General features: G+C 32.1%; 3 protein-coding genes, 1 long non-coding RNA gene and 1 pseudogene across 4 annotated transcripts; 2 read left to right on the forward strand and 3 right to left on the reverse strand.

Moving 5' to 3' along the window:
* Positions 1-7,101: 7,101 nt before the first annotated feature.
* Positions 7,102-10,569, reverse strand: LOC134726773 (uncharacterized). The gene is made up of 2 exons (XM_063591187.1): positions 10,481-10,569; positions 7,102-7,528 (listed from the first exon to the last, which is right to left on the reverse strand). The coding sequence occupies exons 1-2, from the start codon at positions 10,539-10,541 to the stop codon at positions 7,125-7,127; spliced, it is 465 nt and encodes a 154-aa protein (XP_063447257.1). The 5' UTR covers positions 10,542-10,569; the 3' UTR covers positions 7,102-7,124.
* A 9,995-nt stretch (positions 10,570-20,564) lies between these two features.
* Positions 20,565-49,305, reverse strand: LOC134726116 (latrophilin Cirl-like). Its single transcript, XM_063590514.1, has 4 exons — positions 49,198-49,305; positions 48,316-48,529; positions 46,705-46,808; positions 20,565-20,830 (listed from the first exon to the last, which is right to left on the reverse strand). Exons 1-4 carry the CDS (start codon positions 49,259-49,261, stop codon positions 20,565-20,567), a joined length of 648 nt encoding a protein of 215 aa, XP_063446584.1. The 5' UTR covers positions 49,262-49,305.
* A 7,286-nt stretch (positions 49,306-56,591) lies between these two features.
* LOC134726117 (uncharacterized) lies at positions 56,592-61,068 on the forward strand (annotated as a pseudogene).
* Positions 61,069-63,949: 2,881 nt separating this feature from the next.
* Positions 63,950-64,788, forward strand: LOC134726774 (uncharacterized). Its single transcript, XR_010108635.1, has 3 exons — positions 63,950-64,002; positions 64,145-64,222; positions 64,777-64,788. It is a non-coding gene; the product is annotated as an uncharacterized LOC134726774 (long non-coding RNA).
* A 46,251-nt stretch (positions 64,789-111,039) lies between these two features.
* Positions 111,040-122,850, reverse strand: LOC134726775 (uncharacterized). Its single transcript, XM_063591188.1, has 4 exons — positions 122,620-122,850; positions 119,007-119,135; positions 113,584-113,712; positions 111,040-111,399 (listed from the first exon to the last, which is right to left on the reverse strand). Exons 1-4 carry the CDS (start codon positions 122,832-122,834, stop codon positions 111,150-111,152), a joined length of 723 nt encoding a protein of 240 aa, XP_063447258.1. The 5' UTR covers positions 122,835-122,850; the 3' UTR covers positions 111,040-111,149.
* Positions 122,851-144,179: the final 21,329 nt, after the last annotated feature.

Consider the following 144,179-nt stretch of genomic DNA (forward strand, 5'->3'; position numbering starts at 1 on the left):
TTTTTGGTGGACTGTGTGATATACTAGAGTATTCCCCTTACCCTCTTCTGACCAACTCGTACGGTTCGAGGACATAAGTGCCATGGCCCATGGACCATTTAAGAGGCACCGCCTACCTATACCTCTGGTATAATGACCAACGTCGAGAATCTCTTAGTTTGAAGAGCTGGCAATAATGAGGTTTATTTTTACTTCGTGATATACCGGCGAAACGCATGCCCCTTTTAATTCGTTGCTGATAAACTCGTGTAGATCCAGGACATAAGTGCTATAAGCCATTTATAAGGGTTTGACTACTCTACTTCTGGTATAATGGCCTACCTGGAGTATGTCTTAGTTTAGCCAGCTTTCAATAGTTGTTTTTTAGACTTAGGGATATACAAGAGTATTCCCCTTGCCCTCTGTTGACCAACACCTACGGGTCTAGGATAGTAGTGCTTCGAGCCATTTTAGAGGTAATGCGATATATTGTAAAAGACATGAAATTTCATGTACAAATCATTTATAATGTGAGTATGGTCTGTATTTAACTCCTAAAAGGACATGGTATTTTGAAGTTCAAAATGAAATCTGCCAAAAATATACACATTTTATATCGGACATTATGCAAAATTATCGGACAAAAAGCAAAACGGACAAAAAGCAACGGACAAAAAGCAAAAGTTTCGGACAAAAAGCAAAATAATCGGACAAAAGGCAAAACGGACAAAAAGCAACGGACAAAAAGCAAAAGTTTCGGACAAAAAGCAAAATTATCGGACAAAAAGCAAAAGCGGACAAAAAGCGAATTGCGGACAAAAAGCACCGTATCAGACGTTAAAAAAAGCCTTAACCATTATTTGTTCTATAAAAATAAGGTACAGAAATTAACAAACTGAAGCATAAATAAGGTGTGATGAGGAAAAGGAAGACATGTACATTTTTATTACTTTAGATTGTAAAAAGGAAGATGTGGTGTGATTGCCAATGAAACAACTATTCACAAGATTACTTTATTTCTAGTCTAAATGTTTTTTTTGTGATTAAGTTATAAAAATATCGTGGGACTCATTTTGACACGTTGTACATATATATATATGCATATTCATGCAGTTTAATAGATTGATACTAACAGATGTTAATATCAATGATGACAAGTTCATGTACTTTATATAACATTCGAATCGCTAGCTGAATCCATAGAAGACATGTCCACATCACATAATAATTTCTTTAAAATGTATTTAACGGACAAAGTATATTTTATTTATTTCCATTTACAAATAAAATCCTTTTTGTTTTAGTACTAAATATAAGAAAGAAGATCTGATATAACTGCCAAATGAGACACCTCTCCGCAAGAGCTCAATTGACACAAAAATTAGCAACTATAGGTCATCGTACAGCCTTCAACAATGAGCAAAACTCATACCGTATATTTAGCTATAAAAGGCCACTAAGAGTAGCTTAAATTTTTTTTAATTTTACGATTAATTTAAGAATATGTTAACTAACACTTCAAACTACTTAGAGTCTGAAAAGACCCGAGTTTACTTGTAGAGACTCGACATAATCTACACAGTACTTAACTGTACTTAAATCTAAACGTTTTAGGCCTCGATTTTACCAAAAAGGCATAATTGAGCACTTGATTATCATGTTATAGTCTAACTATGGCCTCGACAAATGTACAGGCAGTCAAAAACAGTCTCGACTCAGTCTTGACACATTTCGACTAGTCTCGAACTGTCTCAATTAAGTCTGGACCGATGGATTTTGTCAAAAAAATGTATTCTTTTAGTGACTTAATTCTCTTAAAAGATCGATGACCCCCTATTTGGTTTTTATTGCTTTTTCTGAACTCCAGTTATTCTGTTAAAGTAGAAAGTGAAATAGAACTCTGAAGTTAATGTGGAGCGGGATCTGCTTACCCTTACGGAGCAACTGATATCACCCCAAGGTTTTGGTGTGGTTCGTGTTGCGTAGTCTTTAGATTTCTATGTTGTGTCATGTGTACTAATATTTGTCTGTTTGTCTTTTGTCTTTTTTATCTATTGCGCTGTCACTTTTTTTATCAATGAGTTTGACTGTCCCTCTGGTAAGCAGATCCTGCTCCACATGTGGCACCCGTATATATATATAACATATCTTCATAACAAGATCTGTTTATTTATGGTTCTAGCATCTGAATAATGTGTAAAACAGTTATCACCATTTTAAAACAAAAAGCCAATTACTTTGAACATCTCTATGATTTCCAATTTTTTCGTCGTTTGTTGATTTTCTTTTTGTATATTTGAAAATATTATCAAAGCAACGACAAAAAAACCCGCAAACAGAAAACAAGTCTTTTATTTAGCATTTTTAGTTTCATGCAAGTTTCTTTCATTAAAAAAAGCTTTGCATTAATTTTTCTATCATTTCAATAGTTATCTTGAACTAAAACCAAGCTTAAAATTTTCCAAAAAACTGTGCGGTGAATCCATTGTGTTATGATAATAAATAAACTCATCATAGATGCCAGGATTAAATTTTATATTTACGCCGGACTCGCGTTTCGTCTTCTAAAGACACTCGAATCCAAAACAGTTAAAAAAGGCCAAATAAAGTACGAAGTTGAAGAGCATTGAGGACCAAAATTCTTAAAGTTTTGCCAAATACAGCTAAGGTAATCTATTCCTGAGTTAGAAAAGCCTTAGTTTTAAAAAATTAAAAAAGTTTTGTAAACAGTAAAATTATAAATATGACCATTTCAATGATAATTAATGTCAGCACAAAAGTGCAGACTGTTGTACTGGTGATACCTTCGCATAATTAAAACTCCACCAGCAGTGGCATCGACCAGTGGTTGTAAACAAACTCATCATAGATGCAAAATCCTTAATTGTATATTTATACCACACCCATCTTGAATGGTTTGCGCGTTCTAGCTTTTTCACTATCAAATCCCTCATAGCCAAACAGAATAATGTCTGACAGTTCTAGGTAAATATGATTTTTGGTTTTGAATACAGATCTAGGAAAGTGTTAAATAAGCTACATCGGCAAAAACAGAGTAAAAATTTCCAAAACGTCAAATACAGTATGTTTTTTTTAGAAATGAAGACGTGCAAAGAAGTCACAACCACTATTCTTTCTATTAATAACATGGTGAAGCAGTAATCCAGGAGTGTTGTGAAAAGGGAACGTACATTTTAGTTACTTTTAGATTATATATATATATTTAAAAATGCAGATGTGGTGTGATTACCAACAAGACAACTCTTCCTATGACAAGTTTATTTCTGGTTAAGTTTGAATGATTTTCTGCTGTAAAAATTCTAATATCTGGCGTCTTTTGTTGAAATTAAATACAAAAAGGAAAAATGTTTTGCGTGTCGTACATATGCATAATCACTCAGCATGATCGATTAATACTAACAGCTGTTAATAACAATTATTAATTACAGGTACATGTACTTTATATAACATTCGAACCGCTAGCTGGATCCATAGAAGACATGTACACATCAAACAATAATTTCATTAAAACAAATTCAAAGGACAATGTATATTTTATAAATTACCGTTTACACATAAAATTCTTATTTTCAAAACCAAGTATTGTTTGATTGAAAAAAATGTATTATTCAGTAATGCTTGATTATATTGCTGTAGTTTAAATATGGCCTCGACACATGCTCGGTTAGCCTCGAACAGTTTCGACTAGTGTTGACAGTAAATTTAGTTACGATTGGTCTGATTTAGCATAGTTTTCCTAGCTATATATCTATCGCATGACCTATTTTCTTTTCTTTTGAAGCCATGGCGTTGTCAGTTCATGCAATTATCAATTAACCATTCAAATTTTATAATGTTCAATATCAATAGGTTTTTGTGTCATTTGGCAAAATTTTAGGAAGGTTTGGTCCTCAATGCTCTTCAATTTTGTACTCTATTTGGTCTTTTAAATATGGTTTGATTCACGCGTCACTGTTGAGTCTTTTGTAGAAGAAAAGCGTGTCTGGCGTAAATATAGAATTTTAATCTTGGTATCTATCATTATTTGTTTGGTCCCATTTCTCCTGACAACATATTGTGATTCATATTCGTCTCAGATTCGAGTTTGAAAGTACCTTTAGTATCTTCCGTCTATTTTTTATTCACCATTTTTATTTATAGCAAAACTAGGTTTTTCACATATATTGTTTTACGGATATTCAATGTACTTTTTTCGTTTGAATTGTTTTACATTGTCATTTCGGGACATTTAATAGCTGACTATGCGGTATGGGTTTTGTTGAAGGCCGCACGGTGACCTATAAATGTTAATTTCTGTGTCATTTTGGTCTCTTGTGGAGATTTGTCGCATTGGCATTCATACCACATCTTCTTTTTTTAAATTATATTATAACGTCTTTTAGAATTTGATTCGATCTTAAGCAAGATCAAGCGAAAGACAAAATTATGTTTCGGAAATTAAGGGAAATGATTACTTAAAAGATTTGGTGCAAAATATGACCTTATGATCATCCCATCAAAAACGGTTAAACATATCAATTGAATGCTAATCAGAACATTTCATAGCATATTATCAAGTTATTATAAGGTATATAATTCTTTTATTTCAACTTGGGTGACATGCAACTGCCAATTGACCAATCAAAATTTATAATGTTCAAAATATATGAGATATGTATTTCGTTTGATCTCATTGACCCATTTCCTATATCTTATTTGTTATCAACCGTAGATATACACTCCGAATACGTAGCTTAACTTATTACTTAAATATTTTAAAAGTATAACGATAACAAAATTGTAAACTAAACTGAATAGCATTCACTGCTCATTTTTTTGTCGCCGAAATGCAACATCTTTTAAACTTAATGTTTTGGCTGGTTTTTTTTTATATCCTTTTGAAGTGACTTTATACTTATACATCTCGTCCTTGTGCATGTGATTGTTATATGATTATTTTTGTATTCATTTCTTTCATTGTTGCTAATCTGCTTTGTCCATATGCCTTTTTGTATTTCTTTGATACATACGAGGTGGATTTGTATTTATACATATCGTCATTGTCATTGGCACTCACACCACATCTTCCTATATCTATTGTGTAATTGTGCTATTGTAAATTTTACATTATTGTCTTTTATTGTTCGCTAATGTACTTTGTCTATATGCCTTTTTGTGCTTCTTTGCTATATATTTATTAGATTTTATAGTGATTTAGATTATAACACAATGTTGACTGCTGTACCCCTATTTCTGACATTTTTACCTTTCATAGAAGTAAGAAGATGTGGTACGAGTGTCAATGAGACAACCCTCCATCCAAGTCATATGTATTTATAAAAGTAAACCATTATAGTTCAAAGTATGGTCTTCAAAACAGAGCCTTGGCTCACATCGTACAGCAAGCTATAAATGTCCCTAAAAATAACCAGGTTCAATCCACCATTTTCTTCATTAGGAAATGCCTGTACCTAGTCAGGAATTTGATAGATGTTATCCATTCGTTTGATGTGTTTGGACTTTTGATATTGCACTTTGATTTTAAACTTTCCTTTTTGAATTTTCCTCGGAGTTCAGTATTTTTCTGTTTTACTTTTGCTAGTGGGAAACCGTTCAAAAGGAAAAACCAACGGTCTTATATATATGAATATATGAAAAACGAAAGAGAAACGATAAACACATATGAACCACACCAACAAACGACAACTACTCAACATCCGATTCCTGATAGGGGCACACAATTGCAGCGGTTTTAAATGTTTTAATGGTACCAAACTTTCACTCTAATCAGAAGTAAGAGTGTAACATGACAACATAGAAAGACACAACATAACATGTCAATTAAAGTGCCTTAACTCAATCAAAAACATATTAACATGTGTGAACATACATTGAACAATAGGTCACCGTACTGCCTTCAACAATGAGCAAAGCCCATACCGCATAGTCAACTATAAAAGGTCCCGATATCTCAATGGAAAACAATTCAAACGAGAAAACAAACGGCCTTATTTAAATGAAAGAAATGAACAAACAAAATGTGTAACACAAAAACAAACGATAACTACAAAAACCAAGTTCATTTAATTTTTTATTTAGCAAAATCCTGTCTTGCATATTTCCACACACTCATCTTAAATTATTTGCGCGTTCTAGCTTTTTCACTATCAAAATCATTGGAGTTCAGTCTTTTTGTGATTATTTTGTAGCCATGTAGAAAAACAAATCCAGTTATATGCAAAGTAAAACTGAGAATTAAATAGTCCGAGTTCAATGCCTGAAAAGGTCACTAAACCAAATGACAATGATACTTAAATTAAGAAGGGACTACTAGCAGCTACTGACATATTAGCTGCAGACCTCAGTAAGACTGATTGAAAGTTTATGTTGCCAGCATATATATATCAAGCACAATCCTTCCCGTTGTTGGTTTAGCATCATACAACGTTAGCCTATTTGTGTAATGTATAATCTGGTCAAATTGTCGAGTAAAATAAATAGTTAAATTTAATGTATTAACTCGTTATTGGAAAGATACAATACAAAGAACACTTAGATAAAGACCAACAACCATTGTTCGTTCACTGAAGTGTTTACAAAGTTAGTTCCCTTTGAGATGGCGCTTGTGTGTTTGTATAAAATGTCGGACGCAAAACCTAGCGTGTAGAAATGATGAGTTTTAAAGTCAAGTGATGTACAAAAAGCAAAATAAAAAAATATTTTACGTAACCTTCTTTTCGGTTAGTTCAAGTATAAGACGTTATAATATCTGAAAGTCATGGTATTTTTGGCACATTTCAGCCAACGAATATGAGTTTACTTACTTAATCTTTTTATTCAAAGCTTCGAGTTGAAAATTTATATTACCTTGGTACTCAAACTGTCGAATGATAACAATTCTTAGAAAATTCAGCACTGTTTACACTTTCACACTTTCCAGTTTTCTGTTCTCACGGTTATAAATAGATTTTGAGTGTCACGTGATAATCACATGATAATATCAGAATAATATTTTCGAAAACAACAGTTCTTATTCTCAACATACTAGCAAAAAATAAAATAAAAAAACTATAATGAACTATTTTTGTGTCAAAAGTCTTTATTAAAAGATGAAACTTGACAATCATTTTCACATAATTTGCCCATCAGGCCACTGTACCTGGCGCTGTTGATGGGAACGTAGGTATCTTAACTACATTGAAAGTGTTATAAACATCAAAGAGATACGATGCTGAGTTCTGCATTTGTATCCAAATCTGGTCTGCTACTTCCAGTTTCATGCAGACGGTTTGGGTTGCCATATCCCAGCTGTTACCAGTAAATAGCCATACATAAATACCTCCATTCTTCCTCAAAGTAGTGTGAGCCATTACCTGACCTGACATCATGGTAACAGACACCAAGTAACAACCCGCCATTCCTGGACAAACAGTATAAATGCCAGTTGCGTTATTGTAACAAGGATCATTACAAAGAAATTTGCTGTATTTGATAACACCATTTGCCGGATATGAATGATAACCTGTGGTCAATGTCGCTGTTAATGAAGCTGTAAAAATATTTGAAGGGATTTAAAAATATAATATAAAAATAAACATAACCGTACATTCAGTACATGTCGAAAATGCATAACTTAATCGCTAACACCATTTATTCTGTACTCAGCAGTTCGTTTTGTATTAGTTAATGGCCATTTGTTCCTTTATTTTTATGAATCACAGTGTATGGCCAAACTCAGTAAAGACAGGTATCTCATTCTTCTAATTGATTCAACAATATTTTCCGTTATCTGGTTGATATTTGAAATATCAAATACAGGGTAATATTTGAACAATTGTCTTCCAAAAAGTCACTTCTCATTCGTATTTACCGTTCAAGATCTGGCATTTTAATGGAGAGAGTTTCAACACATATTTTTAACATGAGTAGATGGTAAAAGTGTGAAACAATAAGTTTGTATCTTAGATAAATGTATATTAAATTGGTATCGAAACTTCATAGGCACTAACCGAGCTATGTAGAAGGCCAAGGATTAACAACAATATTATCAAATCAACCAAGGACCAAAACTTTCTAATCCTTCTCAAAAGAGTAAACTTAAACTATGTGGAACGTAAGTTTAATATAACATGATATTGGTGGATTTCCTAAATGTGTCCTGCCATAATATATAGAAGTTGTAATCAAACGAAAATAAATAGATTTTTAAAAATTTCCCATGTACGGGATTGAAGGATTATCTTCTTTTACAAATTTAAGTTCGAACGTTGGCAGACACAGCTAAGCATTTTTATTTATAGAATAAATTGAAGTTTGATAAATCTGCATTTGTAAATTGTAGTAACTTGGTCATAGTATTAGGTGAACAGTCCATTAAAATAAAACAAAGAAGATGTGGTATGATTGCCTACGAGACAACTCTTCATCGGAGACAAAAATGACACAGAAGTTAACAATTATAGGTCACAGTACAGCCTTCAATAATTAGCAAAGCCCATACAGCAAAGTCAGCTATAAAAGGTCCCGAAATGACGATGTAAAACATTTAAAACTAGAAAACTAACGGCCTTATTTATGTACAAAATATGAACGAAAAAAACCAACAAAAACAAACGATAAAAACGAAAACCACTGTTTTTTCAGACCCCTGACTTGGGACAGGCACATACATAAGATTGCTTTAAATAGACCCGGCTAAAAACCGTTTTTTTGTGGTGTAAAATAAATGAGGTAACAAACGCTTATAAAAAAAATCAAAATCACAAGGGGACATTGTGGTATTTTTACACAAAACCGAATTCATGACAAACTGATCCTAGATCTGCTTTAAAACAAATATGTAAATCCAACGTCGTTAAAATAGCCACTTTGCCTTATGTGGTAAGCTTTGTTATTTAACATTTCTAAACATAATGATTGTTAAAGAGTGCATATGAAGCCTTCAATTGTTTAATGAATTTATTACCGATTTATAAATTCGTTATCATACCAGCATATAATTTTCATTATCAGAATGAATATAGCGAGTGTTGATTGCGGTAATAAATTTTGTTAAAAATGTCTTTAACAACTTACGTATGCCATAAAGGTCACAATCCGGCCATCCTTTTGTAACTTAATTATCAAATAAGGATTTGATTGACATTATAACTAGGTATCATTCTTTAAACACCATGAACAAGATAGGAATGTGTGTTTGAAAAATAACATGAAACTCTTTTCTTTATCAACAAAAGTGACGTTTATCTATTTTTAAAACCAAATCAAAACTAAAGTGTAAATACTTTTTTAAGCTGAATGACGTATTCGTAGAAAACAAATTTTTAATTTACAAACTCTTAAATCAGTCCATAGTAATTATAAAAGGAACGAAAGGTACCAGAGGGTGAGTAAAACCAATAGATAGAAAATAAACTGACAATGCCATTGCTAAAAAAAAAACCCAAAAAAACAGACAAATAATAGTACAGAAGACACAACATAGAAAGTTTACCAACTTAAAATACAGGAATAAACTTTTTCAATGAAAAATACATATTAGGAATAACTCATTGATGTGAGTAAACATTTTTAATACATAAAACACATGTTAAGAATAGACAAAAAGGATATGGAAAATTCAAAATTGATTCATACACCTGCACAGCAAAAACACCTTAAGCAAAGAGTAGCGTAGACATTGATTGTTTGTTGGTTATCGTCTCTTTCCTATTGATTTATAATGACAGTACAATATATTAGATCAGTAGTCAGTGCTTTGGTACTGACATGATTTAACAAACGTAGACTAAAAGTGTTCGTTAAAACATTTTGAAATTAATATGAAACGAAGGTTTCAACTCCCTCAGGCAAAGTTGAAGGTTTGTTTTTTAGCGTTCCTGATGGAGGTAAATCCAGAACAGCGCTTCAGACGCAAAAAATATTAAACGTGTTGTTTTCAATATATTGACGAAATGAAGGAAATGATGGTACATAACACAAAGTTGCCAACTGTATTGATTTATGATAACGGCATTTAATTTCAAAATGTACAAATATCGTTATTGTTGATTCATGCCGACAGTCATTGTCTTTATAAAAAAAGGGAGACATAGAAAATTTAGCAATACTCTATTAATTGATACATGATACCGGCAAGTAAATTGCTTTATAACGTACAAATATGATGGAGTAAGACAGATTTTTTAAATGCGGACATAACCTTTTTGTTGCATTTACCATTCGGGTAATATATCAAAAGTACGCGTTTAATTATTTTTTCATGACATATTGGCGCTTTGAATAAAAGATAAGTGTAAAAGGTGTTTACCAATATTGCTGCCATTTTGCATGCTTTAATTATGAAGTACCCTCAGAGACAAACATTTTAATGTCATCGTCAATAAATTTCAATTAAACATGTCCATGTGACCATTTTTAATCGATGTTATAATAAATTCAAGCAAAGAATAGGGATTTCCGAATCAGATAACTTTAAATCGTAGCTATTGAAAAAACTTACCACGACTTGTACCACACATCAGCACAAACAAGATACAGGTAAAAATATAAGTCATTATCATTGCAATTTCTAGCTGCTAAGTGTATCTGCAAAACAAATATTTTTTGAATAAATAAGGCCGTTAGTTTTCTCCTTTGAATTGTTTTACATTGTTATTTCGGAGCCTTTTATAGCTAACTATACGGTATGGACTTTGCTTATTGTTCAAAGCCGTACGGTGACCTAAAATTGATTATTTCGATGTCATTTTGGTCTCTTGTGGAGAATTGTCACATTGGCAATCATACCACATCCTCTTTTTTATAATTACATTATCATCTCATTCAGTACAAAAAGTATCAACCAAAAAAAAAAAAATACAAACCAAAGATAAATTAAAAAGGTCCAAAAAACAGAATCAAACTCTTCGACAATATCAAATACTGAAACGTACGTGGGAAGGTGCTAACTATTCGACTTTGAATGTTCAAGATCAAAGTAAATCCAGACATGCGCTTTGGGCAGAGAAAGTTTTTCTGTTTTACAATAAAATCAGGTTGCCTTGTTGGCACACTAACACCAACTAAAAATCTTTTGATGTAAACACTAAATCAATTTATTGAGGCCATGAGTTGTATATTGGAAATGAAAACAAACAATTTGATTAGCCCTTTTTTAATTCTATCACAACTTATGTCTGCTTTTATGAGTCGTTTTGTGGTTTATAACAAGAGGATGTTAGGCATCAATATTTTTGTTACAAATGTGACTTATGTAACTATCTATGATTTTAACATCAAGGCATTCCAAGCAAATTTTGAAGTTTAAGAGCAAAACGCAAAAGATGAAGGTTTTACTAGCTATAAAACAAAGTTTAACCTTCTTTTTATTCATAAGGAATTGCATGTACCGAGTCAGGAATATGACAGGTGTATTTTATTAGTTTGATGTGATTTATCGTTTGACTTTGCCATTTGATAAAGAATCAGTTATTTAACATTCATTATCAACGTATTTAATTCAGAGGCATTAGAAGAAGAGGTTTTCATTCGATGCATTAACAACTACAAAATTTTTTGAAACATGAGTCTTTTTCTCCAACATTATATACAATGTGTGTAAACACTGATTGTCAATCATAAAAAAACATTCAGTCTTAACAGTCAGAAATGTATAAATTAAATATGCTTTATATATATATTTCAAAGTCTAAAATAAAATATAATTTATACCACTTAGCCCAGCTCATGCCACAACTTTAATCATTCGATCTATTCTATAATTATATAATACTTTTCCCTACCTCGTCTTAAAACTTTACTAAACTGATGAATCTGCTTCTGTGGAAACTTGTGACGGACAGGAAACAACAGTCTTTAACTAGTCATGTTAACAGTTAATTAATGTATTCAAATTGTGTAACATATTTATGAATACCACGTTAATATCGTGGAAATGCTATGTTCGTAAATATTGTGATTATGTAGGAAGAAACATAATATACATGATTTATTGAATAATAGTATGAGTTTTTTTCAGGCACATTGATCTTTGTTCTGCTTATAACATTTAAAGATGACCATTTTCGATAGCATGTAAATTTATGGGTCTAGTTTCAACCAGCTTGTTTGAGTTCAATATTTTTTTTTATTACTACTTATATCCTTCTTTCCGGTATTGACCACTAGCACACCTTGTATTATAGAACAAGTGTATAACATCAGGTTTAATCCACTTTGTTCTTCATAGGAAAATGCCTGTTCCAAGTCAGGAAGAGGACATTTGTTGTCCATTTGTTTGATACGTTTGATCTTTTGATTTTGATTAAGGATTTTCCGAGATTTTTCTAATGATATTTTAATGCTATTTACCATATCGTGAATCCAATCTGATACGTATGTCTTTCCGACACGATACAAGTGTTTATCATAATAAATATATTTACTATTTTGTGAAATCCACCTGGTAAGAATGTTTTTTAAATTAAATTCTATTATTTATGAATATATAAAAAATCTAAAAATAGTCTATCGGGTGTTATTTCGATGGATTAAATATGTTATTCAGACAATTGAATATACAGAATGTGCTTTCAGCATTGTATAACCATCACTGGAGATCCGATGAATACAAAATTCTGACGTAGAGTTGCACTTGCCTAAGACGTACTTATGATATAAGTATTCCAGTCACTGCATTCTTCAGCTATTGCAATACGATTTTATTCCATTATATCTCGTCAGGAGAAAAACGAAAAATTAACGGGAATATGTACATATTTAACATTATTAGGGGTTTTATTTAATATACACTATACGAATTACTGTTAACTAGGATAGTTCTAAGGTTAATACAATATTTTATTCCGTCTTTATTTGTCCCTTTTTTTGCCTAAAGAAATTACACCCTATTTCGATTACAGTGAGTACTTTTGAGAGATTTCAAATAATCCTGCAAATAACAATACTTTATAAAAATAATAGATGAGGTTTGATTAGCATTGTTACTACACCACACAAAGTAGCTGTTCAGAAAATGAACTTTTAAAATTCTGCATAAACTATGATTTATAGTACATGTAGTAAACTATTAAAGTACAAGTAAAATACCTTTAAATGTCAATGAATTTATTGGAATTTTCTCACCGATATTACATAAGAAAAATATATACAGCTAATATTGCTTAATTGATTATATGTTCTGTAACAAATTTGTGAATAATAACTCTGATTAATAACTTTCCTTGTCGGAAAAATTTGTTGAAAAGTACAAAAATATATGTTTTTGGTTTTTCAAAATAAATTATATGTTGTTGTAATAACAAGGTACATATTACTTTTATAGATTTTGCTATTGAAATGTTAGTCAGTGCATGTAGTTTTGATGACGACTAATTGACGTTATCAAATTTTATAGTTTGTGTGTTTGTACTGAATTCTACACTTCAGCTTTACTATCGCCAACACAAACTAGTAGATGGTACCTGTTTAATGTGTTTTTTCCTTACAATACGGTCTTCAAACTGAACTTTATCTATAATTCTACAGATTAACAACATGAACTTCAGCTTTTTCACAGATTTGTTCATTAGCATTACACTTAGATTTAGTATGACTTATGTTTTATTTTAAATGTGTTTTTAAAACTGATTTAGGGGGATTATGATTAAATTAGTTCATAATAGTGAAAGTAATTGCACAATACTAGCATTGATGGACATATACCTCATAAAGATAATATATATCAATGGATTTATTCTTGCACACGTTTTAACTACCAGACCATCAGCCATCTACAGAATTAGCTGGTTTTCGTTTGCATTGATGTGTTTACTTCTGCATATATTCCTTTGTTCTAGAAACTGTTTCCTACTAGGAAGAGTAAGATTTTTCATATCTTATTAGTCCACAATATATTTAGTTAATAAGAAAATAAAATTTGATGGACAACAGAGATTGCAAGCTGCAAATTCACAAATGCACAAATGCACAAAGACACAGTCACCATCACACATTGGTTGGATCGATACGATATGAATGTGTCTGCAATCATGAGTCTTTTGACAAGCGAATATGTGTCTGATATCTGAATTATCATATACATGTACTTGTAGAAGATAAGGGTTTATTGTACCCTACGATAAAACTAATTTGTATAGGTCTTTATTCATTCAATTTGAAGAAATGCCTAAGACGTGTGATATGACTTTTTAATCAACTGCGTCCGGTTTATTTCAACTGCTTTCGCTTCACATCAACTGCTTCCGGTTATTGTCGCTTGATTGTCTGTGACGTTATCGCATGACCTTAAGACGTCTTTTGGCAATTATCTGGAAAACACTACTCAATGGTACGTTTTTAGTGTAAAACATAACTATGTTGGATTAATTAATTATTAGGAATCAGGAAAATATATAATTGAAAAACGCAAAACAGGTGCCCCAGAAGAATAAGCAGGTCCTGTTCCGCGTATTTGTTCACCATGATAAAACTAATTTGTACATATATTTATTCATTTAATTTAAAGAATTACTTCACCCGTGAGATATGACTTTTGTTATCAACTGCTTCCGGTTTTTACCCAATGTTTTCTGTAACATTATCGCATGACGCTTTGACGTCATTCGACGATTTCCGGAAAATACACCTGTATGGTGCGTTCTTTTTTCTTTTTTTTTAGCAAAACCAAACAAGTTTGATAAATAAAAAATGTGAAATCACGAAAATATATTATTCAAAAAAACAAAACAAAAATTACAATTTTTGAAACTTTGAATTTAGTTTTCTGTTTTTATGTCTTTTCCAATCGGATCTCGCGCTGATATCATGACCTAAGACTGATAATGGGTCTGAAATGAAAATTACAATGTTAAAACCTATATTTATTAACTTTGTAATGTGTCTTATTGTTTCATTTGCAATGTATGGGTAATCTACTGCTGGTATTTAAACAAGTAGCAGAATAATGGAATTTTATTGACCTAACCTTCTTCCATCGTCTTGGAGATCATTCGATTTGCGTAGGCTTTTTTAATCTGTTTTATATAGTAAAAAAAAAGGGTTTGCGAAATTGAAACATTAGTCAAACATGTCAAATACTGGTTCCTCTAAACTACATACACATTAAAATACAAAACAGCTTTTAAAAGAGAATTTACAGTATGATTAAATGCTAGTAACAGATATGATCTTTTTTTGATAGTACTATCTTGCATGTGCACAAGAAATAGGAAAATGATATTTAATTCAAAACTTTTGATGTTGACCTTTAGGCATGTGAAATTCGATAAGATTTCTTTATCTGAACCACAAAAATATATATTGTATTTTAATTTAGAAATTCATGAACTTGTGAGTCCTTAAATTTTCTGTTTTGTTTATGAGTGTATCTGTATATACAAAATTTAGCCCTGGTATCTATGATGAGATTATTTACAACCACTGGTTCGATGCCACCTCTGGTGGAGATTTATTTTCCCGAGGGTATCACCATCCCAGTAGTCAGCACTTTTTGTGCTGACATGAATTATCATTGATATGGTTATATTAATAGATTAACTGTTTACAAAATTTAGAATTTTTGAAATACTAAGACTTTTCTTTCTCAGGCATAGATTACCTTAGCTGGATTTGGCAAAACTTTTCGAAATTTTGGTCCTTAATGCTCTTCAACTTTATCTGGCCTTTTGACTTTTTTGATTTCGAGCGTCAATGGTGAGTCTTTTGTAGACGAAACGCGCGTCTGGCGTATATACAAAATTAGTCCTGGTATCTATGAAGAGTTTATTCCCAATCTATACACTAATTTCAGAGTTCATGAATAAGCAACAGTTTCCACGTTTAAACTACTTTTTACCTGAAAGAAATGTAGTTTTTGTTTATTAGATGTCTTGGTAAATGTTTGAGATTGAACTTCATCTATGCAACTAAAATACTAATTTTTGCAATATAAGGAATAAAGGGAAAACAATCATTCACTTACAAAGCCTGTTTATTAAATGGTATTCAAAACAAATACGAGCTTTCATCTTTTTATTTTAATCTGAAGATCTGAAGGCACAATAAAATACGGATATACACAATGAGAAAAAAAATATGTATATAAAGAACAAAAGAAAGCAATGATTCCTAAACCCCTTACGATAACCTACTTATCACAAAACATATTAAGCTTTAGAAAGACATTTATTTCCCTAGCTTGTTAATTATATAAGGTTACTAATGACGGTATTCTCAACTTCAAAACTTCTTTAATTTAATGAGAAGAAAAGTGTTCTCATTCTAAGAGTCTATTATTCATAACTGTTGATGTCCTTTGGTTTTGTGAGTCTATGTTAACTCCTTGGTTTTGATTGTTATTGACTCTTACCAACACAGGTATTCTAAAATTCAGAACTTCTTCTAGGTTTTAGATGGAAATCGGCCTTATTATAAGAGCTTACTAACAGGTATATTTTCAACTTCAAAACTACTCAACGGTAATGAGGAGGAATGAATTCTATTATCTACAAGACGTTTGATCACCACCACTCTTCAAGGGTTTTAGTTTATGTTCTGTTCTTGAAAGTGTTGAGCAGTGTTTTGCTAAATACCGTTTGTCTTTTCAAATTGTTTTTGCTAGGCTATGTTGTTATCTGTTTGTATTGAAATTGCAGTTTTTAATTGCTCTTTGGTTTCACAAATCTTACATTATTACCTGTTTTTTTTCGTGTTTATGTTTTTCAAAAACATTATCATAAGCTTATTCATGCGGATTCATGAGATCAAATCACATTGACTTAAAAACCAGTATGCATGCACATAATAAGGTACCCTGTTTAACATTTACATGATGTAGATGCCAAATTTCCATTTTGAACCAGATTTCAATGTTAAAAACAGAAATACCTACGTGTTAGGTTATAACTAAAGTATGGTTATTTGATATCTCTGCAACTCAAATTTAAAACCAAGTTCACATATGTCCATGATGAAGAGAAACACGAAAAGATCTTGAAGTCTTTTATAATTGTTTTATTAAGTTTAATCTTTTGCTCATTGAAGGTAAATTCAATTGCACTAATACGGATTGAACCTGGTTTTATAGCGCTTACCCTCTCACTTGTATGACAGTCGCATCAAATTCCGTTATATTAAGAACAATGCGTGAACAAAATAGACATAATAGGCGAAATGGTCAAAATGTGGGCATAACAGTCATCATAATGATTGTGTTTCAATCTCAAAACAACAAAAAACAAATAACAAAAAAAATAAAAAAAATAAACAGATAAGTTTTTATTTGCCTCCTCAAATATTTCAAATAAGTCAAATGTCAGTACAGTTCAAGATAATCAGGTATTCTGAGGCTGGAATAACCTTGTTCTGTAATATTTTCTCTATTTAAGTCCAGATATCGGGTCTGTTCCATTGTATTGATATAATTCTGTGGTACACAAGACTTTAACAATTCTAATTTTGATCTGTAAACATAACTTTAACGTTAGAACATACAAAACACAACCATTAAAAATAAGGATAACGAAAACAAATATAGCAAGGTGCCTGACAATATTTGTTTGTAGTGACAAAACTGAATAGTAAGTTACGTTTTTTGTATATAACTTTTGAAAACTAAATCTATAGAATGTATATAAATCATTTAAAATTTGCTGGTAAAATTAAAGAACGTATTATCGAATTTGCTATACAAGCTTTTAGTTAGGTTCGTGTAGCTTAGTCTTAAAAGAGGAGTGAAAGACACAAGAGGAACAGTCAAACGAAGTTATCTATGCTGTGTTTTGTGTACTTCGTTATTCTGCCGGTCTTTTTCTTTTTAGTCACGGCGTGGTCAGTTTATTTTTGACTTATGAGTTTGAATGTCCCCTGGTATCTGTCGCCTCTCTTCCCTTTCATTATATTGATACAACGTTCTAACTCTTTGACAAAAATTGCTAACTCGTTTCAGTGTATGCCTACTTGACAGAAAACTATATGGTGAGGCCTTCAGCTGATACATTTGCTTTAATGCACAATTTTAAGGCACCAACACTAAGAAGACCTGATAACCTGTTATTTCAGAGGCGCAAGAAAATACTATTTTTTCTTTTCTTTAAAATATGATCAATAACTACATTGCACTTATTCTATTATACGGCCTTTTATTGATTTTGACTGTAAATGTGTTTTGAATATTGGTTCTCTTCAACACGTATGATGAATTTTCGGAAAATGTATTAAACAGACTGATATTGAAGATAAATTAATATAAATCAATCAAAGATACTATCATCTAAATATTGGACTTTTTGGTTTACATTTGTTGTGATTGTTGGATTGATATTTCACCAATCAGTTAGGTTTCCCTTTGGCAATGGTTCATTACGTATAAAGGTACATTGCATGCAGTGTAAAATTTGAAGATTAGTTTTGAAATTGAAAAGAAGGCAAAATGACTGCTAAGACACCTGAATATTGTTTTCATTAATAACATGTCGACTTTAATTATTCATCTTTACCCAAGAGCAAAAATTGTCTTCCAAATATACTAACTCACCGAAAGTAGATTACCAATATAACGATGATAAAAGTCATAAATAATACTATAGCAGTCAATGTGGCTGAAAAGACCTCAACTGAAATAAAAAGAAACAATGACTCAGTAAGATAAGACTATCTCTGATTTTTTTTAAATATCGTACTACCAAATAACAGGCAATCCAGAGAGATAAAACGAAATGTCCTGTTATTTGGTTCCACCCAAGTGACTTGAAATATCGTTACATTTTTATTTAATGGAACATAGTTTGCTGTTCTCTTCAAATTATTCACATTAGAAAAAAAGGGAAATGGGGATTACAGTTACGAGATGAGTAACATGTACGATATAATCTGTATGATGAAAACTGTATTCATTGTCATACCAAGAGATCCAAATGTTGAATTTGTAATAATTACTTCATAAAAACTATGAACGCCATCACGAGTTTTTTGGTCGTTATGGAATATTCGTTATACAGATGATATACAATATGTTCTCATGGTGTAACTACAATCCCCTTCTTTTTCTACCAAATTAGACTATTTACCGGCTCTACAACAACATCAGCCACACGAGTGGCACATGTGGAGCAGATCTGCTCCCTTCCTGAGCACCTAAAATTACCCCTAGTTTTTGTTCAAGTCTGTGTTGTTTTTGTATCCTATTTGTAACAATTTGGTGCCGCATCATTGTCAATATAATAAAAATTCATGAGACTGTCGTACAAGTGAGAGGTTTAGCGCTTTTAAACCAGGTTCAATCTACCATTTTCTACATTTGAAAATGTCTGTACCAAGTCAGGAATATGACAGTTGTTGTCCAGTTGTTTGATGTGTTTTATCATTTGATTTTGTCATTTGAATGGTGACTTTCCGTTTTGAATTATCCTGAAAGTCAGTCCTTTTTGTGAATTTACCCTTTTCAACATTGATTCAGTTTGCTTTTAATCATTAAGGCTTTGAATATACTAACGGAACCCCCCCCCCCCATCCCCCCAAACCCCCCCCCCCAAAAAAAAAAATGTATACAGAAAAGAAAACCACCTTGGTGAGTAAACAGACAAATCAACGAAAAGAAGAATTAAAGTTATCGAAACTCTATACAGAAAACTAAAGACATAGAATCACAGTCAGTTGCTTCATTTGGAAACTAATACCACTTATCAATGATTTGCTACTGGTATGAGTTAGGTGTAGTAAACGAAACAGAGAATACATTTGCCTTTGCCTACTGTTCTTTATGTCAATCCGTTATCTGTTTGATATGGGTTTGTACTACATCAACATTGGTACTGCTGATATCTAGAATAAACCGAGTAATATCGACCAAGCTTTTATTTATTCGATACTTTGATGTTTGAATGTCAAAATCCAATTGATCAACAATTCAATACAAAACATAAAGTTTCAACAAAAACTGTAACATTCTCGTTTTCAATGTCCTCTTTAAGACATTTTCTACAGATGCCTTCGAAAGTATTTTTTGTTGTTCCCGAACTTATTTTAGACACCCAAACGACCCATCTTATCAAGTTCATGCGGTTCCCGCCGTTTTGTTTTATTATATTGATTTGTTTATTGACATTCGACTAATGAGATTTTAACATCGTTAAACTTCCAATCTTATATTAAGAAAATACATATTATAACTCATCAGTTGTTGTTTGGACGGAAATTAATGCATACGTTACACTATTTGCAATGTTTTACTTCATCTTTCAAAACTATATAAAAATTTGTGAGCAGCACATCTTAGAAAGTGAATTACTGATACATGTAACCTATGTGTTAAATATTAACATAAATGGTTAGTTTGTCATACATAAAAATGCATATGACTATGCATTTAAGTGAATACATAAATAATAGTATGCTACATTTATCTTTCTGCATACGATCAAAATTAAATGCTGCCTTTTCACTCAAATGTGATATTTCAAGTAGAGGATATGAGTTAGTTTGTCTAATGACAATATTTTCGTTCCTGAGGAACTAGATTACAGGCTCAAATATCGTTCAAGATAGAGTCATCGTAATCACATATTTCTTTCCCAGGTATAACGTATATACTTGGACTGAAATTCGTTTTATTTACCTGAAATGGAAAAGGTTAATTTATCCTCGTCGCACGTTTTATCAATAGAAACAATCTCAGAGGATCCTGGAAACATTGGTGATGTAAGTTTGGGTTTCATTGATGTTGTAATCTCTGTTACCATTGGAGATGTAATCTCTGTTACCATTGGAGATGTAATCTCTGTTACCGTCGAAGACGTAATTCTATGAATTAAAGTTGCTGGATAAGATAAAGTCGATGGCATTTGAGGATTGTGCTTTAACGGACCAGTTTGCTCTATAAAATACAGATCAGGTATAACAATATTTTAACACTGCCTCATATTACTACTATGAATATATATAGATTCCACATTTGCAACAAGTGTGTTACGATATTTCTCCACTCGAGACAGCTAAATTTTAATATTTAAAGCGCGAGGCTTTGCCGAGCTTTATAAATAGTTAAAATTTAACTGTCGAGAGTGGAGAAATATCATAATACACGAGTTATAGTGCAGTCGGGGCACTTAGCGAACTCCATAATATTATGGAATTGGCTAAATTTGACTGCTTTATGAAAATCCATAATATTATGAGATTAAATAATATTTCCAGTTATATTATGCGTATCCATAATTTTGAATATTATTGAATTTCATAATTATGCATGAAAAAATTAAATTTGATGTGTCCGAAAAACAATGTTTTGGGTACTGCTAACAAGTTCCGTAATTTATAAATCTTAAAATGCTATTTTTATGATCATCTATTGATTATATTCATCCGACAATCGTCGCCTTGCTTACGTCATCATTATAAATGCTTTCGTCTTCAATGTCTTTTATCTAGGCCAGTATTTTGTACAAGGGAGACAAATCGTGTCGTCTTATAAGCCATCTTTTTCTTAAATGTATTATCGTTCCTTAAACAATGAATAAATCGCGTTTTAGAAAATAAATGTAGAAAATAAGTGTGTCAGTTGACCTCGTTTTCAATACATTAGTTTTATCAAGGGGAAATGTTATAAAAAATAGTACACATCCTTCAGACGTCTTTATAAATTATAAATGACTATGTACACAATAGGTATAGAAACACATTACTTTCACGTGTTTATATGTCTTGATTTGACGAAATTTAATTAATGGTCAGATCCACAAAAACTCATTACATGCAATTGTTATTGTTTCAAATTCAGTTTATGTTGCAGACCGTTTTAATGTTGCTTATGTGTATTTGTGCATATTGGGTTAGGTGGGTACTTTAATTCGAATACACATGCATACAACGTATTTTTTCTGTCACCATCAAATTTGAAATGTTTCTTTTCAAATCCTTAAGAATTAAAATTGTGTCTGTAAAAGAAAAGTTTCTTGTGTTGTCTTACATGTAAATAAAAATTACATCTTAGAATAAAAATCGAGACATTAAGACAGAATTTTAAAAAAAATCATAATCTATAAACATAGGCAGGTAGAAATTAGATATTCATTTTGATGTATTACCAATAAATATTTATTTCGACGTCGGTCAATATTTGATGATAGATACATCGGAGTATTTAAAACAGCACTATGACATTTATGATTGTTATTTTCCTACATAACACGTTGCATATCAAATTTCAGTTATTGTCCATTTGACTTCTATATATCTGCAGAAAAAAATTCTTAAAAAAATAAGATAACATATTGGTTCTTAAGAACCACAAAATTAATGTATATACAAGTATAAAAACAGCAGAAGAAATAAATTGTAAATATTAAACTATTTCAATGCGAAGCAAGGTCATGTAATACAATATTATTTAGTTCAGCAGTATGATTAATTGGTAAGAAACAGATGACATAATTTACGTTTGATATGAAAATTTATACACATTGCAGAATGAACTCATAATATTAATGCCTAGTTAAAATTATATCACAACGTACTAATGGGAGTGCAACCTGTCAAAATAATCTTTTGGAAATAAAGATATAAGTACTGTATGAAATGTGGATGATGACTTATGCATGACGACATTTATAATAGACTTTTATTTATGTTTGTTAATATATAATATTAAAATCGAAAAAATAAATATTCTATTTCTATTTATCCAAATTTATTCGTTGACTTCTTTGCACATCATACTAGTCAAAACACGAAGTTTGTTAGTCAAAATATAATATAGAATAATATAAATGAATATATTAAATATTTATAATATAGAGATTTGAACACTCCAAACAAATATCAATCACTACGTGTTAATCGCAATTCATTGAATTGTAAATCAGTTGATTCAAACAATAAAATATAATATAAAAGCTACGAGAAATGTTGTATAAAGGTTTAAAAATTGTTCTATTATCTCGGCTAATATTCTAAAACTGTAACACCTGTATTCCTTAATTTCCGAATTAAGTAGTATTTTTTTTATTGAGAGTAATGACTTATTGCTCCGGATTCACAATAATATGTCCGAGTAGGACGTCATGTCTAATTACATAAAATTGAGATCGAAATAGGGAATATATGTAAAAGAGACAACACTCTAGCCAGAGAGCAGACAACAGACTGACACTTTGTGAACTAGCAAGACTTGAATCCTGGTCAACATTTCAGACTAGTAAAAAGCCGGGTTGATATGGTATTATCGTGTTTTGTCGTAAGAAACTGTTTTTCTCCAATTTAAGTTTAAACGAATGAATTCATATAAGATATATGACATCCCATTGAATTGCTTTAAACTAATACAATAATAAATTACATATACGAATGTTACTACCTGTTAAGTTTACAAAAATGTCGCGCTTACAAAATACTAAAACAATATAACCACTCTCTGTGAAAGATGGGCGACAGATTACAGAGGGACAGTCAAACTTATAGATCGAAAATAAACTGACAAGGCTATGGCTAAAAAAGAAAAGACAAACATTCAAATAATAGAACCCAATACACAACACAGAAAGGTAAAAACTGAGCAACACGAACCCCAACGAAAACTGTGGATTATATCAGGTGCTCCGGAAGAGTATGCTGATCCTGATCCACATGTGGCACCCGTCGTGTTGCTCATGTTATTACAAACCCGGTAAATACTTTAATTCGGTATGTCATATACGTGAAAAGGAAAGGGGATTTTAGTTATGAAATAAGGAACATATCCGATATCATCTGTAAAACGGTTAATCCATAACTATCATTTATCATCTACAAAATATCACATTTAATAACCATACTCTATCGACACCATTCAAACTCTCGTTAATGGTCATCTTTGAAAAACTAAAGCTAATGATTGAAGAGTTTTGAAGAATGCTTATTTTCTTTGGTAAAGTGCTAGTTACATTACACCATAACGAATATTATGGTACACCATAATTTAAGATATATTATAAAAATCAATAATATTAAAAGATAGCATAATGTGTGGATTAATATTATGAAATCAAATAATTTTGGAAATGCTTATAATGCATCAACATATTAAAAAATCGATCATATCGTGATAACGATTTTATTGGAATATGTTTTTGTTTCGGTAGACATGTCTATCATTTGGTGCTCTCATAAGATAAACACTGACAATGTTTTGAATTTGACATAGGTAACAATTTATTTAAAAATAAACAATTTATCCGCCATTTCTTTTACTTTAAAAAAAAATCATAACTAAAAAACAGGCAAAGGATACCCAGAGGACATAAAAACCCACAAGTCGAAAATAAACTGACTAAGCCATGGCTAAAAAGAAAACAAAAAAAACACTCTGAAAACAGTAAACATTTCAGAAGAATAAAAAAACGTAGACAATTTCATCTAACATTTACAACATACCCAATTTAATAACCATACTCTATCGATGTACTCTTCGATTCTATTATATAAGTGCATTAATTTTAAAGCAATGTACTGATTCGTTCATTCAAATAAAGCAGTCAATATGAAAGTTTCGACACCATTCAAACTCTGGTTCATGGACATTTTTATAAAACTTAAGTTTGTGATCGAAGAGATTTGAAGAAGGCTTATTCTCTTTGGTAAAGTGCTACCCAAAGTATTTTTTTCGTGAAAGCAGCATACCATCCGTATATACATTGAACATCCGTTCTGTCCAGACATCATTTTTTTTCATCGGTTAGGCGTCCGTTCGTGCTATCCGGTAAGGTGTGACCGAAGCACGAACGGACGCCTAACGAATGATAATAAAAGTTGTGCGTTGACAGAATTGTTATCCGTTGGGAGTCCGTTGATGTATTGACCGAATACAGCGGACGTGTAACGGATGCCTTACGGACACATACCGGATATGCAAAGTACGAGAAACGGAAACGTACCGGACAGAACGGATGTCGAACGTATATCCAACGGAAGAGTACCGCATAAAACGCACACCTAACGGAAGCGTACCGATAAAACGGATGAACAATATATACGTATATACGGAAAAATAAAAGGCAACAATAATAATACATGTACATCGCATACATATTCAAAAACTGTTTTAAGGTCATAAGGTCAGCGTCTGAAATAAGAGCTGCTTGATTGTGAAGAATCGCCCTTACTTTAAGGTTGATTATGAATAATAAGAATTCATGAACCTTAAGAAATCAGACATACCAATAACTGGCATTTCTGACGCAAACATTTCAATTGGCATATATCCGTTTCAGATCCGTTGATCATCCGTTTTATCCGTTATACGTCCGGTAGAAGTCCGTTTCTTATTCGTTCAATATCCGTTTTATCCGTTATACGTCCGGATGAAGTCCGTTGGTGAGTTTATTATCCAGACCACCAACAGATCTATAACGGACACGTAACGTATACCAAATGGAAACGAAACGGACGAGTACCGTACAAAACGGACGCCTTACGGACGTTCAACGGACATTTTATCCGTTGGACGTCCGTTCAACGTTTTGAATATGCTCAAAATTTTCCACCGGACAGAACGGACGTCGATGGATAAAACGTACGCTTAACGGACATGCAACGGATATGGACGGACGTCTTAAGAATAAGAACGGACGTCTAACGGACATGAACGGATTGAAAAAAGGTTTTCCGTTAGGCGTGCGTTCGAGCTATCCGGTAAGATGTGACCGATGCTTTTCTTGCATCCTTATTTGCAACACACTATAAAACACGATTTTACATTTCTAGCGATAGACTTTACATCTACAGCGCTTGAATTTACATCTTCAGCGCTACACTTTATACGGATTTGGCTATACTTTTTGGACCTTTTGTATTATAGCTCTTCGTCTTTTTCCGTGGTGTTTTGTCTGATGCTTGGTCCGTTTCTGTGTGTGTTACGTTTCGGTGTTATGTCGTTGTTCTCCTCTTATATTTAATGCGTTTCCCTCGGTTTTAGTTTGTTACCCCGATTTTGCTTTTTGTTCCTGGATTTATGAGTTTTGAACAGCGGTATACTACTGTTGTCTTTATTTATATTATTCAAATTTCAAATATTTTGGCCACGAGCATCACTGATGAAGAGACATGTATTGTCGAATTGCGCATCTGGTGCAAGAAAATTGATACCGTTAATTTTATTACTACCACTGGGTCGATGCCTCTGCTGATGGACTATTAGTCCCCGAGGGTATCACCAGCCCAATAATCAGTACTTCGGTACTGGCATAAAAATACGGATTTTTTATGTTTTATTAAAATTTGCTATTACAAAATTATAGAAATTGTTATAAATTAAGGAATGTATCTCCCTCATGCAAAGCTCGGATTCCTTTCACGGATTTGGCTATACTTTTTGGACCTTTTAGGTTATAGCTCTTCGTCTTTTTTATAAGCTTTGGATTTCAAATATTTTGGTCACGAGCATCACTGAAGATACATGTATTGTCGAAATGCGCATCTGGTGCAAGAAAATTGATACCATGAATTTTATTATATCTTCAGCGCTAGACTTTACATCTTCAGCGCTGGACTTTACATTTCCAGCGCTGGACTTTACATTTCCAGCGCTTGACTTTACATCTCCAGCGCTAGACTTTATATCTCCAGCGCTTGACTTTACATCTAGATCTCCAGCGTTTAACTTTACATCTCCAGCGCTTGATTTCACATCTCCAGCGCTTGACTTTACATCTTGAGCGCTAGAATTTGCATATCTCTAGCGCTAGATATTACCGTCTCCAGCGCTAGACTTTACATCCCCAGCGCTAGACTTTACATCTACAGCGCTTGACTTTACATATCCAGCGCTGGACTTTAGATCTCCAGCGCTGGACTTTACATCTCCAGCGCTATACTTTATATCTCCATCGCTTGACTTAACATCTAGATCTCCAGCGCTTACCTTTACATCTCCAGCGCTTGATAGTACATCTTCAGCGCTAGACTTTACATCTCCAGCGCTTGGTTTTACATCTGCAGCGCTTGACTTTACATCTCCAGCGCTAGACTTTGCATATCTCCAGCGCTAGATTTTACACATCTCCAGTGCTAGACTTTACATCCCCAGCGCTAGACTTTACATCTTCAGCGCTTGACCTTACATATTCAGCGCTAGACTTTAGATCTCCAGCGCTGGACTTTACATCTCCAGCGCTAGACATTACATCTTCAGCGCTGGACTTTACATATCCAGCGCTAGACTTTACATCTCTAGCGCTAGACTCTATATCTTTAAAAGACACTTTATAATCTGTGTGAGACCAACAGGGCTTCGTACTTTAGAGCCTCTAGTTATTTATTATAAAGAAATCGCATGTATAGGCGCACCTGTATTCTGGTTGATATTCGCATGTGTTACGGAGAATATATCTCCCAATTGAAACTATATTCCGCGCTTGTATGACAGTTATGAATATTTTTATATTTTTCTCATAGTACTTGTTATATGATATATTTTATAACAATTGCATTAGGATTTTTTGTAATTTCACGTTTAAATTTGCAGAAGTATTATCTCCTCTCTGAAGCAGTGACATCGAATGTTTGCTTATAACTAGTTTTTTTATCCAATATTTACAACATATATTATAATTTCACAACATTGTTTTCGCTGTAATAAAAGCGAACTGTTTACGTCTGCCACATTAGACAGAAAATTTCACACTAAGTTAACCTGATTTCCAGAGATGATAAAAACAATGTAATTAAATATCCACCAGCTGCATTTGCAGACGACTATTATTTGAACTCTTAATGACTAGACTGACCTACTGAATGTGTCATAACATTTAGGAATCCCGTTATGATTAACGTTCAACTTTCTACACTGTAATAAACTATTTAAAAAATACTGTTAGTTTTAAAAGAAATTGTAACTTTGTTTCAACATAATTCATATTGTACTGAAAAATAACGATTAGATTAATTTAACTTGCAAAATTAAAAGTAAAACTATAAAAACGAGTTCTACTCTACTTAAATTCAATCATACTCCTTCAAACTATTTAAAACTAGTAACTATTGTTTTTCAATAATTTAAAACTACTTAAGTTAAGATATCTAATCGGGTCCTACTAAAAAGCGTCGGGAGCGCCCGGATGAAGAAAAAGCGCCCGGGGAAAAAATAGCGCCCGGGGAAAATATATAGAGATGAATGTTTCAATTTTAACAATAATATATGAATACTATTTCGAAAAGATAATAATGGATCACAGTTTATACTGAAGATTTATAAATCGTTAAACACCGACAGATACGTTTCTCAAATTTTCCAGATAAATATTAATTTTATAAAATTAAAAGAGTTGCACATTATTTAAGAACGGTAAAAGTAATTGAACATGCAAGTGTTCACCATGCAGTTGCGAATATTAGACCTCGGGCACTGATTTTTTTTAAACTAACTAAATATACGTTTTGATCGAGGACAATATCGTTCATGATTCTTCTATATACTTATATTTACCAACTTATATACAATTTTTAAATCTAAAATGTAAAAGTGCAACAACACTATCTACACACTTTAGATTTAGCATCGTAAATATCCCCATTTATACAGGTGAAACACGTAATGTTTTTTTTTTTCATTCAGGAAATCACTTATTCTCCCGGGCTTTTTTTTTCTTTTCTCAGGCGCTCTCGGGCGTCCCCAAGCGCTTTTTAGTAGGACAGATCTTATGGTATTATTTATTCATCGTAGGACATGTAGAAAAAAATCCGTCCTTTCGGATAAGTAGTTTTATACATATCACCCCAAGGTTATCCTAGTAACGTGTCTAGTAACGAGTAGCAGCACAAAAACAATTAAATGGTGGTGTCAAACTGTCAAATCCAATGTATCTGTGTTTTCCCCCAAAATGTTTTTATACGGAGCACTCAGGGGAGGACTAGATAACTTCTTTAACACCGAAAAATATATTAGAAAAAAAAATGAATAAATGATATGTTTTAGAAACTGTAATCACAATGACTGACATGCTTGAAATGCTAAATTGGATGCGCAGTTGCTTATTATTTTTTTTCTTCAATTTCAACCCACCCCCTTTTTTTTTAAGAAATGAATATATTTCATAGATTAGACTACATCCATTTTTTGGGGTAAAATATGGTTCTTTAACTCCTAACATTGGTAGAGCCTTCAAACACCAAACCCTGGATCAGTGCATTTAGTATGTTATGATTATGAAAGAAGACATGCATGTAAAGAAATGACTAATGACCAGTGCATTATAGGATTTACATTTTTCCTTTTGGTCAATCATCTTGCAGGGTCCAAACGAGTTCACCTGTATGTGTGCCATTTGTTTTTTTAATTTCTTTATCAGATATTGACTTGGTATCTTCTTATCAAATAATGTGTGTAAAATTTAAATCTCATTTAGATATATACATGTTAGTTTCTTACCCTTTCTACTTAACAAAAGCCATTTGCCAATGTAATAAAAAGAATAACTAATCAAAGATTTCAAATAGGCTGCGTGCATTAGCAAATTCATGTGTTGTTCGGTCACTCGTTTAATATTTTTCTTTTTGGATTCTTCGATAATTTATTCTTTAAATCTCATTTTAAGTTTAATTGTACGTACACGTACTTATGTATATGTGTTTGTTAACTGGAAAATATTTCTCGGTCTTAAAATCAATTATACGTCGTATACTTTTCTATGTTAAACTTATAGGCACTTTTGTTGTATGTTTATATCATTCGTATTTTTTTTTAGACATTTATTTCTTCCATTAGTTCACTGTTGTAGCCAACACATATATTCAAAAGGATAAGTCTAAGAAATCAAGTTGAACCCCATCATGAGTTGAAACATCAATATATATAGTCTTAGGTCTCTACTTTTTATATTTTGTTGTAAGAGATGTATAAATACTCTGTCACGTCCGGTCTATGTTTTAGTTAGTTTTTTTTTCTGTTTGTATCGATCTGATGAGATAAGCCATTTTCAACTGGCTTCTATAGTTTGTTCATGTGTTAGAAGGTTGAGCGTTAAAAACATGTTTAAACCCGCCACATTATGTATGCGCCTGTCTTTTGTATAGAACCTGCAATTTAGTGGTTGTAATGGTTCATGTCATTAATTTTTGTTTTTCCCAATTGATTTGTGAATTATGCCGTTATTTTTCTCAATTAAATTGTTTCACTTTTTATTTATGTCGTGGCCTTTCATAATCGACTTTAAGGTATCGGCTTTTGTCATTGTTGATGGTCGTACCGTAACGTTACCTCTTATTGCTAACCTCTACTTAATATGAACTTTGGTGGAAAGTTGTCTCATTGACAATCATACAACATCGCCTTATATTTATAATCTTAGGAAATGTATAGGAAATAGTAAGGAAATTGGAAATATATATGCACGCCATTTAATAAAATTCATGCTAGTGCTTTATTACAGAAAATAACATGCAAAAGATTAAACGTTTGAAGTTGTAAATTGTGTTAAAGCTTGCGGAAGAATATATCAAAAACGTTTTACGACACTCCCGGTAAGGACCGGTAACTCTGTATTTTTTTGCGGGAAAATATGAATGGCTTCTCATATCTAATCTTTCAGAAAAATCGATTTCTTACAAAAGAGTGTCCACCATGCACTTACACTGCACTATTAAAAGCATAGTAGAATATATTGATATACAAATGGATGAAATATAAAAGAAGAAGATGTGCATGGTATGATTGCCAATGAGACAACTATCCACAAAAGACCAAAATGACACAAACATTAACAACTATAGGTCACCGTAAGGCCTTCAACAATGAGAAAAGCCCATACCGCGTAGTCAGCTATAAAAGGCCCCGATAAGACAATGTAAAACAATTCAAACGTGAAAACTAACGGCCTTATTTATGTTTAAAAAATGAACGAAAAACAAAATTGTAACACTTGAACAAACGACAACCACTGAATTACAGGCTCCTGACTTGGGACAGGCATATACATAAATAATGTGGAAATTATATATACAGCCCTTGGATGGTGTAAACTTTCCAAAAAAATTGTATTGTGTACTGGTGTAATGGTGTAATGGTGTAAGGTGTATGGTGCTGTGCTGTATAGTGTAAGGGGAATGGTGTAATGGTGTTTGAGGAATGGTGTGATTGTGTAACGTGCGATCGGGAATGGTGTGAATGATGGTTTACGACATCTCATTGGTTGAAACGAATTTCTTTTTATTTTATTTTTTCGAATTGTAAACATAAACAATAATAATAATCTTAATATTTGAAATTTAATTGCATTATGGGAAATTTCGGATCGTGTAGATAGAATGGGGAATGGTGCATGGTGTAATGTGTAAGGTGTATGGTGCAAAGGTGTAACGTGTATGGTGTAATGGTACAAGGTGTATGGTGTATGGTGTAATGCTGTATGGTGTATGGTGTAATGGTGTATGGTGTTAGTGGGAAGTCTACACCATCCAAGGACTGTACATGTAACTGTTATATTAATAATAAAATTACAACAAACCAGTGCATACTCTGTGACGTTTATTATATTAGTATGATAGTCCCAGGTATACTGATTTGTATCTAAACAATATCATAGTTATTACGGTGCGGTTGAATTTCTTGTCATTTATTCATCATCCGCGCAAGAACTTGTCTCAGAAAAAAATATACTCTGTACATTAAACTCAGTTTCAGGTATAGCAAATGTACAGAGGTGTGATCTTTTTTTTTTACCATCCACAAGAACTTGAGTCATCCGATGTTCAGTACTTCATTACTTTCATTAAGTTGGAAGCTTTCAATTCAAAATCGATTCATGAATTTTTTTGGTGAAAATAAGATTTTTGAAATATCAATTATCGCAACAACAGAAATCGCGTATTTGTCTTCAATAGTTTTAATAAGAACATAACACTTTGTAAATATAGGACCAATTGGCCTATTATTTTCCTTATTACAGTGTATCCAATTTAATGATATACATTGCCTTGTATTGTTTCTTGTGTTCGTCCGGAACCATTCATGAACTATTTGCCACTGGAGTCCAATCAAATCGTTTCCTTTGTTGACTAGTATATATAAATCGATTGAAGCTTGTTTATATCAAGTGACTAATTACATGTAATATTTTTTTTATAAACTGTAGTATCAAAGCTCCTCTATGCACACAAGACGTAATTTATTATTAATAATGGACTTCTTTCAGTAGTTATTTTATATCTATGTTAGTCTTTGGTATACCATTCTTACATGTCAGTCCTCTCCCACCATAACACCACTCGATTTTGGTTAATAAGTTGAAAAGTTAAATTTCGTTTATTGTTAGTGTAATGTATCAAGAAAACAAAGACGGGTTCAAACAGAAAGGTTTTGAAATCAAAGATAACTGTGCACCTTAAGATCAGCATGGGTTTATTAGTCGTCAATACGTGTACTTAAAGTCCAGTCTAAAAATAAGCATACTAGGTACTTTGATTCAAGGACGAAACCACGATGTCTAGTCTTACTAAAAAATATAATCAATATTCAAACTCTGCTTATGAAGATTAGAACAGATTATACCCATGTCATATCTTTTACCACTTAATCATAAAAGAATCGAGTCTTGTCATTGCCAGTGGCGATCTATGATAGGGCGTGTGCAAGATGTTAACCCCCTCCTTTCATCGAAATAGACAGAAAATACCGCGGTAGTATGGTTCTCACAGTTATATGTATCTAAAGGATAAAGTAGTCCTTCACCTAGCTCCTCTCGCCAGTATGAATTGCCTTTTTGGGATTTACACTCCCTTTTCACATTTCATGGATTCTCCCTGATTGTACTAACTATTGTACAGAAATGAGTTAAATCAGTCTAGAAAATACTTAAGGTGGTATGGGAGTCTAAATAGAAATGATAGAATTTGTTCGTTACTTTGCCAAAACTTAATATCTATTGATACATATCGAAAAATATAATAAAAATGATAAGTCAACGCGCATTTTCTCAAGCTACAGGACGGGAAAAAATGACACATTTTGTATGGATTATACAGGAAAAACACCATTTTGTGATTAGAAACTAAACAATAGAATTATTAAATACTTCAGGAAAATATAGTTTTCAGACACTGCTTTGAGAATATCAAAAGAAAAGATAGGGTCACCGTACTTTTTTCCGGCTAAAATACAAAATAGGAAAATTCCATGAATCCTTCAGAAAATGCTCTGTTTTAGAGATACCTCCCCCTAAAATGCCAATTAAAAAAACCTAAAAACAAGCCAAAATGGTTAACATTTGCAAAAATATTAATATTTATAAGTTCTATTCTTATAAATTGGCTCTAATAAATGAAAATTCACATTAAATATCTGAATTCCTGCATCAAATTTTGCTATCTTGATGGAAAATCTAGATCTTTGGTTCTCTGTTTTTTTTACAATCCAAGATGGAGGAAGACACTAATACCACCCTAAGACTAGATCATCTTTTATTTAAATTTTCTCAACTTGTAATTTTTTAAGAAAAATATGTATAAGGTTTTCAATCAAATTAGTATTATCACAACTGCATGTGACCATGATGACTTTGTGTACTTTTGAAAATATTACAATTACTGTTACACAGTAGCATATCAGATTCCTAACTATATATATATCTATAGATGAAGGCTATTCATTGGGGAACCGTCGTGTAATGCATTAAATCTTTGCTCGCGTAATTAACATAATTTAAAGAAAGATGTGATATTGTAATCAATGAGTCAATTTTTCACAACAGACCAAGTGACACAAAAATTAACAACTTAAGGTCACCGTACGGCCTTCACTAATAAAAATATACCAAAATGCAAAATCAGTTACAAAGCCTCGAAATGATAGGTAAAACAATTCAAACAAGTTAACAAACAGCCTGACTTATGGTTTAATTGGTGAACGACAAAAAATGAATTATACTTCATATGAAAATGCAATATTTTGATGGCTGATACGAGGGTGTTAATTTACTCTATCACATGGCCGAGAGAGTGACAATTTTTTTTTAATGTTACCTTTTCGTCTAGAAAATAGATAGTTAAAGGACAATGGGTTGAATATACATCAAGTAAATAAAAACAAGGCTAAAGTTCCGCTACGTTTTGACTCAGATTTTATCATTTGACTGTCAATCCCCCCTCCCCCCAAAAAAAACCAAAAAAAAACCAAGACCGTTCCTGTTTGTATGGTTTAACACTAGTAATTTTTAGGACACTTTGAAGCTTGTTGTCCGGTGTTAGCTAAGGCTCCGTGTTGAAGGTCGTACCTTGACCTATAATGGTATACTTTTATAAATTGATACTTGGATAGAGAGTTGTCTCATTGGCACTAGCACATGCCACATCTTCCTATATATATGTATACTATATAAATAGAAAAACTGATTACCAAAACAAGATGAATAAAAAATATCAAACAAGAATTACAAATACATCATTTAGTGAAATATTCCATGTGGAACACATAATAAAATTATTATTTAGCGAAACAATATTAGGAGGAACATATATTAATTTGCATATAGGAAAACACATCAACTTAACATTGAATACAATGTTTCTTTGAAGATTTTATATTAAATGGTTTTTAAGTAAAATGTGCCAATTTTTACCATTGAAGTGTTCTGTTAGGGGAACATACAAATATTACACAAAGAACACATTTACATTGAACAAGTTACAGTTTGGTAAATAATTATCTAGGGAACCCACACACCTTTTAAAAGACACATATTTATGGTAAACACATACATGTATCACTTAAAAATGAAGCGATCCCACATAACCCGTTATTTCCTGAGAGACGGACAGAGGTAAAGGAACATGGGAAGGGAAGCGGGGGTTAGCGGGCGGGCAGTTGGGGTCAAGGGATATGGAACTTGATGAAGAGAAGAGGTAAAAGATGAGATATTAAGGTGAAAATGATTTGACAGATTTTCGTATAGGGGTTAAGAAAATTGAAAGTAGGAATCATCCCTCTTTTCTGTAACGCCAAACGTATCTTTTATAAATAATTTAACGACCGAAAATAGCAGATTTTATATAAACATGTACATACATGTATGTTATAAACATAAACTTCAAATTGTCTAGGTAGCAAACCATGATCGCACACACATCATCATCTAAGATTTCTTCTCCCTTTTTTTTTTTTTGTCCTTTTTATTTTTTTTTAATTGGTTTTTTTTTTTTTTTATTATTATTATTTTTTTTTTTTTTTTTTTTTTTTTTTTTTTTTTTCTGTTTTCAAAATAATTTATTCATTTATATATTATATATTTTTATTTTTATTTTTATTTTTTATTTATTTTTTCTGTATTATTATTGTTTTCTTTTTCTTCAATCTTCAATTTTCCGTCTTTTGATCCATATTTATATATATATTTAGATATACCATTCTTTACATGCATGCTCATACATATATTTTTGTATTATATTGCTATAAATGTTAAATGGAGAAGACTTCATAAGTCTGTTTGACTTGTGTCTTATCCAATTTGTACTTTAACAAATAAAATATGTTTAAACTAAACTATAAACATAAACATGTTTACCCCCGCACATTTTTGCGCCTGTCCCAAGTCAGCAGCCTCTGGCCTTTGTTAGTCTTGTATTATTTTTAATTTTAGTTTCTTGTGTACAATTTGGAGTTTAGTATGGCGTTCATTATCACTGAACTAGTATATAGTTGTTTAATAGGGACCAGGACCAGGTACGGGAATTTCTCGCTACGTTGAAGACATGTTGGTGACCTTCTGCTGTTGTCTTTTCTATGGTCGGGTAGTTGTCTCTTTGACAAATTCCCCATTTCCTTTCTCAATTTTATGACTTCCTCAAGTTTTATAAACAAAATGGAAAACAATTTTCAATTTGCAAGTAACTTTTGTAGATTTGTAAATTAAAATTTTACTACAGTTTGGGGATTCCGGAGTGGAGGTGGGTGAGGTTATAGGGGTTGAAACCCCCCCTTTTTTTAAAACTATTATTGCATTTGAATTGGGACATATGTTGGACCCCCCTTTTTTTAAATGGCTGGATCCGCCTCTCAAGTATACGTCATGTTAGGTTTCATTGCAAATTTATTGTGTAGCATTTTAAAACAACATATTTTGTACAACCTTGAAAATATATGTCAAAGTTCACCAATATTTACCGCAGATAGAAAAAGGCGCGTTGTTGAAACAATCAAATGTGATTATCAAACAAGATAGGAATGTTAAAGTTAGGCTTGTTGCTAATTAGAATAAACAGGCTGGGAGTTCCGATAATAAATCTCAGACAAACGCTCCAACTAGACTGTCAACAATTGCGATTTCCTGTCGAAATAATTATCCGCTATACTAAAGAAGAAATCATGTGTTGGACGTTATAAAATGCGAGTTTCATTTTAGTATACTAGCTTTATACATTTTTTTTCTAAAACATTATTATATTACTATATATTACTTTTAACTGATTCGCTGTAATTGATTGTTATTTTCTTTACGTCCAGTCACAAATATTTCGAACATGTTCAAGACAAGAACAGATAAATCATAAGTACAACATGTAGGTCCTTTATGCAACTGTATGGAGTTTAAACATCACGATTTTAATTGTTGTGAAATAATTCTGACTCTGACCATTTAGATATTAACAAATATAATGTCTATCAATATTAGAATAGTATAAAGCATGACATTATTCTCATTGGAAACTTTAGAACTTTAAATTGGGAATGAAAATTGGGAATGTGTCAAAGAGACAGTAACCCGTCCAAAGAGCAGAAAACAGCACAGGCACCAATTGGTCTTCAACACAGTGAGGAAATCCCACAAGTGAGGTTTTGCTTGCATCTAAACAGTATGTTTGTATCCAAGTTCAGCAAATATGAAATTTAATAAAAAAAAAAATCTCCGAAACATATAAAGGAACCAAAATAAGTAGTAAAAAAAAAACCCATACTAAACTAACATAGGCCAGAGAATCCCGACTTAGAATAGCCGCACAAATGCGGCATGTATATATATATAATGGCAGTCAGCAGGGTTAAAGAACATCAGTTGTTCGACCTGTTAGTCAAATGCGTTTTGTTTAAATATACCTTTTCACTATTTTGGTCTTTTGGAAAATGTTGCTTCTACAACGAAATTTGGTTTACATGCACGAGTATAAAAATTGCGGTTTTAATCCAACGCAATCATAGGTTTGAACGTAGTTTTCAATTTAGACTCGTATAAATATATATAATTATATATATAAAACTCGTCTAAACGTCAACCCAACAATGTTAGATCTGTAAACTTGCTTTCGCAAATTGTTTGTTCTTCCCTCGCCGGGACACCCAATCGCCTGCACTGTTGCCATCCTGCTAGACCTCAATTTATATATAACTTGTTTAGTGAAATCTGACCCTCCCCCTTCCATGTATACATCTATCCTATGTGGAATCAACAAACACACAGCAATATGCAAAGTAAAAAGAAGTCCGGAACCGATCTTAGAATAGGTAACACAAGAATATTTTAAGACACGTTCGAAAGGCGGCTATTGTGATTTTGTCAGCTCGACAAGGACACATTCAAATGTCTGAATGATGCAAAACTGCACGAAAAACGTATCGCATGTAACACACCCACGAAAAGGCTGCCCATGACAACGGACATAAACCCTAGTACTGAAATGTATTAAAACTACAAAAAGACAAAGAGTACACAAAACAACATTAAATACTGAGTAAAAAATCACCTACAAAAAAAAAACAACAGAAAAGTAAACAGATGAATGCATCTCTCACAAAAAATTAATTGTTTAGCTCTACCAAGATTTATTCTGAAAGTTATAGATTCATGGGAAAAAAAGATCGTGAATTAAGACTTGTGCCTGATCAAACATATCAATTGAAAATCAGTATTTGCTGCTTTTCCGCTTGACAGGTGTAAAAGAAAATCTTGTCTGCCAGGAGTCAGAATAATGTATTCGAGTAGAAACTCTTCAATTTCGAACTTTATTCGATCATCACTGATGAGCCTTTTGTAGACGAAACGCGCGTCTGGCTCAAATACAAAATTTAAATCCTTGTATCTACGATGAGTTTATTAGGCTTACTGTGAGTACTCTCATATTTGTACTTAGTGTCTATTTGGTTTTGTTTGGGATGTACAAGTACCCGGACACGTCCACGTGTATTTTCATGTAGTATTTGTATCTTTAATCATCTGTCGAGTTAAGACTTTCAACTGATTTTTATAGATCGTTCTTATGTTGTATTATTACACCACTGTTTCATGTAATGGAGTGGGTTGCGATCACGCAAACATGTTTGACCCCGCCACATTCAGTATGTATGTGTCTCTCCCAAATCAGGAGCCTGTAATTCAGTGTCTGTCGTTTGTTTCTGTTACATATTTGTTTTTCGTTCATTTTTTTGTACATAAATTAGGCCGTTATTTTTCTCGTTTAAATTGTTTTACATTATCATTTTGGGGTCTTTTATAGCTGACTTTGCGGTATGTTGACCTATAGTTGTTAATTTCTGTGCCATTTTGGTCGTTTGTGAAGAGTTGATGCATTGGCACTCATACCATTTCTTCTTTTTTTCTATATTTGCCTTGTGAACTAGCACGCTTAATATAAACTGACCCAGTGCGTCATTGTAATACAAAGTTTTGAAAATTTTCAAATCTCATATATCAATTTCCGTCATTAGACGGCATGCTGGACTCAGTCGTATCTTGGACTGTTCGCATTCGGGATGCAATCTGGACTCAATCGGCAAAAAAAACAGCAATGGTAAATCTTTCTAGATCATGCCCGTTCCACATGACACTGTCCAGAAAATAGTTATCAAAGACACAAGGATTATAGTTTTTTAAGGCAGACGCGCGTTTCGTCTACATAAGACTGACCAGTGACGTTCAGTTCCAAATAGTTATAAAGCCAAACAAGTACAAAGAAGAAGAGCATTGAGGACCAACAATTCCAAAAAGTTGTGCCAAATACGGCTAAGGTGATCAATTCCTGGGATAATGAAATTCTTAGTCACAGATCATTGTTACGATTTTGATCATCGCGATACTAGAGAATTTGTCACGACATAATAACGATTGTAATTCGACTAGACAAAATTGATTGAGACTTCCCGAATGTTAAGGGACGCACCTAACTGTCGGGGTGCTTGTCCAAACTCTCCGATCCGTAGGAGTCTGAGTGTTACGAACGTAAACTACAGCGTTCAGGCAATAACAGGACATTCCATATCATTGAGGATAGTAATCCGACTTTTTAACTTTAGCGCAGTCTGATCTCAAACGGGAGCAATAATAGACACTGTGTAAACCCCGCTTTAAAGATCATAGAACGATTCTAGCACGCTCATGCCGTCCTAATCACGCACGTCTTACGACCTTACTACGTTTATACTACGACCATTTTTACTTATAGCCATGCTCGGGCTCATTCTCATTGTCAAATAAAGCATTTAAAAGCTCTCCAGGTTTTATTCGTCTGCATATAATTTGGACCTTATGTCGCTAGTCTCCAACAGCTCAGCCATGCTTGACACATTTGTATCATCCCACTATTAATTGTTCAATAAAATATCTTCATTTGATCTTGATAGATCAGCAATATACGTTGTGATAGGTTAATCCGACATCTCATCTTGATCAGGATTCGTATCAGAGGCCCCACTGACTCTACTTTCATGCACAAATACAAAATATTGTAGATTTTGGTGGCCTGTCTGTGTTGTTATCGAGAATTCTACGTATAAATGAAAATAAGGAGGAATGGAACAGTATTTATATTGACTCCGACAACATGATATTGACGTTATTATATTACCGAGAGCGTAGTAAAATCGCCATATGAACATGGTAAGATCGTAGAATGATCGTGATAAAATCGTTCTTTAATCGCAGAAGAAACGTGCTAAGATCGTTTTTTAATCGGATAAAGTGTGGTATAATCGTAGTAAGAACGTGATGAGCGTATAGCAAGATCGTGATTATCGTAGTGAGGTCGCAGAACAAGCGTTGTGAAAACGGGGTATACTCTTGGCGGAATCGTTGTAGAAAAGTAATGAGGTCGTAGTAGCATCGTGAACACATCCAAAATTTACATTTTCATGCCGCCCATACCGCGACCTCAACACGATCTGAATACTTTTTAGATCGTGCTGAGCGTGGTGCGATCGTGGTCTAGTGTGACTTGTTCATAAGATAACAGCGGGCAAGCTGAAGAGATGCCGTGCATTTACATTGATACATGTATACATTGTATATTTAGTATTGACCATTTACTGAAATAACTATCTATTCTGTCTTTTTGGAACATTACCATTGAACTTTCATTGTAATTCTTTTGCACTATTGAGGAAGTTATATAATATAAAACATCGTAAAGCCTAACTTATAGCTGTTTTGATTTTAGCCAGTGGCCTTATCTCCGAAATCTAAAAATAACAGAAAAGACGAAAACACCTGTTACATTTACCTGAATGTGTGATCTTGGATTGGGTATTAAATAAAAAGACACTTTTCTATTATTACTGTTACTATTACAAAATTGGTTGCAAAATCTTTCTTCTATATATATTGGCATTCTAAGATATCTTCCTTTTTCTATTAATAAATTATGATCTCTTATTCTAGTTTTGTTATTAGTTTTCTAAATTAAAATTTTGAGTAAGTTAAATATAATTTTTCATTTGTATTATTTAGTCTTACAAGATTATAAATAGTGAGTTTGCTGTAATCCTTTATATCTTATCATTTACTATCTTTTCATAAAAATCCTTCAATTTTAATTTTATTTGTTCTCTAATAGTTTTAGTTATCTTATGAGAGGAATATTTCTTGAAAGTGTCTAAATCCATACCAGTTTCTTCTGATACATGTTTTACATATGAGAACCAACTGAAGAATAAATTCGCACAGAGTCTAAGCTTTGAGACAAAATAAATTATTCCTTTACAAGAGGATAAATGGCATGAGAATATAAACGTATACCATACAATATAGATTGAAATTTAATATGTAGTTCCAGGGGAAGTCTCCCAAGACCAGCTCTTAGATATAGGAAGATGTGGTGTGCAGTGCCAATGAGACAACTCTCCATCCAAGTAACAATTTAAAAAAAGTTAACCATTATAGGTCAATGTACGGCCTTCAACACGGAGCCTAGGCTCACACCGAACAACAAGCTATAAAGGGCTCCAAAATTACTAGTGTAAAACCATTCAAACGGGAAAACCAACGGTGTAAATTTGATGAAACTATGCTTAAGCCACGTGTATATTTACAAAATTGTAAGTGTGACTTTTTAAAAGGGGGTTTGACATGAAGTGAATCAAATAATCAAAGGGTATAAAATAGTTGCAGGGGCGGATCCAGCCATTTTAAAAAGGGGGAGGGGGTCCTAACCCAGGACAAAAGGGGGGGGGTTCCAATTACATGTCCCCATTTAAATGCATTGATCGTCCAACAAAAAGGGGGGTTCCAACCCCCGGACCCTCTCCCCCTCTGGATCCGCGCCTGAGTTGCCACTGACACATTGAGTCTTTTTAGTTTCATGCTTTCTTAATCAACTCAAGATCCAGAAAACTAGTAAATGGTACATATAAGACTGTACTATGACCTTCAATGGTTTATCTTTAAAAAATATGACTTTAATGGAGAGTTGTCTCATATTGGCAATCATATGTTATCTTCATATATCTATAAAGGTCATGATACGACTTTCAACTATGAGTAAAATTTGTGCAGTATAGTCTGCTATATGAAAGGCCCCGAAATTACAAATGATAAAACAATTCAAACGAGATGCATTATGATTAGTTTTTTTTTTTCAATCCAAGAAAATATGTATAACTGTGTATATAAAATTTAAAAATTGCCAATATCTCCTTTTAAGCTCACCAGGCCAGAAGTGACAAAGTGAGATTATTTATTAAACTTTTCTCATCAATTGTCGTCCTTCGTCTTTCGTTGTCGTCTGATAGCTTTTACAAAGATATTCCATTCTGAATCTGCTGGGCCAAATAAAACCAATTTCGGCCTAAATCATTATTACATGTAGGGTATGTAGATAAAAAAAATTAATTCCGATGCATATGACCACGCTTGTGCACCGAGATGGCAGTCATCGCTAAACATAGAACATCGGGGTAAAATGCAGTTTTTGGCGTATAAATCTCTGAAACTAAAGTATTTATAGCAAATCTTATGTTCGTTCAGTCAAAAGTTATCTGCCAATGCATTAGACAACCCGTTGTTGTGTTGTTTCCCCTTGAACTGATAGTTGAAAGAAAATTTTGCAGTTTTTGGCTATCATCCTGAATATTACCATGCATGAAGAAAAACTATTGACAGCAAACTTTTTCAGCAAAACAAGGTCTACAAAAAGTAGTTATTGCCTTTTACAGTTAATTTCCCACAATTTGTCTTACATTTCGGTAATCCTTTGCCAAAAAATTCTCCTCTGAAACTACTTGTCCAAATTAAAACAAACTTTGCATAAACAATCCCTAGGGCATCTAGTTAAAAAAAATGTATCCATTGACCAAACATCAACCAAGATGGCAGAATGGCTAAATAGTAAATAAGCGGGGATGCAGTGTTTGATTCATATCTCTGAAACTTAAGCATTTAGTCCTAAATAAGATATAAATGAGAGAAACTGAACAGACTTAAATGACCGCCAATATAAGATAAAAAAAAACCATATCTGTTTTTGTCATTAATACTTTTCTCGTCTACAATGTTGAAGTGTGTCTTTGTCAAATATGATATAGACCAAGATGAGCAACACAGGCTATTTTGAGCCTCCAGTTATTATTAAACTGGCGTTTTTTTGTGTTGTTTTAACTCGCACAATATTCCGGGACAGTAGTGAAAATAGAGGTAATTCGAATTTTTCATTACAGTGCAGACAATGAATGAATAAATAAAATTGAAAGACTTTGTCTAGCTGCAATATTCCTTTTTTTTTCTCTTTCAGTATGCAATGCTAAAAACTCGACATGAAATATTAGTTAGGACTTCGATATGGGGAAAATATCACTCACCTCAAGTTCAAGAAAAACAATTTTCATTGTGTAAGTGATTCTTGGTGTTGAAAGATTTCAGAAATCATGAACTAAACTTTATCTTATAAAAAATATGTTGTATGATTGCCAATGAGACAACTCTCCACCAGAGACCAAATGACATAGAAACTAACAATTATAGGTCACCGTACGGTCTTCAACAATGAGCAAAAACCATACCACATAGTCAGCTTTAATAGGTTCCGAAATGACAAATATAAAACAATGCAAACCTCAATTACGTACAAAAATGAACGAAAAACAAATATGTAATACATCAACAAACGACAACCACTGAACTTCATGATCCTGACTTGGGACAGCTTGTTTGTAGTTCTTTTGTGTGATGAATGCAATAATATTGAAGGTCGACTTGTTACTCATTTTTTTTCCTGCAGGAAATATTAATTCTCTACCGTATTATTAGAATAAAATTAAGCAAAAACTCCTAGAAAAGTTTAATAAATTAGTTGAACATATGAACAATACTGCTTATGTTAAAAGAAAGATTACAATACATGTATTGCAATACAATTAAATGTGTCATTTCATGTTCAAACCGACCCGTCAGTTTCGTGCTGGCATAGACATCTTTCGTATGAGTGATATTTTTCGAGGCAATTAATAAGAACTATTACATTAGCGGATCCAGGGGGGGGGGGGGGGGGGGGGGGTCCGGGTGTTTGAACCCTCCTCTTTTTGGCCGATCAATGCATTTGAATGGGAACATATAGTTGGACCCCCCCCCCCCCCCCCTTTTGTCCTGAGTTGGGACCCCCCTTTTAATATGGCTAGATCCGCCCCTGTATTATATGTCAGAGGAAAGACTGTGGTGCTCGCGGAGTCATATTAAGTTTTGTTGACTGTTTAAATCTACATGTACATTAGCACGTAAACAAAATACAGCGCTGCTTCCCAGTTTAGTTGAATATGCCATAACATTAGTCATATAATTCAAACAAACGAGAGAAGAAAAGAGTTCTAGTGTTTCACAAGCTTTTAGCATTTATTATAAATTTAATTGAAATTCCAGCAACCTTTCACGTTGAAGTCCGTGAAAGTTAGAAGATACGAAAAAAAAAATCAAACGAATTTAACATTCAAACAAACTCATAAATTTGTTGCGAGTGTTTTTCTATTATATAGACTTTTTCAGATGATTAATTTAGTTTTATTTTATTTTGTGTCGTCGATTAGTTTGTTTTCCTTCAGAAGCATATTAACAATTAAAGTTAAAACAAAAATAATAATTTATAACTAATATCTACGCTTGTGTATTATGATGCGTTGTCTGTTTTCAAAGTTGGCGATTAAATTAATAATCTCTAAACTTTTATCACAAAATATTATATATTAAAGTGGCAAGTGCAATTTGAGGGATCAGCGTACCAATGTGACCTCTGTTTCGAGAAATGTCTAATCGTTGAACTATCATTAGTTATAATGAGGTTTCCTGATGCACTTGAGCCATTAAAAATCAAATACCTTGTTACTGTAGCTTACAGTACACAGATGTATTAGTATCGTATTTCACTTCATTGATAAAACACAATATTTTGTAGCTTAGACGATTTATAATGACACAGTTTATATATCTCTGCAGATTATAATGTATTTATAGCACACATATGGAAACAGATACGCATACGTCAATGTGATTGCATGAACAATTTGTCAATAGTTGTATTTATGTGCTGCAATTATACTATCTAATATTTTTCGATAATTAAAATACGAATCGAATATTTCCGCTTAGCTCTCATTTAAAATTCTCCCAAACAGAGGTATGCCATGAACAAGATCAGTTTTCAAAATCTTACACTTTAAGCTAATCTAAGTCATTCCCTCACCATTTATACCGTCAGAGCATATATTTTCATCAGCAGGACTGTTAGTTACAAATAAAGTTGAGAATTAGCCTCATCCCAGGCACAGTTGTCAAGTTACTACTTTTAGATCAGACAAATTCAATGCACCTTATGTCGATCCTTAGAAAATTATAAAAGTCATCAGTGATCATCAGTTAGTTCAAACATCACCCCTTTGTTGATTATTTTAAAAATGTGTTTTTTACGGTCCCGTAATACTGTTGTTTGAGTAATAATTTTTCTATAGATATGACTTAATTACTGGATTAGATAATTGTCAGTTTACATAATAAAATAAGAACATGTATGTCATGTATTAAATAAGCTTTTAATTATGATTTATATGGTATATAATTCATATTATCTAGTCCATTGTTATAATGTTGAGGGTTTTACGTTTATAAGTCCTTAAATTCTTTATTGAAAAGCACTTTACGCCCATATGAGCCAATGGCTTAAAACATTATACATAATATACAGTTTACATATATAAAACAATGAAAAAGACAACGACCCACAATACATAAAATGGATATACAATGTAGTTTTGTGTTTCCATTTTGTAAATGTTTTACCGAGCGAGTACTCTTAACCGAGGTAACATCCCTTCATGTTATTATATATTTTTTTCCATTGTATTTAAGAAAACAGTAAATAGATTTCATTTGTCTCCCTTTTTTTTTTTAGAGAATCAGTTTCAAAATATAGTTATCTCCCATCTTAAATTTAGCCTGTTAGTCAAAGGGAGACAACTTTAATTTTCCACAAAAATTACGGAATTCCATAATATTATGGAGTTCGCTAAGTGCCCCGACTGTAGTGGTGGAATCTGTTTCTCTAATGATTTTTTTCCTTCTTTTTCAAAGATTTAAAGAAAGTTGTGTACTTGTTATGTGACGTCATCAGGCATGGTCGCCTTTTTTCATTACGTCACAATAGGAAAATTCAGAAAAAACAAAGAAAATTTTACATCACAATAAAATTTCTATCAATCATTTGCTGAGAACAAATTTTTCACTCAAGATTAGAAATATTTTTTCCCACACCGGTCATGAAAATTAGAGAAATACACACATTCATGGATCATCAATATGTTGATACTTGTATCTTGACATTGCACAATGTTGTGTGTCTCTGACTGTTTATGAAGCCTTTACACTAAATCTATTGGATGTTGGATGTAAACTGATTGAATATTTAGTCTTAGATGCATGATATTTTTCTTTGTTGTTAATAGCTTTGAACTAAATGTCAGTAACTGCTAGAAGTCTTAAGATCAAGACTTAGTGTATTTGTTGGGATATACAAGAACCCAGCCATCTCCACCCTGTTTTTTTAGACGATCTGATTAGTTAAGCCTTTTCAACTGAGTTTTATTGTTCGATCTTATGTTGTACTGTTACACAACTGTACCATGTAAGGAGAGGGTTGGGATCCCGCTAACATATTTAACTCCGCAATACTCTGCATATATGTGCCTGTCCTTGATCAGGATCCTGTTGTTCTGTGGTTTTCGTTTGTTGATGTATCACATCGTTCATTTTTTGTACATATGTAAGGTGGTTTGTTTTCTCGTTTGATTTGTTTTACATTTATCTTTTAGGGGCCTTTAATAGCTGACTGCGGTATTGACTTTGCTCATTATTGAAGGTCGTACGTGACAATAGTTGTTAATGTCTGTGTCATTTGGTATGTTATAAAGAGTCGATTATCACATCTTCTGTATATGTACAATCAGATTTTATAGTGGATGTAAATTGATAAATTGATCACGGCATTTAACAGATAGTGTTGGCATAAATGATAAAATTAAATTATGATATACGACTTTCATCGAATACCTACCTACACAACGATACAGAACTTCCATATACTTAGGCGTAGTACTACATGGATCACCAAACAAAGTAGTTGATGCTTTTAATGTACAAGAAGGTTTTCCATCACATCTATAATAATAATAACACATCACACAGTTGTTTGTTTATTTCATTGTATCAGTTTGAAAACACGATCTGCTTTAAAAAATAATGATACATCTACATGCAATATTAGTGTACAGTTTTTACTTATACTTATATTCGCAGCTATACTTTTTGGCACTAACGCGTAACAAAATACACGCAAAGAAATTAAACTTTTTACAGGTGTCAAATTAAGTAACTAAAAGCTGCATATCATTGTTCAAAATTCAGATGCAGTTTAGACTTCAGAGAGATTTGAATGCATTAAAAATTTAAGATGACTTTTTATTACTGTCTTATTATGTTTATTTCTAGTTAGAATTTTATATTGATTTGGAACTTTGCTGAAATCGTCCCTCTTTATTTGGGGATCTTAAATTAAGCCGTCTGCAGTATGGTTTTGCTTGTCATATTCTGACTCGTGTCGCCTTCTTCACAAGTCTTTTTATGCTGACACCATACAGTATATAACGTGAAATAAAGGCTGGCTAGGATTCTGCAGATACAGCGAAGTCTGCCTCATATCTTGACTTACATCTAGAGGTTTGCTCTTGACAATGATGGCCAGTTGAGAACATATATTTTACGACAAATGAGATTGTTTAAGTTTCACATTTGTGAGCTTGTTATTTTGAAATATCGAATATCAGCGCCCCGTTATAAGTTTGTCACTATGATCCAGGGCCTGTGTTTTTTTAAATTTCCATTGCCTTGATAGAATGTTGCTTATCAAAAGCTTAAAAAAGCTTATCAAAAAAGAGTTCATGTGCCAATGAAGAAATCACTCCTTCGAATATTTTACGGACGACAGCACGAGTTCGTTAACCAATATGTTCCAATCACTGTGTTTTACTAGCATAAACAACATGACGGTTGCCGCATGTGAGTCAGGATCTTCGTAGTCTTCGGAAGAGATAACCCCTTAAGCTGTGTTTGTAGGGTTCGTGTTGATCACTCTATGTATCTATGTTGTATGTTCAATACTGTTCTTTTCAGCTTTTTTATTTTATATTTTATTGCAATTGCGTCGTCAGATTATTTCAAACATACGAGTTTGAATGTCCCTTTTGTAATTGTAGAATAAAATGCTGACAGACAAATCGTATGTTATTATTTTCGGTTGTTTTGTCGAAACATATGACGGGTAGAAGATTGAGATATTAATCTTTTTATTTCGAATGGTTGATGGCTTGATTTTTTGTTTAACATTGTCGTTAATCAAAATAGGTTGAATTTGACAATCTACTAGGGTGAAACATTAATTAGTTTTTTGATTTATTACCGGGCGTTGAGATGCTTCTTTTGGTTATTCCTTATATTTCTATCTTATTTCTGTTAATATTTTTTTTTCTACTCTTTACATTTTTAAACCCTTCATTCTCCTCTATGCTTAATGTTCTAGTTTGTCTTTTTTTTTTTTTTTTTTATCTATTCTGTATTTCACCTCTGTATTCGGCAACGTATTCTCTGTTCGGTTAATCCCACAACTTACCTTTCTGATGCAATAGCAAATGATCCTCTAGCTGAACATTGTAAATCCCATTGTGAGGACGGCGTAGACCATGAGTTTGGATGGCATAAATATGAGGTAAACCGCCCATAACTGGCACCGATTATTCTGAGAATATCATTGGATGATGAACAGTTTAGCCGCATGATAGTGTTTCCACAAGCAATAAAAGATTTGTGTTGAATAGAATTAAAAACTGCAATGAAATGTAACAAACTTAATAACATGAATATGGTTGATATATATTCAGATGTGCATCACAGTCACATAGTTGGTGTCTAAATAATCTCTCCAAATGAAAATTCTTACCATTTTAGTGAAATTTGTCATTGTTTGTCATTTGGGACGTTGTGAGGTTACCATAATTTAAAACACAAGAACATATGCGCCGAATCTGTTATGTCAATACTTTTAAGTTTACGTATTTATGTATGAAAATCAAAATAAAATATGGTGCAATATGTTATATTTCCAATGCACTGTACACGTTATGAATTTATTAAAGAGTGTTAAAAATTATATTGCAATAATTTACGGATGTTAGCAATCGTACATGATGAAAAATAAATCTGGGAATATAACGTACTATTGAATCTACATTATGAATACAGAAATGGTGATTGAGAAAGTTTTGCTCTTTCGGCAGAGAAAAAAATATAGGCCTATAGAATGGTAACTACATATTAACTTAAAAAAGAGTTTTAAAAATAACCACAATGCAATTTTTAAACAATGGCAAAAACACGCATATTCTGCCTCTTAGTGCAAATGATTGTTCTGTATACAAAATTTGTTTGACGTAATAGATCATCAGCCTGACAGATTAGATATTACCTCTCATTGGAAAACGTAAGTAAGACATACCTTCTGCTGCTGATGATTTAATAATACATATCCAAAAATATTGGAACAATGACGCGTGATGCATTCTTATTGAGGAAAACAGGATTAATGTAAATACAGAGTACTTGATTTATTATGTGTAAAAAATATTAAGTGACTCTTAAAAACAGGATACCAAAATGCCATTTATAGCATCTTATGTAGAGCTCAACTTGTGTTAACATATGTTTAGTTATTTTTAAAATCATTACTTTAATATCTATTTTAATCTATGATTTGTATTAACGTTTGTGTATGTTATTTATTTCTTAAACCCGATACACATATATGCATTCAGTCAAGTTTTTAATAGTTTTCATAAAAAGTGTAAAGGACCATAAATGATAAGGCAGATTTTATAAGTGCATTTTAAACTATAGATCTCGGAGTATTTTCTATTTCTCTAACCTACAAAAACCGCCTAACTAGGAGTTGTAGTTCCAATATTCCCAGGAAACTTGACTTTTAAGTATCCGTCGCGTCCGAAATATAAAAATGTTAAAATGAGAAATAATAATGATACAAAAGTTTCTTCATTGCTTTATTTAAAATCTCCACAGCATCTGCCCATTTATATTGTATCTAATAAATTAAAAGATCATTTATATTGTATCTAATAAATTAAAAGAACATTTATATTGTATCTAATAAATTAAAAGGGGATTCATATTATATTCTTAAAATCAAAAGAAACATTTATATTTAAGAATTGAATGCTTCTTTTTGTAACTTTATTGTGGGGTAAAAGCGTTGACCGAAGTTTATTTTGTATGAAGCGCGGAAGCGCTTTATTCTAAAACATAGCGCACGGTCAACGATTTTGCAGCCCTATGAAGTTGCAAAAAGAAGCTTTCACGATATTTATCAAGTTATTGAATTTATCTCCGCACTTTATTGTGGGACCTCGTGTCATCGTGAATTATAAATTGTGTTTTGTAATTAAGTTGCTTAAGGAATAACGCGAGATTGCATTGTAGCCAATCAGAATAACGTATTATAATGAAACATACATCTAATATAACTATTGTATATAATCAATTGAATAAACATTTACATTGTATCTGATAAACTAAAAGAACATTTTGAACAAAACCATAAAAGTGTTTGGTCATTTTTAGCAGAGGTCATAAACTGTTCTGTCAAACCTATCTGTTAAACGATGGAATTTACCAACACAGTCACACGACGACTACATAAGCCCATCAAATCTTCATAAATAAATAATGTTATCCTATGGGTTCTATGTTTATATCAATTCTCAATGATCTGCAACTTCGTATTTTTGATTGACGTTTTTACTTTTTTAATTTTTCGAGCGTTATTGATGAGTATTTTGTTAAGGAAACGCCCAACTAGAGTTTTCTTGTGTAATGCAGGGGTTGTGTTCTCGAAAGTATCCTAAGATTCGTCTTATGTCAGAGATAAGACCAATTGCAGGATGGACTTAGGATTACTTTAGGACACTCTTAAATTGTGTCTCGAAACTGTGTTAGAATTAGACGCATCTTATGATCCTCAATGCTCTTCAACTTTGTACTTGTTTGGTGTTATAAAATTTTTGCTATGAGCGTTACTGATGAGTTTTATGTAGATGAAACGCGCGTCTGACGTACTGAATTATAATCCTGGTACCTTTGATAACTATTTACACCACTGGGTCGATGCCACTGCTGGAGGACGTTTCGTCCACGAGGTTATCAACAGCCCAGTAGTCAACACTTCGGTGTTGGCACGAATTTCAATAATGTGGTCATTTCTATAAATTTCCTGTTTACAAGACTTTGAATTTTCGAAAAGCTAAGGATTTTCTTATTCCAGGCATAGATTACCTTAGCCGTTTTTGACACAACTTTTTGAAATTTTGGATCCTCAATGCTCTTTAACTTTGTACTTGTTTGGCTTTATAAAAATTTTGCTATGAGCGTCACTGATGAGTCTTATGTAGACGAAACTCTCGTCTGGCGTAGTAAATTATAATCCTGGTACCTTTGATAACTACTTATGTCAGGACGTCCTAAACATATTATGCGTTAAATACATTTCAGTTAAATTAATTGTTTGATAAAACATGTATGAAAGACGGAACCAATTAATAACATAGTTTACGAAATTTCATAATGACAGGAATGATATCAAATGTAATTATAAAATAATATAAAAAAGGATTGTGATTTTAACTGGAATACAAATGGTTGTGAAATGAAATTATTTAATTGGTAGTGTCATTGTATTGTAAAACACGGAGTTCAAAGTTTGAAATCATTCAATATCTTTTTATACGAATGAATAATTGATGGTGCGTTTCATTTCATGCTCATCTTCACGTAAAAAAGAATGAACGAAGTAAGGACGAAGGTATGATGATCTTAAGACACCTAATTAGGTGTCCTAAAGTTAGGACGAAAAATGTAATATATCCTAAGTTGTGAGAGCTTCGAGAACACGACTTAGGGCAAAGACTTGTAATAAGATGGTTTTAGGACACGTCCTATTCCTAAGATAGCTTCGAGTACACCACCCCTTTTTTTTTTGATGAGTTTAGTGTACCCATTTTTAAGATAAATATACTTAGACTATTATTCATGTTAAGCGTGAGATCATATTCTATTTTAGCAATAATGATAACTTCCGTATGTATTACTTCCTTATTATAGTCACGGGAGAAGTCGTATCACAATTCAGTTATCTATAATTACAATCCACTTGTATTTTCTTCCTGACTGTTAACTTTAATGACAAGTCTTTATAACAACATAATGTATGGCAATTTTTGTAAGATGTTCGGACTCCTCGATTGTTTTCCTACAATTAAGGGTAAAGTATCCTACCGTTAACACCCATTTTTAATTTCATATAAGAATTAAATACATGTAGCTAATAAAAGGTCCTGTACAATAATTTTAGCAGATTCCAGTTTCCTTTTCCTTCTGTTTGGACCCAATAGTATATCAGGTAAAAGTCCAAATTAGCCTTTCCGCCATTTCAAAATCTGAATATTTCGAAAGGAGCTTCAAAACAAATTAATATTATTTAACTGTTATATTTTCCCATAAATAATGCTTTTCTTACTTACAGTGTTTACATGATAAACGTTAAATTCTAGATTTTTTTTTAATTTTCACTTTTTTTGTACATCCTTAACATTGAAAAGATTTATGAAATAAGATGCATAAATACTCAAAAATATTAACGTGATATGATGCATAAATACTATATAACATTGATAAGTTAAGATGCACAAATACTATATAACATTTATGAGTAAAGACAAATAAAAACTGGTTAACATTTATGAGATAAGATGTATAAATACTATAAAACATTTATGAGTTAAGATGCCTAAATACTATATTCCGGGTGCGGGAATTTCTCGCTACATTGAAGACCTGTTGGTGAACCTCTGCTGTTGTTTTTTATATGGTCGGGTTGTTGTCTCTTTGATACATTACCCATTTCCATTCTCAATTTTATAGAAAATTACTGAGTTGAAAAACATAAATACTATATAAAGTTGAGAATGAAAAAAAAAAAATCAAACAGACAACAACTCGATTAAAGAGTAGATAACAGATGAAGGCGACCAGTGGGTATTCAACGCAGCGAGATAATCCCGAAACCAGAGGTGGGCTTCAGCTAGCTCCTTAATAAAAAAATGTACCAGTTCAGTGAAATTGACGTCCAAACCATATAAATGAACTAAAGTGAAAAAAAAATATACAAGAAAAAGGCAAGCAACTCCTGACTTCGTACATGCCTCAAAAAGCGGCAGTGTTAAACATGACCATATGCGTATACTCATATAGTCCGACCATACGCGTATACTCATATACCATATGAGTATTATACTCGTTTTGGTTATTAACGGTCGGACCATATGAGTATTTTGACCATATCGGTATTTTTTCCAAAATGCAATAGAAACGTTTCAATAATACAATAATATTTATCTTTAAAAACATTTATAGTAACACAAAAATGTATTAACTTCACAATTATCAGGCTACATAATTTAAAAATTAAATATTGATGTCACAGTCAGTTGATCTTAGTTTTTATCTATAGTTGTATTATTGCATGTATGGTTCGAATGACATTTTCTTCCACAAGGTACCATAGATTTTCTGCATTTGCACATTTTGGTTGTGAACGAACCTTTTCAGTTATACCTTTTGCTTGCGAGTGACAAGCTAGTTTTCTTTGCAGCTGCGTGCAGTGATAATGAGGTCTCGTGCCATTCCGATGAGTCTACAGTGTTTTAAAGAAGCTCTAGATCTCCAATATCGAAACATGACTGCAGTACATCATATTCACACATCAAATTAAACAATGTATGGTCCTTGCCAGTGATGTCATTTACTTCACTGATGAGTCTCATGTAGACGAAACGCGCGTCTGGCGTATTAAATTAGAATCCTGGTACCAAAAAGTAAGTAAAATCAAATCTGTGAAACTGCTTATTTTATTAGTTTAGTATTAAAAGATAATAGAATGACTTTTTTTAATGACGTAACAACTAGAAGGGTCATACATGAGTTTAAAAGTATTTAAAGTAAACTTGTTGATACCCCGACCATACGTGTTAATACCCATATGGTCATGATCATACGCGTATGGTCCAAATACTCATATGGTCCGGAACAGACACTTTATTTTTATATTCAATTTATAAAGAAACATAAACGTGAAGCTTTGCCAGTACTTGTTGAACCTGCCAAAAAAAAATTGTAATGAAAGTAAAAAGAAAGGTTGAAAACGTTTTAATCAGTTCAAATGTATAACTATATTTACTAGGCTTCAAATGTTAAGTAAATCAAAGTTTCAAAGACCAGTCTGTACCAATATTTTTGTATACCTATACCAAACCTATTGCAACTACAATTTTCAATTACAAACTCGTTTTGCAGGATCTCGATATTGACGACTTCAAGTCTAAACCTCCTGATTGCACTTGTGCTAGTTCCCAATTCATATATAATCCTGCTGGCCACATTATTACGGGTGAACTTAACATTGTTAAAAACATAGACAATTCATTTGGAAACATATACCCTCACGACACTTACCAAAGAAGAAATCCTGGATAATCATAGGTCTGTTCTGTGTTCCTTTGGAATTTCAACCAAAGATGAAAAACTGGATCTTCCATCACTGTATTGGATACCTAAACTACATAAGCGTCCTTACAAACAACGGTATATTGCTCCACGAAACCTCGTTCTAAATTATTAACATCTATTTTATCAGCAATCAAAAACGGGCTTCAAAGTTATTGTGAAACTGCCTATTCTAGAGGTGGCGTGAATCAGATGTGGATACTTAAAAATTACAAAGATCTTTTATAGTACATACAATCTAACTCTCTTTCATCTTGTAACAGTATTAAAACATTTGACTTTTCTACACTTTACACAAGTATTCCACATTCCAAACTAAAAGACAAATTGAAGGAGTTAGTATTACTTTGCTTCATAAAAAAGAATGGCCAACGTAGATACAATTATCTCGTCTTAGGGAGGGATAAATCGTACTTTGTAAAGAATCACTCTGATTCAAACAAAAAATTATCTGAAACCGATATTATCACGATGTTTGATTTCTTGATTGATAACATATGTGTTACGTTCGGAGGACGTGCTTTTCAACAGACTGTCGGCATCCCAATGTGAACAAACTGTGCCCCTCTACTTGCTGACTTGTTTCGTTATTATTATGAGGCTGACTTCATGCAGGAACTTCTTAGGAAGAAAGATAAGAAGTTAGCAATATCCTTTAACTCTACTTTCCGCTGTATAGATGACGTCGTTTCACTAAACAATTCAAAATTTGGTGACTATGTGGATCGCATCTATCCCATCGAATTGGAGATAACGGATACTACAGACACAGTTAAGTCGGCTTCATATCTTGACTTACATCTAGAAATTGACAATGAGGGTCGGTTGAAGACAAAACTTTACGACAAAATAGATGATTTCAGCTTTCCAATTGTGAACCTTCCATTTCTAAGTAGCAACATTCCAGCACCTGCATACGGGGTATATATCTCCCAATTGATACGATATTCCCTTACTTGTATTTCCTATCATGATTTTCTTGATAGAGGGTTACTGCTCACAAGGAAGCTATTAAACCAAGAGTTCCAAATGGTGAAGTTGAAATCATCCCTTCGTAAATTTTTAGGACACCATCACGAGTTGGTTGACCGTTATGGAATAACCGTTTCACAAATGATATCGGATATGTTCCTTACGTCGTAACTACAATCCCCTTCCCTTTCATGAATTTGACCTACCGAATTAGACTGTTTTACGACGGGTTCCGCATGTGGAGCAGGATATGCTTACTCTTCCGGAGCACCTGAGATCACCCCTAGTTTTTGGTGGAGTTCGTGTTGTTTATTCTTTAGTTTTCTATGTTGTGTCATATGTACTATTGTTTTTCTGTTTGTCTTTTTCATTTTTAGTCATGGCGTTGTCAGTTTGTTTTAGATTTAGGAGTTTGACTGTCCCTTTGGTATCTTTCGTCCCTCTTTTAAATCTGCCATTCTAACATATCACAAGCTAATATGCTTAGTAATACCCTTACGAATCATCTGAGATCACACCCAGTTTTTGGTAAGGTTCGTGTTGCTTAGTCTTCTTTGTGTTGTGGGTTTAACTTGGTCTTATAGATAGCTACACCTCTCACGTGTATGCCATTATCATAAAATTCACGCGAAAAAAAATTTCCATTTAAGAAAAAACATATTGATACTTTACACTTTGAGTAGGTAACAGCGTTAAACGTTAGCTATAACAGGATGAAAACTTATGTTGAGCTGATAAAGCTTTGTAAAATTATGTTAAAGTTTCAAGAAATTAAAACCGTTATATAGTTCTAACTGAGGGGTTGGATTCGATCATTGTATAATAGAATATTAGAGTGTTCTTTCGAAACATTAAAAAAAAAGACAACATGTGCATGAAGGTATACAAAAAACTATTTCAGTAGTAAAATATCGTTTTATGTGATAAAAAAAACCAGTGATCAATCCGGAGCACCTGATATAACCTCAGATTTTGGAGGGATTCGTTTTGCAGTTGTACCTCTATTTGTGACATTTTTACCTATTGTTTTCATTTTGTGCACACTTTGTTATCAATATAAAGGAATTTGATGCGCTTGTAATACAAGTAAGAGGCTGTGCACTTTTAAATCATCATCATTTGGTATTTTCAAGCAAAAACAGAAGTGTACCATCATATGATTATTTCCTCACCAATTATATTTTTACAGTCATATAAACCCAAAAATCAGGTTAAGAAAAAATGTTTAATTGAAGAAGCTTTTTGCTCCTCAGACATTGTCAGATATATCCATTCTTAAAGCTGAACATAATGACAAACAAGGTTGCAACTAAAAATAAACCAGTTAAAGTGTTCTTATTTTGTGAGTGGATTGAAGGCAGTGATTAATTTACCAAGAAAGCTACGTGTAGTATATAGACCGTTTTCTCCTTTGCATAACGGTTCGATCGGCATAATGTGTATTTCAGTACAATTGTCGGCAGAATTTGTACATGTTGTATTCCAGAGTTATCGCTTAACGATAGTAAAACCGTGTGTTTTCATTTTAAATGTCGTCAAAATTTCTATTTTAGAGTTATGGACAAATAGATAATAAAACCTATCATGGGCATTATAATTTTTGTCTCAATTATATTTTGGTTCGTATGGATAATAAATGCAACAACCTATGAAAGAAACAAATTACTGAGAAGTATAACTGTTGGAACTGAATATTATGATATCGGGACATTTCCAAAAGGAGCCTTTTTTCAGAAATATAAGTACAAAAACAATACATGAAATGGATGACAGTGTATAAGTATATGCAGAATCCGGTACTGTTTTTACAGACTCTGAAAAATATGCCGACTTGTTAATAAAAATACGAAATACGAATGGATCAAGACCAAAGGCAATAATTTTTTCAAGAGAGAATCTATGAGCATTCAAATGAAAGCCGAAAAACGCAGAAATGTATTCAAAACCCGGATATCCAGTTCATTATCATATAAACCGGAATATACCTGTATAATCAATCAAAGCTGGAAATTGTTGAAACAGCTATTGATACCAAAACATTTGCATCAATTGTTATTGGTTAGACGTCGGATATTTCCGTTACATTGTCGAACGTACAAAGAAGTTCTATATGTGATTTAATTGATTCGAAATATTATTTACAAGAGTATATGACAGAGATTTGGGAAAAGATTCAGTCGAATCCATTATTTCATCAGGTAATGTTTGGATTTGGATAAGTTTGATATTGGGTAAACCGGATACTCTAAAGTAATTCGAGACTCATTTTGAAAATAAAGTTGAATATAATTTATCACAAAGTTTAATAAATGACGATCAGCATATTTTATACGTGATGCATACGACCACGGAAAGGCAAAAACCTCCTATCAATATTGAAGTTCAACCATATATACCGGATAAAAACAGCAAGCCTGATCATAAATGGTTTCTCTTGGGGTACTTGGTGTACAATGAATTCAAATAAATGAAAGTATGAATCCAAAACAATATCTTGCAAACCCAACGGAAAAGATACACTTGTTATTGAAAAATTGATAATCGAAGAAATGCGCATAGTGTGCAATTGAATTGGTGTAATTAAACTAAGAAACATTTTAAACAAGTATTCATGAGCAAAAATTTAAACTAAATAAGAATACTATATGACATATTTAAGAAAACCATGTATACTGTTAAACGACGGTCCAAAGTTACAGAAGGGTTGGCGCCTACAGACGACTTGAACCCCGTCACATGTACGCAATTCTGTGTTTGTCGTTTATTGGTGTGTAACATATTTTTTTGGTTCTTTATTTTGTGTACAATTTAATAAGGCGTTTTCTTGTTTGGATTGTTTTATATTTGTCATTTCAAGGTCTTTTATAACTGACTATGCGATATAGGCTCATTGTTGAAAGCCAAATGGTGATCTATAACTGGCAATTATTGTTTACTTTGACCTGTTATGAGAGCTGTATATTTGCAAATATACCATATCTTCTGATTTTGATATCATTTTGTTTACCCATATAAAAGTTTGGTGAACAGGAACAAAAAAAAAATTAAAATATGTGAGGTTGTCCTCATTTAGTGTCCTCATTTAACCGGCTGAATGGTTTGACTCTGAAATATATTATGAAAATGAGATGTAGATAAACTTCTATGAAACAAAATAGCAGGACGAAAACAAATAAAACCGATGAAATGAAAACACAAACTTGGTTTTATGCTGTTGTCGATCGATTGTTGTAATTATTTTAACATGTTAATGCAAATATGATCTTTGTCATGACCTTTTTCAAAGGCTTGTATTCTAAACTATTCAACCAACATATTAAAAATGTATCATATGATTTAATGCTGCTTTTAAGTCTGATGAAACATTAAATTCGTACAAAACTTAAAAAAGTTTACGTATAATATGTATTTTAAAAACTTATTCACAATAGTTGTTGATGGTAATTTTATATAGTTAAGTCTTTGATTTTTGTTTAAATACAATTGATTAAATTTGACTTTGTTTGATGAAGACTCATGAAACCGGCAATACCCACGTAAGTAGTAAACAGATTGCCAGCACGACACGATATCATCTTAAATCAGTCGAATTTTGACATTGTGTCTTATACCATCATACAATTGAATCGCAGATTGACTGTGGAAGCATTGCACCAAAAGTGTCATACGGTTATTCAAAACAAAAATAATGTTGTTATTCAAGGTTACATAGTGGTTAATACAATTTAGAGCTTAATGTTTTTAGAATTTCCAAATAAATAGTTTTGTCAACCTATGTGATGTTGTAATTTATTGTGCAAAATCAAGTTTGTTTTGTACTATTCATTTCTTATATTTCATTTTGTACTGTGATGGTTTTTATATTTCATTTGACAGGAAACAAATGTGATAGAACTTGAAACTTTTATAATCCTAATCATTTATATTTTAAGGTTAGATACTTAATAAACTAATTGCCGAAAAAAGAGAAGCGGTAAATGTCTACAAAAATACAAGAATACTAAAGAGTAGAACACAGTCGAAAACAACATCTAGGTCTTTAAAGATAAGAGAAAATACCACTTTGGATGCGGGATTTCAACTGGCTCCTAATATAACGAAAACTCTACATTTCAGCGGAAAAGATCCCACATTAACTCCGAAACGAATTGATGAACTAAAATTTAAAAAACACATCCGGCTAACAAATACTAGAGGTTCCTGGTTCAGAACAGGTGGAGTTTAACAAGTTTTGATAGATATCAACTCACGTACTTCCCTTTACCATAATAATGTGCCATCTTTAATGACTTGAAAAGTGGGAAAAAATACCAAAGGGAGTACTATTAATTTAGAAATTTGTATGTGCAATTACTATTGCAATTTTGCCATTTTAGACTAACATGCAATTTGTATTTTCTATTTTTTTTATTCAAACTCATAAGTCAAGAACAAAATGACAATGCTATGGCTAAACCCAAAATGACAAACAGTTCACCAGTTCTACACAGAATTTTTTTTTTCAACATGAACTCCATCATATCTATGGTTTATATCAGTTGTTTCTGAATAAAAATTCTGTCAAAATATCACTAAATGGTTGTTACATTGTAACTACACACATAAATGTATCTATGCGCTATCAATTTTTACAATGAGTCAATATGTAAAAATGTTCTAAAAGTTTACTATAATATGATATACATACACATGATGAAGTTAGAAGTGTACAATAACAATCATACATATATATTAGGTAAAGCATTTATCTACCTTGAAATGAAAATTAAAAGAAAGATGATAGCACATTGAAAAAACGAAGCAAATTTTGAAGAATCAAATAGATACGAAAACCAGATAAAAAACTAAATAGACATAAAACAGTTTTCTCGTTTTGTTTATATAGATTAGACCGTTGGTTTTCCCGTTTTAATGGGTTTACACTAGTAAGTTTGGGGCCCTTTATAGCTTGTTGTTCGGTGTGAACCAAGGCTCCGTGTTGAAGGCCGTACTTTAACCTATAATGGTTTACATTTTTTAAATTGTTATTTGGATGGAGAGTTGTCTTATTGGCACTCACACCACATCTTCCTATATCTATATATTCAGACATTTAAGTTAATGTCGAAATCTTAGAATAGGGTAACATACATGAAAGGCAATTACAACAGCACTGGTATGTTAAAAGACGTGTCCCATTGAAAAAACTAAATGGTTTATACTTACAATTTTTTGGTTATAAATCAGCAAACATAAGATGAAAACCAGAGAAAACATCGTGTTGTGGTGACGCACTGCATAATAATATTTATCAGTTTACTGATAATACAGGTTTAATAAAAGAATCAAAGTTTAAATTCCGTATTTGTTCTCGATCCCCTCACCTTTCGAATTCTTAACGCTGTACGTGTTTGTGACCTTTTCACTGTGTGTCGTCACTATCATACGTATGTCACGTTTAGAATTTTCTAACGTTCGATATGGACGCTTGCTACAATCCAGTTCCATCCTCACCAGGGATAACGCCTCAAAAGAGAAATAGACACATTAATATAAAGTTACGTTATCGGTTATGAAAAAAGGCAATTTCGAATCGAAAATGACTAAATGTTGATAGTAAGAGACACAATGCCGCGTGACACCTCGTGTTATATTCCTATTTTGGGTCTTCTGGTAATCGGGACTGCCTCGCATAATTTATCTCTTATATCGGAAAAGGTGGAACATATTTTAGCTATTATTGATTACGTTATTTGTCGTCTGCCAGTGCAGAAGGATGGTCATGTAATACAAATTTATTTAAAGAACAGTTTATTCTTCAACTCGTTATCTGTATTTAGTTCCGCAGCCAAGTACACGATAATCTTGCGAAAAAGTACATTAATGTGATGACTATACGTCTTCTCCACAATGTAGCTGGAATACAAACATAACTGAGCGCATTGCGTTCATGCAAAAACCAATAATCATGCGGAGTTTCACCAAGATACAGAAGCCAATTCAGGGTAGGCGCTATTCTAACTGATCAGATATCGAGAATTATCAGTGCACAAAATTCCAAGATGAGATTGATCCACTGATTCAGCAAATATAATGGTATGTACATGTATATCCTTACAGGGGATCAATAATTCACCCCCTTTTTAATCAAAATGAGAGACTTGCTGAATGTAGTTTCGCACTTGACCAGTGGGAGCATTTCCCTAATTAGTCACGTTCAGAAATGCATTCCTAGTAAATTTGACCAAATTTGGGCTCATATTCCGAAAAAGATTAAGTAGAAAAATTGGAATGGAGAGCTGTTTTTTTTAATTTTAGGTATTGATTTTTGTCAAAATCGGCTAAAGATTTGACTTCAAATTCCTACTTGGATAGCGATTGATTGTGTTTTAAAAGGAGGTGCTCTTATTGTGAATAACGAGAGACAAGTTGTTTTAAGCGAATAAGATACTTGGATTTCGGCCTGAATAATTTAAATGGCAATAATTTCTGAATGACCGTCAAAAGCCCAAGAGTATTCAAGATATGTGCAAAGCATTCGAACGGCGGTTTTTATATGATCTAATGTCTGTTTAACGTCTATAAATCTGCAGAAAATAATTCTAAAAAAATTCATTTTACAGATAAATATTTTTTTCTTCATAGATATAGGAAGATGTGGTGTGAGTGCCAATGAGCCAACTCTCCATCCAAATAACAATTGATAAAAGTAAAACATTATAGGTCAATGTGCGGCCTTCAACACAGAGCCTTGGCTCACACCGAACAACAAGCTATAAAGGCTCCCAAAATTACTAGACTGAGTGTAAACCCATTTAAACGGGAATACCAACGGTTTAATCTATATAAAAAAAACGAAATACGAGAAAACGTATATATTACATAAACAAACGACAACTACTGTACATCAGATTCCTGACTTTGGACAGATGCAAACATTTGCAGCGGGATTAAACGTTTAAATGAATCCAAACCTTCTCCCTTTTTCTTAAACAATAGCATAACATCACATCATTGAAAAACACACGATAATATATCAATTGACAGACTTAACTCAATCAAAAAACGTAAATCAATGCACAATGAACGAATAAATTTGATCTGCGATATCTGAATGCAAATGCACTGTTAATAAAATATAAGAGACACACATTCAAGACCTAAAAGCAAACAAACAAGTTCAAACAAAGCCATGGCAAGACACCACTGAGAAATATTTAACCCTTCGAAAATATAGAGGTTAATGTATGATATATACGAACTATGACTATGAATATCATAATTTTGAACCATTAATAAAAAAAGTTACTCATTAGGTCTTTATGTTACTTCTATGTATTTGGATATAAGATACTCAATGGAGCTAGTAAAAGTAGTGTTCCATGCAAAACAAAACATTAGACATGTGCTTGAATCCTGTTTCATTGTACCATGTGACTTTAGTCATTTAAATAACTCTGGTCATGTAATTACTGAGCTTACTGTTTGCATGATTTTGTATTTTCATTGCATACAGAAAGCTCATTAAACACACGACCATAGTTATTTAAATCAGTAAAGTCACATGGTACAATGAAACAGGTTTAAAGCACATGTCTAATGTTTTTGTTATATACATGGTGTATATATTTGTATTGGAATTGGTATAGGTATTGGTCACATGACGTAGTAACGGTTGAGTGTGTTGACATAAAGCACATGATGTGTGTTAAAGTTTAGTTTGATAGGATGGCATATACCTTCAACGCCGGTTTTACGGGTATATGCGCTCATGAGATTCGTGTGAAGCATGATTAAGTATAACGCAAGGTGTTAGTTATAGAAAAATAAAGTTATTCGAAGTTTACCGATAGTTAACGTAGTAGCAGTTCGAGAATTCGTTAATATGTTTAACCACATACGCACTCCTGTTATGAATTGGTTATTGTTAATGTGGGTATATACAAATAATACATTATATTAAAAGGACACTAGCTGTCAAATTCATGGTCACCGATTTGGCTCAAATTCTAATATTTGATTTATAACAATGTACAACATTTATCCAAACTACCAAAAGTCTAAAATAAACAGTTTACAGAGCATTTGATAGATAATATGTAGGTTCGTTTCGTGTGTATTTCAGTCCAGACGCCATCTAATTAACTATCGATTTGACCTCAGATGACAATATGAGCGATGTAAACATAAACAAAGATATGAATTGATTAAACCAACCCGTGCAATTGGATTTTTACAGGTCTATTTGGTTTATTTTATAGATTAAAAATGTTTCCCATTGTTTTTAACCGTATTAAAATGAATTTATATGGGTCGAATCAGTAATCAAATGATTTACTGTAGTTTCACTTGCATTGTTGACATTCTTTTCTTTAAATAACCAGTACACGTACAATGCAGGGATAAAGGGATTAAGTAACTAAGGGATAAATTGAAGTTCACATGAATACGGATTTAATGAGGTCGAATTATTCACTTCAAGTGAATAAGTATTTATCAATGTTTCTCCGCTTAATTTGACAAAATTGAACCATTTTGGCTGCTAAAAGCGAAGTATTATTTCACTTTCATTTATATTGATTGAACAAAAACAATCTTACTTAAGATTTTTTTTATATATCTCGTAGCTAGTGCCCCTTTAATATGAATGTTTCGTCTTTTCATTACGCATTGTAAACATGGACTATTCGGAATGGATTGAGACACAGAAAGCACGTTTGAGGTGAAATTTCCTTGAAATGGGGCTTTACGGGTGTTTTCTAAGTCAAATTGGTGGACAGGCAAAGCTGTATTTAATTTACTGTGTTAGATTTTAAATTACCCAAACAGTTTTGTTTATACAACATGTGAATTTTTTATTTCAGTGTTCACATGTTCTGAAGAGCATTCTGTTGAAAAATCTTATATGTGAATTGGTCTGCAGATGACACTTCAGCATTAAAGTAAGTATCAACTATCATCTTTTTTTGGCCGCAAAAGTTAACAATATGCCATTGTGCCGTCTACATTTTGCACAGACAATAAATCATCTTAACACTTATTTGCCCTGGATTTATACACATCAGAATCCAGCCTCACATACTTAAACTTTATAATTCTTACCAATTATTTTGTGTACCAGCATTCCAAGGGACATAACCCTTTTTAAAAAACATTTTTAAGGTATTTTTTTATTACTCTCTCTCCCCATTTTCTAATGTAAAATACAAGAAAGTGGACTCTTTGTGTAAATCTATTAGAAATATACTGTTATGAGTAAATAAAAAGACTTTGATACCAGTAACAATAAATGATTGACTGAAAGGGAACCGTTATTTGTCACACTAAGCGAACAGACTAAAAACTCGAGTTACACATAAGGGCATCTAGAAACTTCCGTGTAGACTGTTAACATTTATAGAGACAGTTCTTTCAGCTAAACCACTTTAATTATTGATTTTATATTACATTTATTTCATTTTTGTGGGGAAATAATCACATTTGTTTTATTTTTTAGACAAAAGATATCGAGTTTTGATGAAAATGGAAGGGAGGAGGCAAAATGGACCAAAACAGACCAAAGCAGACCTTCAAATGAACTCTACAAGGTGCAATAAATTTGTTTATCATCTAAAAGTTGTCTTTTGTATTTTATTTAATTGTTTGAATGCATAGATCATGAGTTTCTGATCAGATATTAGTCAACACTGCATTTTATAATGATACACTGAAATTAGGATTTTTCGAAGAAATTAGACTGAAATTGCCGTAGGATATGTCTTTCGTTATAGTATTTTCTCTGAAACTATAGCTCTGACTGAGATAAAACTTGACAGTTATGCTTGAAATAACTTGCAATTGGAGGGAAAAGTTACATTAAGTTTATTTGACATTTAGGTGTTCTTTAGGTGTAATACCACCAAATCATGGTACGTCACATCCGAATGCATACAAAAGTAGGCCTTAAAAATATTCCCTTGAATTTGACAGATGTAGAAAATTAATCCTGCATTTCAATGCACTTGAATATTTCTGAGTCGTAAATATGCATGTTGGATATCTGAGAGCATCATTCTTTTTTTATTTGATGGTCTTCTAAAATATTTTGGAACGTTAAGGTTACATAGCTACCAAAGCAGGTAACCAGTAAATAACAGTGTAAAAAATGGGTTGTTTACTTCCGGTGATGATTATTTTCTTATATGCAATGAAATGTTGTGTGAAATTTTCACTGTATCACTGGAAAGGATTAAACATGCAAAGTATTTCTTTGGTTGAAATAAAGGTAAATACTGTACAATTTTTTTAAAAGTACCAATTTAACAAATACTAATAGGGAAAATCAATGGTGGTATTACACCTTAATCAAATGTTATGTTGAAGACGCGTAGCCGCCGAATCATCTGATCTCTCTTCTTTTAAAGTTCATGCGATTGCCTTAGTTTGACTGTTTTATAAATAAAGCCAACAGTAATATATCGCTGTTCAATATTCATAAATCGATAGAGAAAAAAACAAATCCAGGTTACAAACTAAAACTGAGGAAAACGTATCAAATGTAGGAGAACTACGACACAACAGAAACACAAAATTTAAATGTAACACACACAGAAACGAACTATAATATAGCAATGGCTATTTTCCTGACTTGGTACAGGGCATTTTAAGAAATACAAATAAATGGGAGAAAAAATAGGACACAGAAACAAACGAATAATAGCCAACAAAAAGTATCAGATTAAAATTTTAATACGCCAGACGCTCACCACGTCCACGCAAGACAAACCAGCGACGCTCAGATGAAAAAAGTTTGAAAGCCAAACAAGTTCAAAGTTAAAAACTACCGAGCACCAAAAGTTCTTAGAAGTTGTGACCAATACGGACAGTGTTATCCTCCTGGGACAACAACATCCTTATTATTTATTCATACTTTTGCAAACAGTCAATCATAGAAAATGACTGTATAGTGATATACATGATTAAACTGAAGTGGTGACTAGCTACATAATAGAAAATGGATACACTACATGAATACACAGCCGTGTTAGCCAAAGCCAGTACAACGCACAAAGTACAAAGTGACGTCAAATTTGAATTTCTAAAACGAGTTCCCAAAATTAAGAAAGAATTTGGATGAAATTCAAGATTAGATTTGTATGACTTATCTAACATTTATGAATAACAGTGAAAATTACAATATTATACTAATTAATTTAAAAAAAATAGCTTTGGTGGTGTTTCTATTGAATCAAACTGTAAACAATATATAGTGTAATTTCGTTGTTCCAAATTTATATGTAATAAACGAACTGGATGATTAATTACCTTTACCAGAAATCACGAATACAACAGAAATTTTACAGACGATTTACAGCTACAAACGTTAGAACATGTGACAAAATCCGATGACAATAACACATATAACATAAAAACTATATAAATGAATTTAGGATAAAAAAAAGTACCGTTACACGTCTGATACATTTGTAGCAATGCGAATTCACACTCAGCAAAACAGTCACAATCGGGAATAAATCACCTTCGGTTATAAAAAAAGCAGCCGACGTAATGACAAACCGCTCAATCTAACACATGTTGAAAATGTCCATAATCAGTTTGGACACAGATACATCGAATGGATCAACCAATTTGCGATGGTGTCCCGTAAAATTTACAGAGTTTCCTGTTTAAATCTGTCCTTCTCATAAATTTGTTAGAGCAGTTTCTGCGTTATGAGCACACTCCTGTATGGGAAATCCGTATAGTGAGATGCACGAGAATAACGTATCAATTGAGATATGTAAACACCATACCAATTGACAGAGGATATGTAACTGCTGAGAATTGTGAAATTGATAATTGGGAAGTTGGAATCGTCCCGTTTATCATAGATTTTCGTATAAAGTCGTCCATCTGTGTCAATATTGAGGAATAGCTCAAGGTATGAAGCAGTCCTTCTAGTATCAGTAGTGTTCTTAATTTCAAGTTAACTGGGGTGTATGAGATGCAAGTATTGGCCGAAATATGGGTTATTTAATAATAGGACATCATCAATATATCGGAAAGTAAAATTAAAGAATTTCGCAAGGTACTTTTTCTGTTTGTCTTTTTATGAGATGGTGAGGTCGATCTTTTTACTGAGCATGGGGAGTAGTAGTGTAAATCTTAGAAAAATCAAAAGTCTTATGTTGCTGCAAAATTGCAAAGATTGTGATCGAAGACAAAGCAGTAGATCTTTCTATTTTTTGAGAATCCAGATATATGGTTAACACCACTGGTAGAATATATCTCATCACAGTATATTTGAAGCCCATCTTCAACTGCAGAAAGAATAGTAGTCAGTACTTTAGAAAGCTGTTTTGTCAATCATTTTGATGATCCTGCTATGTATCGTTCTTTATATGGAGTTTTATGTAGTTTATGTATCATGTATAATGATGGTAATTTGTTTTCGTTTTCTTTGATATTGATAACAAAAGAAAAAGGACTGGTTAGTGATTTTGTAAAATGTCGTCCTTGCTTAATGATGTTAAAGAATATGTAGGATTACCAGTTGTTATATTTATTTCAAGCTCTGTTGTGAGACATTGCAAATAATGGTTTTTACATATAAAGACACTATCATTAACGGCTTTATGTGCTGGAACAACGACATATGTTTAACATTGATGTGTCTCTGCTTATTCGAGTAATCAGATTTGCACATCTCTCATTTATCATTTCCTTTATTTCTAACATGATAATTTCATGACGTGACCCAGATTAAATGCAACGGTCTGAACATGCTTTTCGTAAACATTCATGAACTGAGCAAAACGGAAAGTTTCATTGTTTTATTATCGTTATAAATTATGAATCTTACGTTTTCAAAACTGATGATCAAACTACATGTTAAAATCAGCATTTTGTAATAAAAGTGCATGCGTGTCCCTCAATTTGATAAGCTGATGGTTAAATAGTGTATGAAACATTTGTAAAATATCACCTCAATATGACCCCTGGATGAGTGTGTTAAGATCCTACACAGCGTTTAACAGATCTTACACATCAAGGATAAAAACCAAGATTAAATTATATTGATTCAGTTATAGCAATATAACGGAGATATGTTCTTCTCATATATATATCATTAGATTTCGATTTAAAACATGTTTTCGTCCAAATGCATAACGAAAAATTACATACTGACTATGACATTTGCTGTTAATGTTAAGAAAACGGCATACGTATATTGATGCAACATTCAAATTACACTGCAAACATATTATGAGACAGGCATTACCTGTAAATGTGGACGAATTAAGTCTGTGTGAATTATTTTTTGTAACCTAAATATTTGTTAAAAACAAAAGAAACGGAAATACCGTAACGTTTCCGATTTTGGTTCTGTTGTTAGGGATTTTAGTTGTGACGTTATTTAAGTTATGACGTCATATGCAATGTAAACAAAGAAACGCTATAATCAAGTAACGTTTTTTCATCAAGGAATTATTAAAAATGAAATTGGTATTGCGTTCCTTCCTATTTATATACTAGACTGATAAATATATATATTTAACTCAAAGATTCATACTAACAAGACCGGAAATAGGAAGTACATTGTAGATTTCTGCGCAGGTCCGGGATTTCAAAACATGACATAAAAAAAATTGAACGATTTTGAGTTCATTAGTACAATGATTTTTTTTTTATTAGAATTTTCTACTGTTATTGAAGTCCCCATATTAACCAAAATCAGAAATGATTTTTTTCTATTTTTGTAAGAATTGAGTTTGTCTATTTCAAGTTGATGCATTTCTTTTTGTAGTTGGTTTCATTTATAGCAGACTGTCGACAACCCGATCTTGTTTATTTCTAATTACTGTGATTGTTTACGATTTTGCTCATCCTTGATTTGTATGTTCTGTATGCATTCATCATATATTTACATTTGTGATTAAAGCAAACATCAGTATACCGTTGTTCAAATATGTCATAATAATACGCGAAAACAAATCCGATTAACAAACTAAAACCGAGGAAAATATAAGAGGCAAACAACAGACTAACAAAAACACTGAAGTGCAAAAACATCCAACGCCAACATCTCTACTTTACCTCAAGTTTATATTCATAGCTAACAGAGTTAATGGATGAATGATTGTTTTTATATATTACTAAAGCATGTATTATTATGTCCATAGGCAGGGCAACTCGTCCGATTTCTCTTTTGTCTACTCCGCCAATGCGCTCCTGTGGATATTTTGTACTATACTCTATTTTGTTCCTTTTGTAATGAAATGGAACTGACAGGAGGTGGTTTACATATTGTTCTCTGATTTCTAAAAGAGAACAACATCAATAAGGGTATACTTAGTTTAACTATAAAACATGTTAGATCTAGAGAATTCTTTAAAATATATCTTTTACGCTTAAACCAAATTGATTATATTTCTCAGCATTGTTTTCTCGCTCTTTGCACTTATATACTCAATAAAAATAAGCAATTATCCAATAGTTAATAATAGTTGATCAACAGCTTTATGGATTGCATACATATCCGTTCGAAACAGTAACGATTTTTAAAAACTCTGTCCAAATAACATAAAGTTAAAGGCAGTCATGTATAATTACACGTTGATGTCATATCATTAATGCTTTTGATGCTTTTAAAATTTATTCACACGTTTTGTATATGGTCGTGACGATATTAAGAGCTGGAAATATTTCATGGACACTTGTTTTTTGTGGTTACTACGTAGTAACCACTATATGCCTGTTCGTTGTATTTCTATATAGTTGTTGTTGTATTGAATTGAAATGTACACATCGTTTAACTTCGTATATAAATTACTAAATTATGCAGATACTAAGGTTGAAATTCACGTAGAGAGGTTGATTAGATATGCATGGCTGATCAGAAAAGGTACGTTCAATCTCATGCGGCCTGTTAGAAGAGTACCACTCTATCTGTACCTGAAGGCAAATTTCACAAGGTTATAAATGTAGGTGCATATAATCGAAAGTTTACAATAGGAAAACAAATGAAATCATTTTTTGGCGTTATGTATAATTAATATGTTACTCTCACGATTAAGATGAAGTGGTTGAATCACACTCATAACAAGTGTCAAGCAACGCCTTTTAAGCTCCCTAATTTAGTAATATATATATATATTAGTACTACTTTATTATTAACAAAGAAATACACAGATAAAGTATATCTATATAACCATGATAACAATTTTTACTTACTCTTCCCTATGATTTAGGATAATTGCTACGAATACCAGTAGGCAATATATAAAAATCAATCCAATCCCTATAAAAACTGGATCTACAAAAATAGCATTGTAGTTTCTAATCAACCAGTATATGTATTTCAAATAACAATACAAATCTGATATTACAGAGCATTTGTCCAGGCTTTACCTACCAGGAACTGTTCTGTGGTAAACAAACATTCGTAAATTAAAAGGTGGACTTTACTTTGACTAATCTGAAGAATTCCAAAAGGTTTTTAAAATAGAACGTAGACCAGAATGATGTCAGATTCTGGTGTGCGAAGCGTGTATACAAGATATGAGTTAAAAGAAAAGTTTACTGTAAAGTATGCAGACCAGGAAATATTTTTCTGAATTGAAAATGACGGCTCTAGTGCGTTTTTCCAAATACATCTAAAACATATAGAAAGCCATTACCAAATGCATGCATTTTAAACATACAAATGAACGTAATACCGTATAGCGGGTATATATATAACTGGTAAATTATTCAAGTACTAGGTATTTGAAAATTATCTAAAATAGTTTCTGAACATTTATATAGATATACCTTTCTTTGACCGTACATGTACGCACTTAATTTAAAACGGGATAAAACATGTTAAAAAGGATCATAGATTAATTCGCACGAGGAAGCTTTGGATAATCTTGGAGGATTCTCGAAGCGTATCAAGTGGCTCCTCACAGAAGTGTATGTGACTATCATTATCATAAAGGAAAGTAAAGTATTATTAGAGGAATCTCAAATCAAACCTGCGCAAATATCTCATCTTTTGAAATTACACTTGCAGGAAATAAATAAAAAAAAATAGAATAGATGGAAAACTCTGCAGTAGTACGATATAGTGTTGGAGTCTCTACAAATTTTTTAAAAGTCCTTAAACCATGTTCTTATGCATTCCTTTTTTATATAGTAAAATACTTTATCATAAGATAATATGGATATAATTTATGATGTATAAGATGCTACATAAAAGTCAATAACACACACATAATTTAATATGATGAAAGTGTTTTAAACAAGAATTTGTCCAAAGTACACGGATGCCCCACTCTCACTATCATTTTCCATGTTCAATGAACCGTGAAATTTGGTAAAAAAAAATCTAATTTGGTAATAAAATTAGAAAGATAATACCATAGGAAACATGTGTATTAAGTTTCAAGTTGACTGGACATGAAAAACTACCTTGACCAAAATCTTTAACCTGAAACTCGCACTTTTATTTTCTATGTTCCGTGAACCGTGACATTGTGGTCAAAAGTCTAATTTGGCATTCGAATTAAAAAGATGATATAATAAGCAACAAGTGTATTAATTTTTCAGTTGATTGGACTTCAGGTTCATCAAAAACTATCTTGACCAAAACATTAACCTAAAACTCGCACTTTCATTTTCTATGTTCCGTGGACCGTGAAATTGTGATCAAAAGTCCAATTTGGCTTTACAATTAAACAAATTATATCATAAGCAACAAGTGTATTATGTTTCAAGTTGATTGGACTTTAGGTTCATCAAAAACTACCTTGACCAAAAACTTTAACCTGAAACTTGCACTTTTATTTTCTATGTTCCGTGGACCGTAAAATTGTAGTCAAAAGTCTAATTGGCTTTTAAATTAAAAAAAATCATACCATTAGCAACAAGTGTATTAAGTTTCAAGTTGATTGGACTTCACTTTCATCAAAAACTACCTTGACCAAAAACTGTAACCCTAAGCGGGTCAAACGGAGGGATGGACGAACGGACGCACAGACCAGAAGACATAATGCCCCTCTACTATCATAGTTGGGGCATAAAAATTGCAGTCTAGGAGTGCATTTCTTTCTGACCAATATTTTGTAAATGTTGTTTGGCGTTTGTTGTTGTTTTTTAAACGCTACAAAAGTAGAAACAAATACATCGTTTAATCAGTGTTTGCTGACCCTGTTTGAACTTTCAATGATGTATGCACATGTCGTCGGTAAACATACTATTGACAAACATAGGAACAAATACATCGCATAGTCAAGTTAAAGTTAGAAAAAGTAAAATAACAAAAATACTGAACTCAGAGGAAAATCAATACGGAAAGTCCATAATCACATGGCAAAATCAAATAACAAAACGCATCAGAACGAATAGACAAGAACTGTCAAATTTCTGACTTGGTACAGGCATTTTCAAATGTAGAAAATGGTGGATTAAACCTGGTTCTATAGCGCTAACCCTCCCTCTTTAAAAAATTTAATAAACAAATGTAGCGTTTGTACTAACAGAAACAAACGATGAACGACAAACTGTAGACGCATATTTAGCGAATGCATAGTTTGTCAAATTTTAAGTAAAGTTTCCAAGCGTATGTTAGAAACAAATGATCAAAACATGTGCGCGCTTAGCCGTTGGCATCGTATGTGTTAGAAAGAAATGCGCTCTAAATATATAGACTTTTTTTCTAAACGCAATGTTATATTTAGCTTACGTTCAGTATGTGAGTCAACTATGATGAGTTACAGATCGAGTCTACGCTTGGTTCTGATTCATATATTCATGTTAATATACGGGCTGTGCACATTTTACTTAAAATGTTGTATAGTGTTTGATTTGAAACACAGTACTTTTGAAGATTTCTAATCCATTTCAAAGTTTTGTAAAATTTTATGCAAGATGTTTTTAAAATAAACAAATGTTTATACAGGTGTCAATTTAGACTTCTCTATACTATGTTATTTTCCCTTTTTTTTTATAGAATTGCTGTAGATTTGATACACATCTTAAAGAAACATGATGATAATTGGCCCATCAACACTATAAGGAGCACACGTTAAAAGGATGAGCATTCTAGAAGCGTTCGGAAGAACAAATACTTTACTAGACAAGAAAAATAAGGGGATGTGGTATATTTGCAATTTAAAACAACTATTCCCCAGTAGTTGAAGCAAATCGCTTTCAATAAATAATATTCTAGATTATCTTTAATGACTTAACAAGACTTTCGTAACTATATCTCTTGTAAAAAGGTTTGTTTAAAGGAGTGATTACTTTTGAGGATAATGGCAAGAGTTTTATGCTTTGTATAGAATACATTACCATAAACGGTGGGATGTGAAATACTATATAGTTTTAGATTGTATAAAACCCAGGCACTTATTTCTACGGATCAATGATGTTCTTCTACCATGTATATCTTTTAATCAGTGATTGTGACAATTACTAAATTAAACACCCAAATGTGATTCAGTAACAACCACAATTACTCCGTAAAAAACGTTCATATAACAATTTTAATCTTTCCTACTTATTTCAATTATGCTTCAATATTTCGAACAACATAAAACAGTAATAATATTATAATTAAACACATGGAAATCCTTTCATGTTTCGAATGACTATATGGAGATGAGATTTGATTGCGAATGCGAAAACTATCCAGCTAGTATTAAAAACTATCCAGCTAGTATCAAAAACTATCCAGCTAGTATCAAAAACTATCCAGCTAGTATCAAAAACTATCCAGCTAGTATCAAAAACTATCCATCTAGTATCAAAAACTATTTTTTCATCCCATGGCCTCAAATATGGACTAAATGAATATTGAATAGGTATCCTCTATACAAGAGCTCGTTATATAAGTATAATGATAAAACAGTGGAAAACCTTTGGGCTTCTTTGTGTTTTATACAGTTATCAAATAAAACATGTCCGACAGCAAACAATGAAAATGTAGATATTAGAAAATTTGACTGCGACAAGTTATGTGCATGTTAATTGTACATATGCATCCAAATAGTAAATCTTGTTCAACATTCAATTCAATATCACTGAAATAACTCTCCGTACAAAACACAAGGAATATGACAAAAATGTTAAGGCTACATATTGATACATGCATCTCTTTTGACATTAACTTTTCAACTGATTTTTATAGTTTGTTCTTATGCTGTACTGTTACACCACTTTACAAGTTTAGAAGGAGGGTTTGACATCAACAAACTACTTTCACCCCGCTACATTCTGTATTTGCTTTCGTTCATTATTTTGTTCATAAATAAACCGTTGGTTTTTAGGATTTGTGCGTTATAGGTTTTGCTTATTGTTGAAGCCGGCCACTTACCTATAGTTAACTGCTATCTCATTTGGTTTCCGGTGTTTTATTTGTAAACATAACTTTGAAATATAATAAAACTCTAGAGTGAATTAAGTATGACATTCAAGATTTGTTCTAAAAATTATTTAAATGAAATTTCACAATGGGCTAAAATGTGTTTTTAGAGTTACAGAATATATGGAGAAATGCTTTCTAACTAAAACACTATTATAAAGTTGTAATATTTGGAATATAACTAAAACATTTTCAAAGAAGTAATATATACTTAAGTAATGCAATTTTCCTCCCGAGTCTCCTATTGTTCTGTTCCAACCAGGACTGCATTTTGAACAAAATAGGGTTGTTGATTCGTCAGCTTTGGAACCGTAGAAAAAGACACAAAAGACAAAGCACCATTATCATATGTTAATCTTGAATTCATTTTTAATTGTAAATATATTTATCGAAGAGCACCTTCAGCTTTATAAAGCTAATAATTACAGTCATTGGTTGCTGTTATAAAAACGTAGCTGCACTTAGTACCGTGCTTTATTTTTATTTAATACATATTGTCTAGTAGGTGGACATCGGAACGGATGGGGCACACGTTAAACTCATCAAAGGAACCAAATGTATATGGGACTGTGTGGGGAGGCTGTTTAATCTGCTTTGAAATTTGACGTTCTAATGTTAACAAAAATGCCTCCAAAACAATACTTTCCACTGGGGGAATCCCTTCAAATGACATAGGAACACATTTTGACTGATGAACTATAATAAAAGTATCAAAGTAAATAGCCGATGACTTAATGAGGAAAGCTAGCTAAAAAATCTCCATGAAAATAAAGTGTGCAAAGTCATGCATGCCTTTTCAATTCCATACCAGTTATTGACATGCCATAACACAGTTCCCATTTAACTAACCTAATCAAACAGTTCACAAACAAAATATGAAAGCTGAAACCTACGGGAACAGTGAGTCTTAGTTTTGCTTAAGGACTCTTTAGAGATGGAACAATGAATCAAGTCGTGTATCTTATTATAGTCTGTATTGTATACAGCAAGAGCATTTTCCGCATAATTGCTATCGATGCCATGATTCTTTGTAGACATTCAAAAAATGATTTTTGCACAAACAAACTATAGACAACTCTAATTCCTTGTTCTTATTTGTTTTTTGAAGGTCTTGTTTAGGTTTTATCTGCTCTGCAACGATGTTAAAATTTTTAAATGTTCCAAGTTTTCGCACTGGGCAATACAGCGGATACGTTAACTGTAAAAAAAAATTGCATTGGGTGCGGTAGATTTAGAATAGTTGGTGTAACATGTATCGTCACATTTCCAAGAACACTTTGTTTTGTATGGGAACAAAGGAAGAGTGTAATAATGGGATTTTTCATGTCGCGTTGACTTTAAGTGTCAATTGTACACTCTTGTTGTAGAAAATATCGAGTGCAACGGATAGTCAATGGCTGATTTTTTCGTACCTCTGAAGTAATCATTAAGTATGTCCAGTGCATGTTATTGCTGGTCGATATTGTTTATGTAATATAATAAGTAAACTGATGCGTTTTTCTTTCTAATTTGATATTCATTAATGGGTTTCATATACTATTAGGAGCAATGTAAATAAAAAATAAAATTATTTGAACAAAGAAAGCATTTTCCTCTTGACAAAAATTGTCGGCAATGTTAATATTTGTATTCGAAACAGTAAATAGTAAATTTCAGGTACACTGAAAGGTTTTTTTCTTTATTAAACAAAGGATAACAATGCAACTTTTGTAGATATAACAATCATAATTAGATGAATATTTATATTTTTTAATCGCTACACATGTACATTTCACAGACTTTACATGAGAAAGTATGTTGTGCATGCCACTCGATTGCTTTCTTTTTGATTTTATTGAGACCTATTATTATTATTGAAAAATTGCAATGTTACGTATACGAAGAAAAGAGAATACAATTACAACAGAATTAATTTTGTTGACCAACAAATATCTGCGGGATGAACATAATTTACCTAGGTAACATTCAAACATTTCGATTTATTTTGTATTTATTATGTATTTACTTACTGAAAACTTCAATTACAGTTGAATCATCATAAAGAGTGTCTCCTGTCGATGACGCATCGATAATGCAGCGTATAGTTGCTTGATTGTCATCACTCATGACTCGAAAAGTGAAGTAGCTTTCTCCCCAGTAATAGCATATGCCATTAAGTGCATGTACATGTGTTGTTACGTTTGTATAATTTTGCACTAGGATACGGTGTGGACGAAGCTTTTGAAAAACAAATCTTGCTGGTGGTTTTCCAACGATACCTTTACACACAAATGTAACAGTATCTCCTTCCATCAAAACAAGTGAAGAATTATTGCCCCCTGATTTTGATGGATCTACAGCTGGTTCAGTTGAAGTCGTCGATATATTGAAGAACACTGTAAGCTTTGGTTTGTCAGGTAGAACTACAATATGTGTTTGGGATATGCATTTAAATAAAAACATTCATTAAGTTTTCTGTGTTTTCTTTTAGGACTGCAACCAGAGTTCATAAAACTTCAATATCCCGGAGGAACACATACCTAAATTATATATCGATGGAAAGAGGAATACGTCTTCTATAAGAAAAGTTTGGTCATACAAATCAAGAGTGGTCACATTTTTCATGTTTTTGTGAAACCGAGGTCAAAGGTAATAATGCTTAAAAAATGGTTCACTCATAAGCATTTGCTATGAACGATGTAAAACGACAAATTAGACTACTTTAAAAAATAAAACGAGCTGCTATAACAAAATGGCGTTGATCTGAAACCTTCCGATTTTTCCTCCCATTTATGACATAACAAAAGAAGAAGTGGCCTAGACATTTCCACATCCATAAATTTTCATATGTTTATAATTTTTTACTACAGTACATTACAGAATTATTTTCTAAACTATAAAACACCAGTTTATCAAAATTATTTCAATATATTTTTTGAAAAAAAAACTAATCCAAACTACTTTGTTTATCAAAATTAATCAAAAATAAATCAACTTATCTTTGAAAATGTGCATCAACAAATGGAAGTTTTTAAAGACCTTCACTGGTTATACAGCCCTTGCACAGTCGGTAAAAATGCACATAATAAAAAAAAACTATCAAATTCATTGTGAAGGAAAACATAAATGGTGGAGCTGATTGACAGATTTTAATTTTGAGTTTTTGACAAAAAAATTGGCATACAGTATCACAATAATACATTTTGTCGTCCTGAATGTCAAATACTGTTTTTGAATCATATGTTTTAAAAACAGCGAACTTTAAAATTGCTAGTTTTACTCGGGAAAGGTAGGTCTTTCGATGATCCTTGATGATATGTGCGTCAAAAATATTTACGAGAATAGCGGGAAATTTAACAAAAACAAATAGTTTTTTTTTTTTTTATTTCCCCAAACCGTAAATTGAGGGGTACCCATTAAAGCCTAAAATACACAAATGTGACCATAGAAACCTTTCACGATCAAACAGAAATTAAAATAAATATATTATTGTATCATTTAAAACAATTTGCAGCCGTGTGTTATTCAGGAACATTACACGCGTTAATCTTTTTCGATGTCAATTGTAGTACTAATGTTCAATAATTACAACGCCATTGGATGTTAAAACATAACCATAAATTATATATTTTGTCATAAATATTGTCTGAACACTGTTCTTAACACAAACTGTTTAATATGCAATGTATAAACTACTTGACCATTAGTTAGATGGTTTTAACTGTGGCTTAACCAATATATCCACATACGGTCAAACTTGTATGTATTTCTTAGTAAACACGTGTTTACTTTTCCCCTTTTTTAAAGTTTTGAAGATTAGTTAGACATTCCTAATTTGCAAGGTCTCTATCAAACATTGAAAAATTATTATGACTATTTAGATTCATATGCTGTTTTATATGTGTTTTACCGACTGTGCAAGACCCGAATAGGTAGTCAAGTACTTTAACTTCCCTCATTATAATGATAAGAAACATACAAATTAAAGAAATGAATCAGTCGAAAGGCTCCAGAGGATATCACCAGCCCATTAATTAGTATTTCGGTATTGACATGAGTATCAATCATTTTAATTATTTCAATTTTATCGTTTGCAAAATTGTGAATCATTTGAAATTCTTAGGAATTTCTCAGCCCAGGCATAGATAACCTTAGCAGCATCTGGAACAACTTTTTGGAATTTTAATTCACCAATGCTCCTCAACTTTGAAACTGTTTGGTTTTCTAACTATTTTGATCTGATTGTCACTGATTAGTCTTTTGTAAACGAAACGAGAGTATTTAATTATAAGCTTCGTACCTTTGTTAACTACTGGGTCGATGCCACTGCTGATGTAAGACTCGTGCCTGATGGTATGACCCGCCCAGTAAACAGCATTTCCGTATTGACATGAATATCAATTATATGGTCATTTCTATAAATTACTGCTTGCAAAAGTGTTAATTACTCGACATACTAAGGACTTATTTTATCCTATGCATAGATAACCTCAGCTGTATTTGGCACATTGTTTTTGGAATTATAGATCATCAATGCTCTTCAACATTGTTCTTATTTTCATTCTAACATTTTTGATCTGAGCGTCACTAATGAGTGTTATGTTGAAGAAACGCAAATCTGCGGTATTAAATTATTACCCTGGTACCTTTGATAACTAATAAGTCTAACCTAAAGTAATTTAGAGAAATTTTTTTTAAAACTTGATCAAAATTCAATTATTAATAAACTGTTGTGTTGAAATTGTTATTTACTTGTGAATTTAGTCTGAAACTGTGTCGTGACTATACGTGTTGTCGCACCTACAAAAAAAGTATTGCTATGGTAAATTTTAAACATATATATAGTTTGCAGTGGCGGATCAAAAAAGGCGGTGGCGGAAAACGCTCTTTTTGGGATGATCAATGCTAATGAATGAGGACATACAGTTGATCTCCTCCCCCTTTATCTTCGGTTGGAACCCCTTTTAAAAATGGATGGATCTGCCCGTAGAATATATCCATAATTAGTCTAGTGGATAGTTTACATGCAAAACCAGTTGTTGGCATGACACGGGTTATGTTCTTCTCATATATGTTATGATGGTATGGTGCTAAACACTAACGGGAAGGATTGTGCCTGATGTACATATGATGAAATCATGATCTCTCAGTCAGTTTTATTGAAGTCTTGAGCTTGCATGTCAGTTAACTGTAGTAGTCTGTTGTTATTTATGTATTATTGTCAGTTAGTTTATTTCTTTGGTTACATCTTCTGACATCAGACCCGGATTTCTCTTCAACTGAATTTTAATGTGCGTATTGTTATGTGTTTACTTTTCGACATTGGCTAGAGGTAAAGGGGGAGGATTGAGATCTCACAATCATATTTAACCCCGCCGCATTTTTGCGCCTGTCCCAAGTCAGGAGACTCTGAACTTTGTTGGGCTTGTATTATTTTAATTTTAGTTTCTTTTGTACAATTTGGAAATTAGTATGGCGTTCATTATCAATGCACTAGTATATATTTGTTTAGGGGCAAGCTGAAAGACGCCTCCGGGTGCGGTAATTTTTCGCTACATTGAAGACCTGTTGGTGACCTTTTGCTGTAGTATTTTTCTACGGTCGGGTTGTTGTCTCTTTGACACATTCCTCATTTCCATTCTCAATTTTATGAAATATCTGTCACTGGACATTAACCAACCAATAATCAATTAATTATCGAACAAAAAGATCCAAGTTCATTCACCTTCCTTCACAAGGTTTTATGGTTCACTCTTTTTTTGTGTACAAAGTAATTGCATGGTGATAAATTACTACAATTTTAGATGGCATTGTTCTCTGTTCAAGGTATAGAACCATATTTGTCACTCTTTGTTAAAATGAAAAAAAACCTTTTAATCGTCAGAAACATTTTAGGATCCAATGATTAAATAGTTAGATGTTTAAAGATTAATTTGAAAACTAATTACAAACTATTTAGTTTAATTTGGAACCATCATTTTGTTTTCAAAATAGCCAGTAGCAATTTTTATTTCAATATTTTGATTACGATATAATGAAATCTTACCCTTGTGGTCATTCATACACAATAACACGTGAATACAAAGTGTGGTCATTTCTTATAACCTTGCAAACTTTGTCATTCTAAATGGAAGAGTAGTATCGTCATAAGTTTGATTAAAATTTACAGTGTTATAGCAAATATCGAATTCCCTCACAAAATGTTATCACGCACTATATATGATAAGATTGATTTTTATAAAAGGGCACGCAGTTGAGTTCAATTTAAGTGTGGAGTACACTTAAACCACATCGGGTTAAGCTCAATGTGAACACGGCCGTAATCACTTATGTCAATTTTAGTATAGACTTTGTAGAATTCAATTTTTCTGAAGCGGGTAAATACTTGTGATCTATATATTCTTACCTCGTACGATTATCTGCGTTTCATTTGATTCTACCGTATACTGTTTGAAAGATCTACGATTCTGGTACGTTATTTTACATTTATAAGTGGCCTCATCTATACATTGTAGATCAGAAAAAGTTAGTTCTGCTGGTGATGATGATAAAGTTGTATTTGGTAAATCAATTCTTTCATATAAATATTGACCTATATCAGTTAGTCGTGGTGCTGTTGCAGATGTGAATACCACTATATCCTCATATATATTAGAACTTTTATTTTTGTATAAGAAAAATACTACAAGAACATCTTCTGCATCCGCTGTATTAAATGAACATTCTAAAGTGGTATCATTACTTCCAAGTAATCCGGTTCTGTTTTCATTTAAGAAAATTTCAAATGCGAAGATTCCTGTAATTGTGTAAAAAAATGTAAAAATAATTAAAGTACTATTTTAGCAATTGATTTTGTGCTGATTGTCGTTTCTTTTTATATTGATTAGTCAAGCCATATTTTATGTAGAGAGTTGCACTATAACATCATTGTTCAAGAAATGGTGAGGGTAAAATGCTCACAAACATATTTAATCACGCCATACGTTGTCCAATGTATATTCCTTTAGTGTTGTCGTTTTAGGCGATTAGCTTCTTTTGAAACCATGTTTGTTTAGTCGGTAATTTTTTTTTTTATTTTTTCAGTATTGTGTTTAAGTCGATGTAATGGCATTTTAGTTTTTACGTCATTGCCTTTATAGCTGATAAAACGGCGACTTATGGTTGCTGATATCCCTGTTATCATAACTGTGTAGGACCGTTGTACAACATATCCTTGTTCTAGGTAATGCGTTGCGTCATATTCCTTTTAAAACACTCGGATGCTTGGGAATAACATTTAAATAAAAGCGAAAAAATATATTGAATGAGACTGCGTTGATATGGTGTGCAGAAAGCCGAAAAGACTTCAGTGTTCCTGTAGTTTCGATGTTTTCCTAGATAAGTTTCCATCGGTTTAAGTTTGTAACCCGAATTTTGCTTTACTCTCTAACAATGGTTTACTAGTTATACGCATACAAAGATTTTGTGTCAAATATGTACATTTTAAATAACAAAAGAGTTTTAAAAACATCTAGCTGGTACAGGAAAATCGTTTTTAAAAACGTCTAACAACTTTACATTTGTAATCATTGGTGTTTATTTGCATATTCTAAGCGTTTGAGACTGAAGGTTCGCATGACATCACTAAATGTCGATCAACTTCATAATAAACAAACGATTGGTTCGGAATCGGAATCTAATTAAAAGAATGGACGGATAAGTTTTAAACACTACTAGAAACCGTATTGAAACTATTTTGCGTAATTTATCTACCAGATAACAAATAATGCGAATGTCCGCACATGCATATTAACACGACGGGTGCCGCATGTGGAGCATGATCTGCTTACCCTTCCGGGGCACCTGAGATCACCCCTAATTTTTTGGTGGGGTTCGTGTTGTTTATTCTTTGGTATTTTGTGTTGTGTCATGTGTACTATTGTTTTTCTGTTTGTCTTTTCATTTTTAGCCATGGCGTTGTCAGTTTGTTTTAGATTTACTAGTTTGACTGTCCCTTTGGTATCTTTGGTCCCTCTTCTTTGACAAGTAGATTTTATAAATGACGAAAATAATCTATACCGTTTTAATAGTAAGCTTTAATTCTTATTTGTAAACTACAATATGGAACCAAGATAATGTTTCATGATATAACACTTAATCTATAGAATGGGTGATATTTGTGATTGTCATCTGCCTGATGTATATTATCATAATTTTAATATCATAACCGAATATTAAATGTGCAAATATTTTAATCAAGAAGAAATAAGTATATGATCAAAAAGTCGTTGAAAAAAAACCATTTATTAAAATAAAATTTGTAGAGTTAAAGAATCAATAAAACTTTTTACATTTGGAATGGAAAAAAGGACAGAAGAATATATGTGAATAATAGTTACAAATAAAATGATCCCGTCCGGAACAAACTAAAGCGTTATATATACGGGTTTGTTTATCAGTGTCATTGTTTTAAAACACGAACAGGACACACAAAAGAGGATATTTTTTAAAAGAAAAATAGAAGACAAAAACATGCGATAAATAAGATCATAACAATAAAATATAATATCAAACAAAATATACATAAATATATATACCGTATAATTTAAAGTATGTTGTAAAAACAAACAAGAATAGCATGTCCGGCTCCCCTTCGAAAATCAGTCGTTCATAACCTTTGAAACTAAACAAATATATGTGTGTATCGTATGCAATAACTTCCTTATTAATAGGAACATAAACAGCCACTACAATGATATACGTGGATTGCATCTTCGTATATATAATTTGTTTTAAAGGTAAGATCTTTTGTTTTTATTATCATTGATCGGTACATATTCATATTATAAATTTTTGAATACAGAAGGGTGCCAAAAATTTAATTGACTTCTAGTTTGCAATAAAACCGAATTAAATAGAGATAATATATAATAAACAGTATTGTTTATTGAATAGAAAAGGGTGCGCGGGTTATCATTAGCAATTACACCTAATTACACAGAAGTTGCATTTATCATGTTTATGTTCTATCATTATTTCCTACGCCAATGTAATAAATATAAGTCATAAGAACTCTTTCCTTACTGTTGCTTACACATTGAGCGACGTACAATATCAACTAAATAATTCGACAAAACAATACACATATCTCATGTTTTAGAAATATCATATAGTAATTTGCATGTTGGACATAGTTTGAAGGACTTGAGATATGAGCAGGTCCATAAGTGATATATTATCTACCCTACATATATTTCGACACTTGGATTATTTAAGAGACACAGTTCAATGCAGAGTTCATTTAATAATCTATTATTAGTCATACGACCTATCTACTTGCAGTTTAAATTTTGTTTTGTTCGAATAATAGATAGTTATAAAAAAGCTATTGTGTTGGAAATATATTTAAAATACACAAAATAATGTTAATCTGTTTCTCTATTTAAAATCTGAAGCAAAGATAAATGTTATATGTTAAAAAGGACATTTTCATAAAGTAATATCCATCATAAAAATAATTTCCGTGTCAATAAGTACAATTATTTAGATATAGCTAACAATATATACGTACAATATTATTGACAGTCATTCACAGTTTTCAAGCAAATATACATCATCGGCTACACAGGTTTCAATTTGCGCTCCTGACAAAATACATTTTTAAGAAGATCTCATACGCTGACAATTGTATTAACCGTTGTTCGTTATTGCAGCTACCATTAACAAACTTTTACGATTTATGATATAATGTACATGAAATGAAAAAATTAAGCTAAATTTGTTATTGGAAATCACCTAGACAAAACTGACTACGGATGGATTTAGTGAGTTCATTAAGGATTATTGTATTCGCAATGGTTCTTATATATGCTATCTGGTATATGTATATAAAGAAATCGTACGCAAGCCGCGGAAATTAGAAAGAAAGCGAAAATTCTTAACTATCCAGTACCTGCTTTCCGTATGCTAAATAGCCTTAACGACTTGTAGGTAAGAGTTGATGTATCCTCTTAAACAGGGTCTTCGTCTTTGGGCTTTTGCAATGGACGCGGACACAAACGTTGTCTGATTTGAAAACACATACTGCTTGGTTTAGGGAGTATAAACCCACTTGGGAAAGATTTTGCATACGAAAATCAAAAACTTTGGCACCAAATGGAATTATTGAAAAGATGTAGTTCGAATTTGGGAAGTGCTTTAATTTGGGAAAAACCTTATTTTACATACTACTTTCAAGTCTCTGTTGCTATTTCTTTTCCTTTTCTAGCTCTATATTTTAGTTTAAGAGAGATAAATCAAGTAAAAGTACAACGATTTAACTGTTTACAAAATTTATTAATACTACTTTTTTATCATTATCTAACTGCTATTTATTTGGAAAGTTGAAATACGCAGCCTCTGTTGTAATAACTCTACCGTTTTCAAATTTTAATTATTATTCCAGCTCAGATCGGTCTGTGGTGTTTTTGGAATGTAATTTCACACATTTGTGGTTGTAACATCTTAACTGTCACCACCTTTAAAATTTTAGAATTGTGCAATTTTATATCGCACATTACTTTTTTTTTTAGCTGAAACATATCTTTGCAGTCTCTGTTGTAAATAGCTAAAGTCTGTTGTTTGGTGTGAGCCAAGGCTCCGTGTTGGAGACCGTACCTTGACCTATAATGGTTTAGGTTTATAAATTGTGACTTGGATGGAGAGTTATCTCATTGGCACTAATACCACCTCTTCCAATATCTATAAAACCTACGTTATTTTTGAAATGTTTAAAATGTACAATCTTTTATGTGCTCGGTTAAGAATAATTGAATGTATAAAATTCAAGATTGTTATAGTTTATCAGAATATATTGATATGTTCATTTTACAACCGCGTAACACTTACCAATTATTTTTTTTTAAATTTAAAATTTAAGATGTATAGTTCTTTGATCAAAGTGTTAAAATATAAAATTAATAGATTTTTACATTTAATGATTCCTTGTCTTGGTATTGGACAATTTCTGGCTGTTTTTTTTTTTTTTGCACTTTTAAGCGTTATTTATTCAAATGTATATATTTATCCTTAGTTTTTTAACTACTGATCAAAGTAGATGTAGTCAACAAAAAAAACCCGCTTTGATGATCATGACGAGAAGCATAACATTACGAAGCAACTTATTAAAGGCCGAAATCGAAAAGTGGAAACAAGCAGTCCATGTTGTCCTAATAATAACAAGGGCATTTTCTTGTTAATAAAACCATTTTCGATCTTACATAATAATGCTACACTGAAGATATGATTATTGTTGACAAATTACAATACAGGTGGTCAGTTTCGTAACCCACGTTATCTTTATTTTTTATCCTTAATTTGGTACAGTTAAAAAAATAATTCAATTAACTGTAATTTTCTGTAAACAAGGATATCGATAGAGATAAGTATATATAACAATAACTGTACGCACGTTCTATTGTATCTTATTATTTATCGTAAACCGTGAAGACCTGGTGATGACTGAATATTTTTTTGGAATATGAAGTCAATAAGCATCTCTATAATACTGATAGTTGGTTGCTTTACGCCACATGAGCACAACAAGGCTATATCGCGGCGAGAGCTTATTCGAATATTTCTTTTGCAATTGAAAGCATAACCTTATAATCAGGCAAAAGGTCCTTCAATAAACTAAAATTCTAGATAAAAACAAGTTGATTATTTACGAAAAAATGAACAGTAAGATAACGTGATAACATTTATATTTTATAAAATGTTCCAACTTCTTTTAAGAATGAAACAATATAATTTCATGTAAATGAAACATAAATAAGTAAATCATACATATTATTGACGTTGAAATGCTTCCTACGAAAATCAGCAAAGTCAATACAATTAATTAAAACATGTTTAATAGTATACTAGACTTGTAGTTACAAGGTATACATTATGGTTATACTTCATTTTTTAAATGACATTCGTGTGTTATTCTAGTATAACAAATACGACATCTAGAAATAACACACTAATCTGTTGTGCACAAACACTTTTTTGAAAGGTTTACCTAAATTAGACGACGGATGCCACATGTGGAGCAGCATCTGTTTACCCTTCCGGAGAACCTGAGATCGTCCCTAGTTTTGATGGGGTTCGTGTTGTTCATTCTTAAGTTTTCTATGTAATGTCATGTGTACTATTGTTTGTCTGTTGTATTTTTTTATTTTTAGCCATGGCGTTGTCAGTTTATTTTCAATTTATGAGTTTGACTGTTTCTCTGGTATCTTTCGATCCTCTTTTAGGTTTAATTTCATGTAACTTATTATCATATTTTTTACTCCATTCATTTTTGAATATAGTAAAAACATATTCTCTAATATTAGATTTTAAATCAGTATACGGTATATCACAGTTAGATAAAGGGTGACCCACGGCATATTTTGCTAAAAGGTATTCAGTTGTGTTTCCAAGGATTCCAAAATGATTCAGCAACAAAAGAAATATTATTTCTTTAAGAAGAATGTTTGAATTCCTCATTACATATAAAATTATCGTAATAATAAACGTATTTTGTAAAGCTTGTAAGCATGAAAATGAATAAGAACATAAAATACATTTGGATTTATCTGAAGAAGCAATACATTTCAAAGCCAAAATGATTGATTTTGCTTCAGCAGTAAGGATGGATGCATCAGACGGCAAACGGAGAGGTTCAGCTCTGTCACTGAAGACAGCAGCAGATGCAACTCTGTCACCATTCTTTGATCCACCAGTATAGACAGTTGAAAAATCTGAGTACTTGACTTTAATTTAAGTATAGTGTTGCTGAATTGACAGAGGATTTGTTTTAATTTTTTTAATTGCGTTCACGGAGATCAAATATCATTTTTGGTTTAGGGAGTTCTAATGGAGGACATTTGCAAGTTTCAACTTGAGCAACATAGACTCTAAATGTGGTTTTAAACGTTTACCTAATGGAGGAATTTTATTTTCATGTTTTGAAAAAATATCTTCATGAATTGAAATAAATACAGAGCTATAGACAGGATTTAAGTTTGACAGCATATTGAAGTCAAAGCTTCAAACGTCTGTTAGAGAGTGAGTGCTCATCAGCCTCTACATACAGACTCTCTACTGGTGAGGTTTTAAATTCGCCAAGACAGAGACACAAACCCGAGTGATGCACTGCATCAAGAAGCTGTATGTAGGACATCCATGCAGAACCATACACTATATAGCCATAATATAGTTTAGATCTAACTACAGGTCTATATAAATTAAGTATATTGTTGCGATCAGCAACCCAGTTAGTACTGCCGACAACTTTCTAAATATCTAATACTCTTCAGCATCTCCATTTTAACATTTTGATATAGGGTAAGAAAGGTTAACTTTTTATCGACAATTAACCCAAGAAAGGAGAAAGTTCGGTAAGGGTCATATTTGGCCCCAATTATAAAGTTCAATGCTACAAGATAAAACATGTTTTAAATTGCCTTTACGACATATGAGAAAGTTTCATCAACCATTTTAATTGGGTTGCCATACAAAGTGAGTTCTCTCTAAAAATACATAAAAAACAACTAAAATATCCCAATTCGTTCAATACAATTTATTGATAAACCGATATATGATAAAAGGATTAATCGCTCATCCTATTTTTGCAGAAATTGCTGCTTTGCAAGTGTATATGAACAATTTAACAGCTACGATGCCGATCAACAAGGAGATATTGGCATGTTCGTATATGCAGGAAAGAGATGAAATACTTTCGATAGGTATCATGGCTTATAACAAATCGACAAATGCATTTCAACATATCGCTGGATACAGACCTTCTCAGTCAGCAGAGCTACTAACAAATGGAGCATACTTAAATGGTAGAGTAACATTAAGCAATATAACGCAAAGATCAACACAGGCAACTATTGTATTCAATGAAATACGATGTGTTGATGAAACCTTGTATAAATGTACCATTATCTATCTTAACATAGCACTTCAGCTGCAAACGACTGAGTCATCAGAAGCATTTTTAATCATCACAGGTAAATATCTATTCATTTTTATTAGTTTTAAGTTTTTTGTTTGACATATGACTAAATAATAAGTTATTCATGTACAATACTAGAAAAAAATGGGAGCAACACTAGAAAAAACTTAGTGGAAAGACGCGATCACTGTCTAACCAATATGATCAATTTGGATATGAATATCAACTCATTGTTCATGATTCTTTAATTTACTCTTCTATCAGTTTATTTGTTTTATGAAGTATCTGTCATATGTAAGTTTACTGTTGAAACAAAGTTGAATTATTCAAAACATAACTAATGTGTTTCTACCCCCAGGTATGGATCGTTTTAGCCTTAGTTTTTACAACTTTGTTAGCTTTCATATATAGTATAATATTTTTAATTTTTGTAATTGATTTTATTTGAATCATTGGTACAGATACTAATTGACTAAAAGTAGACAAAAACTCCGTTTAAGTAGTTAAGGGTTTGATTAAAATTTGCAGTAAGAGATTTCTGTTGTAGTTTTTTAAATACCTAAATATATTTTGAAAGCAAAGCCTTGAAGTCTTGTCTGCTTTACTGCCCTTTTGTTTTGATAAGCTCTTCAGGTTTTGTTTAAGATTTGTGAATATTGTGATAAATAGATCTAGCAGAAAAAGATCGTCCCTTTCTAATCTAATCCCTTTTACAATAACTTGAATAACACATATAAAAATAACAGAATTGATACTTTATAAATGAAATGCAAGCTACAGTCCGTGCTTTAATGACATTTCAACAATTGGATGTTTCGTACCAATGTATTATTAAGGGAATAATCCATATAACAGTCAATTCTTACATCTCATTTATAAAAGGGAAATTAAAATACAACTGATTCTTAAAGGACTTTTTTAATTTGATATTTTCCTCAATATTAACACGACTTCAAACTAAAATCTGTGACGTGAAATACGGTATCAACTTCCTAATTCTCAATTTTCCATTTCCCAGCAGTAGAATACCCTCTGTTTGATTGTAGGATGTTTTCATATCTCTGTTGATACGCAATGATCGAGCATGTTCATACTGGGCGGACTTCATACTACGGACTGTGACCCTTATGAGTTATGAGTAGAACAGATTAAAACTGACACTTCGAAAGTTTTATGTACAACATCACGAGTTGGTTGCTCTATACGATGGTTCTGTCTATCACGTCTTGAGTTTACCAACCACGTCGTCTAGTATTCTAAGAATCGACGTGACCTATTTCTGAATATGGTTTACCAGGTGTAAATTCGCACGGCTATTATAGAAGTCATGTTTGAAGTGTCTCGGTATTTACTCATCCGACATTCATGTATTTGGTTAGTATTAGACTAAGTGTATTTTTTAATTCTGGTTCGATAGTGTGTTATGTCTTGCCGTTAGTCATGTAAGTTGTTTGAATTCTTTTTTCTGTTTTAAATATTTATGCAACAGTGAGTTTTGTTTTCTTTTTTTGTTGTAAATATTTATGCAACAGTTAAGAGGATTAATCAGCTAGATCATATATATGATTTTTAGTTTTAGATTTATTTGTTCTCACCCAGTTTTTTTATAGACGAAAAATCGATAAGGTTAGCCAATACAAATAATAAAACCATTAATAACACAGTTTTACCATTACTAACATAGTGCTGTATTAACGTTTTTGTAATGGGTAGAATATGCATTAAATAACAACGCCACAAACTAAATCCCAATTTTATTTCATATTTAAGCAATTTACAGGTGATGTCACCTTTTGTTCAAACTTCTATCTGTGTTCGGAATGTGTCTGTTGTTATGATACACGTATATCTTTTTATGTACATTGAATTATTTATCTATCAATTTATCTGTCCTGATTGTTTGTTCGTTTATTTGTACTGTGTCTCTGATATGTATTGATGTCATTTTAGCGGTATTTTTTGACATTGCAATGAAAGTGAGAGGTTTCGCTAGCTAACACACCAGGTTCAACCTACAATATAGTCTTTGAATTTCCTGTACCAAAACATTGATATGGAATTTTACCAAATAGCCAGTTTCTATATATGTTGGTGTTTTGTTTTAAGCATTTATGCGTTTTATTATTTCGTTGTTTTCTTCTTAAAGTTGATGTGTCTCCCTTGATTTTGGTACATAATTATTTCGATGACTATTGAACAGTGGTATACTACTGTTGCCTTGTTTAATGTATAATATCAAATCTAGTAGAAGTTTTAAGTAATTTCTGAAATATAGAATGAAACTACAGATACAACTAGGCATAGTTAAAGACTTTGTTGGTGAGGTGTACACACCGTAATAAAGGACAAGTGAACTTTGGTGTGTAAAAGAAATAAGAACAACTAGGAAAGAAAATGTTCTTTAGTGTTGCAAATTTGTGAATGAAGCTTACCTTAAAATTGATATGCTATATCAGATTTATGTTTTTCATACTGTGGATTCAGTATTATTTGTTAGATACCACTTTTCGTGGATTTCGTAGGTACAGGCAAACCACGAAATAAAATGCTCAACGAATAATGAATGTTCTATTACGTTGTATGTGTATGTAGATCTTGGCAAATCCACGAAATTGGTACTCATAGCACTAAATGAATCCACAGAATTTGAAATGTTGATTCATGACATTAGTTCGGTTGACAGTTCTTGTCCGTTCGTTTCTGATGCGTTTTTTTATTCAATTTTGCCATGTGATTATGGACTTTCCAAATTGATTTTCCTCTGAGTTCAGTATTTTTGTGATTTTCAACTTTTCAGTACCTCCAACAAAACCGCACAGTTTATCTATAGTAGGGACTTATGTGCCATTTACAGAAAGAGACAATGCAACCTTTGTTTGTAAAGGAAATGTAGGAAAACCACCTGGAAAGTTTATCTGGCGTAAAAGACTTGGCCTAGACAATTTTCCTGTGCTCTATACAAATAAGAGAACAAATTATACAAAATTAGAAGAATCGTGTTCATATGAAGGGATGAGTGCATTGACAATAACACTAACAGACAAAGATAACCAAGCTATCATAGGTTGTGCAGAAGAGTCCTTGATGTCTAATGACGCAATGTTTAAATATACACTACCAATTGATATTTTCTGTAAGTATTTGATGTTTAACCGTAGGGAATATATTCCTGGCATATCACAAAACAATGTAACTCGTGAAATATTTTAATTATAAAATTTCGTAAACTACAAACATTTGTCCATTTCAGATGATGGTTTTTTATCATTGATCTCCAAATTTAAGTTGTTATAATTCATAATTCTTTATACATAATAACTTAGAAGGAGAGTTGCCTCATTGTCACTCACACCACATCTTTTTTTTGGATGTATTTTAAATAAAACAGATATTACTCTTTACACAAGTATTCCACATTCCAAACTTATGTTTGTTACGTGAGAAGGACGGATTTTTTCAACAGACTGTCGGCATTCCAATGGGAACAAATTGTGCCCCTTTACTTGCTGACTTGTTTCTTTCTTAATATGAGGCTGATTTCATGCAGGCACTTCTTAGTAAGAAGGATAAGAAGTTAGCAATATCCTTTAACTCTACTATCCGCTATATAGTTGATGTTTTTTCACTAAATAATTCAAAATTTGTCGACTTTGAAGAACGTATCTATCCCATCGAACTAGAGATAGAGGATACTATAGATACAGTTAAATCGGCTTCATATCTTGACTAACATCTAGAAATTGACAATGAGGGTCGGTTGAAAACAAAACTTCACGACAAAAGAGACGACTTTAGCTTTCCAATTGTGAACTTTCCATTTCTAAGTAGCAACATTCCAGCAGCACCTGCATACGGGGTATATATCTCCAAATTGAAACGATATTCCCGTGCTTGTATTTCGTATCATGATTTTCTTGATAGAGGGTTGCTGCTCACAAGGAAACTATTAAACCAAGAGTTCTAAATGGTAAAGTTGAAATCATCCCTTCGTAAATTTTGCGAACGCCATCACGAGTTTGTTTTTCGTTATGGAATAACCGTTTCACAAATGATATCGGATATGTTCCTTACGTCGTAACTACAATCCCCTTCCCTTTCATGAATGTGACCTACCGAATTAGACTATTTACCGGATTTGTAATCACATAGGCAACACGACGGGTGCCACATGTGGAGCAGGATCTGCTTACCCTTCCGGAGCATCTGAGATCACCCCTAGTTTTGGTGGGGTTCGTGTTGTTTATTTTTTATTTTTGTATATTGTGTCATCTGTACTAATGTTTTTTTCTGTTTGTCTTTTTCATTTTTAGCCATGCCGTTGTCAGTTTGTTTTAGACTTATGAGTTTGACTGTCCCTTTGGTATCTTTCGTCCCTCTTTTATAAGAGTTTTTTTTCTCGAGTTTTACATATAGACTAGTCTGTTTGTTTTCCTTCTCGAATAGTTTATCACTAACCCTTTATAGCTTGCTGTGCGATGTTAGCAAAGACTGCTGGTTGAAGACGTAATCTGACCTTTAATAGTTTACTTTTACTTATTTTGACTTGGATGGAGATTTGTCTAATTGGCACTCATGTCATATCTTCTGTTTTATTAAATCTATGGTGTTTGATTTCTATCTTAATACATGGCAACAAACCAAAACTGAGGGAAACGCATTAAATATAAGAGGAGAACAACGACACAACACCGAAACGCAACAGCACACAGAAACGGACCAAGCAACAGACAATACACCACGAGAATAACAAATATAACATCAAAACCAAATACATGAATATGGGATAGACAAGTACCGTGCCACGTCTTATCTCAAAAATAAGAGAAAACAGAAACGAACAATATTATAACAATGGCCATCTTCCTGACTTGGTACAGGACACTTTTAAAGGGGAATAAAAGTGGTGGGTTGAACCTGGTTTTAAGGCATGCCAAACCTCGCACTTTAATGGCACAGTTAAATATAACATTGAAATGAAAACAAAATACAGGACTACAATACAAATAAAAAGCAGAACATATTAGACAAAGAAAAGCATGATTAATAGATAACAAAAAGCATCAGGTTTAAAATTCAATACGCCAAAAACGCGTCTAGTCCACACGAGACTCACCAGTGACGAAAAAAATACAAAATTGTACAGCACTGAAGATCAAAAGTTGAAAAGGTTTTGCCAAATACGGCATTGTTTGTATGCCCAGGATAAGAACATTCATATTATATAAAACAATTCACACTATTGCAAACAGTAAATTTTAACAAATGAATATGAAAGAGATATACATAATGAAACTGAAGAAAAAACTAATTACAGAAAACTAAACCCGAATACATAACGCCCAGATATACAAGATCGAAAGTGAAAAAAGTACAAAGTTGTACAGCACTGAAGATCAAAAGTTGAAAAGGTTTTGCTAAATACGGCATTGTATTATGCCCGGGATAAGAACACTATTATATAGAACGATTCATGCTATTGCAAACAGTAAATTTTAACAAATGAATGTGAAAGATATATTCATAATGAAACTAAAGTATTAACTTATTACAGAAAACTAAACCCGAATACATGATGCCAAGTTCAATACAGCATAGACACACCAGAATCAGTCCAGGCGTTAACGCAATTAAAAAAATGACGTCACATACGATGGCGAAAAGGCAAACGTTATGCTACATTTGAATTTATAAAATTTAGAAACAGCATGACGTCACACATGAATCCTGGTACTTTTGATAACTATGAAAAACTATAATTTAAAAGTGAGCTAGAATTAGGATTGCTTTAAGATTATATTAAAACTATAAATACTGATTTAACACGGAGCCGTGGCTCACACCGAACAACAAACTACAAAGGGCCCCAATATTACTAGACGTGTAAAACCATTCAAACGGGAAAACCAACGGTCTAATCTATATAAACACGAGAAACGAGAAACACGTAAGAATTCCATAAACAAACGATAACAACTGTACATCAGATTTCTGACTTAGGACAGGTGGAAACATTTGCAGCGGGATTAAATGTTATAATGGTACCACACTTTCTTCCTTTTTCTGGAACAATAGTATAAAATCACAACATAGAAAACACACAATAACATATATACGTCTATAAAATAAATCGTATACATGTTTGGCACTTTTCCTTTAAGTTGTGTGACTGTTGTTTGTTCATAACAACACTTCCCATTTTGTTGAACTTTTCTCTGTATTAGGGTTTCAAGTAACGATACAATAGTATATTATGTGCCAAGACTACTCAACAATTAACTTCCTTTAATATAATGTATTTGTTTGAAAATATAATAGAATAACTCAAAGTAAATATTCATAGAAAAAATATAATGATAATGATGTCAGTGTCTGTATGCATATGTCAAATATGTAACTTAGAATATAAACGGTTGAAGAAAGATAAATAAAGAACTTATTCTAGATAAAATACGAAGTAGTAATCGAAACATGTTATTGTGTTTTAGTAATACTGTGGGAACATGTGGAACTATATTTAATTCTAGTGATTAGATCATTGAAGATATTATTAATTTTTTTCTCCATTATAGTGATTTAAGCTTATTCTCAACTGATTTTAATAATTTGTTCTTATTTTCTGCTTTTACACTATTGTTTGAGATTAGAGAAAGGCTGAGCGCTCATATGATTTGTCCTTTATACATATTATATATATATCACTGAACGTTAAACAACCAACACTCGATCCATAAATTCACCAATCTTTTGACGAACAGTTACAAATGAACATCATGCATGTAGTTCATACACCACTTATTATTTTTTTCCTATATTTAGTCAAGGCACGGACTCCAAGCATTATGAAATATCCTAACCGCTCTATGTATATGGAAGGAATTGAAATCATACTACTGACATGTATAAGTTATGGAAACCCTTCACCGACATATGTATGGTATTTCAATGGGACTTCAATACATGCTGGAAGTGTTTTGGAAATAAAGAACGTTAAGGAAAGTGAAAGTGGCCAGTACATTTGAAACGCATCTAATTCATTCCATGGAACAAATTTTGAAGCTTCTAACTCAGTGAATATCTCAATTGCAAGTAAGTACTAGCAAGTGTAAGATTGTGTCCTCTTAAGGCAACGTTTTTAATGTCCTTGTGACACAAACAATAGTCGACCAGCAGAGCTGCACACTCAAAACTTTTGGAATATTGAAAAATCCGCATCCAGGAGCTTGTTATTCAAAGCTTGTTGTTTGATGACCAACATCGCATTCATGTTTCGTTGAATGTTATCAGTTTGGCAGTATAACATCCACAAGTGTATAGTTGTTATATATATTTATGCTAAAACTATTTTTTGTGAGCCGATAACTGTAAACTTTGAAAATGAATCAAATACATGTAAACACAAACGCTTTACAATCCATGCCTTTTAATGAAATCTTCATATTGATGTTTCTTACACAACTGGCATATGCAAAATGTTGTATTTGTTTTTTGTTCATAATATTCATACATTTTTTATTGTCAAAATACTCTTCCGCTACAGTAAACTAAGCATCGTTTAATTTGTTCTAGACATGCTAATTATTGTTTATGCTATTTATTTTTTATTTAATTATGTTTTCGAAAATCCAGAAGACAGAGGTACATCGTCAGCTGATTTGTCCGGAACAGAAGGTAATTAAAACACATACAATATTGACCTCTTTCCACATGATACATGCCAATATACAAAAACATTAGAATCGTAAGGAAAACATAGAATAATAAAACATGTATAAAACTACTTTTAAATGTTTTGGTTTGTAAATTTACTTGTATATGCATACCGCGTTTCCATTAAATAAGTCTTTGGAATAACATATTTATAAGGTAAATTATAATATAAAAATTACGCCAAAAACCGGAGGACAAACTGTTTCAAACGCGTTTTACAGAGGTTTTATTACTTATAAACATGGTTACTAAATGATGCTATATCGGAATCAATATGTTTCCAAAGCATAAGACTGTTGGTTTCTTAAATAAGATTTGGTATCCTCATATTTGATTCCATTGTAGGTGGAAGTTTTGATCTAAGATTAAAAATGGTATCATAAGCCTAGTTGTGCGTATCAATTATTCATTATGATAGCATTTAGTCTCGAACATACTTGTTAATTCTTAAACAAGCTACACAACAATCAAATTGTAAATTTGATCCATATTGAATATGATTGAATCCTTTTAGTATATGCCCAAATATGGATGTATTCTGATTTTCGTCAGCAGTTTCATTTGTTTCTGAGTTTTTCCTAAACCTCAACATGCTCATTTTGTGCATGGAATGACAGTTCTTGTCCATTCGTTTTTGATGCGTTTTGTTTTTTGATTTTGCCATGTGATTATGGACTTTCCAAATTGATTTTCCTCTGAGTTCAGTATTTTTGTGATTTTACTTTTTGTCAACATTTAAAAAATTTACCAAAAGTGTCTTATGTCAAACATAAAATGTGTATTATTTTTTACTGTATAACGATAAAAGAGGGACGAAAAATACCAAAGGGACAGTCAAACTCATCAATCGAAAAAAAAAACTGACAACGCCATAGCTAAAAATGAAAGAGACAAAGAGACAAACAAGACAAACAAAAACAAACAGACGGACAAACAAACAAAAAGAGTTGTAGTTAAACAGGCTTTTGGGGTCATTTTACGTAATATTTTTATTTTAAAGAGTTGAAGCCTTCAGAAAACTATTTATTCCCTTCAATTTTTGATAACAATAACCTTAGATTTTTTTTTCTTGATTTAAGAAAACATAATGGAACGTAGATGAATGCTTGTAATCAGTTATTATTGTATCTTATAGTAATGGCTTAATCTCTTTTGAAGTTTCATTTGTCGTTGCGGTTACATGCGGGTTACTCGCTGTTACTGTTATCTTATTGGTAATACTGATATTTAATCGGTAAGTAAAGGCTCTGTTCACCCAAATAAATCTTAGATACAAAACATTGTTGTTTTATCTTTTTTTTTTCTTTTTTTCCAAATAGTTGTGGCAAAAAATTTATTCGTATAAGTTGTAATTTGTACAATCTTTCTTAATATTTTATAGTTTTCATTTCGTTTACTTGTGTACTATGGAGTCTGCTTTACTTGTTATATTAAATATAACGAATCAAATATTTTGATGTATGGTCGTTTTTTTTGTTGTTGTTGGAAGTCCCAATTTTCTAAATTTCTAGACTTGCAAATCAAGATGATAAAACTGAAAGCGCATGTCTATTTTCTGTTTTAGACATAAATGTAGACGCATTACCAAGGACAGTAAAACAGCTGACGCAAATAAGCAGGAGATGAGTACTTACGTTACAATTGAAGACACGGCATACGAGAGGCTAGGGCCACCAGATCACCATCAATACCAGGACATATTTCAGATTTCTAGTACAGAAGATTGTAATGATAAAAACACTCAGTACCTAACAGCAGTCTCAATTCAGGATAAAAATAGAAAACAAGTACAATAACAATACCCAAAATAAAAAAAAACTAATGAACGTTTAAACAAGTTTTGAAAAAATATAATTATTTCATAATTCGTGTATATAATTCAAATGCTTATTAAAAGTATTGAAGATTATGAGCCGCGATCAAACAAAATTACGACCAAATGAATATCAGTGAGATAGTTCAAACATACACACAACTCTGCGCACAAAACCATTTTTTTTATTAACATAGTTCTATGTAACAAACTAAGACTAGTGTTATATATTGTGAGTAGTTTGTACTGCCCTATTGACATCCGTTGTTTCTGTAGCAATATGTTAATACATACTATCCTATGAATCGTAAGAGAATAAAAAGAATATAAATAAAAAAAAAATGCATATCCATAATAATTCTATGTATAGACAATAACTGTATAGTGTCATTAAATATCAGACACAGGTGAAATGCGAGTAGATTGAATTTTGGATCTACGAAATGTACACTATATATTTGGTTTGCAGATTGATCAGAAAAAAACACCCACAAAGCTAGATAAACAATAAGTTATCTAATTACTTCTTCAATTGAATATCAATTGGTATTTTTATGTTCACTTTCATTAATATACGTTAGATAAGTCATACAAATCTAATCTTGAATTTAATCCAAATTCTTTCTGAATTTTTGGAACACGTTTTAGAAACTTCACTTTGGGCGTTGCAATGACTATGGCTAACAAGTACAGGGCTGTGATTTTGTAATGTAACAGTTTTTATTCTATATATAGTCACCACTTCAGTTTAATCATGTATATCTATTATATAGTCATTATATTAAATTTACTGTTTGCAAATCTATGTATTATTCTTGACGATTTTCTTCAATTTTTAGATGTTATGGCTTTCAAACTTTTTACATCTGAGCATAGTTTTGTGTGGACGTAGCGCGCGTCTGGCGTTTAAAAATATTTTCCACCTTTTAATGGCTTTTTTTCGTTTGTTCCTCTGTTCTATATTTTCTCCCATTTATCTGTTTAATTATTATAACCCTGTCGTGTACTGTTGTCATTTAAATGTTATAATAAACACTGTCATTAAAGCGGGTGGTTTGGCATGCCACAAAACCAGATTCAATCCAACTTTTTTATTTATAAAATGTCCTGTACCAAGTCTGGAAAATGGTCATTATTACATTATAGTTCGTTTCTCTGTGTGTTACGTTTCAGTGTTGTGTCTCGGTTGTGTTGTAGTTCTCTTATATTTGATATGTTTCCCTGAGTTATAGTTTGTAACCCGGATATGTTTTTTCGATATCGATTGATGAATTTTGAACAGCGGTATACTACTGTTGCCTTTATTCAGCAAGCTGTTACTTCTGTTTCAAGCCTAGTATACATACAACTGATATCTAAAGACACTAAATCATGTGAACATTTATTGTGTCTATTTTCGATTTAAAATCTTATGATGCCTATGCTGAAATATTAAAATCTAACATTCATCTGGAAAAAAATACGGAGTATATATATCTTAATTGAGACGATATTCCAGGACCTTTATTTCCCATCATGATTTCCTGGATAGAAAGTTGATGCTCACATGGAAGTTATTAATCCCGGAACTCTAAATGGGGAAGTTGAAATCACTAGTAGATTGACCGTTACGGAATAATCGTTTCACAGATAATACCGGGTATGTTCCTTATGTTCTTTTTTTTTGCCATAGCGTTGTCAGTTTTTTTTTTTCAATGTATGAATTTGACTGTCCCTCTGGTATCTTTCATCCCTCCTTTATGTTTCTTACTACAACTCCCTTTACACAAATGTGACCTATCGAATTACACTATCTACCGTAATAACATGAGGAACACGACAAGTGTCATACGCGAAGCAGGATCAACATACCCTTCCGGAGCATCTGAGATGACCCCAGTTTTGGGTGGGGTTCGTATTGTTTTATATTTCGTTTTCTATGATGTGTCTGGTGTACTATCATTTGTCAGTTTGTCTTTTTTGTTTAAGAGCCATGAAGTTGTCAGATTGTTTTTATTAATTAGTAAGACTGTCCCTCTGGTATCTTTTGCCCATCTTTAAAGGACGCCTACTTAGAGTTGCAAAACGTATCAATCAGCTAGTTAACGTGATTCTTTTTTTGCAATTTCTCTAGAAAACTACTTATATATACAAGTGTTGAATCACCAGTCTATGATGCAGAAACGGAGAGAGACGTTATATAGACTAGAATTGATATTGCGATACACAAAAATTCAAATCAAGTGATTTTATGTCCATTTAAATTCATTATTAATTCGAATGAATAAAAACGATTATGCCTTTTGAACTATTGTATACATTGTGCTATTCATCACGTTCATCTTGAATGTTTATTTTTGTTGACCGTACGGCGATGTATAGGCACTAAGATCTATGTCATTTTAATCTTTGTGGAAAGTTATCTCATTGTCAACCAAACCACATGAATTAATGATATCATTTTACGAAAGTGATTTGCGATTATTTTTTTTCCAAATAAACGATTTTATATATAAAAAATAGACTTGAAATAGTTGTAAAATGTATATTTATTTTTATGAACATGAAATAAACCATGACACAACTGAACCGAACCATGCCAGTGTGCGTTATCTTAAATTGTGGGTAGAGTAGATGTTTTTTTCTGAATAACTGACGGCAGTTTTATATCAGGACGTAATATGTGATGTAACAGACAGACCGGTTTGTATAGTCTCAAAATTGCTTTCATTATTTGCTTTCAAATATTACCATTCGAGGCCACCAGATCAAGGTTAATCTTAAAATAAGTATATTCCACAATAATATTAAGTACCTTTTCACAAACAGCTGCATCCAAATAATGCTTTATAAGATCAAAACGAGATTTGAACGTGTCGCAAAAAATATTAAATAATGATGAAAAAATTCAGCGCATGCGTTTGTAAACGTTCGCTATGTAGATCGTATTTTAAGTGAATATGATGACCTAGCATGTGATGTTTACATAGCTTAGGTAATATGATTTGGGATGGGTTTGTTTTCCCTCCTTCTGCTTTGTGAGCTAATTGGCATTGCTAAAGACTAAACTATGATGATAAAAGATTTATAGACAAAGGGATCAACGTTTAATACATATTCATTGTATCAGTATAATGATGCAGTAAAACAATCCACATGATCATGTTATTATTTTGTGTCAGAGTTTAAACATTTAGAGTAATGACATTGAAACATACGTGTATATTAGGCCGTGTTCACATCAAACGCCGTGTACAGTAAACATGTTTACATTTGGTTTAATGTAACAGGTCAGGACCACTACCTTATATAGAAATGCATAAATTAGCATACTTATGTTCTCGCACATGTAATTGTTTATTTACATGTGACACTTTTATTTTTACCTAGGTTTTTTACCAATCCACTAAATGAGTCACAATGCATGATGGACTACTACGTGTTTACAATCAACCAAGAACACGTGTTATTTACTGAAATACAACACATTTTTTCGTGCAATGCGGGATTCACAATTTTGCTTAGTTTTTCATTTTGTGTATCCTCATTTATAGTTCGTGATATAAAGTATTACCTCCATGCTCAGATTAACGAAGAATTGTTTCTATGCGAAGAAAAAAGGGTTTGAATTACCCGATATAAAGCCATTAACATGTTTGATGATGGTACAGAGATTTCATGTATTTGTCCACCAGACAGCAACGAAACAACAGCGAAAAAAAACCAACACAACTACCCATGAGACAAACTTACTAGTGTAAAGTAAGCCGTCGATAACATCCGGTGCTGATATTTACGAGTACAGCAATTTTCGTATAGATAATTAAAGGCAAATGCGTGATCCTTGAATTTTGTGTTCCTAAAAAAGGCGAAGAAATATTTACATACATGGCAGTGTTAAGAAAATCTATAAGTATTTATTTTTGTCACATTTTAGGCCTTCCAAACTGTTCCCTTTGTTTTGAAGGTAGTGAAGTCAGCAACTGTAGTTTCGGTTTGTTCGTTTTTTAACGGGCTCGGACATTTGCCAAACTGAATAAAATCATTACAGCTGATTTCTTACACCTGCAAAGTAAAACTTTGGTTGGCTTGCTTTCTTTGTTTGTATAGTTGTTTATACTGTACAAGCTATGAAAATAAGATTGACATCTTTTAACAATAGATATATAGGCATAGTTTAACTTGTATATTTTATATTTTGTACAATATACAAACAAAGCAAGCAAGCTAACCAAATTAGGAAATAAGCTGTAATGATGTTACATGTATCCATATGTATGTGCGACAAGGTGGAGACTTTGATATGTTTTGTGAAAATTGCAGCGTTGGATCTATAAAAAAAGAAGATGTGGTATAATTGTCAGTGAGACAGCTGTCCACAAGAGACCTAAATGACACAGAAATTAACATTTATAGATCACTGTACGGTCTTCAACAATGATCAAAACCCATACCGTATAGTCAGCTATAAAAGGCCCCGGTATGACAAAGTAAAACAATTCAAACGAGAAAACTCATGGTCTTAATTAAGTAAAAAAAATGAACGAAAAACAAATATGTAACCACTAAAATACAGGCTCCTATACAATTTTTTTTTTTGATGGGATAGATTTCTTCTGTTATATATTTAATTGGGCCGGTTTTTTTTGTGTGTGTTTTTTTTTGTTTGGATTGTTTTACACAAGTAATTTTTGGGTAATTTATAGCTTACTTTTCAGCATTGAACCGATGAATGCTTACGTTACTAAATTTTGTCATTGTTGGAAATATATCTCATTTGGCACTCATACCTTATCTTCTTATTTCTATATACAAAGCACGTTTTAGAAAAAAAATAATAGGTAATATGGCACCCACTATGATCCACTATTGGAGATTATGTCAACATGACAGCAGCAGAACGATAAAAAATCTCTGAGGTATATTTTGTTATAAAATTAGCAACAAACGGATATTATCGATGGATGAAACTATAAAAAAATGCATTGAGCTATATACCGTACCCGCTCAGTGGCGGATCCAGGGATAGCGGGGGTTTCGGGTGATGTACCCGTTTCTTTGGACGATCAGTGCATTTGGATGGGGACATGTAGTTGGAACCCCCTCTCCTTTTGTCCAGGGTGAATACCCCCTTTTAAAATGGCTGGATCCGCTCCTGCCGCTTTCATAACACTTATTTTTAACATACTGAATATTATGATGTTCTTACTTTTAGTTCAGGTCCTGAAAAAAAAAATACACATTCAGTACAGAAAGAAGTGTTTCAATGAAATTTTTAGAGTTTTTCTAGGCAGAAATGATTTTCGAATGACATTATACCTGTTTAAAAGAGCTCAAATGATTTTCTTACTGTACAGTGGTCACTTCATTGGATATTTCACTGTTTCATGTCATAAAATTAATACAGGTTCAATTCGTAACAATGCTTAAAACCGGTTCAACTACTTTTGCAAGGCGAAAAAGAAAGTCCAATCGTGAAGCCAGTTAACAAATTTTTTTAATCTGAGCATGCAAATTGAAGATTACGTTATATATTTTACATTAAATATATTTGCAGAATAAAAATTTGGTAATGAGAGTCCCAGAGAATATATTAGTTGACTGTTTTCCCACAAATTCCACGTGTTTTAAGTAGTAGTTTACTCGTAGTAGCCCACAATGCATTGTAGTTCATTGAGTCGATTGGTCAGTTTTTCAAGGCCATATTGGCCTTGTGTTTTTGAAATTACTATGCAAATATATTCTGATGTCAGAAAATCTAGAGTTCTCGACCTGTGTAATGCACACTAGTTTCACATTAAATTTGTTCACATCTATACACCTTGTTTAGCTACCTGTACATAAGATTTGTTAACACTTGTAAACTATATGTCATCTAAATGTTCATTACGTAGAACCGAATTCATATTTTCTAGCAGTAAGGGAACGACCATTTGACTTTAAAAAAAAGGGGGGATGGATTTTCCACAATTTGTTTTTTATTTAAAAAAAACAATCGGGTCATAAAGATGAGTAGAATGAACAACTATTCTGAATCCAAAGTTTCCCTAGTATATCCTAGTGTTAAATATTGAATTGGTACCATCGAAAAAAACAACTAAATATAAACTTTCGCGCCAGAAAAAATTCTGACGCAGAACCCTCCCCCCTTTTTTTTTTAAAGCAAAGTGGTTGTACCTTTAAGACAGTCATTTTGGATGATTTGCCTTAGTTAAAGATGTCTCGATTACGCATTAAAAACGAAGACTGTATCAGCTTGCTTTCAGACCATACGAAGAATACGAAAAACAGGATTGCGATGTTAAGGATCACTACATTTCTATCTTTTCTGTTTGTTTCAAATGGTATTTTTTCTCCAAGGAGTATTTGGCAAAGGGAGGGGGTAATGTTTTTTTTATTTTTTTGTATTATTTTTTTGGCATTATTTCTAATTGAATTTTAACGGATCTGAGATACTACACAAACATACATTTATCCCTTTTTCAGTAATGCATTTATGAGTGAATCGTTGTTCGAGTAAATACCAGTGGCAAATATTTCTGTCAGTGTGTATGTCCAGTCGATTCGGAAAGACCTTTTCAAATTAATTATGTGTTCTGCAGTGATGATGGAGGAGTCTTGATAAGAGGTTAATAAGGCTATAAAAAGTTTTTTTTATATCAAATAAAAAAAATTTAGACAAATATTTCTGTAAAGAACTTTATTAATAAGTTTTATAAGTATCAATTATATATAAAAATCGTTTCTTTTTCAAATATACATGGGAAAATTAAAGTTCTGAATGTCTAGTTTTGTGTACACTAAACCTACACAAGGCCTACATCGACTATCGACTGCATGTAGACAAAACATGATTTTCACTATATGTAAACATTGAGTTTTATCAATGGGAACGTAATTATGTTTACTTTATGTGTGAGTTACATTAACACAACACCGAGTTTAGGTCAATGTTAACACGGCCTTAGTCACATAATGTTATTGTTATATATAACGATACAAATCTATAAAATAAATACAAAAGAAAAAGAAACAAAAGCTGACAATGCAATAAATGACAAAAAGCGAGCAACGACGAAAAAACAAACACAACAAAACACAAAATCAACATAAAGCTACAGAATGACAACTTCCATTTCAGAATGAAATTCGATTTTCTTTTGTAATTCATTTATCAAAACTTGAGTTAGTCGGTTTATTATATCGAGAACTTACCGACGAACGGAGTTTGATTGAAGCAGAATCTGCATTTCACTTTTCAATTATCTCCAGAACATTGTTGATTTCAAAAGTTTGGGACTCACAAGATCGTGCCTTAGAATTTTGTATTGTAAATATAGAATCGCCATGATAGCGTTGATTGATCTATGGAAAAGTAATATATTGTTTGCAAAACCAATATAAGAGTTGTTAACGGAGAAAGGGGATTTGTCAACTAGTAAACAACCAAGGCAACCGATAATTCTTCAACGAACTGAGAAGATCTCGAACTGTGAGGCAGGCTTCCGCTGACTTCTAAGCGTAAATTTACCCAGTCCGCCTACGCGTTTGGAACTTTTTTCGCCTTTGTGAAAAGGCCATTTGTAGCTTCTGGTTGTTTTCTACTCTTTAATTTGGTTGGTTTTTTATTCACCATTCTCGATATCTTTCCCAATTTTGTACTAGTTCAAATAAATGAAAGCCTATTTTCGTTTGTTTCTTACCAATTTAAATGCATTGCTAGTGATTATGTAATTCTTCTCCTTTTTAAAGTAAAGTTTTGTGTTTGTTTAGTTTGCATCCAACCTGTTATTTATTGGATTTTAGCTTCTTCCCTCTAAACATCATATAGATTACTGTTGAAGGTGTTTGTATACTTGTGGTCGTGTCATACATGAGTTCGTGAAAATCATTTTAAAACTTATACTCCGAAATCATAAACAACAGTACCAGGATATACTATAATATATTTTTTTTAACCAAAATCGGAAACTCGCATATGTCGGTGCTGGTTTGTATTGTACCGCGCAGATTTGAGTGACAGCATTTCATCTTCCATTAAAACGAGGAACCACCAATAAAGATAAGTTTATGTGCTTTAAGATTATTAACCAGATCTCACTTTAGATTTGGCGCCTGTTGTGTTGATCCTGTTAGTACAAACCATATATGAGTCTAATTCGTCAGGTTACTTCATACAAGAGGGATGGGATGATATTATACTGACTACTTTGAAAACATTTTCATTATAAATAATTTCAGTAATAAAACAATGATAACTATATGATTTATCGGTCGTCCCACTGTCTATATCACTCTGTTCAGCTCTTAATATTATTCCGTATCATGTCTTTGTGACGTCAAATACGTTGACCCGGCCTTAATAACTTTGACCCGAACATATCAGCAACGTCATAATGTTTGAACCAACGTTAATAACTTTGACCCGAACATATCAAGTCATCTTTTGTGTGCTGGTGAACCAAAGAAAACACTTCCGAAACACGCATATATAGCCCGATAAATCGATTATCAGATTATCTGCATATTGATATTGTAAAATATCAGCTGCTTGACATAATATGAAGGCTTTTTGATCTCGTTCGCTCCGCTCACTCGACAAAAACCTTCATATTATGTCTCGCAGCTGATATTTTACGATATCAACATGCAGATAACCTGATAATTGGTACATATCATGACGACAAAAGTTAAAAAAAAAAAAAAAAAATACCCAACTCGGAAGAAAATACTTAACGGAAAGGCCATTACCAAATGGCAAATAAAAAAATCCAATTATCAAACGAATTGATAATAACTCCCATATTCCTGACTTGGTTCAGACATTTTCTTATATCGAAATATGTATACAGAAGAAAAGTAAAATCACAAAAATACTGAACTCCGAGGAAAATTGAAAACGAAAGACCCTGATCAATTGGCAAAGTCAAAATCCCAAACACATCAAACGTATGGATAACCACTTGTATTCCAGACTTGGTAAGGGCATTTTCTCATGCTGAAATTGGTGGATTGAACCTAGTTTTATAGCAAGATATACCTCTCAGTTTAAAAAAAAATATACCGAGGACTCCGGGCTCCTCTATCAATATATATGTTGTTTAATGGGCACCACAAAACAGCCCAACAGTGGCGCTTAAAAGAAGTGTTAAAACAGAATCATTCCACTAGTTTAAACCAAAACTGTCAATGATATACATGTATATTACCAGGCATGGAGCGAAGACATTGCAATGTAATCATTATAAAACAATTACACTGACAAATCCATGCCTTGAATTAAAATTCCATGCATTTTTCAAAATAATGCATTAGATTACAATTACTTTTGCAAACTATTGCATTGAATTTCACATAACATTTGTAAATAGTGAGTGTCCTTAGGACACGGATGCCCCACTCGCACTATCATTTTACATGTTCAGTGGACTTTGAAATTGGAGTCAATACTTTAATTTTGCATTAAAATTAAAAATATCATATTATGGAGAAGATGTGTACTAAGTGTCCAGTTGATTGGACTTCAACTTCATCAAAAACTACCTTGACACAACAGCTTTAACCTGAAGCGGGACAAACGGACGCACGGACGAAAGAACGGTACAACAAACGAACGGGGGCACGGACCAGAAAACATAATGCCCCTACTATAATAAGTGGGGCATAAAAACCAAGAATGTGTCCAATATATAAGAATTCCCCACACGCACTATCATTTCTTTGCTCAATGGACCGTGAAATTGGGGTTAAAACTCTAATTTGGCATAAAAATTAGAAAAATCATATTAAAGGAAACATGTGTACTAAGTCTCAAGTCAATTGGATTTCAACTTCATTAAAAACTTCTTTGACCAAAAACCTTAACATTAATCGGGACGAACGGAAGGACGAACAGACGAACGACCAAAATACCAGAAAAGATACTTTCCATTTACTTCCGTAGGTGGGGCATAAAAAAAGTATATCATCTGTGAAACGGTTATTCCAGAACGGTCAACCAACTCGTGATGGCATCCGTAAAATTTGCAAAGGGAGGATTGTATCATTTGGAACTCTTGGCTCACCAAATGTGAATTATTTAGTGAGAGAACGTCATCTTTATAGCGGATAGTAAAGTTGAATGATCCTGCTAACTTCTAATTTTTCTTTCCTAGTGTGCACTCTAACAGACTGACTTCTGCAAATGTCTCGAAACTGTTTTTCATATATTGATCATATAATGTATGCTATCAGTTGTCACAAATCACGTATATATTTGTGAATATATATATATCTAGTATATAGTGAAAACCTAGTGCAGGATATCGCATACTTAAATCGACACTGAGAATGTCTTATTGGCTGTACTGTTAAAATTTAGAAATTCAGTATGTATTGCTCTCTATGATATTTCGTCATAATACATAATGGTGTTTTTCATTGTTTTGGGGATGCCTAATCATTGTGTTAGAACTTTTAAATCTCTTTTTTGTGCCACAATCAAAATGTTTTTGATCCCTATCCTGTCTTTCTGTTTAGAACAAACGTTATGTTTAGACATTACAACACTAAGTTTAACGACACAGGAAATTATTAGTTACTTTTTTTATTTCAAATGTTAGATATTTCAGCATCCGTATATACAATGTAGGTAAATATATACAACAAGGAGTAGTAAATAAACTGGACAAAATTAATCTATTGTTTACAGTACTTGCAACCTTAGGCGTTACTGTTTGACGTGAACTTGACTGATCGGTGAATGATCGGTGACGGATGTTTGACTGATCGATGAGTGATCGGTGATCGATGATCCATAGGATCCGTCAGATAAGTCAAATAACGTATGTGAGAGTAACCGTGACAATGATCAGCGATCGACCAGTAAATTGTATGTGTAGGACTCGGAGGTGCGATAGGGACGTTGATGTGCGATGGTCACGCTGAAGTGCGATGGTCTAAGCCGAATTGCGATAGTCTATTCGCTGATGTGCGATGTTCTTTTTAATGCATGATGTCAGATTTTGCAGTTCTTATGAGAAGTGCATGTATATGAGTTTACATTGTTGTTTGTCTATGACTGTCCAAAATACCAGTTGCATACTAAATAAGAGATCGTCCTCTTTTTTTTTTGCATGTGACCCATAATTCTGTTTTTAAATTTTATCTTTACTTGGTTCCTCTCATGGGAGTCATGATTACCGTAATATTATTATACAGAGTGCCTATATGTGAATCGTATGTAGTATTAAAGAGAATGTCATGTCCCATCGTAAGCTCCTAAATTTTTATACGCGTTGCCAAACATGCAAATATTTCTTCATTTTACTGAAAATTACTGACCACCATCGGATTTTTGTACTTTTCATTGTTTAAAATGGGTTGTTTTTCATACAATAAAAAAAATGTCAGAAAAATCATACTTAAATTTTGTTCGCATTGTTTAAAAGGACCAAAACAATTCTTGATTTTGTTAAAAACGATTCTATTTTATTTGAAATCAGTTATTTTTAACATCTCAAGACAAGTCTTCTAATTAGATTTGAGGTATAATAAGAATTAAAATACTTAAACTTTTATTTTCGTGGAATAAGAATGCAGTTATTGCTTTATTTTGATACCTATAATTAACCGCCATAAAATTTCAGTACTTTTTGTTCATCAGGCTTGGATGTTCTTCATAAAGTAAGTTTACTTAAAGAAAAAAAAAGATATTAAATTTGTGTTTTGCTTAAAGTTTTGTTTTTGTTGAACAAACATGCAATTATGTCTTCATTTTCATGGAATATGTTGATCGACCGCCATTGGATTTTTGTACTTTTTATTGTATAGGAATGGTTTTTTTCTTTATTGAGGTAAAAATGGCTTCGATTGTGAAAGGAATAATGAAAGTCCGTGATTGTGCTAATTTTCTTAATTTAAATTTTATGAATTTAAAGATAAAAGGATACAAAAATTTATAAATATTGAAAATAATAGACAAAGATTTTCAATCATTTATCCTTTCATTTCGTTTTCCCGAGTATTTTTGAAAAAAAACCAAAATCTAAATCTTGATATAGACACCGTTTTAGATCTTTTAAAAACGAAAAAGACCATTCTTTAATGATAATATTTTAATTTAGGTTTTATCTGTACATTCCTTTTCATTTGTATTCATAAAACTAACTATTTAATAAAGAATGTATCAGTTCTACGTGCTTGATCCTTCGTAATTCAGGTGTCGCCATTTTAAGGAAATCAAACGAAACTAAGATTACGTAATTTGTATAAGTTTATCATGTGGCGTAGTTAAGTTCAATTCGTCAGCAAGGTCGATCGGTACTATCCGTCCGATCATTCAATTACCTTTACTATAAGTCTGAAGGATTGCTGACGTGAGTTTAACGAGAACATGAGTGATCGGTGACTGATCGATGACCGCTGATTGATCGCTAAAACAGTAACGCCTAAGGTTGCAAATAATGTAGCTTTACATTATCTCAATAAATTTCAAACTTCAAGGACGTCACACGAGTATGTTATTTTTTCTGGATTTAAGTTTAAGATGAATTTGATCTTAGATTGTATTTTGTGACCTTTTACAAATCTGAAATTCAACCTTGAACTTGAGTTGAATATTTGAATATTTGAATCTTTAATTATGTGTTATATCAACTTAGTTCAGCAAGTTGTTGATACTTGTCGAACAGCAAAACAACTTATACCTATATGTAAAAGTAGTTCCGCCCTAACCGAAAAAAAACCCAATGACTTATTAGATCCTTCATCATGTAAATTTAATTTCATTTCAAACACTTGAATGATAAATTTAACTTGTTTTGTTATATAAATTTGTTGTCATTCTATCATTTTCCAATTTAAATTTTATCCCTTTTTTATTTCTTGTTCTCATCATACTCATGTCACTCCATCTCTGACATTTGATTCGTCTTTCAATCTTTAAATAAAGAAATTCAGTATACGGCGTAATACTTAGATTATATTGATTTTATGTATTGCATATTTACATGATGATATGAAAACCTATTTACATCATAAAAACTAACATCTAAAATTGCATAAATATCTGATCAACATTCAATGAATAGTATCTCCATTCGATGATTTTGGCTGAGCGGTACTGCCGACATTTTCGTAGTCGTGTTTTGACTGTTTATCATCATTTTGATTGTTTTGTTCATCTACTTGAACTCTGTCCAACAATCGAACTGGAAAAGAGACCGCATCTTCTTCTTGATTGTATTCTCCGTCAAATGCTTGATTTGTGTACGACTTTGTTTGGTAATTTTTAATTGCAGTTTCTGGATCATTATGATTATGCTCCTTCCTGTATAAAATAGAAGAATCAGACATACATTGTTCTATCCTCATGCACAAGGATATCCTATTTGAGTGTATGCGTCAGCAACTTTAATCTTGTTAACGCCTTTGTTGCAACCAATGATGTATTTCAACTTTTAATATGTGCTGCCTGTAGAGTACAATGATGTTTGTGTGTGGGCAACACTTATATATATTCTTCATTATCAGCTACATTTGTTTATGCACTATCTAATGGAATTCGTTTGTTGAAAGTTATCAAAGAAACAAAATTTCAAAGGAGTGTAAACCCACCAATCGCAAGTTCACGATTTGTTCCAATTTGATGATTTATATTTATTGAATATGGCTAATTTATTACAATTTAAGGTTCACCAAATGGTGATAATGTATGTATTTTATAGTGGCACATTTTGTAGAATTGTTTTCTTATTATTGAGATAAGCATTCAGTCGCAATATTGCCATGTAAACTTCTCAATAAATTCTGAATTTACAACATTAAAAAATAACTTCTTTGTATATTAGATTTTAAATCATGAACTTATGATCTTGAAAGTATGTATTATTTATTTTGGATTATAGCTCTTCATCTTTTATATATTCTTTGGATTTCAAATATTTTGGCCACGAGCATCACTGAAGAGACATGTATTGTCGAAATGCGCATCTGGTGCAACCAAATTGGTACCGTTGATTTTATTACTACCACTGGATCGATGCCTCTGCTGGTGGACTATTAGTCCCCGAGGGTATCACCAGCCCAGTAGCCAGTACTTTGGTACTGGCATGAAAATACGGATTTTTTTTATGTTATAAAAATTTGCTGTTACAAAATATTAGAAACTTTTGAAAATTAAGGAATGCATCTCCCTCATGCAAAGCTCTGATTCCTTTCACTAATTTGGCCATACTTTTTTGGACATTTTGGATTATAGCTCTTCATCTTTTATATATTCTTTGAATTTCAAATATTTTGGCCACGATCATCACTGAAGAGACATGTATTGTCGAAATGCGCATCTGGTGCAACAAAATTGGTACCGTTGATTTTATTACTACCACTGGGTCGATGCCTCTGCTGGTGGACTATTAGTCCCCGAGGGTATCACCAGCCCAGTAGCCAGTACTTCGGTACTGGCATGAAAATACGGATTTTTTTATGTTATAAAAATTTTCTGTTACAAAATATAAGAAACTTTTGAAAATTAAGGAATGTATCTCCCTCATGCAAAGCTCTGATTCCTTTCACGAATTTGGCTATACTTTTTTGGACATTTTGGATTATAGCTCTTCATCTTTTATATATTCTTTGGATTTCAAACATTTTGGCCACGAGCATCACTGAAGAGACATGTATTGTCGAAATGCGCATCTGGTGCAACAAAATTGGTACCGTTGATTTTATTATGTTGCAACATCAGTTCTTGGTGATGTTTTATATAGTGAATAAAAGAATTGGAAGATATGATATAAATGCCAATGAAACAACTTTTCAACAGAGTAACATATCATTGTATTCTAGTATCACCTTATACGAATAAAGGTATACAGAAAAAACGTATCAATTGTCATTACATTGCGTTGTACATTTGTTGATGAAGCATACACATGTGTAATATTACAACGGTATGATCCGTAGCAGTACAGCCGACAGGTTAACATCAGAAAGAATCCAGTTTGTTATCCATAAGATAAAACATACAATAGCATCAGGGATAACACAATCCATAAAAAACACTAAAATGTTCTAACTTTGGAGCATTACGTATACTCTAATGACGATATTTGTCTCACTTACCATGGCCAATTATTTCGAAAATTGAACTGTGTTTGAATACGGATGATAAGACTAGTTAGTATTATGTGACATGTTATTTTAAATTAAAGGAGAAACAAAATATTGGTAAATAAACCAGATAAATTTACTGAACGAATAAACCAACTCTAGTAGTAAGCATTCTATATAGTGGGTTAGTGTTTCCTTTTTATCATTGATCATCGTATGATATTTTCTTATGCTCAAACGTACATTTTTGTTATTGGCTTGAATTTAATCAATATGATCTCACTTCGGCAAATTCGGATAATATCTGTTCTTTTAAACACATATTTTTATTAAAACTATTTGGAGGAGCCATTTTCTCTAAGTGTAAGAAAGACTTTAGCTGATCATATCAGTCAATACTCACTCAAGATGAGTTGTTGTATCAAAGTACCCAGCATTGTCTACCGTTCGACCCGAACGTTCATTTATTTCAAGCCGTGCTGCAGCATTTTTGTTTTCCTTCTGCTTAGTATCTTCATAACTTGCCACCGATCTAATTAATTGAAAACAAAAATCCATTTGTATATAAATTTACTTATCAGTGACGCCGTGATGAGAGAAAAAAAATCAATTAATCAATTTTCAGACTTTGAACTACAAAAGTATTGTATATCTTTACCTGTGTGACGTTTACAATCTGATGTCCAAGTTAGAGTCAATTTTGTTCTAGCCACTTGGTTCCAGTACTTAAAGACTTTCAGTCGTTTATGTGTGGATTTGACATACATAGATTACATTCGAAAAATGGGAAAGCGATGGGTGGGGTTATAGGTTTAATAGGTGTAATAAATGACTTTTCGTGCTTCTTTGTTAAATATGTGTTTGTTTTAGTTATGCTTAAGATGCTTGTGGTACTGTACGTCCTGTCATTTTTGTTTGTGATATTCTCGTGTGCATTCGGCGTCGCTCTGTGCTTATACATCTAGAAATTTTGCAATTGTAAAACTTGTATGGTACTTGTCTATCATTGCTTGGTTTTTGTTTTGTGCTTTTTCTATTTGCCTTTTTATGTCCTTCGTTTCAGCTATGACGTGGCTCTGTACTTATACATCCCGTAGTTGATTTATCGTACTATCGCAAATTATATTGTACTATGGCAAATTTTATCGTACTATGGCAAATTTATACCATTCTTTGCTACTTTATGACATATTTTTTTTTTTTTTTTTGGTAATTGACATTATAAAACAATGTTGACTGCTGTATATTTAACATTTTTACCTATTTTGTCTTTGATTTGTTCACGTATCGTTGTCAATGTAATGAAATTTGATGCGACTGCCATAAATGTAAGAGGTTTTGCTAGATATAAACTAGGTTTAATCCACCATTTTCTACACACGAAAATGCCTGTACCAAGTCAGGAAGATGACAGTTGTTATCCATTCGTTTGATGTGTTTGAGGTTTTGATTTTGCCATTTGATTAGGGTATTTTAGTTTTGAATATTCAGTGTTCAGTATTTTTGTGATTTACTTTACATTTACTGCGAAGAGAAAATAAAGGAATGCTTAACCAATTTAATAAGAAAAGAGCCTATATTTTGAATCTTATTTGCATATATCTATATGGCATTAGGTACTATATGCCTATTGTAAACTGTGCATGTATGTTGAATCCACCATTTTCTACATTTGAAAATGCCTGTACCAAGTCAGGAATATGACAGTTCTTGTCCAATCGTTTTTGATGCGTTTTGTTATTTGATTTTGCCATGTATTTATGGACTTTCCTAATTGATTTTCCTCTGAGTTCAGTATTTTTGTGATTTTACTTTTGAGTAATCATAGTAAAGGCCAAGGATTTCTCAAACGTTATGAAATATTAAAATTAGTTTAAATTTGAGGAAAATTTATTCAAACCCTTAATATAAATCAGATTTGGTGAAATTTTACAGATTCTCTTTTCTCAATCAATATATTGTCTATACTTACTACTGACAATGGGTGAAATAATGTTAGGTCTTTATTTTAACATGGCTGGTTTTTACATGTATGGTTGATGTCTATTGTGTGTCATAGGTAACAAGTGACAGTTTAAGATTCATTTGAGTCGACTTATTGATATAACTGTCCTTTCCTAGATTTAGAAATTTAAATTAAACACTGAAACACTACAAAGAAGTTTACGATAAAAGGACGATTTCGTCGTACCTTTTGTTTATTTTCCTTTTTTCGACTGTATTGTTTTCTCAGGTTTCTTTGACACCACAGTACGGTTGAGTGAAACCTAATTAGAGAGACCACTCAAGGGAGAAAAAAGTGGTATCATAAGAGAGGTAGTTTTTAATACAGGTTAAATCGATATGAAATGCACTACATAGGGATCTAAAATTAATGGTCTTATAACGCGGGTGTTTGCTTAATATGACATTCTCTTAAGCATCTTTATCAGTATTGATAAATCACTACTCGTTCGATATGCCAGTTTCCGTTGTACCGCTTAATATTTCAATTTGAATAAAAGCAATATCAGTATACCGCTGTTCAATAGCCAGAAATCGATTTAACTCATTCGGGTTTTTCGCACATTACAGTATGACGTGATATGTCTTTTTTCAGAATTAATCATCAAACATTTTAAATATGTCTTCACGCTTCAAAAATAAAATTTGAGAAAGAGAAGATTGTCTGGTGAAGAGTGTGAGTGTGTTGGTTTTTATTGAAAAATACACATATGTCCGTTATCATGGACGAAATATGCATAGTCTTACCCTTTTAAAGACATTAGTGTCCTAAAAAATAGTCAATGGAAAGGTTACAATGTCGTCATGTGATGCTGGATAAGTCAATATAATTAAAGCAGATTTTTGTTTACTTTAAAGTATCACACTTTGTGCAGTGTGATACGAGAAATATATATTCATACAAGAAATAAATAATAGGCCACCACCATCAGACGAAAACAACAGAAACATAGAAATGCTACAAAACCAAATGTCAAAATACAAAGAAACGAACTGTTTGATAACAACTGTCATATTCCTGACTTGGTGCAGGACATTTTCAGAAAAATAGCGGGTTGAAGTTTTAACATGGTTTAATGGCTAGCCAAATCTCTGGCTTATATGGCAATAATAAAAATGACAGCAAGGTTATTTGACAGAAAACAGTACAAATAAATACAAGAACACCAAGGACAGAGAAATACACCAATGAATTATATAATTGTACATTACAACATGTAAAACTAATTTTCAACAATACACAAGTAAATCACTAAAAAATTATGAACTGTGTGTCAGACGGTGTATTAACACCAAAAAAGTGATGTTAATGGTACATTTCTAAAATTAAAGTATGAGATTAGCATTAAGCTTGCTTTATAATATTAAGTTGTTTAATATATTTTCTAACCATTACAGAGATATTATATTTCCTTCTAATTCAAACTGTGTAAAAACAAATACATTGTGTGCATATTTCGGCTCTTAACTTAAAATCATATGAAAGATTTAGCTGATTGATTATCTTAACTTTGCAAGACATATTGAAAAAGAAAATAGATATAAAACCACAAACTATAAGACATTTATTTGTAGCACAATGACAGACAAGTATTTTCAATGAAACATCATAACTTAATACGCGAACATTGATTGTATAAATATCTAGACAATATAACAGAAATGCAAATTCACACTCTACAAAACAGTCATATTTGGGAATAGCTTAAGTTCGATACCTATAATATCAAACCAATTTGTGATGATGTCCATATAATTAAAGAATTGTCATTTATAATCTTCCCTCCTCAGAACTCTGATAAAAGCTGTTTCTACGCAAGGACAAACTTATTGTATATGAAGTCTATAAAGTGTAAACGACCATAACGTTTAACTAAAATATGTAAACACCATACGATGTGACAGTTAATATGTTATAAGGAAAAAAATGGCGTTAAATAGATTTGACTATTGAGTTAGGCTAGTCTTGGTCACATGACATTTGTTCCGGTACTTATAAATCCTTGATCCTTGCCTTTCAAATATTCGGCTTTGAGCGTTCGTGATGAAAGTGAATCATGAGCAGGATGTATCTAACTTGTTGTTATAATTTTTTACTGCTGAGAAATGAAAAATGGATTATTTGGAAGTTGAAATCGTAGACTTGTAGAGTGAAATTAATGATTTATGTTAAGTTATTAGGTCAGAGATCACAAATTACTGAGCATATTTACTGAATTCCTTCATAGATATAAACATTTCCAAAGATATATCACATCCTCATTTTTACGGAGATCTGGTTTAATGAGCCAGGAAATATGACAATGATTAAAAAAAAACCGCAGAAAACTTATCATTCCTTTAAATATAAGTATTCGAAAAGGTTATCAATTCAACTATGTTTTGAAATCTTTGATTTTTTTATTATATAGATATATGAAGATGTGGTGTGAGTGCCATGTTTTAGTATGAATATTGAATTCGGTATCAGTTAATTTAAAATAAACTACATTTATGTTGCAATTGCACAAGATCATATTTTTTTCTAAATGTTTATAACGTAATAATACTAAATAAAGGCAACAGTAGTATACCGCTGTTCAAAACTCGTAAATCGATGGACCAAAAACAAAATCGGGGTAAAAAAATAAAACTGAGGGAAACGCATTAAATATAAGAGGAGAACAACGACACAACATTAAAATGTAACACATACAGAAACGAACATAGCATTAGACAAAATCCGATGAGAATAACAAATATAACATCAAAACCAAATACATGAATTTGGGATAGAAAAGTACCGTGATACGTCTAATAATAATATGAATACTAAAGTGGATGTGTACTGATTGGTATTTTGGTACTAGGTGAATATTATCACATGTTCAAACTTTAAAGTAGCGAAATTACAAAACATGCAAGTATGAACGCATGCTGTCCTTCGTGCATCAAAGTAGGAATTAACACCTCCATTTATAGCAGGCAAACCTATCAGAAAACTCAACCTTACGTAATTCTGTCATCATCCCGTTTCAGTTCCCTTTCTCGCAGGTCCAGGCTTAACTATGTTTTAATAAGGGAAATACAAATACGAGTATTGTTTCTTGTGTATTTATAATTGGTTGTACGTTCTTTGTTATATTTCAAATACTTGGAATCCATCATTTTCGTTGATTGATTCCTTGTAATTATTCACGCCAGACGCATAAACATATACAAAATGACATATTTGTGTCGTAACATCCATTTAGTAAAAAAATTATTAATGAAGTAATAAGAAGACACGATATAATTGCCAATATGACAAATATCAACCAAACACCCAATGAAATTAATGTAAGCAATCAAGAATCACCGAACAGTCTTAAATATGAAATAAACCATACGGTATATTTCAGCTATAAAAGGCCACGAAATGATAATAGTGATAAGCAATGGGTCAATTTTTTACAAAATATTTACTGAGATCAATGATGAAAGGTATTCTGATACAGACTGCATAATAGTAACTTTTTAGTATTATTGTAGACGGAAGGAATAGAAAATAAATGATACAGAAATCGGATCAATTTACTAATTGAGGCAGCCAATTGTCAGTATAAGAAGTTGCAGTGACAGGTGTTTCCTTTTTATCAGCATTTATTGTATAAATGTTTCAACTGCACAAAAGTGGATTTTTTCTTAACCAGTTTAACATTTACTAGTTATGATCTCAACTCGGCGATTAAGGATAATATGAATTCTTTTAAACAAACATTTGTATTAAACAAACATTTGGTATAGCCATTATCTCTTTGTGAACGATACAGACGTTAGCTTATTATATCAATCAATACTCACTCAAGATGCGATGCTGTATCAAAATATTCAGCATTGTCAACGGTTCGGTCCGATCTTTCATGAATTCCTTGTTGTGTTTCAGCATTTCTGTTATCCTCTTCCTTAGGATCTCCAGATCTTGCCAACGATCTGGTTGAATGAGAAAAAAAAATGATTTATAACACAGGATTGCATACGACTTATCAGGGACGCCCGGCAAAAACCCCGAAAGGACCATTTAAATAATATGCAGTTCAAAAACATTAAGGGCATACGATTTGACATTTCAAAGGTTTTTACTAAAACATTTACATTGTCTTACAAGCCATCTGATTAAATTTAATAAATTATTCCCCTTTATGATTTCAATTTTCACCAAAAAAACAACTAAACATTTTTCAGAAAATTCGACATTTCATAGGTTTTGCCAAATACATTGATGGTATATACTATGTGAATTAAGGAATTGCTTGAATAAACCTTTCGATATCACGTGAACGAAGTTCAAAATATAAACGTACAGGGAAATGAAATATGAATCCAATGTTATGCCAGCATGACACACGTTATTTAATAGATGCAATGTACACCAACTCCTTTTTTTATTACATATAAAAAAAAAATGGGTATGATTGTCAATGAGACACTGAGAAAAATTTAAGTAAAAGAAATATGAAAGAAACAGAAATATGTAACACAACAACAAACAACAACAAATGAATTTATGGATCCCGTTTTTGAACAGGCACATAATATACAGGACGAATTATAAAAAAAACCAGTTGATTAATGCTTAACGCACCCGCTAGTTACATTTAGAAATAGAAGCGTTTATGTGATAGTATAAATTCAATAAAAAGTTAATATTGATAATAAAAGACATCAAAAAGGGATGTTGAGATCTCCTGATAATGTATACTACAGCTGGCCTGGTTGGACTCGTCAGGGTTTGTTCGCTTAAGGGCTGGAAGTCTGTAATTTAAATTCGACGAAACGAAGACGTTTAAATTGGTACTTGATGTTTCAGCGTTAGGTTTAAGAGCACAGACTCGTTGGCTCCAGATCGAAATGAGTCCGGCTATGGTGTCTTTTTCTTGCAAACTGTACGTTTTGAAATTACACATTTACAATCCGGCTCAGCGTGTCGGTCTAGTACAAAGCAGGGAATTATATATGTGTAGCACAACTATGTACTTTATTTTAACAATAATTTTAATTTGATGATTATTTGATTGTCCACAAAATGTATACATCAAATCTTGTATGGGAACGGTAACAAATATTAAATGCACAACAACTTGTAGGTTTACTCTTTGATCTTAATCATGATAATACTTATATGTATTTTTTTCTATTAATAGTAAATCTGCCTAGTTAATTATTGTTTCATGTAAAATGTAAATAAAACTTCAAGTTTTAGAGTTAACACCATATACACCATATACACCAGATAAGTACTATATCGAAGTGCAAACAAAATAAACAAGTATATTATTACGTTTTCAAATTGTATTTTACCAAATATTCTAAACTTGCTTATTTGAACGAGCACTGTCACCAGCGTGGAATACAACGCCTCAGTATAGAACAAGCAAATCATGTTAGAAAAAAAGTTAATTCTGAGAGGATCCATTTAACTACAAAAGCAGCCAATGTTGGTGCATCTATATAGTACAAACAACAATACAAAGAGGTTTACACAATTGAAAAAAAAATAGCGTAATAATGCTTTCTCTCTACGTCTTTATTGCTTTTTCGTCTTTTTTTCTACATACAAGACCAATTACATTAGAAGACTTGTTGCTAATGTTAATATTGGTTGACATTGTCTATATATGTTTTACGTCAAACACGTGTAGTTCATTCCTGTATTAGCCGTTCTAAAAATGAATTGAGGCACTTAATGCAAGTCAAATAAAATTGAAAATGGAAATGGGGAATGTGTCAAAGAGACAACAACCCGACGGAGAAAAACACAAAAGCAGAATGTCACCAACAGGTCTTTAATGTAGAGAGAATTTCCAGCATCCGGAGGCGTTCTTTAGCTGGCCCCTAAACAAATAGATACTAGTTCAGTGATAATGAACGCCAAACTAATTTCCAAATTGTACACAAGAAACTAAAATTAAAATAATACAAGACTAACAAAGACCAGAGGCTTCTGACTTGGGACAGGTGCAAAAATGCGGCGGGGTTAAACATATTTGTGAGATCTCAACCCTTCCCCTATACCTCAAGCCAATGTAGAAAAGTAAACGCATAAGCAAATAGTTATCAAAGGTACCAAGATTATAATTTAGTACGCCAGACGCGCGTTTCGTCTACATAAGACTCATCAGTGACGCTCATATCGAATTAGTTATAAACAAAACAAATACAAAGTTGAAGAGCATTGAGGATCCAAAATTCCAAAAAGTTGTGCCAAATACGGCTAAGGTAATCTATGCCTGGGATAAGAAAATCCTTAGTTTTTCGAAAAATTCAAAGTTTTGTAAACAGGAAATTTATAAAAATGACCACATAATTGATATTCATGTCAACACCGAAGTGCTGACTACTGGGCTGGTGATACCCTCGGGGACGAAACGTCCACCAGCAGAGGCATCGACCCAGTGGTGTAAATAGTTATCAAAGGTACCAGGATTATAATTTAGTACGCCAGACGCGCGTTTCGTCTACATAAGACTCATCAGTGACGCTCATATCGAATTAGTTATAAACCAAACAAATACAAAGTTGAAGAGCATTGAGGATCCAAAATTCCAAAAAGTTGTGCCAAATACGGCTAAGGTAATCTATGCCTGGGATAAGAAAATCCTTAGTTTTTCGAAAAATTCAAAGTTTTGTAAACAGGAAATTTATAAAAATGACCACATATTTAATATTCATGTCAACACCGAAGTGCTGACTACTGGGCTGGTGATACCCTCGGGGACGAAACGTCCACCAGCAGAGGCATCGACCCAGTGGTGTAAATAGTTATCAAAGGTACCAGGATTATAATTTAGTACGCCAGACGCGCGTTTCGTCTACATAAGACTCATCAGTGACGCTCATATCGAATTAGTTATAAACCAAACAAATACAAAGTTGAAGAGCATTGAGGATCCAAAATTCCAAAAAGTTGTGCCAAATACGGCTTAGGTAATCTATACCTGGGATAAGAAAATCCTTAGTTTTTCGAAAAATTCAAAGTTTTGTAAGAATTACCATTTAAACATGCAAGAATTACCATTTAAACATTTAATGCTGAAATAGATTTTTTGATTGGAATTTCAAACATGTTTGTACAGGTCTGCCATTTTATTATATGCTGGTATTGTATTCCACTGTCATTGGTGCATATTTGTTCAGTGACAATCATTTTGACGATTTTAATTTTTTTTTTTCTGCTGTTGTAGGGTTGACATTTTTATGACTGTTATCGAAATTTTATATTCAGATACAAAATTGCTATGGTGTATATTGGTTGTTATAAGTAATGTTTTAAGTTTTGGCTCACACACTTTTGAATTGGTTCCGAAAGAACAAATACAATATGAATATTGAACCGAGAAACTAAGTATATAACTCTCAAAATAAAAGAGTAAGTTGAACATTTTTAAAGCATAACTTGCCCATAGACGATACTCACGTGCTATGTCTAGTGGCATGAAAATCATCATCATTATCATCTACTGTTTGACATAAGTTAACCCTGTCTTTTGACTCCGCCTTTGTAGTATCAATTTGTTTGTGTTCGATGGGAGGTTCAGCCATTCGTATCATAGGAGAAACCATTGCCACTTTGATTGTTTCATCTTTACTCGACACATCATCATTTTCAAACGTTGGGTTAACGCGGCCCATGATATGATCACTGGCAACTATTGACTCAGTTTCCTCATCACTATTTTCATTGCTTTTAAAGAAAAATCAATTAGAACACTTGACTAACTTCTTTTAACAATGATAAACTTTGAATTTGATCAAACAAAATGTTCAATACTAGATGTATGTCACCTTTCGTTACATTAGTTCACTCGCTTACATGTTTTGCAAAATTTGCTCTTTTTACTGAATAATGCGAAGTTTTCCGATGTTATCTAGTATATCTTATATTGACCTTTTCTCTTTAATAAGATCTTCATAAAAACGCGATCTTTGAGAATCACAAGTGAGGTTTCATAAAAAAGCTGCTACTTTTTTTCTTTTTCTATAGAAATTAGGTTATTCTTAAATATACTTCTTTGTTGTAACATGTAATTGTATTTCAAAATTTTCACACGCTCGCATGAGCCAAGCGGAATATCTTTTGATACTACAGAAACAGTTAAGTCGGCTTCATATCTTGACTTACATCTAGAAATTGACAATGAGGGTCGGTTGAAAACAAAAGTTTACGACAAAATTGATGGTTTCAGCTTTTCAATTGTGAACTTTCCATTTCTTAGTAGCAACATTCCAGCAGCACCTGCATACGGGGTATATATCTTCCATTTGATACGATAATCCCATGCTTGTATTTCCTATCATGATTTTCTTGATAGAGGTATGTTGCTCACAAGGAAGCTATTAAACCAAGAGTTCCAAATGGTGAGGTTGAAATCATCCCTTCGTAAATTTTACGGACGCCATCACGAGTTGGTTGACCCTTATGGAATAACCGTTACACAAATGATATCGGATATGTTCCTAACGTCGTAACTACAATCCCCTTCCCTTTCATAAATACCGAATTAGATTATTTACCGGATTTGTAATCACATAAGCAACACGACGGGTGCCACATGTGAAGCAGGATCTGCTTACCCTTCCGGAGCACCTGAGATCAACCCTAGTTTTTGGTGGGGTTCGTGTTGTTGCAAAATAACAAACATCAATTAATACACATCAAACGAATTGAAAATAACTGTTACATTTCTGACTGGAAACAGACATTTCCGTATGTTGAAAATGATTGATAAAACCTGTTTTCATAGCTTACTAAATTTCAGATTGAGTAGCAGTATAATACACTTCAATCATTTTGGCAACAATGTGTAAACAAAACAAACAGACAAAAAAGGGAAACATGTAAAAAGTAGTGGCACAACAGTCAAAATTGCGTCACAATCTTAATTACAATAAAGACAACAAATATGTCAATAAGGAATCACAAAATGGCATACAAACAAAGCAGATTTGCAAACATAAACTATTAATGAAAATTATAGTCATTTCGAATACTAACCGTTTGATATCACTATTTCGTACCCTGGCAAACACCATTTAGTACCCTGACCATTTCGTATCTTGGCCATTTCGTACCTCATGGAATATTAACAGGTATACCATATCGTACCTCATGGAAAATTTATATGTATAACTTTTCGTACCTTATGAAAAATATATATGTATACCATTCCGTATCTCTTAGAATATCTATATGTATATCATTTCGTACCTTACAGAAAATTGTAATTTTTGATTTCTTGGTAAAAACTGTCTCATTAATGTGTGCTTTTTTCAAATTGCAAATTTATAATACACCATATCGTACTTAATGGAATATTTGTGTGTATGCCATTTTGAAGATAGTGAAAGATTTGTTGGATTAAAATGCGTTTCATTTCTTAGTTAAAGAAGTCTCATTGAACTTATGCTGTAAGGTTGTAAAGGTCACGAGAAATGTATAAATCTGAAATTAAAGCATTTTTGAGACAGCATATAAGAAAAAAGTCACTGTTTATTTGAAATATTAGATACAGCCTTAGTAACAGATCAGATTTTTTGCTAAAAACAATGATAATGTTTCTTTTTAAACTTGTAACTCAAAACAAGAACCATACTGGCGTCTCGAGACTCGCCTATTGTTTTAAAAGTAGCCTCCTATTTAATTGAATTAGAAATATGTATTGAATACACGAGTCATTTAAAATTGAGACATGTTAATAAATATTAGAATAAACTAGAACATACCCGTGAAATCGCGGGTCCGTGACTGATTTAAAGTATATAACTATGCAAAAGCCTTATTTTAGTATTAATATTGTCATCTGGTAAAGTCATGCTGATTATAAAGGAGGGACGAAAGATACCAAAGGGACAGTCAAACTCATAAATCAAAAAACAAACTGACAACGCCATGGCTAAAAATGAAAAAGACAAACAGAAAAAACAATAGCACATATGACACAACATAAAAAACTAAAAAATAAACAACACGAACCCCACCAAAAACTAGGGGTATACACAGTTTTCTCTGCTTTCAAATCTTTCTGTTTGAACCCGTCGAACTGGAACTCATCAATTATTGATAATATTAATTATTTGGAAAACAAAAGGTCCTGGCATGAAGTATTTTTTTAATCAACAGCATTGTCCTATATTAGTTATAAATAAAGTTGAATTCTTTGATTCGTTGTTTTACGTCATGGCCGCTAACAAATTGAAAACTGTACCTATACGCCTTATTTTTCGTAAGAATTTTAGTATTCGTATTGTTATTTTAGAAAGCCTACTGATTAAAATACTACAAAAGGTGACAATTTGACAATTTAGTAGTGTCAACCCTGTGATTGTGACCCGTGTACATGTATATAGCATATTAATCCTGAATACACCGTTTGGTAGTGCGCCTGTCAGATGCGAAACGTACAGATAAGATAATATGTAACAGGTGAATATACTACATGTATTAGTATCGGTATCGGACTCGAGCCGGAATTTCTTAATTATTGGCAATATTATTTACGTGGAAAACAAAAGGGCCTGGAGTGGTGTAACTTTTAATCTACACATTTGTACTATTTGAGTTATATATAAAGTTGAATTCTTTGATTCGTCATTTTAGTATTATAGATTCCATTGATTATCATATTGTGTAGTTTAACCTAAATGTGTATATCATATTTTGAAAACAATACTTTCTCAAAATAAATAAGGGGAATAAGCCCAGGAGACACATATGATGTCCTAGCATGCTTATCACGTAAACATATATAAAGGGAAATAATTGATAATGATAAAAGTGACGCTACCTAAGTCTGTGCTTGATCTGAGTTACGTGACAATAGAGATTTCCAATAAAATGACTTTACTCCACATAACCGACCTAACTCAACGTATGTCGTCCTACTGCATTGAAGCATGACGGAGGGGAGCATACACTGCATGCATGTTTTGCTCTTTGAACACGCATTGTTGCTGGAATATGCCTTCAGTAAAAATCAACCACAACTACTTTTTTTTACTCTTTAAATATTTTGTCATTAAACTTTGAATGATTTTATTAACTTAAATACTATAATGAAACAAGTAAATTACCAACTTGTAATCAAACACACCCATTATTTCTTGTCATTTCACTTGACCCATATCTTAGTTCTTCTCACATTATGAATTTTAAAAACAACCAAGACGACATTTAGCATACAAACATTAAAATAACGAATTCCGAAGCGAGAAGGTTGCCTTTTTGTTGTTTTAAAAAGATTTAACGTTTCAAGTAAATTCCAACACACCTGAATGTGAAAGGTGTACTCGACTTGTAAAACAAAATAATATTGTTCTATAATTTAATTGAAGATAATTTGATGCGGGCCGAAATTCATATCAATGATATATTTTTCGAAAGTACTTTTTCGTCTTTAATTATACCAAATTATGGGGCGAGGTTTTTGTTTAAGTTATACCTAAACTTGCATCCGAGGATACAGGGGTAGAGGCCATACTCCCCCTTTTCGCTCGATAAATTAGAAATTGAATATTATAAAACATTCAAAATCGAAAAGAAGAATCTATCTGATAACGACACACAAAATCAATACAAATATCAAAAAATAAGTTCATTAAATTTTGCAATTATATCTTAAAATCAAAGTCATTGTCAAAACCATGAAAGACAACTCCAATGAATCGTATGATAGGTTAAGATACGTATATATACGTGGTCTTATGACAGTGAAGTTTAGGCGGGAATCTCAAGAATCACGTGATATATAAAAATCATGATTTCTGTCGTTTTTCATCATCTTAGAAATATTTGATATTGATTAAATTTATTATGAATGGGTTTCCTAGTTTATGGATACTTAGTTGAAACTTGAGTAAAGCATTTTACAAAATTAATTGTTTAGCAATAACCGGTCCCGTTACGTGCGTACGTCGAGTTAGGTACGTATGTCATTTTATTGGAAATCTCTAATAAGTATTATATAAGTCTCATAACTTTTGGCTGAGGATTACTTAAGTTAGGGAACAGAAACAAAATATTCAATGTTTAGATTTGTAAAGAGACATAACTCTAGGACGGTAATACTGACGCCACCAAAATTCAAATTTTGTCTGTGTTTTGTGGAAACAAGCATTCTGAATAAGTACAGAAGAGTCTTACGTAGACGAAACGCGCGTCTTGCGTACTTATTTATAATCCTTGTACCTTTGATAACTATTTACATAACATTAGGTTGAATCCAACTTTTTGTTCTAAAAATGTCCTGTACCAAGTCAGGAAAATGGTCATTATTATATTATAGTTCGTTTGTGTGTGTGTGTTACATTTAAATGGTATGTGTTCAGTTGTACCGTAGTTTTCTTCTTCTATCTGATGTGTTCTCCTCAGTTTTGGTTTGTAACCCCGATGTGTTTTCTTCTCAATCGATTTATGAATTTCGAACAGCGGTATACTACGTTTGTCTTTATTTAAGTTAAAGAACGGAGACTGACTTTGGGATGTACTGACGGACGGACGTACAGACGGACAAGGGTAAAATAAGAAGATTATCACCATTTTTTTTTAATTTATATAGTTAGATTTAAGGATACAAAAGGATAGTGATTTCTCGAATTGAAAAAAAGCGAAGAAAATTCTTTGATTGAGTACGATAGGTGCTTATTCTTATGCAAACATTTCTATTCATGTGTCTCTTCTTTTCTGAATATCAGTGTGTGTCTGTTATCACGAAATGGTAAATATTGAATGCGAAAGGGCAATTTGGGGTACGAAATGGCAGAAGAACGAACTGACCAAGATACACCACGAATTGCTGCCATAAATGAACACAGCACAACAACATACTTACAGAATCTAAAAGTACCGGAATAAGAGGAAACTGCAAAGAAGGACTAAACAGACAATAGAAATAATTTACCAAGACAAATATACTTAATTAAGACCATAAAAATGTCGGCAGCTAGAATCTAGACCTCAAAACCATCATTTATTATTTTTGAACTTTGAAGTGGCAAATATATATCAGTTCTTGATTTCAAAAGTTAAAAAAACAACGATAAATTAATAAAAAAAAACAATAGATTGATACAAGAAAATAAAATGAAAATATCTTTGTATTTGAAAGTCTATTAATACATTCATATAAAACTGGACTCTATATGGAGGGAACCGAGGTGCATTGACTGGATAAATTTGTGCTGATTTACATGTATTACACACAATGCGAATCCACACTCAGTCAACCTGTAAAAATCTAACATAAGACACAAACAGTAAAATTAGGGATAAGATAGCTGGTACATGTATAAAACAAGATTTGAACGCGAATACGTTGCGAGTAGCTTAACATTTAGTTTTTTGTTCGTTAAGATTACTTAACTGTTCTTTGCTCTCAAAGTTCCGTTATTATGCTATAAAAACAATTTTTATATGAAACTGTAATTTTGAGCTCAATCACGAAATATTGTGTCAATTTATGTGCATACGTTACTTTTCATCAACATTTATAGTCAATTGTGGTCTATGTTCAGACCATTCAGTAGTTGTTGTTAACCTGTACACAACCCCAGAGTACTGAAATATCGCAATAACAACCGAACAGTAATAAATTATCTGTACGCGAACGGAGTTAATTATGGAAATTGACTGAAGTACGGAACATTTTTGACTAAGTATAGTTCAGACTTTTTATATGATGCAAAGATAAAATAACGCATAAGACTGACATACAATTACTAAGGTTTCGAACTTTTATTACGAACGAAGAAAGGCAAGGAGAATATTGAGTTTTCCATTTTGAAAAACTGAACGATAGAGGTTATTGTAAATTTGAAATACTCACTTTTTAATCATTGGTTCATCGGAATAATCATTCTCGTCTGGTTTTTCATGCATTTCGTCAGATTCAAATTTTGTCTCTGCGTGTATTTCTACTGTTTCCTGCTCTGTATCCGTTTGCTTATTTTTATTTTTCAACTTCTTCGTTTCGTCTACCTGTGCATATTCGACATGTTGATGTGAACCAGGTCTGTCAAAACATATAAAAGGTTTTAACATTTCAATCGTGTTAATATGGCGGATATTGATAATATTTCTATGATTGTTCACGAGTTTTTAGAAAAGAAATGCATAACAGTACCCATTTTCTTCTAACGTGTTATAATAGGACAATTCAACATTCTTTTGTTCTAAATATCATTAATCTTTACGTATATTTAGGTAAACACATCTTGTGTACGACATGCTTAGTTAGCTGACACATCTGCAAGCTTTTTGTTTCATTTGAAACGTATATATTCAAATTATTGTTATCACATAACCGTTCAAAGGGTTTTCGTTGCTCTTTTTTTTTTAAGTTGTATGGTTATTCTTTGTACTTTTTAAATTTTTTTATAGGAGAACTACATTGGAACACGATGTCACAGGTTAATCACTCGACTTCTGTGTTTGAAGTCTTTAACATATTATTTTAAATATTTTTGACTGAGATATGAAAATTAAATTTAAATGATTAGTACAAATAGTTTCAAGGAGTATTTTTCTGAATACACTCACAATCCAAAATATTGAAATTTGGTTACATTTGAGTACCAATAATAATACATGTAAAGGGTGAACAGTTATCATCATTGCTGTAGTATTAATCGATAGTGTCTATTGTGGTGTCTTACCCAATGAAGTAAACATAACGAAAACAACTATAATATATTGGACAAGTCGGAGCTTTAGCTAATTAGGAAGCCAGGTTTAATCAACAATTTTTGAATGACGTATGATGTTGTATTGTTTTTACGTTTATGGACATCTTTCCTGTTTAGTGTTCTATTAATTATTTTTTGTATCTATCCGATTTTCATGCATAAAACAAATGATTTTAAAATAGAAAAGCCAGTGATACACATAAATAACATTTTGTTTTTATAGTTATTTAAGTCAGTATTGTTATAACATTTGCTAACAGTGAATACTAAAATTTCAAACACTTATACGTAAAATGTATTGTCAGAAGTCACATTGATATGATCCAAGATGTATGTAACCGTCAATAAGGACTATTTGAATATTTTTTTTAAAATAAGTTATGTTACCAAAAACACAAAATTGGCAGTATCTATTATCTTCAGTACGCTGAGGTTATTTTTGATACATTTATATTTATCATATTTATATTTATAATTATAAACGTACGTTTTGTTCACTTTTCCGTCCTCTTCCTTATCATTTTGCAGATACTTTTCATTATGCTGTTTAATGAGGTCAGCATCAGCATGCCCATTTCCGTTACTTGTTGATAACAGAAAAGGAGTTTCACCTTCCATGTCAACAGATTCATAGCCACTCGACTTTGATTGGTCATGACGTTTTGGGTTACGATTGAACATTATAGTACTATCAGTTCTGTCAGTCGGTTTATTACTCTCCGTACTAAGAAAAAAAAACAATCGCATAGTTTCTTGCCATGTGGAATATTCAAAATATTCACTTGTTTATGCCACTGTGACACAAATAAATGAAAAGTAAATTTACCTCAAATAATGCTGATTATAACAATATGATTTTGATACATTACAGGTATAGTTTGATATAAACGGATAAAGACAGATCTCGTTCTGCATCTACAAAACATTTCAAGTTTTCATGAATAGGTCTATAAGAAACATCTTTGTAAACAAGTGGCTTAACACCATTAGCAACAAAGAATTATGGAAATGGACAAGACAAAAACCAATAGAAACAACGGTTACAACACGCAGATGAAAAGAATTAGACTCATTTTACGTCAAAACAACCAAATATAACTAGACACGCGTTAGATTGGAATACTCAGGACCATTGCAAGAGAGGGCAACTAAAAACCACCTGATCTACAGAAAAAATGAAAAACATGGGGAGTAGCAAAGAAGATTGCCAATGACAGGAAAGCATGGAAAGCCTCTGTAGTCGCCGTATGTCCCCATTGGACGAAGTAGATAACGTCAAGCAAGTAATTCAGTAAGTAAGTCGAAGCTGCGCTCGTCAACTAGACATTTGAGTCGTTCAAACAAAACAATATTTTTATATGGTAGTCTACCATTCCCATTTTTCAAATCTTGTCCGGGTTTTCATCAGTTGTTGTCAAGGTTTTCATTTCTAAACAAATGTTGATTCTCTATTGGAAACGTCCTGGCCTAATCGGACAGTATTAAATAAAACTAATCCAAAACAAAGGTGTTCATTTACAAAATATTATATCATACTTATTGCTCTACCCATTAAATGCCAGACTTCATACAGGAGCTTTTCATAAAGTATGACATAATACATCATTGTTTCTCAAGTTTTAAGACGATGTCATCTCTCTTTAAAATGAGTTTGGCCACTAAAGTAACTTCAAATATCAAAAACGAATGTGAATTTAATGATTAAAGAGTCTTGTTCATATATTGACTAGTTGATTATTAATTGTTTTTTTTTGGTGTTATTTGGTCTCTTGTAGAGAGTTATCACATGCTCAATTATACCACATCTTTTCTTCTTTTGATATTAAATGCTCGGGGATCTGTTTGAAACACCACTTTACGATAAAAGAGTGATATACGTTTTTAATTTAGAAATGTTAATAGTAAGTATAAATATTCTAGCTGTATGTGCATATGAAACATACTCAAAAGTTGTTAAGATATACTAGAACTTGCATTTGCTGTGATGATTTCATTGATAACGGAAAACTGTCTTGAACATTGCTAAAGGGATCTCTTCAACCAAAACTTCCAAACGATGAAAATAAAAATCAACCCATTTTAACGTTTAATGGGCTCAATCACGAGTTTGTTCATCTCAATGTAATATATGTTTCATAGATGACAATTGTGTTTTCGAAATGACAATCTTCACAACTTGTCCCGTTGATAGCGACACAACCTAATGCAAGTTATGATCAATAAGAACTCCATGTACAAATAACAACTATCAACATCACGATTGAAACTCTCTGTTTGTCATTCGGAAAAAATCAACCACAGTACTCGATTATGTACGTTTTGGCTTCAGTTAGCTATATGCATGTAGTGTTTGGAGGACTTGCTGTATTTTACTGACAACCTCTGAACCTCAGGCCTCTAAGATAGCGCATGAAGATCGTGACGGTGCTAAACATAGCACTGTTGTGTTACAACACAACATAAAAACAAACTATAAAAAAGTAGTTTGAAAGTTCTAAACTAATCGATCTATACAAAAGGGAAAACAACCAACATCAAACATAAGCACAAACCGGCAAAAGTATTTATCCATCCGTCATCTAAAAAAACCAAAAGAGGACACAAAGTACAGATCTGAGAGCACTTAAGCTTGCAGTTACTGACAGTTAGTTCAAAACCTATAACAACAGAAGAAACCAATCATGTATTTAAGACTTAAATAGTCATATGTTAATTGTGTGATGGTTAAGAAATATCTCATAGAAGCCATAGATTATTGGAAATTTACACATGCCCTGGACCGTGATATTCGAATTTTATCCTTAGCGTTAGCGTTAAAAAAACTGAAGCGAGGGTGTGTAAAGCTGTGTGTGTGTGGCTGTTCTTTTTTACTCCCTGAAAGATAAAGCTCAAATATTCTAATAAATCCGTTGCTTGCATGGATTATTTCGTGAACAACCGCTAAAATAAAAATATGTTTCATTCTCAAAACCAACAATTGTCATTTTGATTTAAAATTTTTTCTCGTAAACTACCGTCAACTCCAAAGTTGACATTTCGTAACTAAGGAGCCACCATGTTGACTTGCTGAATTCAGTAAATATGCGAATAATGCAATAGAATCGAAAATCAAACAAAACCTTCCTTGATAATCATTTTTTTAATACAGTAGTAAACAACATTTCAATGGTTCACGTAACATAAAACTCTCAACTCTAGCGTTTTCATTTGTATTACGTCATGTTTTGAAATGACTTAAATGTGCCAAAAACATACATAGACTTTCGCGGAATTTTATTTTATTTTTATTTTTGTTGGTTTCTTCGAGGTCTTGTGCATTACTTCTTTTTAATATGCATCCGAATAAGAATAAAAGTGATTTTTTTTTAATTGCAACTTTTAAAACAATAAAATCTGCAAAGGGTTTGCAAAAAGGTTTCAATACATGTGGATTTACTTGGGAAGTATATTGTAACAGACATTATTATGTACACCACGGCGTCTGCGCTAAGTATAGATATATCGAGAATTTCATCAGAGTGTTGTTTACAAAGCGAAAGAAGCACGTCATATTAGAATCTGTGTTATATACCCGTGAATAAACAGTTAACCGGCTGTGTTATCAATTGCTGTAATATTAAAAAATGTTGACTTCACAGAACATTAAAGTATTAGTTGTAATGGTCAATGAAATTATAAACAGGTCATTAAATGCATTTTTAAGTATGGTTGTTTTTCGACTACATGTAATATGCATACATTCGTACATTATATTGCAAAATATTATTTCAGTTGAATTATTGGGAAAACGAGATTCAGTAATCATTTACAGGCTTGAATGTATCCTAGTTATCCTGCTATTGTCCGCCTGCTTCGTGAAGCGCAGAAGAACATGCAAAAGGATAACATCAGATTCGTTAAAGGTATATGTCTATATGTATGAAATATTTGTTAATATCTCAATATACTTATTATTTGAAGAAAATAACAGCGATTTTTATACGCTATAAAATTTCAACAAACACGAAATATGGTCCTTATTAAACTTGGATCAAAAAGATATTTATACGACCCGAAATGAATTTGTTTTAATTAGTACGAATTTTCCCATCAATCGTCCATATACTGCTTCCTCTTAAAAAACACCTTATTCTCCCTCTGTTTTTTTTGGTATGCGTGATGTTCAGTCTTCAGCTGTATTTGAAATGTTATGTCGACTGTAGTTACTTTAGTGTTTGCAGTCTATGTATTGTTTTCAGTTTTTTCACCGAAAGTTTCAGTCTTACACAACAAAGAGGGTGAGAACAACAGGGCATACATATATGCGTTTGACTACACTCACCTATTATTATTGGCTGTATCAGCATGATCAAAAAGCTCACAGTCCTTTTCTTCAATATGACGTCTATCTCCAGATTTATCGTAAACTCCATCAGGTGCATCTGCATACGTGTCTTCGTCTTGTTGGGCATCTTTACGGTATGTGTCATTATCAGTTTTTTTGTTTTTTCTGTCGAAACAAAATGAAGGAAAAACATTTATGTGAGTTGTAGTTTTTGTATCTTTGGTTTGTAATATAAATTTCCACTACTTAGTAAGTTAAACCGATTAAAAGTCAACCGACATCGAACCTGCTACCAACACAGAAAATCAAGTGGACAATGGTGTATTTCACCGATACTTCTGTAAAAAAATTGGCGTTTATGGTGCTTTCATGCAGCGATGAATGAAAAATAACAGTGTCAAAATATGTTGAATCAATGTTGTATTTCATCTTAAAATTATCTAATACTTAGCAGATTTGACACATCTGTTGTCGTTTAGTGAATACTGCAGTGTGAAATTTAATAAGATGGAGGGCAAACATTTTTGAATAAAGAACAATATAAAAGAAAACTGCGTAAATTCATCATGTTTTACATTTACTTTGTAAGTTTGGTAAGTTTTAGTTGTAAAATTGATGTTTATATCATTTGTTGAACTTTGCTAAATGGGATCAAATGATACATTACATTGAACGTCAAAATAAGCTCTATTTTAAAATAGAAATGACATTAAAGGCAAAAATTCACACTTCGTAGATAGACATTAAATGAAAGTCTACAAAGCGTACATTTCAATTATTAACGCGTACCCTTGGCAAACGGATAGGAAGAGAGGTCATTAAGATAAATTCTTAGTTTACCGCCATCTATGATTGTACAATCACACCCAACAATCGGTCTAGTTCCTTGCCTAAATCTACAAAATTGAAAGCTAATGGTTAGCTTATTTATCTATACAAAGAAAACTTAGTAATTCATGGCATTATCCAAAATGTGTAGAATCAATTTTTCCACTTATTCATTTAAAGGGATATTAATCAATATTATTCTTTTACTATCAAATGTATACTTCACTGATATTGAAATTTATAATTTTTTTACACAATTTGTACATTTTATATTCTAAAAACATATCATAAAACCTATCTTCTCAAATTTTATATCAAAATTCTTATTCACAATGTTTTTGTTATGCTCAAATATTTTTTTTTCCATGAACAATCTATGCAAATTTAGGCAATTTTGAAAGACTCGTAGCTTAAACAATACCACAGTGGTCCATAGTTTTTTTTTTTATTTTAGAAAAAAAATTGTAAAATATTCATTTTTACAAAGTATATTTAGAAAATTATAAACCGATGAACTACATTAAATCTAAAATTATCTAAATCATAAAGCATGCATGGTGCTGTCGCATATCAAATAAAAGGTCTTCAAAACTCCAATACAAGTATCATACTTCCGATCTCGGATATTGAGGTGGATAGCTTACAAAGGTGCTGAATAAAGGCAACAATAATATACCGCTGTTCAAAACTAATAAATTCATGGACAAAAACAAAATCGGAGTAACAAACTAAAACTGAGAGAAACGCATTAGATATAAGAGGAGAATAGCGAAACATATAAGAAGCTGTGTTTCAAATGAAAGACCGTGGAGAGTAAAATACACATATCAGACTTGCAAGGGTGACCCTTTCAATTGTTTAATAAACCATTGAGTCAATACTTTTTTTTTTTTATTATTTCTCCACACAATTTTTATTTGACATGGCATTCCCTCGTTTCTATTGGTTTATGATATTTTTGTTCCACTAGAGGTTAAGGTCAAATAAGAACGAAGAGAGTGAGGACAGCAGGGCATACATTTATGTGTTAGACTACACTCACCTGACATTCTTGGCTGTATCAACATGATCAAAAGGCTCACAATTATTTTCTTCAATATGCCGTCTATCGCCAGCTTTATCGTAAACTTCATCAAATGCAACTGCATACGTGTTTTTACTGTTTGGGTCTTTTTTTTGCCATATTTTCCAGTATATATACAGGTTTTTGTTTTTTTGTTGGTGTTCAACCTTATAGTCGGTTTCTTTGTTTTCATTATTTGTTTTCTTTGTGTTTGTCATCTTTATACCATATTCAAAGAACTTTGATGATGAAGTTCTGACATAAAATAAAAAGAATTAAGACTGAACTTATAATGTGCTAAAGAAGGATAGATATGACAATATTTGTATTTTTATAATGAACACATTATTTATCAAGCTTCCAGTAAAATATTTAATAACTTTAACAAACTTTAACTTTATAAATGATGGCTCTGGTATATTTTAATTTTGGCGACAGTAGTTTGTCGACATTCAGATCCTCCATTAAGGTTAAATGTAAAGATAAACTAAACCATTTATTTACACGTTTCAATGTAAATCGGATGTGCAGAAATCAGTATAATCAGTTCAAGGAAGAATACAATGTAGTTGTATATTTTTCAAATATTTTTTTCATAATAAAAATAATAACTGACTTTTTCAGCAAAGTACAAAAAATGGAAAATATTGATTGACTTATGATTTGTGTATTTCACTATAATCACGACATATCTACATTCTTTTGATGCTTATGGAAATACACATATGGACAAAAGTAACCTTACATATATATGTTGCTAAAATTCATAATATTTGATATTCATATCGACTTTGATTTTCATGTGCTTAATTTATTGCACCTGTCTAGTCAATCAGATGAATCACTTATAACGGGTTCCTTTTTTTATTGTAAGACTTTTGTCGATTTTTTTTATATTAAAATCCTTCCAATCTAAGTTGAAGCACATCTGATGACTGCCTCATTTTAAGGTTTTGTCAGGGCTTAATGAATTATTAAAAACATATTGAAAACCTGGGATTCGTTTTTGTCCAATTCCAAAAGACAAAATAAAGTGACAAAGCCAAGGCTAGAAAAGGAAAAAGAAAAACAGACAAATAATAATTCACAAGAAACAACATAGAAAAATTAAAGACCAAGCAACCCGAACCCGCCATAAAACTGGAGGTAATCCGGAAGGGTAAGCAGGTCCTGCTCGACATTTGGCATCCGTTGTGTTACTCATGTTATTTCAAACCAGGTAAATAGTCTAGTTCGATAGGTCTCATTCGTGATAAAAAAAAAGACGGGCCTTGTAGTTACGACATAAGTAATATATCCGATATCATCAATTAAATACCTGGAAAGTAGAATTACATGTTTTAACCTACCATGCATACATTTGTTTTCCACTTAAACGATTGCATTATTGTATTCAAGCTGCACTTAAGGTGGTACCTAACACTACAGGGAAATAACTCTGTAAAGTCAGCTAAACCTTTTGATTTTCGTTGTATTGTAAACGGAATATTAAGCTTCTCAATGATCAGAATAACCAGTGTAATTTTTTTACAAGACTGTTCAAATTTTTTTTAATTTTTATATTTTTGTTAAAGTGTCAAAGTAAATACACTTTGACAAAGTTTTAAGAAAATTAAACGAGTCATATTAATTTTAGTGAAAATGTTGGGTACCACCTTAATTGCTTCATTTCCTCTCCATGGAAATGTGTGCAATTTGTGCACTTTCGATGAAAAGCTACATTGAAAACCTGATGGTGACCTTCTGCTGTTGTTTTTTCTATGGTCGGGTTGTTGTCTTGTTGACACATTCTCCATTTCCATTCTCAATTTTATTATTCGGTAGGTGACATTCGTGACAATTAAGGGAAATGAATTGTGATTACGACATTAGAAACACTATATTTTCAAAATAAACAATATCTTAAAACGTTAGCGCTCCTTACAATTACAAATCCGACAATAAGTCAATGCAAAAATATCACAAAGAAAAAAGGGAGAACAAACTTTAATCATTGATATGTTATTGTTGATGTATTGAACTAGAAAGAAGCACAAACAAACTCAATTCACACAAACACTGAAAATCAAACCGTTTTACTTACTGTCTCTTCTTACATATGCAAACCACTATCAAAAATAAAATCGCTGTGACAAATGCAACAACACTAGAAATAATGACGATAATTTGATCTACAAAAGAAAGCAGCAGGTGCATTATGGCTTTAACAAAAACAAGGATCATAATGTGTATTTAGAAACAAAAAAGTTTTTTTAAATCAATAACCATCAAATACCTGTAACATATAATATGTAAAGAGCAAAGAAAGTGCTATTATAAATCTTTTTCAGTCTATGTCCTACATCAGTACCGATATTATATGTAGCATTATTGCACACGCAAACTTTCTGTAATATCGTGCAGGAATTAATGTATATTAACAAAGGCTCTTCTGATGTAATACATTACATGTCACGGTAGACATGCAACAAGCGTCACACAATATCTTCTGATAATCATTTACATGTCATAATAATATGAACTAGATATTAGAAATTTAGGATGCGAATTTAGCAAAGGCACATACATTATATGGCGGGAATACTCATGTGTTTAGGATAAATCATATCACTAACATGGAAGAGTGTTGTAAAATTATAACATCATGAACAAATAGACAATTTATAAAAATAAGTAACTTAACAAATCGCTACAAAGAACACTAACAACAATCGAAAACACTGATGAAACTACCGATCTGATAGTACTCAAATTATTTGAAAAAAATAAATCAGAAAAATACTAAACTCCGTCCAAGAATATAAAAAGGAAAGTGCATTATAAAATCACAAAATCAAATGATAAATTAACTCATCATAGATACCAGGACTAAATTTTGTATATACAATAGACGCGCGTTTCGTCTACAAAAGACTCATCAGTGACGCTCCAATCCAAAAATATTGAAAGAGCCAAATAACCATGATAAAGTACGAAGTTGAAGAGCATCGAGGACCAAAATTCCTAAATGTTTTGCCAAATCCAGCTAAGGTAATCTATGCCTGAGGTAGAAAAGCCTCAGTACCAAACGTTGAAACTTGAAAGTTAGCTTAACGACTATAACAACTAATTAAACAATCAAATACATTTATGAAAACATAAAATCAATCATCGGTACACATTCAATGGATTTTTGTTAAACTCCATCATGCAAACCAAAAGATAAGTATCAGTTGCAACATAATACTGAACCGTAACTGTTAATTACACAATCATATAAAATCGACACGTTATATTCAAAATCGATCGTTGCTATGCAAACTATATTTACCAAAGTAAGACTTCAAGGAGAAAAACAGTAAACCAAAGAATTTTTGTCTTTTTAATTTTCATTTTATATCAAAATGTTAATGTCTTGATATCAGTTAAAAAACGAAAATATTAGAATCAAAATAGGATGTACACTTTTTACCTTTCACGAATAATATATCAATGTATATTAATCATACTGTTCCATAAAATATTCATTATAATGTAAAATATTTTTTTATTTTGTTTTCTATTTAAAGCAGAGGCAATGTGTATTTCTTTTTTATACTGTTGCAAATGGTTGAAATAAGAGAACGGTATCAACTTAAATTACCTTTTTTATTGTCAGATCTTACATCGCTTGTTGTTTTTTTAGCTTTATAAATGAAAAATAAAAAATACAATTAGCACATATATAATATTTTTGAACATATTTTTAATAATTATATGCAAAATCATGTCAAGTCATTTATATATCTATATAGCAATATTTATGAAAAGTGTTTACTTAAACATTAGTTAATCTGCTTGTTGTATCTACCGGTAAAATTAATTGAGATTATTAGATACATAACCAATATTAATCTATTAAAAAAACTGTAAAAAATGCAAATTCATTTAGTGAATACCTTCGTTTTATCAACAGTTTGAATATGAGCTTAGATAAATTGTCTTGAAAGAAAAAAAGATTATGTATTAGAATCTTACAGTTATCAAAGCGAGCTAAAAGTACCTAGTCTAAATCAAATGCATGAAATGTTAAAGTAACATTAATCTGAATAGGTTGCTTGTCTTGAATTATTCCTCGTACAGCAAAAGACGTTTTGAAACTGAAAACTGTTCAATCATGGTGGCTCCTTAGTAACGAAATGTCAACTTTGAATTAGACGGGGGCTTACGAAAAAAAACATGAAAATTAAAAATGGGAAATGTTAGATTTGTGAATAAAAACAATTAAGCTCCATTGATCAAGCTGTTATTTACGAAATAATTCATGTAAGCCACATATGTATTAGAATCTTTTAGCTTTATTCAACAGGGAGTTATAAATAAGAACAGTCACACATATTTAAATTAACACATGGCTTTGATATTCGTAAATGTTATCCCTCGCTTACACTCAGGATAAAATTAGAATATCACGGCCAAGCCATGTGTGAATTTCCAACAAATTTATGACTTGCATGAATTATTAATTAAACAATCACAAGTGTACGATTGGAAATTTCCACCTGCCCTATTTGAATTTAGGATGGTGAAAAATTAAAAGAAGTTGTAATATATAAACCAGGAGAAGAAAAACTATTTACTGTACAATAAAATAGTAAAATAAATGATGATAATGGATGACGACCAGCGGCAAATAAAAAAAATATTCAGGACACTACCAAGTAAAAAAAATTTGAGTAATAACAAGTTTTTATTTTATTAGACTGACACGTTTGTGAGATCTCAACCCTCCCCCTATACATCTAGCCAATGTAGGAAAGTTAACGCATAACAATACGCACATCCAAATTCAGTTTCAGAGAAGTCGAAGTCTGATGTCAAAAGATGTAACAAAATGATAAATACATAAGTAACAACAGACTACTAGAAGTTTCTTGAAATGCCAGCTTCAGACTTCAATTTAACTGATTGAAAGAGTATGTCTTCATCATATGAATATCAGGCACAATCCTTCTCGTTTGAGGTTTAGTATCATACCATCATAGCATATATGAGAAGAACCTAACCCGTGTTATGCCAACAACTGGGATTAAATAAATGTGTTTAGTTCCGATGCAAAGATCCTATATGAGTTAATATAAAAGCAAAAATATGCAATCTCTAATGACCTGACAACAGCATCGAAACTATATCAATTCTTAATAAGTCTATTTAAAGGTTTTGTTAGCTTCTGAGGTGAATATTGACATTTTTGTGCTTTATAAAGAATATGACCATATAGATTGGATGTGAAATACCTGAACGTATAAGAAGTCTGCATGTTGAGCCTTATTTACGAATGATGTCCTTGTACCGATGATAAAATTTAGTAAATGTTTTGACTAGTTTGGGATATCGAAATGCCTGGTGTAATAATTTTTAGTTATACACAAATTTCTCTCGTTAAATTCTAAAACGTTGTTCCATACACGTGCTAATCGTGCAAGTTGAAATAAATAAACACCGTGAGATGGTGACAAGGGAATGTCGCCATCTAAAAATAATTAATAACTAACGATAGGAAATGAAAAATCATCTCTATTATCATAAATTTTAGTATAAAGCTTTCCGTAAATGAAATAGATATCAACATCGAGGAAAGGGCAGTGGTCATTGTTAGTATTAGCGTTATTTAAAGTAAGTTCAACAGGATAATTTTTTTTTAGTATACATACTGAAGTCGTCATTATTGAGAGCCAATATATCGTCCAAATGTCTAAAAGTATTATTAAATTTTTGTATCAGATGTTGTTTCGATGGGTCTTTGCTGATTTTGTCATAAATTGTAACTCATTGCAAAACAAAAACAGGTCCCAATTGGAATTCCGATAACCTGACAAATACGGAATCTCTAAAGCGAACTAAAAATGTTGTCTAGTAAAAATTCAAGGGCAGATATAGATTTTAGTATACATACTGAAGTCGTCATTATTGAGAGCCAATATATCATCCAAATATCCAAAAGTATTGTTAATTTTTCTTTTATCAAATGTTGTTTCGATGGGTCTTTGCTAAATTTAGTCAAAAATTGTAACTCATAACAGTACAAAATAAGTGGTGTACAGTTAGTCCCCATTGGAATTCCAATAACTTGACGATATACGGAATCTCCAAAGCGAACAAAGATGTTATCAAGTAAAAATTCAAGCGCATATATAAAATCAAAGCATGTCCAATTGACATAGTTCTTTTGTTTATTGCTACTAAAAATGACTTAAAAGAGTTTAAATATATTTATTCGCATTCTGACTTTTAAAATGCCCATTAAATTAGGTGTGTGGATTTTTTCGTAATGAGAATTTGGGGCAATGTGGTATATACGGTAGACAAATCTAAACTTTGAACAGATTCAAAATCACCATAAAACCCCATTTTGATTGTAATGTGTGTAAAAAGATGCTTGATATCAAAATATTTGAATAGAAAATCCGAATACATACATTGCAGAGCTGTAAGAGAAAAATAAATACCAAAAATCAATCAATAATTGTTCAAAACCAAAATATTTTGAAAAATTATTTTAGTAAAATTTATATAAATTATCAACTAAAAAACATAAAATGAAAATATAGATTGAACATGTGTCATTGAATGGGAATAACACTTTTTAAAGTGTGTTTTTGACGCGCCTTTCTGTATTTACTATTATCAGAAACTCTCAAATCAACACTTTTATTCTACAATTACCTGTCACAAAAATCCATATAGCATCTGACTTGAATGATCTTAGTATGACACTAGTACTTGATGTAACGAGTAGAAAACATTTGTATCGGCGTTCGTGTCTGCACGTAACATTGTCAAACTCAAATGTTAACATATTTTGGGTCTCGTCAAAATGTATCGAGGTTGTTTCATTTCCAAATAAAACCATTCCAAATGACGTAAACAGCGGATTTGTATCCCTCAAATATCCTGCTATTTCTATGAAATTATCGGTTTTTCCATTTTCTGCTGTTAATGCAGTCGAGTAAAAATCATCCCCTTTCTCTAGTGTAAATGAACATTCCAATCTTATGTCATTGCTGTTAACTTCTGCTGTTATGTTACCATTTATATGGACTACACTTGAACCTATGGCTAAAACGATTGTAAAAGATTTAACTATTTAACTGTATATGAATTAGGAGTACATTTCTATGACACATCTAATCGATTTGCTTTGTTATTAATTGGACAGCTAGCCTTCTCAAAAGACTTGTTTCGTATTTTTCATATCAGGGTATCAAATAGCCGACTATACAATATTGTTTTTTTCTCACTGTTAAAGCACGTAAGATTACAAAAAATGCTCACTTCCATTTTATTTGGGTTGATTGGAAAGTTATCCCAATTGCAACCATGCAAATTCTCCCTAAATTAGTTATCAATTTGCAACTGCTGCTAGATTTTCGCTACATAGAAATATACAATTCACAATTTGGACGCTTATTCATCTGTTTTGTCAAGCAGTTTTTCTCTTAATTGACAAACACTGTCAACTTTAAAATATAAGTGTAGATATTCGAATATTCTTAACGACTGTGGATTAATTAATATTAGTGAGATGCCCATTTTCACAGTCGAACCATTACAAATTCAAAATATCCTACTACCTTGTAAGTAGACATTGGTAAAACCACGAAATCAAAATCCACAAAAATGCAAGATCTCCTCAATCAACAAAATATAGTTTTAATAGTTACGGAACGAAAATGCAATGTTTATGTAGCTCATTCTAAATGGAACCCCTGTTTTAAGTCAACCTATATATACTTGTCAACAAAAGAAACGATACAAGACTGTTTTTCAAATTAAAGAGACAGTTTTCCGTTCATTGGACCAATATTAAAGGTAGTAATACTTAATCATTATGGAAATATAAATCCGTTTAAACTTTCGTGACGTTTTTTTCGATTTTTTGTTGTTTCATATTAAAACGACAATTTAAAAAAAACTTGTTCCAACTAATGACGCCAACCTCTCATTTGAAGGTAAAGACAGTGTTTGCCAACAATTTGTTTTTAAAAATCATACAGTTTAATCGTTTATTTGTTAAGCAAAGTTCGGCCCCACAAGAAATCGTTAAAATGTATACATTATCAAC

The sequence above is a fragment of the Mytilus trossulus genome, chromosome 7, assembly GCF_036588685.1.
Source record: "Mytilus trossulus isolate FHL-02 chromosome 7, PNRI_Mtr1.1.1.hap1, whole genome shotgun sequence".
NCBI lineage: Eukaryota > Metazoa > Mollusca > Bivalvia > Mytilida > Mytilidae > Mytilus > Mytilus trossulus.

Bases quoted from the DNA above. Each gene is read 5' to 3' on its own strand.
- LOC134726773 (XM_063591187.1), bottom strand. From the start codon at position 10,541: ATGATAATGACTTATATTTTTACCTGTATCTTGTTTGTGCTGATGTGT. The intron at 7,529-10,480 runs GTAAGTTTTTTC...ATATTTTTACAG, and splicing joins GATGTGTGGTACAAGTCGTG to CTTCATTAACAGCGACATTG.
- LOC134726116 (XM_063590514.1), bottom strand. From the start codon at position 49,261: ATGCATCACGCGTCATTGTTCCAATATTTTTGGATATGTATTATTAAA. The intron at 48,530-49,197 runs GTATGTCTTACT...ATTTCATTGCAG, and splicing joins TAAATCATCAGCAGCAGAAG to TTTTTAATTCTATTCAACAC. The intron at 20,831-46,704 runs GTAGGTATTCGA...TGTATTTTATAG, and splicing joins AGTTCTGTATCGTTGTGTAG to AGCAAACTGGTCCGTTAAAG.
- LOC134726775 (XM_063591188.1), bottom strand. From the start codon at position 122,834: ATGGGCCGCGTTAACCCAACGTTTGAAAATGATGATGTGTCGAGTAAA. The intron at 119,136-122,619 runs GTGAGTATCGTC...TCATTCAACCAG, and splicing joins CATGCCACTAGACATAGCAC to ATCGTTGGCAAGATCTGGAG. The intron at 111,400-113,583 runs GTGAGTATTGAC...TATTTTATACAG, and splicing joins GATACAACAACTCATCTTGA to GAAGGAGCATAATCATAATG.